The sequence below is a fragment of the Larus michahellis genome, chromosome 11, assembly GCF_964199755.1.
Source record: "Larus michahellis chromosome 11, bLarMic1.1, whole genome shotgun sequence".
Classification (NCBI taxonomy): domain Eukaryota; kingdom Metazoa; phylum Chordata; class Aves; order Charadriiformes; family Laridae; genus Larus; species Larus michahellis.
The window spans coordinates 15569214-15711856 of NC_133906.1; the positions used below are offsets into that span (position 1 = coordinate 15569214).

At 46.6% G+C, this 142643-nt stretch overlaps 2 protein-coding genes and 2 long non-coding RNA genes across 8 annotated transcripts; 3 read left to right on the forward strand and 1 right to left on the reverse strand.

Moving 5' to 3' along the window:
* Positions 1-15510: 15510 nt before the first annotated feature.
* CXCL14 (C-X-C motif chemokine ligand 14) lies at positions 15511-25518 on the reverse strand. Its single transcript, XM_074604124.1, has 4 exons — positions 24971-25518; positions 23984-24089; positions 19219-19329; positions 15511-16680 (listed from the first exon to the last, which is right to left on the reverse strand). Exons 1-4 carry the CDS (start codon positions 25032-25034, stop codon positions 16665-16667), a joined length of 297 nt encoding a protein of 98 aa, XP_074460225.1. The 5' UTR covers positions 25035-25518; the 3' UTR covers positions 15511-16664.
* Positions 24585-90601, forward strand: LOC141749879 (uncharacterized). The gene is made up of 4 exons (XR_012589491.1): positions 24585-25047; positions 59798-60020; positions 84390-84468; positions 85503-90601. It is a non-coding gene; the product is annotated as an uncharacterized LOC141749879 (long non-coding RNA).
* A 2-nt stretch (positions 90602-90603) lies between these two features.
* On the forward strand, positions 90604-94105 carry LOC141749880 (uncharacterized). The gene is made up of 2 exons (XR_012589492.1): positions 90604-92348; positions 93226-94105. It is a non-coding gene; the product is annotated as an uncharacterized LOC141749880 (long non-coding RNA).
* An 18236-nt stretch (positions 94106-112341) lies between these two features.
* Positions 112342-140832, forward strand: SLC25A48 (solute carrier family 25 member 48). 5 transcript variants are annotated; one of them, XR_012589520.1, is made up of 10 exons: positions 112342-113704; positions 115604-115647; positions 119278-119349; positions 119921-120173; positions 122652-122900; positions 124147-124280; positions 127282-127411; positions 138536-138580; positions 138684-138710; positions 139381-139413. XR_012589520.1 is itself a non-coding variant. In XM_074604286.1 (10 exons), the coding sequence occupies exons 1-10, from the start codon at positions 113659-113661 to the stop codon at positions 140620-140622; spliced, it is 1107 nt and encodes a 368-aa protein (XP_074460387.1). In that variant the 5' UTR covers positions 112342-113658; the 3' UTR covers positions 140623-140832. The 5 variants fall into 5 exon arrangements, 4 of the variants coding, with proteins under 4 accessions (XP_074460387.1, XP_074460389.1, XP_074460388.1 ...); XM_074604286.1 differs by lacking the exon at positions 127282-127411 and adding an exon at positions 140515-140832 and having other exon boundaries at positions 139381-139509; XM_074604288.1 differs by lacking the exons at positions 138536-138580; positions 138684-138710; positions 139381-139413 and adding an exon at positions 127997-129885.
* The last annotated feature ends 1811 nt before the right edge of the window (positions 140833-142643 follow it).

Sequence of the window (142643 nt, forward strand, 5' to 3'; positions counted from 1 at the left end):
ACCCATAGGCTGAAATTTGTTTGCATAATCTATTCACTGCGTACTTATGAATAACGAATGCATTCACAGAATCAGAATTGTTTCAGGAAGCCTTCGCAAACAGAAAGAAGTGCTAAATATCTTGGATAATTTATTCCCGATGAATAATTCAACCAGTTCTATCGCAGGCAGTCTACTAATTTTGCAGATAAATTATTCAGCCAACGCAGATAATAGCTCTTACACCTTATGGGCCTGCTCCTATGGCATTCAGCTGCTAAGGTTTCTTGAAGTTTTCTGAGATCGGGAAAGAAAAAAAAATCCCAAAATGAAACAGGACCTTTGATTTCAAGGAACATAGAAGTGTGTTTCCAGCATCTTGCTGATGGCCTTAGTCTGATTTTTAGCCTTTAGTATTAGCTTCTTTGCCTTGATATAAGTTCAGTAAGCTCAGATGGGCTCGTAGATGTTATTAGTTTCATATTTTGAGCTCTAAGGAAATTTGCCGTAAATACCTTTTGCTTTGAGACACCTTACAGCACTTAAAAAAAAAGAGAGAAAAAAGATTCAAATATAATTTTTGGCTATGGAAACTGTAAAAGCACAGTTGGATCTGCCCATCCTTCGCTACGCGGGATGGCAAACTGCTCATCTGAAATCAGAGCAGAATGTTGTGGGCCCATTTCCATGGGGCACGTTTGTCACTTGGTGGACCCGGGACCTCGAGCACGAAGCTCACTCCTCTGTCCTCGTGCTGAGATGTCAGATGTTGGGTGTCGCTCACAGCTGGACTCCAGAAAAAGTAGAAATTAATAAAGGCGGTTGGAGAAAAGGTGCCAGCAGGACTCGCAGCAAAGGCTGTTGGTGCTCGGCACCTCTCTCTAAATGCACTGTTTCCAGTGAGGAAAAAGCTGGTCCATGAGAAGATACCGTTCCCTGGGTAAGTGTTTATTGTAGCTTGTAAAGGTGACTCCACCTTAGAAATCAGCCTCACATGTCAAAAATGACCACAGTTACGATCATTAGAGCAGTGTTATTGTCACTCTTCTCCCCAAGCACAGAAATGAGCAGTTCACAGTAAAACTGCTCCCGCAATTGGAAGATGCCTCAGAGAAGTCAGAGGTACTTCTTTTTTTTTTTTGAGCTTTAAGATTCACAGCAATAACACTCGCCGTACTCTCTGTTTTGTTCCATTAGTACCTAAGGGCTTAAACTAATGTTGGGACAAGTGTTAATGTGTCAACCGGGAAAACACTACTTTTTTTTGCTCCCTCATTGTCTGAAAGCACGGCCAGAGCGAGAAGGCAGAGCTGCCTGCACAAGATGCTTTGAACTGAATTTGGAGAGGGGACGTGGCTTGTGGCAAAGCCATCACCCTGGGAGCAGAAAGCTTGACCCGGTGCCTTGCAGGAGTAACGGGAGGAGCACGAGGGATGCCCACGTCGATGCAGCAGGAATGTTAAAAATAGATAGAAAACCAGAAGATGGCTCGATGGGGCAGCTTGTGTCCCTGTGCTTGTGTGGGCACGGTACAGAGCGTGGTGGCTCCTTCTCCAGCCCTGGGTGGGGACAGAGGCGAGGGCCACAGGGATGGACATACGGTGCCGTGCCCCTGGGACCCATCGCCTGGCCGGGGTCGGCTTACAGCTCCCGTCCCGAGGCTACCGGTGGGTTCAGGGGTTCACGCCTTGGCTGCTGGCTAATGGACAGCCCTGCAAGTCCAATATTTGAAAAGGATCTGAGCCCGCAGGGAGGCAGCGGGAACCCCTTCTTGCGGGGGAAACGCCTGGCGAGCAGCTCAAGGGCTTCACCTAGAGAGGATTTGGCCTCGTCTACCTGCCTGTGGCCAGCGTGGGGCCTCGGCCGTGTGCTGGGGGCAACTGGCGGGAGGGGAGCACAGGGACATCGCAGGGAGGGTCCCCGAGTGCCAGGGGGTTCCTGGCCCTGAGGAGCCGGGTCGGCTCTGAAATCCCCCCTGAGCTCCTGGGAGCTGCGGCCGGGGCTCAACCCCTCCGGAGGCTCTGCAGAAATAGTGGGAATGTTTTATTTTCAGGTTTTAAACGTGTGATGTCACTTTTTCCTTCTTTTTGGAAGCGGGGGTGGGGGGACGGACGGACGAGTAGGTAAACGATTGTTCCCTGCAAGCACAAATGTATTTTGTTTGTTGTAATTAAAATGTTTTAATGAGACAACCATAAAATCAACCATTAATTATTTTTTTTCAAACACTTCTGCTTCCTTTTGAGCTAGGTCTATTTAGAAATAGTTTAGAGAGTAGCCTGCAGTTTTATTCTTTCTTCGGTATTATACACAGGAGTGGAGAAGTCATTTATAAATAATTACACAATGTTTTGGGTCTTTGGGTTTGTATAATATATCAAAGCGATTAGTACACGCATTGTTCCATTGTAAATGGTTTTTTTCCCTTCCTTTCAGTTTCACTTGCCTTGTCTTCTATCTAAACCTTTTTCGTGAAATCCTTTGTCTTCCTCATTCTTTTAGCTTGTTACAGTGCAGGGACATTCTTCTTATTCAAACACTCACAGCATGAGCAAAGAAAGCTACTTCTGTCGCATCTTAAGTTTTACCATAACTTTCTGGCATTTTCTTTTCTTCCAATTTTCCCAGACTACTGATAGGGTAATGAAGAATTATAACATACATCAATTATTGGTGCTCACGGTGTATTATGCTCCTGAATTCAAGGGGAGATAAAGAGAAAAAAAAAAAAAAAGAAAAAAAAGCGCCACTTTCTGTGGTTTTTGAGGCACATGAGAGAGGACTCGGCGCTGATTATTTATAACATCTTTCTGAGCATCAATTATGTTTGACTCCTACAACCACTTCCTTGTCCCACTGGTTTTATGGCCAGAAGGAGTCATTTTTGTGTGTGGTAGCTGCGGCATTTAACTTGTTTCTTTTATGAGGAGCCCAAACAATGCATCTTCAGGCCAAACAATCTATCTCCCCGAATAATAGCCCAAGTGTCAGTCAAGCGCTCGGGGCTGGGAAATATATGATCATGGTAAAGGGCCCCGGGAAGAAAGCCTGGAGATGGAGGGGTTTGCGCGGGGTCCTCGTGCGAGTCCCCGGCACAGCGGTGCCATCTCCCCGTTTGGACACTGGGTGCCCCCAGGGATGGGGCTGGCTGCCTGAGGTTTCAACAACCCTAATCCGAGTTATCCAAGGAAAAGGGCCAAACCCTCCTGGTATGGTCATGCCGCCGGGGTACGCTCCCTGCCCAGCCCTTCCCCAGCCTCCCAGCTACCACATTAACTGGGAAAAATGAGATTAGGATGTCACCTCCGAGAAACGAGCCCTTTTTTTCCCCCCACCTTATTGTGCGAGAGGTTTTTCTTCTCTTCCCTCCCCCCCCCTTCTCCCGCCCACAATTCCCCCTCTTTTGTTGATTCGTATTTTGTTAATTGAAGCTGGAACACTTATCCTAAAAGAAAGGGACAAAATTCATTGACTGCCGTGAGGATAAAATCCCCCCAACAACGTGCAAAGCAGGAAGCTTAACTACACGCTGAGATGCTCAGGTTTTCTTTTATACCTTCCATATAAATAATTCTGCTTAGCAGTGGCTTTTATTTTTATTTTCTTTTAACTGCGATAAAGATAACCTGAAATAATTGAAGCTCTGTAATGTGGGATGAAATTGAGCCTGAGTTTTTTTTTTGGGGGGGGGGCTGTCAGGGTCCCTCCAGATCTGGGGATGGAGTCTTGCAGCCGGGGGAGGATGCTCTGGGACCACCGGCAGCCCCCAGGTCCTCCAACCGGCCCGCCATGGGGGCCCGGGGGATTTGCTGCCATTTGCATAGCAGGTGTTTGGTCCTGGGCCATTCTTCCTTAAGGGAGTTTTAATACGGGATAAATTACCAGGAATTAGGAGGAGGCAGGCGACAAGAAAAGCGCTCGTGGAGTCTTCTCCCATCCGTGGCAGGGAAAAACGGCGAGAATGGCTTAAGAAAAGGAGAAAAACCCAAACGCAGCAGCTCTGGCCCCAGCCTGGAGTGTTTGGGGTGCACAGGGGTTGGAGGGCAGCTCGTACCGACTTCTCCTGAAATTCAGGTTTGAACTCAGGAACGTAGTAATCCCAGAGACAGTAATACGATTACTGGCCTGGGGATCTTTTGAGTCAGTAGGTCTGGTAGGGGAGTTTAAAATGTTAATCCCTGGTATAATCCCTTCCCTGGCATTGTATGTACAAGGGTTGAACCCGCAAGAGAATGGCCTGTTTCCTTCCCCGGGCTTCAGGGCGGGAGGGCAAAGGCTGGGGAATAACCCCCGCACTGATGTGCACGCAGAAACACGCGTGTGGACATGTGTGCACCTGTGTGTGCCCACCTGCTATGTTACATACATGTACCCACAGCCATGAACACGCAGGCCCGTGGACACTCGTTTGTGTGCACACACACGCAATCACACACGTGCACACACGCGTGCACACACGCAGCTCCTGCACGAAGTTTTATTGCTGTCCCAAAGATGGGGAGGGACTTCTTGTAAGGGCATGTAGCGATAGGATGGGGGGTAATGGCTTCAAACTGGAAGAGGGGAGATTTAGATGAGATCTCAGGAAGAAATTGTTTGCTGTGAGGGTGGTGAGCCCCTGGCCCAGGTTGCCCAGAGAAGCTGTGGCTGCCCCATCCCTGGAGGGGTTCAAGGCCAGGTTGGACGGGGCTTGGAGCAACCTGGTGTGGTGGGAGGTGTCCCTGCCCGGGGCACGGGGTGGGACTGGATGATCTTTAAGATCCTTTCCAACCCAAATCATTCTATGATTCTATGACAGCATCCAGAGATTTTTGGCAATACCTGTAGCTGTCATATTTGGGGTCATATACTGGCCTGTTTGTAGTCTTTTTGCAACACCTGGCTCTGGCCGTGGCTCAGGCCACGACAAATTGTTAATAGCAGTGGTGATACCAACTTTCGCGTACGTTTGTGTGGGCGTATGTACATCTGCACACAAAATGGGAGAGGCAAGCTGGGTCACCAGTGTTCCCAGGGGGTCTTGACGAAAATTGCCTGTCACACCTCAGTCACTGCTTTGCCCTGCACATGAGAGTACACATACACAGAAGAAAAATGAGATGCCTCACATGTTTTTAAGCAGAGAGTTGTTTTGAAGTGCATCCACCTGCAGGCTTTTGTTGCAGGTAGGAATGGTTTGCCTGTAATTTTTGTTTTGGCCCCCTGTAAAGGGGCATCGGTGTGAAACCACCCAGATGCTTTTCACATCAAGGGACGCTGGATGTATTATATATAAATGGAGGCCATCTATAGTAAAAGATTATGTCAATGATGAAGAAACTGACATGTCCTCAATTAAAAATAAAAAGGAAAAAAGCACGTGAATCCATCCCAAAAGAGATGTGAGAGCTGGGCAGGGACCTGCTGGCGCTTGTGGAAGCCCCAGCGCCTGGGAAGAGCTGGGCAAGTTGAAAAGGCAAGGAGGGAGCCCCAGCCACTGGCCCCTGCACCCTGACCCCCAGGAGCACCCTTCGGGGAGCAGTTCCCCCTCCCCGGCCATGCGAGGGCCGAGGGTGACACCCCAAGGCACAGCGCTGCAAACTCGGCCCTGCCGAGGGCTCGCGTCTCCCTGGGCTCTGGAAAAACTCCCTCAATGGGGTTTATTCAGCAAAGCAAAACTTGCTCTAGTGACATAAAACCTCTGTGCTTCCCTTTGGGCTTATGCTGTCATTTTATTGCTTTTACTGCATTATTAAAAGGAAATAAATATTTTTTTTAATCATCTCAGTAAAACTGTTATGTGACCTGTAGTAAATTGTAGAGATTTCTGAGTGAGAAAAAACGATGCAAAGAGTTTTTCCTTTTTATTTCCTTTTTATTTTTACCTCCTTTTTATTTTGATTTCCTTTTCTGTTTTCCAGCCGCTGAGGGTTGGTGGTTTGGGGCTGGTTTAGCTGCGGTGGGCGCTGAATTCTGGGGCGCGGGGAGACGGGCAACAGTAAAACTGGGATCCAGGCAGTGTGGAAGGAGGAAAAGATTTAGTTTGGCTTAAACAGAATATGAATTTTAGAAAATGTCAAAATGAAACATCTGGCAGCTGCTGAATTAAGATGCTTCAGTGAAAACACAGTGAGGGATACCCCAAATCTTTTTTAAAGTAACCTTATTTTTTTTTTCCCTGCACCAACTCAGCTTTTTGAAGGATGTCCTACTGTTTTTCAAACAAATTTCACTAAACATGAAAATTTCATGGAATTTCATTCCATGAGGCACCATCCCTGGACGTATTTAAAGGATGGGTAGACATAGTGCTTAGAGATACAGTTTAGTGGTGGTTTTTGTCAGTCAGAGTTGGGTTGATGGTTGGACGAGATGATCTGAAAGGTCTCTTCCAACCCAGGTGATTCTATGATTCTAAATGTGGTTGAAAATAAATGGTAAATAACTTGTAGATCTGCTGTGCTTCCTGGAATTTAAAGGAGTTCTTTGCACTGACATAAGTGGCCGCTGGCTGGCTGTTTGACTGGGCTGCTTTGCAGTTCGTTACCTTGGTGTTATATGTGCAATATATCCTTTAATTTTCCCATTCTTCAGGGACAAAACCACAGGTACGAACATCTTAAATTTTAGCCTGAATCATCCCCCTGTTAGTGTAAGTGGTGACAGCGAAGGTGAGGGACTCAGCCTTGCTCTCCGTCATGCTGACAGCCAAGTATCATCTCTTTCAGCATCTCCTTACCATAATGTCTCCGGATATAAAAAGAAAAATAAAAGCATAGTGTTAAATTACAGGTGTAACAGCCCCTGAAAACTCCCAGGCAGCACATGGGTCCAAAGCACTGGATTTACTGGGACCAGCACCTAACAATACAGCTGAACTGGGCAGAGAGAAGGAAAAATTCTGCAGGAAGCCACTGCAGGTGCTGTGCTTTAGCACCCTTAACTAGTTTTCAAGGTATATATTAGCCCTTGTCATTACTGATCATTTTCCTACTGGGGTAGCTTGAAGTTTTAGATCTGCTAATACGTATTTTTAGCATGGCTTGAAGGCGTAAGATGCAAAATAAATACAAAGTACTAGTTCTAGCAGTCAGGGAATTAGGAAGTGGAGCAGCGTGATTTATGGAAAGTAAATGTTGTCCTAGGTGAGTTTTGGGGGCTGAATGTGCTCCCCCAGTATCCAGCTTCTCTGGAACAAGTCCTTGGCTAATGAGGGGAGACAGGTTTGGCTGATCTGTTTCTGCTGAGACTCTGCTGCAGGGATGCTGCTTTCTTTTCCAATTTAAGCATGTATTAAATTGCAGTAAGTTCTGTGTTCACAGATAAATAGAGAAATAAGGGCAATTGCTGATTATTAAGGGAATGTACTTCTTTTTCAGACTATAGACAATCCCTTGTTTTTAACCCTCTTGGATAAAACCCAAAGTGTTGTTTTTTTCTTTCACCCCAGGTTTAACTCGCTGCAGGTCTCAAGCCTGTTTCCATTTACTCTGGTGGGAATTAGAGATAATTTCGCTGGGGTGGGTGCAGCCACACTTCTCCCAAGCAGTGTCTGCATTAGGCAGCTCTGAGCCTCTTGCCCCACTCTGCAAACAGAGGAGGGATCCGATGGGGCTGCGAAATTGCAGAGAAACATCATTCACGAGACCACTTTTTATTACTTGTCTTGTGGGCCTTATGTATGTACAGATAGCTCCTACCCCAAAGAATGTTTTTTTTCCTTTTCTTTATTCCCCCCCTCCCCCCCAAAAAAAAACAAATAGGGTATGGCTTTGGTTTTTTTATAGTTTTCAGTGGTAGGTGGTATTTATCTTCATTAACCTGTTAATGACCCCAGCCCCACACATCACATGCCAGGTGCTGGGCATTTAGCTCTTAATTTATGAACTCCACCCACAGCCTCGGCCGGAAAAAGAGAAAAACCCCTTTCCTGATTTGTAAGTGATGGAAACAGCCACGAGGTGTCAACCTTTACCAAGCCGCAGCTCGGAGCCAGCTCTGCTCACCCGGCAGCAGCCGCGATGGACATCCCTCCGATGAGGTTCTGCTGGAAAACCCTGCTACCTGCTTCCAGTAAGTGGGGAAAAATCCCCTGAGGCTTTTCAGAATATGGAAAATTGATTGTTTTGCCACTAGTCTTTGCTTTATGGCCATGCTTTATTTCAATTTGATCTCCTTTATTATTTTCCCCAGCAAGCTTTAGCCAAGTTCAATGTTCTTGTCACTGTGTGGAAAAGGGAATGGGGCTTTTTACAAAGAGTATGCTTTCCAAAAAAAGATAAGGTCAAAGGTGGGGGAAGAAAAGGAGTATTATCAGTTCCATGTTATATTTGTGCGTGTATATAATATGTATGTGTATATATGGGAGTAGTGAGTCATTGCAGTGAGTTACTGTGAATCTCAAGATGCCCATCCAGTCCCTGGAGCTGTGCCCCCAGCGCTCCTCTCCTGCGCGTTACAGCATGCTGTAATTACCCTTAAAACAGCAACTGGCATTCAATCAACTATTTGGATTATCATGACACAGACAGCACAGAGCTGAAACTCTAGGAAAACAGGAAGGAGGTTGGTTTTCCCATAGAAAACCACATCTTTCAATTTGTGTTTTAACTCCAGATTTCAGAGCTTGCTGCTTTCCAGCTTCTGTCATCAGCTCTTATGACAAAAGCAATCGAACCCCCAAGGAATGGCCCTTCCTGGGCACACGTGGCCATGCTCATGTGCTGATGTGGGGCCAGTAGGACCAGCGAGGGGGTTGGGGCTGGGACCCTGATGTTCTTGCTCTGTGGTCTAAACCAAGCACCTGTGACCAGAGGAGGTTGCTCTGATCAGTAATGCTGCTGACTTTGTGTTTTCCCTTCTGTGTACTGTGCTGGCTTTGTCCTTCTCCATCCAATCCTTTTTTTTCCTCCTGATCTTATAAGAACAGTTCCCAGGTGATAAACCCAAGAAGTCTTCTTTTTCTCTTAAAGTTATATCTGACACTTTCACAGAATCCCAGAATTGTAGGGGTTGGAAGGGACCTTAAAGGGACCTTTTTCCTTTCTAGACCAGCATTTCCAGGCATCGTTATGCAGCATCTTGCTCTGTACAGTTGAAGAGTTGGGATTTTACCGGCTGGACCACACCAAACCTCCTCTGCGTCCCTACGGGTGCCCCTTTTGGGGATGCAACACATGGTGGTCCTGCTCTCAGCTGAAGGCATGCTGCTCTTATCAAGTGCAATTGCTCTCTGCAAAAAGACCATCCCGAGTGCCTTCAGGTTCACGAGTGGTCCCAAGGATTTCCTGCTCTTTTATCCTGTAGCTTCCCAGAGCCTGGGCTGAGTGTAATGGCTGCTCGTGGGCTGGTGGCATTGCTCAGAGCCAGGTATGATGATTTGATGCTCATCTCTAATGAGGAACTGGATTTCCCTAGCACAACTGCTTTAGCTGTTGCACAAAAATGGAAAGGGAACACCCTGCCAGTCACTTACAGTTTGAATTTGAAAGGTAGCACTTGGCAAACTGGTTTTTGCTGGGGAGGAGTGGCGCTTGACTGGGAATTACTGGTCCAAGGAGGGAGCTGAGGCGCTCTGGGCTGGTTTGTTTTTCCTAATGCATTTGCAGAAGTGATAAGTCTTCTAGACTTAGAGAGGAAGCTGAAGTAAACCCCAAGGAAAAATGTAAATGGTGCAATTATGAAGGTAATAGAAATGGAGAAGTATTTTCATGCAACACAATGGAACGGGCAGTAATGAGGCAAAAATGCTGTGGGATAAGGACAAAAGACATTTCTTCCGGGATTAGAAGTGAGCTCAAAATTGCCAAAGCCTACTGGAAGAAGGGAGAAAAAAAACACAGCCTGTTGTAGCATTTCTTTTCCTTTAATAAGCTTCTTTTTCTGGGAGTCCTGAGTGTTCAGATGTAGCACACTTAGTGCCTAGTAACCCAACAAAGCTTCGATTGGTGGCTCTGCAGAAAGATTTTCTTTTCCTTGCAGGTTTCTAACCATGAAAAGACACAGGGATCAGTTGCTTCAGAATCCTTAATTAAACACAACAAAGAAGGGCAATTAGAGCTGTGTTTTGCTTCTGTCATCCAGCAAAGCTTGCAAACCTCAAAACCCTTTTCTTGCTCCAAGATTTATGATGGGAATAAATCATAATTATTCCTGTAATTATCAGCCTTAAGTGAACACCAGCAGGATTGGTTTGTGTGTGGTTTTTTTTTTTTTCTTGGGGGAGGTTCTGAAACCCATCCAAGAGGAATTCGCTAACCTCTTTTGTTGTGGGGGAAGAAAAACAAAAACACAGGCGTGGTGATTTTCCCAGGCCTTGGCCGCCTGCCTCCCTGTCACTTCATGTCATGTCATTCCTCCCTCCCGGCCCCGTGTGCCCGCCTGCAGCAGAGCAGCTCCTGTTGGGCTGGATGCCCTCCATGTGTGTCGTCAGAGCGGTCGCTGCCCAAAGAGCTGATAATACACACAGGCAAAAGATAAAAGGAAAAAATCTGAGAGGATTTGAGTGCTTCAGAGGTCAGCAGAGGAGCGGAAATACAGCCTGTCACACGGTATTCGGAAAATAAATGCTCGTGCATGTTGCATCTCTACAAAGCATTTCCTCCAGGGATCTTGGCTTCGGTCTGGTGGTTGAATGAGGTTGTGCTCATACCCAGCAAGAGGGAGCAAGTTCTCCTCTTCAGGCATTGAAGGTGATTAGCGTGTACGTGGGTTTTTTCATCGCTGGAAAGTCGGATCGTTGGGTCAGAGGACCTGAACACAACACCTGGAGAACAGCAGCTGCGTGTAGTCCTGCAGGTCCTGGGCTTGCTGGAGGAGGGAGAACTACTGGCCAAGAAAGCCACATGGCTTGGTGTGTTGGGCAGGAACTTCTGATGTTTGTACAGGTTTTGGGCAGGTGATTCAGGAAGGAATCTTCTCAGGGTTGTGCTGCAATGCAGTTTCTCATGCTGGTGTGATGGACATGGCTCCTGTAGACACAGTGGCAGCCAGGTGTCCTCTTTGCCCTTAGCATTCGTGTTCCATGTTAATGCACTAATATGACCACATAAACCTCTGAGCAGGTTTTCCAAATTACAACTGCACTTTCTGTGCTGGGGGTGGGTTTCCCATCCCTGGGTAAGGAAATGCTACAGTTGAAGCTTTTTTTTTTTTTTTTGCAGTGCTGGGGAAGGGCATTCCCAGCAATGAGCAGACTCCAAGCTGATTTGTAACACAGACAGCCAAAGGGCCATAGAGAGGTGTCCTCCGGCTGTCTGAGAAGGTTTTTGATTGCCACTAGATGTCCTTTCAGCTCTGCTTTCCCCACCTCTCCTCCAGAGCAGCCATCTGGGCTGGGATCTGCTGGCAGTGGACCAGGAGCCACTGGACACCGAAATGCTGCGGGGCTGATGAGAACAAGGAGCGGGGCTGGACCCTGGGCTGCTGGGGTCTCCAAAACATCCCTTTGATCTCACACAGCTTTTTCTTGTGTAGTGCTGGCTAATAGAAATGAGGATGCTTTGGAAAGCACCCAAACCCCAGCTTCTGGGTCTGTGCCTGGGTATTTAATACCTCTAGTATGAATCGGGGACTGTTACTGTGTCGCTACCTGGGCAGGGCCACTCATTAGTAGAGGTGATGGCCCAAGAAGGCAAACTTGGGGGTAAAAAAGATGATGACTCTATCTCAGTTTCACGTGAGTTATGATGACCAACTAGTAACCCAATTTGGGGCAGGTTTTTAGCGTTCTCTATGAATTTGCGGAAGCAGTCCGTAGAGATGGAGGGTCAGTCTTTCCAGAGGTATGTGGTGTCAGAGAGCACAGCTAACAGCGTTGTGGGATTTTCCAAGTTGCCCGCAATTAACATTTCTGTAAGGTGTGTATTGGTACCTACAAGCACCAAAAACCACTGTAAGTATCTGGAGCTCTGTGCTTGCAAACGCAGCTGTAGCTGCTGTTCCTCAGGCAATGGCAGGCCCAGTTGCTCTTTGGGGGTGGGTTATGTCAGGTAAAGGAATTATAGGGAATCTGCTTTGGGGTACTTTGCCACATGTTGCCTACAAGGATATCTGGGGGCTCATGGAGTGCAGCCTTTCAAGGCAAACGGAGCACCTTCCAGAAAGCACTTGGCTCTTTGTGGTTTGGGATCAGGGGAAATCAATGAATGACAGACACAGAGGGCTTCTGACAGAGCAAACACAGAGTCAGTGAGAGCTGCAAATGGCCATCCTCAAAAATAACTGTACTTCCATTTGTGACCGTACAACCCCCAACCCATTGAAGGGAACAAACTGAACAAGAAATCCCAGCATGAGTGCTACGCATGGAAGATCTACAGAGTGTCAAAACCGAGAGCTGCCCTGGCATGAAGTCGGCGTGGCCAGGGCTTTTAAGATGGGCTGCTACCTGTTCTGGATCCGAAGCCCAAACTCAGCCAACAGCTGAAAACAGCTTGGCTTTTGCCAAAGGTGCTGAGCCACTTGGAATAAGTGAGGTCTTCAGATGCTGTGGACATCTGGATTTAGACGCCTCATTTTTGGAAGCTGGTTTTAGAGGAAGAAGACTCAAAATGTGACTGGTGTTTCACCTGATGTAATGGGAAGTCTGTTGTGGAGACTGAGAGCTCTGCCTGGGCTTATATAAAGCCTGTTAAGTGATGCCAAGTTGCATGGGAGGCCCTTGCCCTTGGACAGGCGCAGTTCCCTGGCCGTGGATCTCCGCAGGATGGTGAGTCCTGTGGGACGATGCTTTTTATTCACATTTGTTCCCATTCTTGACAAATGTGGGTCCAGGAGGGCTCCAACTCTGATGTTTAATTAGTCGAGAGAGCTGTGTTGCTGTAACACTGCCTTCGACTTCCCGCCTGGGGGTGGCCGGTGCAAGCCCCCAGGCCCCTCTGATGACTTTATCATTGAGCCCCATGTTTGCTCCCACAGCCCTGATGAAACCTCGTTAGTGCAGAGCCAGCTTTCCCATCGCACAGACGTGGTCAGGAGAGGTCCCCATGCGTGTAGCAATCTGGCATGGCCCCGTGCCTTGATTTAGGGAGCCTGGGGGGAGCTGGACCTGCCGAAAGCACCGCGCCGTCTCGCCCAGACCACCGAGCAGCTATCGCTTCTTAATAAACTTCTTGGCCATCGCTGGCCTAGACCGCATATGAACAAGTGAAAGGCAAGTGGTGAAAGGATCTGTATAACGTTACTAATCCCACATAGCACTCTCACTGAAAAGGCAAGGCAGGTCTCCCTGCCATTGTGTCCTGTCACTGCAGCTGCTTGGTTCAGCCTCCTGCTTTTATTAAAACAAAACCTGATTGTGCTGTTTCTGAGTGGGTGCAACCTGTGGATGCCCAAGGGAGGGATGGGGGGCCATGGAGGACTTGTGCCCAGGGCTTGGTGCTCCGTCTCTGTGTGCTCCTGGCTAGGGAGAAGCTTTGCAGGTTGGATGGGGGAAAGCTGTTGCCTGCTGCTTTCCTTGGAGGCTCTGATAAGGGTTTATATCTTTGAGATGTAGCATCGGTGTTTGAGTAAAAGAGCTGTGGCGTCTGCTTGTGCTGCCACTGCTCCCCAGGATGGAGCAGGGTTCTGGCTTCCCCTGCAAATGTTCAAACTTTTAGGAAGGTAAATTGGTAACTGGTGAGCAGCTGGGGCTGGCTGGTGCGTGCTCAGACCGTACTTCAGCAGCTTAATTTTTCAATCTCAAAGCACAAACGTATGGCTTGTATATTAGGGAGGTTGGACTGAATGGTCTCCTGTGGCTTCCCAACCTGCAATCTGCTGGGGAAAACAAAAGCAAACATTAAGGTTGCTGCCAAATCTAGGTGGAGAAGGTACCCCCCCCCCCATATATATATTTATTTATTTAAATGTTTTAGCAAAGATGTTTCAGTCTAAAGGGAAGTGGTGTTTTGTATGTGGCACTTACCTTCTGACACAGAATTTCCCTCTTGCAACTGCAGTATCGGGGATGGCAAGGGATGATCCTCCTGTTTCTGGGAACTTAAACCTGCCTGGAGATGTAGTTTAACAGGCTTGGGAAAACCAGCTCAGAGTCACAGTTCTTACTCTTCGTGGCTTCAGTTATTGTTTCCAAGAGTTGTTTTGTTCAAAGCACAGATTTTGGGTTAAAGGGAACACATGTGCCAAACCAAACAGTTTTTTCATTAGTCTCCCATTCTAGTAAGGTCGGGGGGGGGGGGAGGGGGGGGATGTGTGGAATTACAATTGGTTTCCTCTGTGCCCAGTTTTTGCTGGTGGTTTTGGTTTGGCAGACAAACCCGGAGCTAAGAGTCATTTGCACAGGCTATACACTGCGAGGGGTGAGTCACGGAGTGCTGCGTTTGGGCAACCGGAGCTGTGTACAGCATTCCCAACAGAGCGTTAACCACCACTTGTGCAACCATATCAATGTTCTTCCAGGAAATACATTGCCCAGTAGTCACTAAATAAGCATAAAACTTTTCTTGAAGTCTGTTGGTGTGTTGAAATCAAATGTCTTCCAGGAAAAACTGCAGTTTTTGTTAAGATGTGACTCAAGAAAGGAGAGGGGCAGGTTGGCTAACCCATGGGTCTAGGTTTGCCCGAAGATCGGGTTCAGATGCTCAGCCTGAAGCAGGACCTTGTGGTTGATATCTCCAAAGGTTTAATTTCTTAAATACTCTGGGATCTTATTCAAGCTCCTTCCTAATAGGCGTCTGAAGCTTGTAGCTCCGTCCTTGTGCAGAATAGGAAAATACTTTGAAATCAAATAGCTCTTTCTCCTTCAGCTCTGCCAGGGTATTATCACAGTAAATAAGTATATAGTGTATGTGTGCAAATATGTAATTTTTTCCTTTTTTTCCTGTTTGAACTGGAGGAAACCCTTGAGCTGAGACCAGGCATTGCCTTGATTATATAGTATAAGATCAGTGTTGCAGGAGTCGCAGCCTGGTGTGAGGCTGCCTTTGCACAGCTGGGAGCAGCCAGGAAGGACCATGGTACTGTTTGGAGAACACCAGGAGGTTTTAATGCATTTAAACCCCTGCTGGCTTTACCCTTCCTGTCTCTTGCTGCCCTTTTTCGCCGAGGAGCGGTGTAGGTGCCTTGTTGGGTGCAGAGTCCCTCCTTTTGGGCCAGGGTGAAAACTGCACAGAAAGAGGAGGGGGTAGTAATAAATCTGTAGCTAATCTCAGCTCACAGGTTTCTGTTGCCTGATTTTTCATTGTACAACCTTCCGTAACCTGAGATCTTGTCTTAATCACTGCATTTTACTTGTTTTTATATGGATCTGCAGTGTTTGATTTGCATTTATTTAATGTAATACTAGACTAGTGGCTATAGCTGCATGGCACAGCCCTTCTTTATGTAAAAAGATTCCTCAGTGTTTGGGTAAAGTTCAAATCCTAAAATGAGAAATGGAAGTAAATAGGACTGGAATAATGTTTTCTAATTTCACTGTCATCGAGTTGCCACGTCTCTAAATCAGCTTCTCTGGTTCAGTGCTTTTCCCCAAACCAGTTCGTCCACCAAACAAAGTTATTGGAAGTGGCTGGAGTTCCCTGGTGGCTTAAGGAAATTTAAGAGCAATTGTCAGCTTTTTTAAATATATTTTTTTATTACTTTTTTTTCATTTGTCTTAGAAAGAAATATGAAATCTGCATGCAATCTTCTAAATATTTCAAACATTTAAATAGGATATGATAATTTAGCAGTACGGTACATTATACAGGAAGATAATATAGGGAGACTTCCTATAGTATATTTACAGATGAAAAGGTAGTTTTGTTATTTTAAAAAGAGGAATGCACTGCTTAACATTGAAGTATTACATTCAAAATAATGTAATGAATATGTTGTATTGTGACTAAAACATATATAGGTATTTATATGTTTGCCCTATCATATTTTTCATAAAAAGGTACCTTTTAAAGGCTTTTTTTTGTTGTTGTTGCTACAAATCTAGGAAATCATACACAATAGTCTTGAAGCTTAAAATGACGCAGTACTGAAGCCACAAACTGTCTGTAAGAACTTCAGGTGGAAAAAAAAATTAAACACTTTTAGTAATAAAAATGGCCTAGAAATGCTTTCTAATGCATGAAGGGTTAAATGGGGGATAGGGTAGGCTTCACCTTGCAGCCAGACCTCAAGTCCATTAAAGAAGAGGTACACAGGTGATGTTCATACTCATTTGACGATGAGCCGAGGGACCCCACTTCGGTGGTTACAGCCACCACATTTCAGCGGCATGTTCCCCAGCAAACTCGTCTTTGGTCCCCGCTTTGCCTGACCGTGGCGGAGGCTGCAAACATGACAAACCACCACAGCACCGAAGCTTTCCCACTGCGAAAGGGTGAGGGATGTGGCCATATAACACCTTTACATACATTACTGTTTGTCTAATGAGCTTATAAAGCTCGATTGCAATCATAGTGAAGTATGAATGAATAACAATAAAAAAAAAAAACAAACCACAAACAAACCCAACCTCTTTAAAATGAAAAGTGTGAGTTTTCCCAATCTCAGTACAGAGCAGATGGGTGTGAAATCTGAAGTGCAACAGGTGCTTTTGAAATCTGGAAGCCTTTTGCACGCAGCTATAAAATGTAAAAACTGACCCTTGGTAAAAAGTGCTTTATAATAATATAGAATTTGTGTCTTATGTCTGTGAGAAAGAAATAATCTTCTGCAGAGCCCAGTCCTATGCCAGCCAAGGGAGTCCACCTCATTCCTCATGCTGCCTCCTCTTATTCTTCATAAACCCTAAACAGAAAGAAAGGCAAGGGCAAGGTGTTTAAATGATGAATGAAATAACTCCATTTCAGATAATAAAAAAAAAAAAGACCCAAACACCAAAAAAACCCCCAGAAACCAGATTTTTAGCCTTTAAGTAAATTGGAAAGAAAGTTATTGAATTCATCAGTCACTGGATTGCTCTCCATAAAGCATCTGTGAGAAGGTTTGGACTTTGACATTGCGGCATTTTGCAGGTGTGCAGGGAGTAACACGCTCTGCCACCATTATCAGGATATATGAGATTGAAATCCACATCTGCTAATACACTTTAACTGCTGGAAAATTCCTGTGTTGTATACAACTGTTGAAGTATATCATCAGCTGTATGTAAATAATAAACTCACAATGTCTGTCATGTTTAGAATAATATTAGACTCCATTATTATGTCCTGAGAAGACCACTTGACAGGCTTGGTTGCTGAAAAATCCTAGTTGTGCAGGCATGGGGAAAACTAGGGGCAATGCTGTTTTGGGGGAAGAGATTCATGTTTGTACTGCATTTGACTTTAAATTCCCTGGCTTTTCCTGGGGAGCAGGGCAGGGGGTTTGGTACAGCTGGCACTGAAGGCACTGACAGGCTTGTGTTTTTTCTTTTTTTTTATTTATTATGAGGACTTGGTTTAAATTAGGCTCTTCATGTCTGAAATATTCATTTGACGCTGCTCGGCTGCCCTGCTTGCCAGGTTAGCAGTGTTGGGGACCTGCTGGGTGCCATGCAGGGGTGACGTGCTGCAGCGGGGCAATGCCAGTTCTGGGCAAGGTAAAACACCGAGGGATGTGCTACATCCCTTCTGCATGTCCCAGGCCGGCAGCCAAAGCCATGGGGATGCTGAGCTTGCTGTCCTTCCTCCTCTCCCTGGCGGCAGGGACAGTCTCCCTCCCCTGGCTGGACTATGGGGAAGCCTTGAGCTGACTGTTACTTTGGGCTATGGAGGACTGTAGAATCATAAAGTCATAGAATGATTAGAGTTGGAAGGGACCTTGAAGATCGTCTAGTCCCACCCCCCTGCCCTGGGCAGGGACACCTCCCACCACACCAGGTTGCTCCAAGCCCCGTCCAACCTGGCCTTGAACCCCTCCAGGGATGGGGCAGCCCCAGCTTCTCTGGGCAACCTGGGCCAGGGGCTCACCACCCTCACAGCAAACAATTTCTTCCTGAGATCTCTTATCTAAATCTCCCCTCTTTCAGTTTAAAACCGTTCCCCCTCATCCTGTCGCGTCCCTCCCCAGCTTTCCTGGAGCCCCTTTAGGGACTGGGAGGCTGCTATATTTTCAGTACTGAGAAATCACTTCCATGCCCTGAGCACAGGAGCAGCGCTGCTATCTGCAGGCAGGAGCTGGGCTGCAGCATGTGGCCGCTGGCTCTCGCAGCCTTGCAGGGAGCATCCCTCATCTCGGGCTGCTTGGGAGAATGCTGCATGTTTCCTGAATGCACGAGCCTGGGGCTGAGCATCCTTTGTCACCTTAGTGATGGCTTTATTAAAAAAAAAAAGTATAAAACAGGAGAAGAGGATAAATATGTGATTATGCAGTAGCCAGGGCTTCCCCACATGCTCTGATTGCGGAGCAGCCGCAGGGAGCTGGCAGGGAGTCAGGGGAGCCGGCTGGGGGGCTCAGCACCCACCACCTCTTGCAGTGCCATGGCATTGTCCGTGCCACCAGGCACCATGTGGCTGTGCCAGAGCTTGCTGGTACCCTTGGACCTGCTGAGAGATGGGGCTTGCTTCTCGCTGGCCCCATTTGACCTCAACTTTGGGGAGCAAATTTCCCATCAGTTGAGGAGGATCAGGGTTTGGTGGGCCTGTGCTGCGTGTGGAGGCTATTTCTTGGCCACGGCTGGAGTTGGGCAGCTCCCCTTAATTACAGATAGGGACATCGCCACTGTCAACCATCAGGAATTCATGTTTCTCGCTCTCTCCCTTCTATCTGTGACTGATGGCTTGCAAAGAAAAAAACGTACTCTTTGCAAGGGAGAAGGTGGCAGAGCACCTTGCCCGCAAGTTACTGTTTTTGTGGGAATATCACACTAGTTAAAATTGGCAAAGTTCTGCGTCATCATATACTGATGACTTTGAGGTGCTGTTATTAAAGTGTGTGACAAGGCACTATCTTCCCAGCTCTGCTGACTGCTTTCCTTGTGACTGTGTGGAAGTAATTCAGCTTTTCATCTTGGCTATTTACCCATAGAAGGGAGGTAGGTGAGTGTATGTAAATAACTGAGAACATCAGCTGATGAATAGTTTAACAGAAAATAATTACTATTTATAGTCAGAACAGCCTAATCCTAAAATAGAAGTGAGGACTGCATGCGGCAGGAAAGAAAGAACATCAAGAACATCCATTTATAACTGTAATTTTGGTAACGAAATACATCTGTGCTGGATAGAGAATTTCAGTGTGTGTGTTTTCCTGGGCTTTCTCTGAATGCTGCTGGTTGCCCAATTTGCCACCAAAGTTTTTTTTTTTTTTTTTTCCCCCTCACCCATTCAGTAAGTTTGCACTTACCTGCCTTTCTCTTTCCATACTCGGTACCACTTCAGCAGCCTCACTGTGTTCTGGCGCTTGGGGTTTAAGCAGTGCTGCTGCTCCCCTCTCACCCGCGTCCACAGAGTCACACTGCAAGGCAAGCGAGCATGGGTTACGGGAGTCGAGGGAAATACTGGTCCCCTGCTCCCACTCCAGATAAATGCCAAAATCACGCGGGTGGGCAGTGGAAGGGTTTTCATGCTCTCTGTTTTATGGCAGATATTTGAGTTTATTGTAATATTAGAGCAGATCTTCATCTGCTATCAGTCAGTGCAGCGCAATATTGTCCCCATTATACTAGGTTGGACCATGTGAAGACTTACCCACTGTTTCTAATCAGTGGGTTTGTTCTGCCTGTCTTAGATGCTTTGTTTTGAGCTTAATAGCTGTTTTAATTAGCGTGCATTCAGGCAGCCACAAGGCCTCTGCATGAGGAGATGGTTCCCTTACACTCAACAACGCTGCGCCCAAGAGAAAAGATCAGACCTGTTTCATTGGTTATTTTTTCTCTTTTTTTTTTTTGAAGGCCACAATATTTTAAGTTCTTGCACATGGCCGAGTACCTGTGTGCCCAGCAGAGTAGCTCTGAGCCCCAGCATGCAGTCCTGGGGCTTCAGCCTCCCCTGATCACAGGCTGACCCCTTTCTCCTCGCCAGCAGCAGCGGCTGGGTGTCCCTTTTATTGTCAGGACAAGACATGCTGGGAAGCAAAATGTAGCAAAGATCTTCAAGTCATTTTAGGGTTCATCCTAGAGAGTTTAGCAAAGCCATCGCTGGTTGGTCTGTGACAATTGAGGTGACATGAGAGACCTGGAGCTGCTTCCCAAAAGGATGGCTTTCCAGACAGTCCAAGACTGCTATCACTACTTAAGGCTTAAAATCAAGCAGTTTTTTATCTTATTAATTTTGTGATTTTTTTTTTCTCTTTAAAAAACAAAACCCGACAATTTTTGTTGGAATTATTCATTTTCTGGAAATATCATCCGTAACAGAGAAACACGGTTTTTAGTTTAACTAAAATACCATACCGGAATTACTTAAACACTGCTAGAGATGTGAGTAAAATTATGGCAGAGAACCAGAAATATCTGGGTGTACTAATGGGCTTCTTTAGTGATTTTGTTCAGAAAGGAGCTGTTTATCTTCTAATGCAAGAAAAAGTTCCTTGCAGACTTTCCCAGCTCTCCCGGACGGTGCGGAGGGGACGTGCCTGGCTGGAATTGAAATGCTGTTTGTTGCCTGCATGAGCTCAGCTAAGGGTCTCACCACATTTCCCACTTCGATGTTATAAAAGGAGTTCAAATAGTTCTTTCCATTCAACTAACCTTCTTCTGCTCTCCCCTTCTCTGCTCCACCTCCAACAGGTGTGAGCCAAAGTCACAAAAAGACAAGGTGTCACTTTTGGTTTGCTTGCCGGGAGGATGTGGCCCTTTCCCCAACGTGTGGGAAAGCGGTGGAAGGCCTCCAAGAGCCTCCATGGCTGCAGACATCGGAGAAGGAAGGGTCACTGCTAAAACTTCTGGACTGTCTCTGCTCCAAGGGCATTCTCAGCCAACCCCTCTGGGGATCAGCGTGTATGTGAGAAAGGGAGTTTTCCTACAGCTTTGAATGGGAGTGGAACTAAACCTTCATCAAAGGCACAAGACGTGCAAATGTTAAGGGACTTGAGGTCAGCATGAAGTTTCTCCATCCAGCAGCCACCTTCTTGTCTGTGCTGGCTGATGCCAGACCTTGGCTTGGGTTTCTCTTCTGACAGAATACAGAGGGTATTTCGAGAAAGCGATGGACAAGCTGAATCGCAGGAGGAGAGGAACAGGAGTGCCTCTGAAAAGCAGCAAGCCCTACATTTGCACCAGAAGCAGTGAAGAACAATTCTGGATTTACTAGAGCCTGCAGTCTGAGGAGGAGAAGATGCATAGTTTTCTTTTCAGGTGAACAACTGAGTCTTTTCTCAGGCTGAAATATGTTGCTTTGACTTCATCTGTAGGTTTTCTGCTTTGATGCTGGAGGCTGGACAGCAGAGGAGACGTTCCTAAGCCAGCCCCATCATCCCCTGTGGTTCCTGTACAGTCCCTGGTGCTGTGAGCACAGGGTTGAGTGGTAGCATTTTTGGGCACCCTGAGCTGACCTAGCCCTGCTCTTGGGGATGCTGGTCCAGCAGACGTAAGGTGACGTACCTAAGAAGAGGCATTGCGGGAGCGGATACCCTGAAGTGAGGAGTTCCCTGGGTGGTCTGCAAGAAGAGGCTGAGGGGAATGGAGAAGGAACTGAAGCACCAGAATGTACACCTCCAGTGATATCCCTCCGGTGGGATTTGTGACATGAGCTCACTCCAGTGGTGTGCACCGAGCTGTCTCTTAGCTGCCTAGGGCTTGGTGGCTGGAGCCTTCACCCACAGTATCTGAGGGTCCCTGTGCCAAAATCCTTCCCGGTATGTCTATGCCTCCAGGTCTGCAACGAGCACCCCTGGGTCAGTCTGTGACCCCCAGTGCCTTGTGCCCCTACACATCTCATCTGCATGGATGGTGGGGCTGCACCTCGCCTGCAAACACCCTGTCCTCAGGGCCAAGAGGCTCCTGGTTCATCCCAAGCCGGTGCAGGGACTGCCATCCACCTCAGCGCTCCCTAGAGAAAGGCTCCCAGTGGTGCCTGTTTCCCATCAGCTGCTCTTGCCCCAACACATTCCTCCCTCTTTAGGATGAGGCAATATGTGGAGGGGGGTTGGATCCTTTAGGGAGGAAAAGTTAAACCTCGTGCCTATTTTCTGCTGCTTTTCCTCATTCCCGGTGACAGATACACACACAATTACTGCTAGATGTATTGTGACTCTTGATAGGCTTTGACTAGACCGAGGATCTAGTTTAGCTGTCTCTCAGCCTGTACCACAGCTCTGCTGGGGGGGTTATAGCCAAAGACAAATTCCTTCCTAAACTGCACCCCCATACCTACTACTTCTCTGCCCAACATAATTTGCATCATGTTTCTGCTGTATGAGAGCTTTTGAGGAGGGCAGGAGGGGACCCAGCTTCAACAACTCATTTTAGATGATCACCGTGGCAACAAAAACTCAGTTGCAGGAATTTAGCTCCTCTCTGCCTTGTCCGGAGACTCCTGGATCAACTGGTTCATGGAATATTAATTTCAGTTTGCTTTCGGTGCTGACTTCAGACTGCATTAGGGTGGCTGGAAAGGTGGTGACGGCAGCGGGTTAGCCCTGCCTGCCCTGTGGGTGGGGGCAGCGACGGGATGGCTCTGTCCCCACAGACGCTGCAAAACCAGGGCAACCCTCCAGGCTTGAATAGCATTGCTCGGCATCTGCACAGCTATCCAGCTGGGAAAGCAACCCACTCCTGCACAGCATTCCAGCTTTCCCGGCTTTCTGATTGAAAGCGATATGTTGCATTAATGAGATTTATTTTATACCCCCTGGCCACCATCTGCTTTTGGGCAAATGCCTGGAGTGGGATGCAAAGAGCTAGTGCCCCTCTACACCATCCCTTTGCTGTTGAAAGGTCAAAGCAAACAAAGTAAAGCTGCAAGGAGCTGATTCAGGCAGTGATGCTCTGTGAGCGTGTTTCTGTTCAGGTCGCCATCAGCTGATTTGGGCTTCAAGGAGGTGGGTCTGATGTTCCCTGAGCTAAACATTGCTTGCGGTGATACTGGTGCGAATCTGGAGGATGCCTAAGGAAGCTGGGCTCTCAGCTCCTCCTCCTTATGCTTTCTGCCGAGTCTGGTGAGCCATTTCTGCATGGGCAGGATCAGGCTCCTGTGGTATCTCCTTGTTTGTGCCAGTTGGATGGGCAGGATTTGGCCCCATGAGCGCCAGAGGTGGTACATGGCTCAGCAGGACAGGACTTGGATCTTGCTGCTATAGCACCTTTCTAAGATTAAGCAAATGGTAAACGTTCAGTGAGGGGGCACAGACGCTGGAGTAAGTCAGTCCTTGGCGTTCTGGTGGTGTGGCTGCTCATGGGACCCTTTTCCCCCCTCTGAGGTGGCAGAGGGGCTCGGTGCAGTCTTCTCGGCTGATCTGCCCTTCTGGTCCTTATCCAGCCCCACGTGCTGGTTGGATGCTGCTTTGTTGGGGGAATCTTAAGATTCCAAAACAGGATAGGGAAAAAAAACCCACAAACCACCTTAAAATCTAAAAAAACCAAAAACAACCCTCCTTTTGAGCCAGTCATCAGAGATGTCAAAAATCCCCATACCTGCCTGGGTTTGGTTAGGCACTACATCACTTTGAGATGTCACAGCTTGCGGTGAGACGGGGAGGAAAGCGTTTTCTTACTTGCTGGGTAATCCCATCGAATGCAAGGGGATGGCTCTGGTACAACACAGGCGAAAATCTGACTCTGATTGGGATAATTCTTCCTTGCAGAAACCACCACGGACCAAACTCTGCTCGTGTTCTCACTCTGCACGCCCAGAGTAACTTGAGTAAATAGTTCTGGATTTTTCATCGGGCAGCTTGAAGTAGGATTTGTCCCTATCTTCACTTGAACTAATGATTATCCTTTTATTACCACCTGTTCTGTAAATATTTCTTTGAGCAAAAAGGATTGTGTTGCAAAATGATAGCTGGGTTTTTGGTCAGAATTGCATGTTTGTTGCATCTGATACAGCAAATAAGTATTCCCAGAAACTAGCTTGCTAGGGCATGAGAAAAACAAAGAACAAAGAAGGAACTTGCAGTATAAGGTATAGCTGATAGGGAAACAGAAAGCAATAAATGAAGGAAAACTTACATAATCATCTCTTCCACACAAAACGGGTACCTTGGTTTTATTTCCAGCTTCCGGACGTTAGAGAATCTTATTTTAGGACCTTTTCTTGAACATTTGCACTTTACGCCTACAAGAGAAAGCATTTTCTCATGCGCTTGCAAAGCCTCCTGCATACCAAGCATCCCTTCCCCGCCAGCCTGTGTGCGCACACAAACTTCACTTCGCTCTTTTGAGCCTCAGTCTTTCAAGGCTTTTAATTTTGTAATGCTGCTGAGCTTTAAAAAAAAAAGTAATATTTTCTTTGCTATATCCCAGGAAAAGGTAGTGATGCTCTGGGAAATATGTTTCAGAGCACTATACATGCTCTGAGGCTTAGTAAATATGAGAGCTTTTTAAAGTGCACCTGCTGTGATTTAAATGTAATTGTATTTAACAAAAGGAAATGAAAGAGTCAGAACTTGCTTTAAACTGAGCAAGCGAACGCACATCTCGGCTACTTTCTCATTCACTCACGTCTGTCTTGGACTTTGTAGGACTCTCAGTCATTTCTCCTCACAGGGATGCTGTCGTGCATTCGCAGCCAGACAAAAGCCAAGTGTTTTTTAACCATCACTTTTGCACACAGCAGAAAACGCGCACTGGGTGGGATTCGTGCTACCACATCAAGTCCAGCTCCGCTCTGTTTTCCCTGTGAAAACCACCCTCAGTTTCGAAGGAGATATTTGAGCTATATCCTGAACAACAGCGATCACGGGGTGATCTCCCACGCTGTGAGTCGGGGCTATTTCACTTGCGATGAAGACCCAACTTTGTATTTTACCTCGACTTCCACCCTTAAAAAAACCCTCACAGCTCTGTTACCCACGGATTCAATACATCGCTTTTCCCAACGTGCAGGGGACAGCGAAATCCAATTCGGGGTAACCAAGAGGCAAATTAAAATGACTGGAAAAGCAACCCTCTGGAAAAGAGTTTTACGTGGGAATAAAGCAGAATAAACCAACTTACCTTCTGCGCTGGCTAAGCACATCGCGATGAACAGCAGGAGCAAAGCTGCTGTCAGGAGCTTCATGCTGGGACAGCAGGTACCTAAAGCGATGCTGGGGATTTTAATTTTTTTTTTTTTTTTGCTTCGGCTTCGTTCCCCCCCGGATTTCCCCTGTCCCTAGGGCTGGATGTGGCCGGGGAGAGGACAGAAGAGAGCGGGTTCTGGCGATGCTGCTGCCCTGTCGCTCCTGCCTGCGCTCTGCCTGTTCCTGCCTGCGCTCTGCCGCTTTCCCCCCCTTGTCCTCTTTTAAAACAGCTCCCGCTGCCCTTGCTCCCGGCTCATTAATATGCAGAGCAACTCCACGGCTCCCTCCGCTTCCTCAGCCCCGGCGGGGAAGGGGAGGGGTGGGACACACTCCCCCCGGCACCCCGCAGCACCCCCGGGGGGTTGGGGGGGGACGGACACCCCTCCTCTCCCGCCCCGAGCATCCCGGGGGTGGGAGCGCTGGCGATGGGGCGGCTGCTCCTGTCCCTGCCCAGCTGGGACGTTTCTCACCGGGAGGAGGTTTGCTGGAAAGCCGGGATGTGTGTGCGTGTGTGTGGAATTATGAATGGGGCTGCAAAGTGGAAAAAAACCCCTCGTTTGCAAGTGCTCCACGCTCCGCAGAAATTCCCACGCACCTTGGAATTCGGAGAAGTCTCACCTTCAGAGGGGTGTCACCTATTGACTTTAATATTATTTTCTAGCTTTAACAGGCTTCCAAATCTAAAGGAAAGCTTAGTGAATTAAATGGGGGGAAAAATTATTCCGAAGAGTGGTGTTAGGTGGGTTTAGCATGTGGAATGTTTCAGGAAATAAGATGAATTTCGGGTTGCTTTAACGAACACTCCAGCAATGCTCTGCTCTGTGAGGAACAGGGTAGCAACACGCAGGAACTTCACAGATGTAAATACGTGTTCCCTCTCCCTTGCGGAGTCTGTTTCTGATTTCAGTAACAGCTAAAATAGCATCTTTAAAATCCAGATTACAGATTTTTTGCCTGTGTAAGTGAAATGGGTGAAGAGCAGAGTTGGGTCTCAGATCTCTTTCATAGTAATATATTCAAAACAGACTGCAGATAAATGCCTCTGCTGATCCCTGGTTCATCTCAGCCCCTCTCCCAACATACCGCTGCCCACGCTCCCCGCTCGCACGCCCATCCGCCTGATTAAAAACCGACCGAAACCAGCCATCCTGCCAGTTCAGGCAGCGCTTGGGAAGGACGCTCCACGCACTTCCCAGCTCCGCTTGCATTTTAAGTTTCCCACATGGCTTCGTTCCTGCCGGCTCCTATTGGCAGCGGCCATCCCCACCACGTTCCCGGCTCGGGTGTTGGCAGGCTGTGAGTACAGCCCTACCACACACAGCCTGCACGTTGCGCACAGGCAGCCGCCTTGTTCCTGGCCCTGGGTTTCATGCGAGACGTGCCGACACGCCGGGAACAGCCTGCCTCCGCTGCCGCCGCTGCCCTGCATGGGATGGGGAAGCAAGGGTGGGCGGCACGTTGGGGACAAGGGGGTGGGGGGGAACAGCCAACGTGGCAGGGAGATTCTGGGGTGAAAGCCCCTGTTCCCAGGCAGGTTTGTGCGGCTGCTGTTGGCGCAATGGGGTGGGGGGGGACAGTCCGATAGTTTTTCTTCTGCTTTGGGCATTTGCACTGCATGGTTTTAAAACAGCTCCTGAGGGTCTTGTTTCACTCTGCTGGGGATGGTCTGGGGTGTGTGTTATTAAATGTCAACAGGACCAAACAGAGAGGTTTGTTTCACAGCCTGGTGATAAAAACAAGCACCCGAGGCATGGCAGGTCTCGGTTCAAATCTTTGAAAGAAATTGTCATTATCCAATTCCCTGTACAAGGAAGACAAAACCGCATGAGAGCGGAAAAGGCTTATTTCAGAGTCACTGTTGACTGGGGTGTGGGGATGCTCGCTGGGCACCAGGGACGCTCAGCTTAAACAAACTCATCCACATCCCATCCAGGGCTGTAATCCTGCCCTGCTGCGGCTCAGGGTAATTCCTCCTCGGCAGCCTCTTCTCTTCTATAAGCAGGAACAGTCTCGGGGGAAACTGTGGGAAGGGAAAGCTATTTTCCCTCCCCCTCTGCTAATAAAAATTTGGGTGCAGCCTTAGCTGATGGCAATTTGAACTTCCCCCAAGCCAGGAAACTCACGTACAGGCTGGAGAAAAATTGGAGGCAGTTCTCGAGCTTTCCAAAAGCAAATCTCTTCTTGTGTGACTCTTGCTCATGTTGAAAGAGCCAAGCGTATTAGTTATTAAATAAGCAAAGTGTTGCTTTATTTCCAAGTTAAATGTAGAAATGGATGTATTTGAGGTGTGTGTAAATACGGTAACTGCTCACTTTGCGCCTGAGCAGTTCGATGTCTTTATGCCAAGCGCTGGCTTTGATGGTAATTATTTCTGAGAGCTCAAAGGTGTCTCTTGCCTGGTGTGACAGATTTTGGTGGCCATGTACAGCTGTCTCTGACACCTGCTCTATCTCAAAATGCTGAACACAGAAGAGGAAGAAGCTTTAGCAAAGGATTTGAGGGAAAGGAAACATATATGGAATTTAGCAAGGTCTGGCCCAAAAGAAACCCTGATAATCCAGACGTATTTTCTTTATGCAAACGTATGCCGAGGTGCTCAGCATACGCTGGTGCTTTGTGTGCCTGCTGTATCTCCAGCAGGTCTGCTCAGCTTCAGCAAACGTGTTTCGGCAAGCAGCCGGCGTTTCACGCTGCACAGGGCGAGCGCAGGTCGAAGCATCCATTTCAGCCCTCCACAAAGCCTCCCAATCACATAGTCATTAATCAGGGCTTGGACTCTGCCCCCCCACAAAAGGAGTGTTTCGGCCCGGGCGTAGTCATCAGGGTCTCGCCGTTGTCCTCAGCTCTGCAGATGGGACGTGCCTGAGCCACGCCGTCCCCAGGGGAGCACAGCCATACCTGTGCACATAGCGTATCGCCCGCTCTCTCCGGCTAATTAGAGGGGCATTGTCGCTGGTGAAAGGTCTGTCATTTCATTTCATTAACTATTCTTTTCAGGTCTCTGCCCCAGCATAAGGCTCCCTGGCAAACCAAGGCTTTGCCTCCGAGGGTAAGACCTGGTGGGACCAGCGGTGATTTGCCACCCCCAGGAGGGTGGTTTGTAGCACAGGGCGGGGGGGATGAGCGCTTGTCTCCTCCTAAAATAAGAAAGAAGAGGTTTAGCAATAGGATTACCATTCGAAGCAAAATCTTCATTGGTTTTGGCCACCTGGAAGTAGAAATGTTTCATGCTGAGCACAACATGTAGCTGAGCTGGAGCACGACGTTCGTGCTCTAAAGCATGGAGACAGACACCAGCCACATGCTGCCATCCTGGAGGCCTTTCAAAGCAGGAGCTGGTGGAACAGAGTGTCTCACCCCAAAAATAAATAGTGTTAGCGTGAAAATAGGAGGGCTCTAGATGATCCCTTGGGTCTGCCAAGGCAAGGACATTTGTGTCTTTGTGCTGGAATGAGATTCGGATGGGGTCAGTGCCCTCATGCACAATTGGGTGAGGCTTTTCCTCCTGCTGAGGGTCCCTTAGGTATTTCTCTGCATCCCGGGGACCAAAAGATACACGATTACAATTGTTACCATTATTAGAAATATTTCAGTATTGCTGGTTTTGGTTATGCTGGTTATTTCAAATGCAGGTTTAGCTACGATTACAATTAGCTGTCCTTCAAAATGTCATAGTGTTCCATACAAGGAAGATGAAGATGCCAGTCATCGTGAGAAATCTTTGTAAAACGGCCATGAAACTGAAGCTACTTATTGCTGTTGAGGCAAAGTGATGTGAATGGCTCATCTGAGTTTCATGTATAAGAATATCCTTATCAGCCTGTTGAGGAGAAGATTACACATTTGAAGTGACGTGACATAATCCCTGCATATCGTGTCAGGAGTTTGGGAGAGGAATTAGACTTAAAATGCTCACTGGAAAATTCAGCATTAAGGTGGAGGTGCACAGATGCCACGTGTGTTGTATGTAGCTTTTTTCCTCTGGTTGCCCCACTTCAGGTTTTTATGACTTTTTTAGTGTTGTAACCACATTGTGTCCAGCACCAGATGCCCTGTGTTATATGGGAGAGGTGGTGTGAGCCTCCTGCAGCGCACGGGCCCTCAGCCCTTGCGACAGAGCAAATCTAAAACTCAATCCCAAGCTTGAAGCGAGGGGAGAATTGCCTCAGATTTTGGGAGGGTGTTGCAAGCCTTCTCCCGCCGTGCTGCCCTTAGTCAGTGGAGGATGTGCTACAGGCTGCGGTCAAATCCGCGTTTTCACCTTTAGCTCTAAATGACCTTTTTCTTCCCTCAATAGCCCTGAACAGTAGTTGTGTCATCCTTGCATGTGTTTGTGTATCGTAAGTTGAAAGTCAAAGCTTTGGATTCCGTCTTTGGTCTCTGGAAACATGAAACATATTTCAGGGAAAACAGCTGTGTTCCCTTCTGTGGAGTTTCACAACGGATGAATTCTGCAAAATAAGGCTTGCATTGTTGTTGCAGTCGCTGCTTTCTTTTGATATTTTCTTTTTATTTTTATTTCCATGATGAGATTAAATTCTAGACGCTGCTCCTTCTCTGGGGAATAATTTTAAGGCAGTTCTCTTCATAGACCTAAATTATTCACCAAGAAGGATTTTTTGCTGAGATGAGAATGAATAGGTCGGATCCGGGACTGTTGTCAGGGCTTGGAGCTCTTTGAAGCTCTTCATCATGAATCATTAAAAAGGGCTGCAACAACATGGCAAAACAGAGAACGTGCTTTTTGTGTCGGTGATCTGAGAATCACCTCTAGATATGTACAAAAGGATTAATCCTGCCTGTGGCTTTTTACATTGAGAAAAGAGTAAGTTGTGTTTAATTTCCTACTGACTCATTTCCTTGCGTGCTACAACTTACCATTGGTTTTCACATGCAAGTACATTTTACGCTTTAGACAATTTTTTTAATAGGCATCTAAGCTGAGAATGGTTGTAGGTATTTATTTTGTGCTTAATCATGCAGTGAGTTGGATGGCTTTTTTGTTATTCACCCTGATACTCTCTGTAGTGTAGAGGGAATAATGCGAAGGTAAGAAAAGGCCGTTTGTTTGATCTGACTCAGTCACATTCCTGATAGTGCCGGCTGAAGCCCTGAGAAGTCTCCGTGGCGTTGGGTGGGATGAGAGCTGCTTGGGACAGGGATGGGGACGGCACCAGCACTGTCCTCGTCATTGTGTTCTCCCTTTCCCTTTTGTTTTTTAATCCTTGGTGTTGGACTGAGAGCGCTTGGGCAAGGATGCTGTGTTACCCCCCAGACGTCTACTTAGAGCATTACACTGGCCAAATAACACAAGGGCAACTGGATGGAAAATCTTCCTTATTGCCCCAGAATTGGAAACAAGTTGTGCTGTCCTGATTTGCTCATGACATCTCTTTCTGCGTGTGGGTAGTCTTGGGTAATATGTGGGTGCCAGCTTTTCAGATGAAAGGCTTTTGGGATCGAATAGGGTGTTACTGTAAGTAATAAACTACAGGCAGCCTCTCTCTGCGCTATTAATGCTACTTCTCTGAAAAGAACTGTCTCCGCTGCCAACCCATCCACATTCAAAAGTCCGGGGAATCTGAAAAGCAAACCAAAAGGTGTTTTATATTTGCAAGAGAATAGGACCAAGTGAGATCAGCACGTGGATGCGTTTCTAATCCAGTCCCAGATGAGCTCTTACCGAGATGGAGGGCTATGGCAGCAAGAACCACAAACGCTCAGGCACAAGAAAACCCATTCCTGGCTCTTCTCCTTTTCACGGCTCGGCAGAGCTGGGCATAATTTCAAACCCTTCCAGGGACGACAGGAACATGGTTCAACATCTGCTGTGGGGACTCAGCACATCCACCTTCAGCGTTGGTCCCCTCGGGGTGGGGAGTCCCTTGGGAGAGCTGGCACCCTCGTTGCAATGGTTTCATGGGCCTTTAATTCGAGGAAACTGAGATTGTGGGGGACAGGGCAGTGATGCTTTGAACTGTTTGTGGTGTAAGGGACTGTTTACCGGGAGTTACAGCAGCAAGAATAGCACCCATGTGCCCTGTTGGCACCTGGGACGGGAGGTGCAGTGCCTGATGGCCAACAGCCACTGCAGTGGTGACAGCCCCATGCCAGTGGATGCGGCAGCAGGGACACATTGGCAGCTATCTGGGGTCTTTTGCAAAGCTCTGGATGAGTGGGGCTTTCCTGTTGTCTTTTAGGAGGGCTTTTGCATCAAAAAGATGAAGATTGCAGCAGCAGAGCCATGCAGCGGAGGTCAGGGCCGCCCCACTGCTGTCCTCCCTGCCTGCCCGCAATCCTTTCCTTGCCAGACCCTATCCAGGTGTCCCTCATGCTCTGCACCTCTCTCTGCAGGTTCCCCACCTGCACAAAACCTCTTTGCAAGGCCACGCTGTGCCGTCTCCATGCCAGGAACACCACATGGCCCGGTCCATGACCTGGCTGGTGGCATCCAGGCAGGGAGCTGCCCTGGAGACCCCATAGGGAGGGGATGACTAGGAAGGGGATGACTTCCCTCCTAGGAAGAGGCAATGACTACTGCCATGTGTTTTGTGGTTCTTTCTCTGGTGGCTCCTGGCTTCTTTTTTTGGACTTCTGGCTTCACGTTTCCCAAAAAAACCCCACCCCAAAACTCTGCGGGTGTGTGAATGCAGCACTCAACGGAGGGTCTCCTCGGCAGAGGTTTCTTTATGAGCTTGCTCCGGGGTAACTGTGAGCTATTTACACTTGCCCAGTAACCACAGCAACAAAACTCCTCAGAACTGAGAATTAAAGCCATTAGATAAAAATGCCCATAATTTAGAGCGATTAAGTATGGAGGTAAATCGTCTCATGACATCTCCTGTGATGGCAGGCAGAGGAAGCATGCAGGAGTGCCCGTGGTGCAACCGGAGGTGGGTGCATGCCGGGACCAAGCACCGCGGCAGCACCGTGTCTGGCTTGGGCATGAAGCCACCGCATCTGTAGGTGCCTATAGGGCTCTGCAGGATTTCTCCCACCCCCTTAGTGCTTTCTGTAATGTGCAAAAAGCCCTTGCAAGCTAAATGCTGCAGACAGGATGGGTGCTCCATGTCTCTTCATTTTCTGTTGCGCTGTGTGTTGGTAATGATGGAAATTTTTCATATGCTGATTTTTGTCCCCCCTTGGGTTAGAAAACATATGTAATGTCTTTAAAAATAAATAAAATGAATGACATAACAATGCAGGCTTTAAATATTTGACGGAAGATTAGTAGGCTGCAATAAATCATAAAATGAGGTTTTTCTTCTGAGTAATAAATATGTTAATTATTTTATCTATTCAGATAAAAGCTTAATTACCGTAGCACTTGGGGGGGAGGGGGTGTAGTTGTTATGCCCAGTTTTTCTAAGAAAATCAGTTTGTTCCACGAATAAAGCAATGAGCATTTCTGCAAGTAAACCAAGCGACGTTTGTGCTGGTGCAGCCTGAGCCTGGCTGCAGCAGAGGCTCCTATCCCTGCATCTTCCGTCTTCCCCTTGTCCGGAGGGCTCTGCGACATCCCCCTTCCCAATTTAACTGGGCTCTGCACCTCTCCTGGCAGTGCTATAATCAGTAAGGACTTGGTGGAGGTGCTCATTGCTCTGAGCCCTTCCCAGGCTGGATTTGCCCACTTTTTGCAGGTTTTTCCATCTGGTTACGTGCCCAAGCGTGACTCCTCCATGCCACCCATCATATCTCCTTCATGTGTGGTCTGGGTGGGCTGCAGTAAAGCTGGGCCAAGCACTCCACAGCTCCATTTGCCATCAAATACTTTTAAATTCATCAATCCCTAAAAGCGCGGTGGTTTGGCCAGGATTGCGGATGATCACGGGATGGGGAGGGAAAGAGCAGGTACCACTGTGGAGCATCCCCCTCCTCGCTGCACCTCCACAGCCCCCTCCTGCCTGGCTGGGGCTGAGGGTCCCTGCACCAAGGATACCTAAAGCACAGGAAACTCACGCTGTGCTTTACTGCGCTGCCACATCCCTCGGCAGGTAGATGTGAGCTTTTCGGTTTTTGTTAATAATCCAAAAAATTACACAAGGATGGCACGTTGGAGAACCGATGTGGTGAATAAGCACTGGTTTTTGTTGTTGAAATGAAATGAAAAATCAGCTAGAGAACAAGGCAGGGCTGATAAAATCTATAAATGCCAAATGTGATGGTGTCATGGGGCTGCGCATCAGCAGCAGGACTGGGCCAGGGACTGGCGAACTGGTGGTGCAGCCTCTCTGCTCTCTGCAAGCCGCCTGAGGTGTCTCCCCCAAATTCAGGGCTTCGCCGCTTTCACTCTTGGGGACAAAAATATGTCCGGCTCGTGATTCTTTCCAAAGGCCTTTGGCAGCCTCTCCTGGCAGTTGGCTGTTTCTGAAAAGGCAGGCAGTTGTTGCTAAAGCGATTTGGAAGCAGAAGTGGTGCTCTGGAGCCCTAATGCTGCAGCAGAGGGTTGGTGCCCGAGGTTGTCCCCGTTGGGAATGGGGCTGGCTTTGCACTATCGGCTCACCTTTGAAAGGAGAAGCCGGGAGGCTCATGGGCAGTACCCTTCTGTCCTTCCCTTTGTCCCCTGTGTCAGAGCATCGCTCTGTCCCCAGGAAAATATTGAAGAAACTCAGCAGCCAGCACTTCTTTGGGTACACACTAAGGATTATGCAAGTATCTGTCCCGTTCCTGAGAGCTCCCCACATCGCAGTGGCTTCAAAGAGAAGTTTCGGAGCAGCTGAATTTTATAGAAATGGACATGGGTTTATGGATGCTCCCCGAGATTAGGGCACCTAAGAGTTAATGTGAATTTCAATCAAGAAGACATTAAGAAGGGCAGAGGGAAAACAGATTAGCTGTCCTCTTGCTTTGCTCTATAAGATGAGACAATGAGAGAATGCGATGAGATCAATGGAAAAATAAAAGGAAATGAGAAATCAAAGGAAATGCTGCTTTACAGGTTATTTCATATGGCGAATTGGGAAATTTTTCCCTTCAGGGGATCAAATATTCTCTTATATTTTTAACAGAGCTGGATAACTCATGGCTGCAAAGATGAAACCCGTGATAGAGGCTGATCCCCTGCAGGGATTCAGAAGGAAACGATCCATTTCAGGTACAAGCGGTGGGATGCTGCTGGATGTCCCCTCCCTCGGTGCTCTTCAGAAGCCACGCAGAGATGCGGCATCTGCCAGAGTGTGGCTTCCTGCAGGGCTCAAGGTCCAGGTTATCGGAGCCGTGAGTCCAGGCACATCCTAACAGCTATGTCTGCTGGTCGATGCCAGCGTCTCACAGAGGCCGAGCTGCGCACACTTTCCTTCTCCAGGCCCATTAACAAGGCAGCACTGCAGATGCTCAAAACCAAGATAGAAAAAAGAACTCCATCCTTCCCTTTCAACACTTCTGCAGTGCTTCTGGAGTCACAGTCCTCATGCCTTTAAACAGATCCTTTCTGGGGCTTCAGATTTGCTTGTGGGCATTGGCATTTATGTCCTAACCGACCTGCCCTCAGAGGCAGAAGTACTTTCCATGAGGCCCCATCCCCAGCAGTAGCTCTGCTCTCCGCGTTTCCCTGGAGGCCAGATGTGGTTTTGTTTCTTCTTCCTTTAAAGCAGATCGCTGTGCCCGCTCCACGGCTGCGGGGCATTGCTGTGCTGTGTATGTGTCGTACGCTCCCACGCCTGCTTCTGCAACCACCGAACCTCTGCCCAGCTGGAAATCAACGCGAAAAGTCTTGCGCTGGAGGCTGAAAAAATAATCTCCATGTTCTCAGGGCTGGTTGCCCTGTCCTTTTGGCACTGGTGGTCAGTGGTTGGCAATCAGCTCCCGTGAGCGAAGATTCGGGGTTTTTGCATCCACAAGCTGCTGCCGAAGGCCCCTCCTCTGCGTGTGTGCACAAACAGTCCGGCTTTCCTCCTGCCCTGACGTACAAGCCCCTGGTCTGAAGTCTCAACTGGCAGCGGGCAAGTGCTGCCGGAGGCCGAAATGCATGATTTATCTTTGTGCCGCTGTCATAGTTTCTCCAGACTGAGGTCTCTCTAATTAACTCCTTCACCTTCATAAATTCTTCATTAGGATTTGCATCTCTGGTGCTTTGAACACGTTTGCTAGTGATATCAGCTAGAATTGGCACTGGTTTTCCTTCCAACCCCCTCGGTGGGCTTTTCTTTCCCTCTAGCAATGACTGTGGCCGTGCCGTGCAGCACCTCTTCCCCTTTCCATAGTGAAATTTCCATAGAAATGGCACTTTGGTGAGCCACATTTTAGCAGTAAGAATACCTCTGCTGCAATAACAGGCAGTTAAACCTCCAGAACTGAAACTCCCTGCAAATGCGGAGGACAACAGGAGAAAGCTTTTAAACAGCGTTGCTCTCCGCGTCTGCGAGCGGTGGGTGCCAGCAGAAAGCAGGCCAGCTCCGAACAACCCCCTGCCTTGCCCCACGCTCGGCTTCCAGCCTTTTGAACGTGTTTTGTTCGGATATCTTATGCTCGGGCTATTCCGTTCTCTCTAATTGCATTTAGTGCCTGGCTTGGGACAGGCTGTTGTGCTGCGAATGCAGCTGTGCCCCCGCTCCCTGCGCAGCCCACCCCTTCTCTCCGGAGCTGTCAGGTGGGACCGTTGCCTTGCGGGGTCTGTTTTTGCCAAGGAGACGTTGAAATTAATTGGCCGGTTCTTCAAAGATCTGCAGCGGCTCTTGATGTTCCTCACCGGAGTAGGGCAGCGGAAGAAAGTCGCCTGGGAAACGCTCTCCGGAAGTGAAAATTGAATTCTTTAATGCTCTTGAATAGCAAAATACAGTTTCTAAGTATGAGAAGCAGCCCACACAGCCTTTAGACATGTTTGTACCCAAACAAACCCACATTGTACCCAACGTGCTAATTTCTGTAGCACGTAAATAGTTCCAAATAAACTCTTGGGTAAGGCTGGCTGCAGAAAGAAAAAAATCCAGGATAGGTTTGCCTTTCCCACTATGCCAGCTTAATCTTGCATCTATGGCCGTGCTCATTGGTCAGGAGCGTTGTATCAGCCAAGAACGTAATTACTAATTTGACTCGTATGTGTAAGACAGGGTGGACGTGTTTTTCCTTAAAAAGCTCTTAAAACGGTCCAGTTCAAGCTAAGCAACCGTCCCCCCCTTCCCTTCACCCCCACGATTACATTCAGTGGTATTTCCAGTTACGCTGAGTTTCTCAGAAATTTCTCTTTCAATTCTTCTGTAAACTCTGGACACACCCCGGGCAGCAGACAGCTGAGGATATGGCGCACCAGTGTCGCTTTTAAAGCCTCCTATAATAACTTAATAACTCCTATAATAACTTCCATACACCTCCGGGGCTGCCTCTGTCCACTCAGTATAAATAACATCAGGGATTTCCATTCCAGCCCTTTACCTCTTCCCCGGCCTCGTGTGTCACACGGTTTGGGGTGACACTTGGAGCTGCAGAGATGGGAATCTGGCTGATGAGACCAGACAGGGAAAAAGGTGCTGTAATTGTTTTCTCAATGTCAACAACCATTTGTTTTAAGGTATAATTTGTGCCTCTGTCTGCACAAATCCGTCTGGAGCTAAAGCATGATAAGACAAGTTGATCTTTAACATTCTTTATCTTCTGGTTTGTGCTGCTGGGAGACAATTCCTAGGGCGAGGCGGATGGATTTTGCACGTAGTCTTTCTCTAGAAAATGCAGCAGTGATGCCCACTAGGTCCAAATTTAAAGGATTCAATGGCGGGGGGGGTGGAGAAAGAAGAAACTGGTAGAGATTTACAGTAGCCTTGAGCTTGATGCCCTTTGCTTTGTTTTCTTTAGCCTCCAAGGGAAAAGAGCAAATGTTTTCTGCGGTGCATCTGTGTTTGCTGCTCTACAAACCCGTACAGCGTTTGTAACATTAAAAATGAAAGCAAGCCTGTGAAGAGCTGTAATTCAGACATTTACAGAGAAAAGTTGGAGGGGGAAGAGAAGCAAAACGACAAGCACGGTGCAAATTACAACAGTGCTAATGATTGAGGCGGAAATCGGGTCTGCTTCTGTGGGCGCAGACGGCGGTAGGGAATTCCTACCTCTGCAACGGCCCAGGGAGGCCAGCCCCTGGCTGAAACATGTTTTAATGTATTTATGCTTCAAAAGGGTCCTCCTTTTGAAGGAGGTGCTTTCCAGGCCCAGCTCTGGCTTTGTAGTGTTCTGCTTTTCTGCTCTCGAACACTTTGCTATCCAAAACACAGCACCCAAACTTCCAGCTACACCGGCTTGTGATGGGCATGGAGGTCACTCGCACCGCTCCTTACCAGGACTAAACACAAAGATGCTTTAAAACCAGTTTCTTGTTTAGATATAAATATTCACCTCTCTAATGTCACCATGAGTAGTCCCGCTTGCTGGAAAGCTGGTGGAAGCCAACTAAGCAAAAAAAGTAGCAGCAAAAATAGCAGTTTCCCCTCTCTGATGTCCTTGGTGGAGTTTGCTGGATGTGGGACTGATGGGGTTGACAGCGTATTGCGTATCATTTGGGAATGCCTTGAACTGTATAAACCACATATCAGATCTTCAGGACACGTAAATCAGCGTAACTCCATCAGTTGAAGCTTCGCTGCAGAATGTTCTCGTTCTTTTCAGTGCATAGTTTTAACAAACTCAGTGGCCAAATCTCGTGTCTTTCTCCCTAATTTGTTCAAGATGTGTACTATAAATCATCCCTGTCTTTGAGCCATGGAGGAAAACTAACTTGACAAATCCCTTTCTGTATTCATTTTTGTCAAAACGTTATTTATAACAGTGGGTAGGTTGCTGATAGCTCTGTCTGTTGTTGCCCAGGACCCTGTGGGTTTGATATACGTTTAGTCCAAGTCCATGCAGATGCCTTTCCTCGGCTGTTTGTGTCTCATGTTAAGACTTGTGTCTTAGAGTGAAGAATGCGATTTATTCAAAAACACTTTATAATACAGTAAGACAGATGTCAGCCATGTTAAATACCTCCATAAATTTTGCCTCTCTCAAGCAGATTAAATGTGCAATTATTTGAGGGATAACGAGGGTATCCTGCACCAAGGCAACATTTTAGTAGCCTGATAACGTGACCAGTTTTAGTGATGTCTCTTACAGAAATGAAGTTCTGTGATTGTATTATCTCTCTCTTCTCCCACAACAAGTATTTAAACTTGATAGCTACTTCCAGCTGAGTTTAACAGAGGGCTTCTGTCACACAGACAGTTTCTGATGGGTTGCGGGTGACGGCGCTGGGCACCTGTATCTGGCTGATTTTTTCCGTGGCATGCAGGAGATGGGGAAGGTCTGGAACCACTGTTTAACACCACTGTGCTATCCATATGTGTATTCACTGCAGAGCAGTTTGAAAAGCAGCCTGTGGCCCTGCCTGGAGCCTTCCTCTAGAGAGACGGGGGCTGCAAGGGCTAAAAACACACCTGAGGACTTTTTCTGCATTCATTTACGCTTTCCTCCCCCTGCAGAAACATTTTCTCCATCTCTGCCCGGGGTGGTGTTCACAACACCATCTTTCTTTGCTTGTCTCCACCCTGTCACTGACAGGTTCCCAAAGCTCCTGGGGCTGTTCCCAACCCACACGATGCTCGAAAGACAGGGCTCTCCCCATCTGCAAATTAGCCAGTGCCAATTAACTTCCAAAAATAGGTGGAGAGTTAATGACTTCAAACAAAGATTGTAAGCTTTTTAATATATATATACACACACGTATACATATATATGTAAATTCATTATAATTACTCAGAATTAACATGAACCTTCCTTGTACTAGAGCAAGTAAACATTTGTTTCCCAAGATGTAGACTCACAATACTCTAATATTAAACGTATATATATATGCACATACATATATATATATATATATATATGCAGGTATCACAGCTCCTTTCCAACTCACATGCCCGGGTTTCTTTCCCAGTGGGAAACGAGTTGCATGGGAACAGGGAGGCAAAGGTGACACAGTCCCATCCCAGGGCTAGGAAGTGCTTCTGGATCCAGTACCATGAGCTTGCAGGGACAAAGTCATACCGTGGATTTTTAAGGCTCTGAAATCATTTAAACAGGGTGAAATTTGCATAATCAATGCAATAGCCCCAGTAAACCGTTGGGGTGCAGGAGGTACCCGCACTGTGGGTCTGCCCCCGTGAAACTCCGCGGCTGCAGCTCTCGTTTGCAGGGGACAGGCACCAGCCGAGGGGAAAACCTAAGAGGGGTCAGGGGGGGATACGCTAGTCCTAGGGCCCGGTGGGTGCTGACAGGCATAATTTATCTCTCTCTATTGCAGGTCAAGTGAAACTGGCCCCACGCCTCTATTTTCATGCCTCTAACACAACCTCATCTGGCTTTTGCGTTTTGTCCCACTGCCAAGCGCTGCGTAAGCCACTGCAGTGCCTCGCTGCCATTAATCACCAGAGCCTTTTCCTGGGCTGCCTTGTGCTTTCTTATAGACTATAACCTCCTTATCATTCACACATAATCTTGTTACAGCTTTATACCTACTTGCATGATCCACTTATCAGCCAATAAATCTGAGCAAGCCCAAACAGTGGATAATAACAACGCGAATTTGCTGGTTCCTGGTATTGATTTCCCAGGCACTGTCTTGGGTTGTGTCACTATGGCAGTTTCTAAACAATATATTTTTGCAGCGATGCCTAAAGCAAACACACCTTGCCCCAGTTCTCCTCCCATGAACCTTGTTTATTTTTATTCCCCAGCCATTACTACTTGCTGTTTTCACCTTGAGACATTTCCTGTACAACCACCCGCCTTTCATAAATTCTTCTGTGGGCAATAAAACACTCTGCCCTCTCCCTGAGCCCTGTGGGCACGGGCAAAGTGGTCAGAGCAATCTGAATTCCAGATCCACATTTCTGAGCCTTCCCACTTTCCTTTGCCTTGATATAGTTACGCTGGATTTCCGGCCAAAGGTAGGATTTTAGGAGAAAGTTGAGTTTTATTCTTGCATTAAAGAAAATCCAGATTACGGGGTGCTCTCCATCACCTGGGTCAACATGCTCATGCTGAGGGATCAAAACCCACCCCAAAAAACAATCAAAGCAGGAAACTTCAAGCATGACAGTTTTCTCCGGGTTGCGGGTGAGCTGGGAGCTAAGATTTAAGTGGCAGATGCAGAAGTTCATTGCAGTAGCTTTGAAATATGGACCTATAAATCCCCAATTTTCTACTTGCACAGCCAAGCATGTTCCTGTATATTTATTTTGGTGGATGTTAAGTGGATCAATTTTACTGAGGTTGGCTCGATTTTTTTTTTCCAGTGGAATTTAATTCAACGTAAACCCTACTACTTAGTCTTTTTGTTCATTTCCTCATTTAGACGCTTGTGCAAGGAAAGGTTGGGAGCGATCAGAAAATACTGGAAGCAAAATAAATGTTCTCTAATCTCTCTTCAAGCCCAGACTGAAATGTTATTAGTACTTTTGGGCTTGTCTGGATTAGTTTCTTAAGAAGCTGAAGCTGAACAGATCTATATAGATTATTAATTTAGTAAAACACGACCTCTCCAGGGACTGAGCCAAATGAGTATCACGTTGCTTTTCTTTTCTTCCACGTACATAGAGGTTTCTGGGGTGGATACGGCCCTCCTTTAGCAGGGGATGGTGTGAGCAGGGAGATGTGAGCAGCAGTCGTGTGGGCACCATGCGGCAGCAATGGGCGATGGGTGCCTTCAGGCTCTCCTCCTCCTCCTCACCGTGCTCCTCGCTGCGTATTTGATTTAAGAAATGTGGGCTGGAAGCAGCTCATGCCTTATTGCCTCTTCCACAATGTCAGTTTGAATCGTAGCTTACGGTGATAAATATTATTACCCTTTTCAACCAGAGTAATTCCTTAATTCCTCTGAAATCTGCTGTCTTATACTTTTACCCAGTGAGGGGATGCTGATATGGAAAAAAAAGATGGTTTTTTTGGGTTTTTGTTTGAACAGCACACACAGCCCTGTTCTTCTGAACAGGGGAAAAATCTGTGAGCACATTCAAAGGTTTCATGGTTGGGTTTCTGGGCTTGCGATACCTCAGTCTTCCTAAACCTCCTGGGAGAAGAGAGGGCTGAGCCAGGAGCAGACCAGGAGGGGAGAAGGGGAAGTCATAGAGTCACAGTATCATTATGGTTGGAAGACACCTTTAAGATCATCAAGTCCAACCGTTAACTGATGACTGCCAAGGTACCACTAAACCATGTCCCTAAGCACCATGTCTACAAGTCTTTTAAATACCTCCAGGGTGACTCAACCACTTTCCTGGGCAGCCTATTCCAATGCTTGACAATACTTCCAGTGAAGAAATTTTTCCTAATATCCAGTCTAAACCTCCCCTGGTGCAACTTGAGGCCGTTTCCTCTTGTCTTATCACTTGTTACCTCGGAGAAGAGACGGACCCCCCGCCCCCGGCTACCCCGTCCTTTCAGGGAGCTGTAGAGAGCGAGAAGGTCTCCCCTCGGCCTCCTTTTCTCCAGGCTGAACACCCCCAGCTCCCTCAGCCACTCCTCACAGGACTTGTGCTCCAGACCCCTCACCAGCTCCGTTGCCCTTCTCTGGACCCGCTCCAGCACCTCACTGTCCCTCCTGTAGTGAGGGGCCCAAAATTGAACACAGTATTTGGGGTGTGGCCTCACCAGTGCCAAGTCCTTTATTCCTGTTTCTTGTACTACAAGGAGCACAAAAAGACAAGATTGCTTTAAATGGAAAGACTTGTTTTAACTTTGTACCTGGTGCATAAATGACTGAGAGAAGTTGTGGCCACAAGGGTATAAATGGGTTGGAAATGGAAGCGGGCAGACCTGTGAAGTTGGGGGTTTTTGGCTATCACTAATTTTGGTCCAGATTAATGTTCCAGAAAATGCACAGTGAGTGATGGCTGGATCCTGGGAGACTCTGTTAAGCAGTTTTCTACCTCCTGCTAATCTCCCTTGCCCCGTCAACAGCATCCAGCCTCCCCCATGGGTGTGCTTCTATGCATGGGTGGTGCAAGCCATGGAAAAAAAGCAATCCGAAGGTGCTGGCTTTGGCCATGGAGGCTGAGTTTCCAATGGGACAGACCTGACAAATGCAGTGTGGTGCCTTACTGTACCTTATGCCCAACGAGAGCATAAAAGGATTGATTGCTCAGTGGCGTTACATCCAGCAGTACAGCATTTAGAGCAGTATTTGCTATTTAAACCCCTTCCATGACATGTTGTAGGCTTCACCCATCCCTTGAAGGAGGGCAGAGGAAACAGAGGCCCAGAGAATGCAGGCAACAAGCAACACACCATGATGGCAGTGCTTCCTGCACCTGAGCTATGATTAAATATGAAAAAAAAAGTCCTTAATGTCAAGGAATTTAGAGTTAATAATCAAATATTTAACAAGAAAGGAAGGCATACAACTGAGCGGGTTTGGCTGCTGGAGGAGCTCATAAATAAGAGCGAACTGGCTCGATGGCCTCCCATTCGCTGGAGGAGACAGGCGACCAGCTCCTGCTCTGGCATCCTTGGTAACGCTCCAGCACGGCCACTCGGCTTCCAGCGGAGTAGCTGTGCCAGTGTCACCGGGAGTGCAATCTGGCTCCACGTGTCCTCCGCCGGAGGAAAGCCAGCCTGTGAGACGCGGTGGGTCCTTCCCCCTGCTATCCGAGCGCCGTTGATTGCAGCATCTGGTTGTAAGTGTGAGAGTAATTCCTTGTGGGCTTTAGTATCGGTGGTAGGAAAAGGATTGTATTTTGTGAGGTTTCCATAAGTGACACCTGCATTTCAACAGCTGAAATGCCCCGAGGCTGCTCGCTTCTGGTTACTTGGGGGGCTTTTTTAACCCTTTCCACAAGGATGGCTCCTGTGACCATTGCATGATGGCAACGTTTGGCATTTTGGGCTGGTCTTACGTGGGGATGAGCAAGATCAGGTTGTATTTATGGCCCATTTCCCTCCTTTCCTCACAAATAACTTGTTCAGGATGCATTGGTTTTTGGAGGTGGCTCTCTTTCCCTGTTGCCTGTTGAAGGACTCTGCAGGGATAGCTCAAATGCCACCATGCCCTTGTTGAAAAAGTCTCATCTTAGGTTCCTTACAGAGCCAAAGCTCCCACTGAACAACTATTCAGTATGTATAAATGGGTCAGAATCTCAGGGGTTTAGGTCACTTTGTGGAAAAGAAAACCTGCGCGCATTTAGGGACAAAATATTTTCACAATTGCAGTGAATCTGCCAAAGAAAATACACGTAAGCTATTAGGGAGGAAATCAGAATTAAACTTTGTTGCTGAGATCAGAATAGCAAAGCCTGGAAACGTGAAGCAGTTTGTCTCTTGTACGAGCCATATCCAGAATCAGCAGCAATAAGTCTCAGCTTAAGCAAACAGCAAATTTTTCTCAGCTCTTTTTCTGTTTCCATAGTTTTTGATAGGAAAACGGAGTTTACACATAACCCTGACATTGTTAGTATTCTTCCAGCTGCTTTCTATTTGTGAGAGCATGTGTGTCATATTTATCTTGTATTCTTTACATAACCACAATTTTATTAGTATCTCCTTATAACCTCTCTAAACATAGTACTATTTTGGGAAGATTGTGACAATTTTGCATAAGAAAACATGGAGTGCTATATAAAATGTGAAAGGAAGAGGAGGCACTGATGATAAGTGCCTTCCCTTTAGAGCAGAATGTTTCCAGATAGTTGTCTGAAGGAAAAAGTCCCTTTGCAAAATCAACATTTACAATGTGCAAATTTCAGTGCTGGGAAGTACTTTTAATTTCCTTTTGGAAAAATTAAATTGATTTCCTAGTCTTATCAGACAGGCACTTCTCAATTCTCTTTCTGCGTACTGGCAGAAAACAATGTGAGTAAAGGTCTTCTAAGAGGGCGTGTAAAAAATAGTAAAAAAATCACTCTCAGTGCTCCTAAAATGGAATTGATTTATTATGTATTTTTTGTTCATGTCTTACTTTACATTCCAATGTAGGATGAACATTTTTTAAACATTATACATTTTTGTGGGAAAGGAGTTCCATGTTCTTTTGTCAAAATAAGTAAGTAAAGATGGATACTTCTTTCCTGTTTTTCGTAATGATATTTTTGTACGGTAACAGAGGTGGGCTATGCCACTGTCCATCTAAACATTTAATCACGTGTACAACCTTCAGCATCAGAATGAATTTAAAACTATTGCTGTGCTTAGAGCATCAAAAATGCTTACGTGGCTAATTTTGGCCCCAGCCAAGCGCTTTTCTGGTTCCGACTGAAATGATCAACCTGACGTACGGAAATAACAGTTTGATTTTTGCCTCCCCTTAATATTTCTAGGCACAGTCATGGGGTCATTGATACAATTCATGCAACAGAAAGATTATTGTCCAGTTTGGGACTTTTCAGACTTTTTTTTCGTTTGATTTCCGAACAGGCTTCCAGGAAAACCCATCTACATCGCTGAAGGTATTGCTGTGATTCATGACTCCTTCCTATTTTCCAGTAAAAACAGGCTTAATCCATTTAAGTCCCTTCCAAATTAATTGGCATGTTTAGCAGTTTCCAGCAATAAATATTATTACATCTGTTCCATTGTTTCCTGCTGAAAAGTTGTTTTGATTTTAATTTGTTTCTGACGATTCCCCCCAGCCTCCCGTTTGGGGAACTCGTTCCCTTTTAATTGATTTCGTTTGCCGCCCGGCTCCGCTGCCGGCGTTTCCCCGCGCAGCTGCCTGCACCGCACCCGCCGGCACGGCGGCAAACGCCTCTGCCAAAAAATGCGCCTTGGTGCCATAACGTGATGGGATTTGATGAGTTTCAACAGCCGAGCTGAGGGTCATCATCAAAAAGTGATGCTCTTGGAGCAGAGCAGTCATATCTACATGCGGCAATTTTCTGAACTTCCTTGTATATGGCTCCTTTCACCTTCTCTGCATCCCTAATTGCTGGGCTTGCCATGGGAGCGGACACAGCATGGCCAACATCCGCTATGCTGCTGGTGAAATATTCACCAGTTTTCTTTAAATTAAAGGTATTGCACGGTGTTTTCTGTGTTGAAATACATCACGGATGGAGGTTGTGTGTGCCGTCCCTCGGCTGGTGGCCGCAGGGTTTCTGACGGCATGGAGGCACGCTCATAAATCCAGTAATTGATGGGCACATTTCTAGTGTCGAGGTTCACCACAAATCTCTTCCCAGAGAAAAAACAAATCACTGGTTGGACACGTCAACTTTTCAGGCCCCACGACTGAGGTTTGATTACCTGCAGCCATTCTTGATTTATGTTTTTCTCATTCATAACAACAGAGTGACTTTGCTAGCTTCTCCATCCATATGAAAAGGCTACTGCAAACCTGAGTAACATATTGATTAACTGTTGGTTGTGATTGCTTTTATTTCACTACTTTACTGCCTGGGGCTTCTCTAAACTCAGTTTTGGTGAACTTAGAGCTGGAGTGAAACACATACTTTGCATGGAGGGTTTCTTCTTTACATGTTAACGTTTTAATCATGTTTCCCGTGAACACATACTACCGTGGAGTTTATTTTCATCTCAGGATTTCTTGTGAAATTGTGAATTGCTGAGGACGTGCTAGGGGTGCTGCGGGCTGCGAAGGTCCCCTCTGCTGTGCTGGTGAGGAGCGTGGGGGGTCCAAGGACCAAGCCGGGCAAGCACACGTTCCCTCAACCCCAGAGGAATCGGACCTTTTCCCACCCACCCTGGGCTCCCAGCTTAGCACTGCAGTTCGCTCTGATGATTTATTTTAGGTCAGTTCCTGCTGGTGGTGACAAGTGACTTTGGGTGATCTGTGTGCTTAATATAACAAGCAGAATCACCAGGGAATGTTATTTATCTTGAGTTATAGATGGGTTAGTGACTTCTATGTCTTGCGATGCACAACTGGTATACAGATTTGAGCAAAACCACATACACGTGTATTGTCAGCAATCCATCTCTAAGAATGTGGTCGTATCATCTTTTTCCTTTACAAAACCAGCTGAAACTATTGACATGGCAAAAAAAAAAAAAAAAAGAAAGAAGCATCTATTGAGGTTTTTTACTTTCTTTTGGGATCCTTCAACTAAATTAAAAGCCAGTATATGGGAAGGTGTCATGTGAATTACAGACTCCTACTCACACGGTGACTGTTCAGTCAAAGCAGTCTGGCCCACGTGCTGCCAGGGCTGTGCAGATGTTTTGATTTTCATGCAGAGCTGGGGAACTAAGCAGTAGACAGAACTGGGAGCAAAACACTGTAGGTTTTTTTCTGTAAAAACAGGTTTTCCAATAGGACTAAACACCCTGTAGTCATCTGCTCTGGTGGGCATTCTGCTGACAGCATGCTGGTACCTTCTGCAAACCTAAACTCTGCTGGTGCATGTACACACAGGCAAACCCACCCAAATCAAGCTAATTATTTTTGCATTTTTGGAAGTCATTTTTGATCCCGTGCATCTCCTGCACTGTCCCCGTTGGCTGCTCTTCAGCCTCCTGTAGTCCAGGGTTGAACCTTGGATGCTGTGTTACAGAGGTGCATCGTTAGTCCTTCCCACTGAACATCTGGTCCTGCTTGCTGTTACTCTCCTCCATCCAAATTTTGCAAATGTCCTTAAGTATTTTGGACCGCTTGTCGCTGTTCAGAAGGGACAAGCACCTTGATGAATAACATCAGGTGCAGTGGAGCAGCGGAAATGGCCAGTAGATGAGTTTCAGTGGGGAAGACAGAAGCAATCCGGATGAGAAATTGGAGGGGTGGGATGCCTGCAGATGCGCGCCGGCCCCTGCCGAATAGCCGGGGTAGCCTATTGCCCATGGACGAACCGGGAGAGGTTTCTAGGACAACTGCTGGGCTTTGGGAGCAGGGAAAGAATGGAGCCAAATCTTAAAGTCAGATGAGGAGAAAATGAGTAACATCTGCTGAGACGTGTGAAAGAGCCATTTGTGCTCACTGCAACCCGAAGCGTTCCTCGAGCGGCCACCACAGGCGTGGGCCGGGCTCCCTGTCCCCGCACACATGCTGGCCGGCCGAGGGGGTCGTTAGGGATGATTTATGCGCTCGTTACAGCCACGGCTCCGGACACTGCGCTGTGCTTCACTGGTGCATCCCCCCAGGCCTCGGCACCCACACGGGGACTTCATTTCACCTCTGTGTATGCATAGAGAAAAGCCTCTGTCCTGTCCGGAGGCTGCAGAGAGGTGAGGTCCCGGGGATGCCGCTGTTGTATGTTTATTAGTTGTATTCATGGGTCATAAATAATAGGCTTCTGCCATTATTCCACTCCTGCCATCTGACGCCGTGCGTGCCGTGACACCATGGGTGCACAGAGCTGCATGTCCTCTGCATCTCCCCGGGGCAGCCTCTCCCTGCTGATGCTAAGGGTGAATTTCCCCTTCACTTCGATGGGGCAAATAACTCTCCTGCTTCTCTTGCTGGCCCCTCTGCTATTTTAACGGATCAGCTTTTTGTCTCTAATTAGGCTATTTTCTGCGATGTGGAATGGGGTTGGAAATGTTCGAGTCGGAGGTAGTGAACAGTCCAGAAGGATTGCACCTGGGGTAGCTAATCAGCGGCCGCTTCAGAGAGCTGAAATTAGGAAAGCACACAAAAGAGCGAGCAATTTTGAAAATGAGGATGAGCGGCCCTAAATTTCTAAGAGCAATTATGTTTTCACAGCTGTGCTGGTTGCCCCAAATGCATAGAAATCAAGTCAAAACCAAACTCCTTTAGCTCAAAGAAAATTAACCTTCATATTGAAACTCAATGAGAAGTAAATTTACTTTGCCTTCAAATGAATAATATAGTCTTGAAAAAACGTAGTGGCAAGTTATGTTGTAATTACATTCTTTGAATTAAAGTTTGCTAGTCCAAACAAAATAAATAGAAACGCAGGCAGGGCAATAGATATATTATACTTGGAATAAAATTTGGCCTTGGTATATTGTTTTCATGCTGAAGCCATGCCAAAGTTAATCTACTGTAATTGCGTCTATCGCCAGCTTCTAATATAAATAAAGGAGACAACCCGGGAGCTGTTAATATAAGCCTTTCATTAAAATCTTGTTGCCACCATGGAAGGACTTGGCCAGATCTCATTTCTTGGGGATCAGACCAAGAGTTACTGAATTACTCAATAGCTGTAAATTTGGCTTTGAAGGCAGCCAGCGAACGTTTCCCTGCAGCTCCCACTCTGCCACTGCCAATAAAGATTCCTGGGGAGGAGGAACACGGGAGCAGTTCCCTTTTTATCTGCAATGGGCAATGGGTGCTGATGGGAATCAAGCTGTCTGCGCCAGGGTTTGCTCAGAGGGGTTTACGGGGGACTGGGGGGGCCCCGGGAGGTCATGAGCAGAGGCATGCGGTGGATACAGCTCTTTTGCACCAGGGCTCGGCTTAGGCTGGAAGCTGGGTTTAATTCAAGCTCTTCCTTTGCTCTAACAGCATCCTTTTTGCTCACAGGTACTGAGGATTAGTAGGTATTTCTGATAGAAAAAGCTTTCTACAGAATGGTATAAGGACAGAGAGGGAGCTATTTCTTACAGGGGTGGGATTTAATCCTATGTGTTTAATTTTTAAGCATGCTTTTACGGGACTCGCTTTCTGTCCGCCTCTGCCCTGCCTGCCCCTTGCAGAGGGGCACAGCCCGTGGCTTGCTCCCATCCTGCTCAGCACCCTTGGGTCCCACCATTAGTATCTCTGGGATGCCCTCTGCACCTTTCCTGAAGACAGGCTCTTCTGCTGTCTTTAAGAGGCACCAGATTTTTTTCTCTTTTGCTGTCTTTCTGCGAGTTCCCGCTATCCCTTTCTTTCATCCTGCTTTCTGGATGCTCAAGGGCTTTCTCTGAACAAGGTATTAAATTGCAGTGGGCCAAAAACCACACTGGCCACAGGGTTAGGAAGGATGACTGGTTGGTGATGCTTGTGGGAGTCTTCTGGCTCGAGGGTCTCAAAGAGCTTTTCCACGCCTGACCTTATCCCCTGCCAGGCAGTGTACAGCACTGGTTTGGGGGTCTCCCAAAAAAGACTAGCCTTAATTTCATACAACTGAAAAAGATGCTGGGGAACATGGTGAATGGAGCTCTCTACATGTGTCACTAATGTAATAGAAGTAGAGAAAGAAATAGTTTGACTCACATTCCTAAAGTTATTAAGCAGCAGAAGTGAAAAAAAAATCCTCTCCTACGTTTGATACATTTTTCCCTAAGTGACTATTACTTGTTTCTTTGCATCCAAAATAGGAAATTATCAAGATTATGAAATCCAAAGGAAATAGAGAAAGTGAGTAGGTAGGACAGGGTACTGAGGAGGGGTTAAATCCTTTAGCAAACCTTGTCTTCTTCCATATAATGTGAAATATTCCAGGTTTGATCATCTGCAGCTTATTTTATGTTCTTTACAGTTCATTGTTTGTTCCATTGGAAAAAGGTTTAATTTTTTTAGCCTGTCCCTATGTGAGATCAGATGTTCATCAGTGTTCTCCCCTCTCCTTCCAAGGGCTGAGTTCACTTGGCTGTTTCTTGGGGACAGTATTGAGGGGAAACCCATGCGTTTAACCATTCTGTGGTTATAAATTGAGGGTTAAAAAATATTCCCTTGCCCATTAACTTTGTATGCATTAAAGTCTAACTTCTATATTCAGCTCGTTCTCTAGGGCATTGCCCAGGTCACCCTGGCTGTGACCGTGGGCACATCCCTGTCCCCCAAGGACAGGCTGCCTCACCTCCTTGCTTTAGAATGCACCCATACCGATTGCTTGGAGAAGTAAAGCTGGGATCTGCTAAAGCATCTTGCTGTAGGAAGGATCACAGAAATGAAAAGAAAAATGTTGACGATGAAGGGAAAAATTTCCCATCTGTGGGTTGATGTTTAACCCTCACTCTCCCTAGGTGTCTACTTGGTTGATGGATGGCAAGCTGATTATATCTGCCCCCAAAGTCTCTTGCTCCTTGAGAATCCTGGAAAAACCCCCACACAAATGTAGAAACTTGTCTGTTGTATCAACAGATTGAGAAAAAGGGAGAGAAACCAAAAAAGCACACAGACATCGGTAAGGATTTATGCTCGGGTCTGTGTCTTTGGCGAGGTGCCCATCTCCTGCCGTCCCACTGATTGATCTCCAGCTCCTTTGCAAAGCTGGAATCGGGAGCTGGGTCCTCAGGCACTTTCCTCCTGCCCTGTGACAAAGGAGAGGAAAGCGGGGCTGGCCCCTTTTCCCAAAACACCTTGGGCAAGCCCAGGGGCCCTGGCCTGAGGAGAGCTCACGGCACAAAACAAAGGGAACGGGATCCCGAGGAGCCGTGTTCGCCCCAGCAGTTCGCTCCGGCAGCCAGACCACGCAGTGCACATGGAAAATATGCAAGCTGGGAAGTGTCTGCTGGCTCTGGCTCCCTTTATATTTTGGACCATTCTTTTTGTCCACATTTAATTTAATGCATAAGCATCCCGTGAAAATATCAAAAGGAAGCGGTCCTGCCAATGAAGACCTTTTGGTCTGCTCTGAAGCACTGTGACGTGAATGTAACGTAAACCGAAGGAACGAGGCTGGGTAAAGCTGGAGCTGTGCAGTCACCTTTTGACTTAATATATGTAGAACAGGGAGCCGTCCGTGCATTTACATGGGCACCATTGGGAATGGTCCGTGAGAGCTCCCCTTTGCTGCTGGCAAAGAGGTAAAGTCCTTGAATTCAATTCAGGAGCATGAAACTGAGTGTAACTAAACCCAGGATTTGTCACTTCAAGTACAGATCTTCAGCTAACGAAAGCTGCATATACACTTAAAAATTCCTTAATTTTGAGTACTTTGCTGTGCAGTAAACAAAGATTTTGTGCCTGTTTTCCTATATAAATATTTATAACAAAGTTGGTGGCTACTGGTCGAATGCAAACGTTTGTTGTTCTCAGCATTTTTGGACATAATCTACCAAAGATTTACATGTGTTTTTAATACACAGTAACTTTCTACTGCTGGAAGGCCTTGGATTAAGATCAGCTACGGGATTTGTGTCTAGAAGAGGAGACTTAGAGTTTGATGTGCAGAAGGTTTTATGTGTTTGTTGATCAGAGGCCATTTGATAAAGATGCTTGGAAATGGGCAGGTTGCACACAGGGATGTGACTGTAACACATTCAGATCGACTTGTGGCTGTTCCCTTAGTGGGTCGAAACAGAGATACATATAAGCACACCCAGTTTCCTATAGATTTTGAAAAGATTTGTGCAGAAATGGACTGGGTTTTGTCGCTGTGACCTGGATGACCTGTGAGGACCAAGGGTGTGCAGAGGCCAAAGGAAAGAGTTTAAAGATGTAAAGAACAGTTGCGTGGGCAGGCCTCACCTAAACTAGGACTTGGGCTGGGAGTCAGTTGGTCAAAAAACATCACCCCCCATTTGTCCTTGGTGTTTTAAGCTTGCTTTGTAATGGCGGAACAGAAGCAGACACTTCTGTGTGCAATTTCAGTCGTCTTAAAGTAGATTCCCAGGCAAGAGAGGTAAATGGCAGCCTGGCTCCCATTTATACCTCTCCGGTGGGTGGCCCTGGTGGGTGACCGGTCCCAGGTGTCTGTTGGTGCTGACTGGGGCTGCCGATTTCTTTTGTACGTTTGTAAACCGTGCCGTAAGTAAATACTCCCACCTGTGTCCGTCTCCCAGCGGCTCCTCCTGCCCCGCACGCCACAGCTTCACGCACCAGCATTTTTCCTTTGTACAAACTGAATGACCAGAAGTTATATTTGAAATGAATCAAAGTCAGTAGTAACCAGCAATGTGTGCGGGCAGAGCTACCTGGTAAAATGCTGGACCCCAGATGAGGTGACTTAGAGACTCCCCAGATCATTCCTCTCAAGCCATAAGGAGAAGAAGAAGGGGAGATGCCATCTTCCTTCAGGAATGCGAGCAACCTCTCGCCATAAAACCAATGTGAAATGCAAACAATTATAAATTCACAATCCGTGTTCTGCCAGTAAGCAGAGTTCTCCTGGATTTGCTAGTGAGAAAATTGATGGAATTTATTTTAATCTGAACAAGATTCCCTAAATTCTGGAAACAGGAGAGTGGGCTGTTGCGGACAGGCGGGTAGGGGAGCTCAGAGAGGTGATGGCATGGTGGCATCTCACTGCTTCCCTGGTGATGCTGTGTGGGGACCGTGGTGCGCCAGCCCGAAGCGGCCGGTCCCTGCGCTGCTGCGTGCCGGGGAGGTGATGGAGTGGGACAAGCAGTTTAAGCCAGGCTCGAGCACTGGCAGCAAACATAATGTTCAACTCTTCTTTTTTTTATTATTTTTTTCCCTTTAGTGGGAAAGTTACAGTCTCAGCTTTCTCATAGCATTAACTCTCCCTGGGCATTTCAAGGATGGCACTGTTGGAGAAGTCCTGTTTTAAAACTGTGCGGCCTCACTCGAGTCGTTTGAAGTCCAGGGAGCCTGGCAAAGCTCTCTGGTTCTGTCCTTAGCATCAGACTGCTGAGAAAGACTTGAGAAGGGCAGAAGTCAGCAGCACAATTGGTATTACCATCCAAAAAGAGGGGGAAAAGGGGATATAACTCAGGGCAAAACATGGCCTTGATCTCACTGCTGTCACAGACAAAAAGCCTCGCTGTGTTTAAAGAAAAACAATTCCTCTCTACTGCATTTGTTCCTCCTTCCCCACACCGACACTCAGGACAAGTTGCTTTTTACAGCTGCAGCTTTAGGACACTCAGTAATGCGTGTGATATCCTACTCCTGTGGCACCTCCTTATTCCCCTTTTCAGGCCGTGACAGACGTAATCCTGCCACTAGCAGAATGCAACAGGTAATATATTTTGCCGGGTATAAAAGCAGTCCTTGCAGTTTCCATAACTTGTTTGGGCTTGTTATGATTGTCCACAGCCTCTCCGCTACATTGGCGCAAGCACAAAATACCCATTGCGTTTTAGAAGGAGCCTCCGGAGATGAGAAACGAGCAGTGTGGAGATGAGAATTAATACATCACGTGTGAACTGGCCTTTTTTGCTTTGTTTGTTTTGCTCTCTGTTAATGGACCAAAGAGGTACCCTTGACAACAGATGGAAAATTAGTCCCAGGATCGACCAGGGGCTCTAGTGAAGACCATGGCCCATTGCACAGGAAGGATGCATTCACTATCCAGAGGATCTTACAGTCTAATTTAAGGCAGGAAACAGAAGGAAGGTAGATGAGGAGGAGGAATGGCATGGGGGGGGAGAGATATAGCCTCCAGGAAAGTCATTAAGGAACACATGCCTTCCTTACTTCATGTCTTTTTAAAGTCTATTTTATCTCTCTCTATTGGGCTTTGAACCTTTTGGAGTTTATTTAAGCTATTGCAAACTTGCTGATTTAGGGAGCAAATAAGCCTTTGGGATCAAAGCAGCTGGTATTGTCAGAGGTATTGAGGGTGAAATAACACATTAGCAGAAGGAGAGCCGAGAATAAAAATGGTAAGAAAATCCAACTTGATATTTTGTTCTCTTTTGCTTTTAACCTCCTTCCCAGCTTGATCCTTTTCATTTGAACAGGTATTAATTCTCTTTGTGTGTATCCCAACAGTATAAATATTTAATGGTCCTAGATTACAGAGCTGAAATATGAGATTAGTTCCAACCTTAAAAATTTGTGCAGGATCTCTTCTTCACATTTAGATGACTCCCACATTGCAGGGAGAAATATCTTCCATCTCTGCAGGAGGAGCATCACAAGCTTTATTTTGAGTTCATTTTCTTTTTTTGGTCTTGTTTGAGGGTCAGAAGACACAAACACCTCGCCCACCCCCAGTCTTGCCATTGCTATTTTCCTGTGACATGCTATGACAAACCGAATGATAGCTCCAGGGTACTGGGGGGACTGGGGTGTGCAGGATCATGAGCCTGAACCCTGTTTCCTACCCATAGCAAGCAGGGTATTCGGCTTGGAAAAATCCATGCAAATATGGTAAATATGGGTAAGGTAATATGGCAGGGTCAATGCAAGTATGGCAAAGTTACTTGCACCAGTAACTCTTCCTTCACCAGTAACTCTTTTCCTTTCACTCGTAAATAAGACAAAGGGGGAATACAGAGCAGAGGAACATCGGCCACTGATTTTCAGAGGGCTAATGTGGCAAGTAATGGAGACTGCAGTACTTAGGTCCTCTGAAGGTCAGGCCATGCCTTTACAAGCCTATATACAAATTTAGGTGCCTACTTTCAAGCCCACAAAGCGTAAAAAAGAAAAGAACTTGATGATGATGTAAAATGGCATAACTGTTGGTAAAACCTTGCGAACTGAAGCCAAAGCCAAATGGGATATCAGACGCAGTCCCCCTTTCGGGGACAATGGAGATTTTCCAAGTCAATCAGCAATGCTGCTGGAGACACCACCTCCCAGGTTGAGCTATGGCTCTCCTTCCTTTTGGTAGGATGGATGGATCGAAGGAATAATGGAAACCAGTCAAAATTCAGATACCCAGACGCCCTCGTCCACTGCTCGTGGACAGAACAACACAGCTCAACCACATCTAGCAATAAAAGACCTCCTACTGATGGGAAGTGAACAGCACCTAAAGTGATTAATTAATGACACATATCAAGACATAGAACACAAAAAGCATTACAGACAAAACGCAAAGAGAGAAATGATCTGAAGAAGAGATTTAAAGTTGACTCCTAAGCTTTAACCCGTGGGAACAGCAGGTTTTGCAGGACTTTGGCACCCGTGTAATTAGCTGGTTTTGCTGAGCCCGACAGCTCAGGTGACGTCAGACCCTGCTGGGATCATCAACTTGTCTTTTAAATCCATCTCTGCTCTGGGAACGAGTGCTGCAAATGTCAAAGGAGCTTAAAATATTCATTACCAAAACTCATCATTCCAGCCCCGAAATGTTCACGGTGATTACCTCAGTTGGTTTCAGTAGGGTTTGGAGAGTTGCCAGCCGCATTATGTGATAAGCCACAGCAAGTCAGTATTGACAGAGGAGTCAAAAATAAAAGTGTAAAGGACTGTCCGTTTTCCTCATCCTTCAGCCAAAAGCAAGTTTTCAAAACTTCTGCGCTCTGTTCTAAAATCCTTTTACTCAGGTGACATTTAAAGTCTGGGGCTTACAAGTGTGATTTCACAGGATTAATGTGATGCTACCATTAGCACGTGAATGTGTACGTGACATTCCCGTGCACATATTTGTAGTGAAAATGGGACAGATCCGCAGCTCATGTAAACCTCCGAGTCCCTTTTTATGGCTCTCCTTTGATTTATGCAAGCTGAGATTTTGAGGCAAACTCAGTAGTTTGCTCTTCAGTCCCTTTTTTTAATTAATGATATCAAAGTATGCTCTCTAGAGAGAGTCAGAGTGAAGATACAGCAACTTTTCTGGTTAGATGAAAGATCTAAAACATTGCTGAAAAAATTGTTTCCAGGCATTTCAAACGATAGGGTCTTTTTTCCCATTTTCAACAGTTTCAAAAAGAAAAAAAGAAGTATTTCTTTTCTCTTAAAAACTTAATCTGTTTCTTCTTGAAAATGATGAAACAAAGTACATAGGCAATTTTGGAAATACTTTTAGTTCTTTTTGGAAATATTGCTAAATGAACATGAGTGTATTATTCAAACATATTAATCTATTTTCCAAAAAAAACCTTTTCAGAAGAAAACACTTGCCCGCTGCTAATGAGAAGGTGTTTACTGGCTGTTTCGGATTGCTTTGGTTGTATTCTGTACATGTTTGTTGTTTGGATTTACTCGGTGTTTTAATTAATTCAGCTCACCTGAAATAGGCTTAAATTGCAATTTTCAGCAAATTCATTTTATTGCCTCTCAACAGACTGGGCATTAATTACTTTTGTAATTTAAAAAAAAAAAAAGCATATGGGGAGTAAATACGCCTTCGGCTCTTTTGGATGCTTTAAATTACCCTCTTTTAAGAGGCGCTGGCAGAACTCAGCCCTGTTAGGGACATGATGGAGGTGTCCCCCAGCCCTGGGATGTGGCTGCGCGGGCACCATGCTGCTGCACGGCCCTGTGTCACCCGGGATGCGGCCTCAGCACGTGGGAATTGCAATCGCTATTTAAAAAAAAACCAGGCATTTATGTCACTATTAAGAAATCGTTTGGGGTCAATATAGCCAAGTTCCGCTGGACCGATTTAGCCCCATCAGTGTGTTTGGCAGGTACATATTGGCCTTGGTCTGTAAAGGGAAGCCGGTGATGCACAAGCTTCTCCTCTCTCTTGTCCTGTTAGCAAAACAAACCATTCGAAATCGAGGAGTCATGCCCTAACTGTCATGAGATGGGCTTAATAACTGTGAAAATAAATGGAGAGGGTGGTTGTCTTTTGATTTTGAGCCATCAGGTTAATGAAGTCTAGAGTTCTGCTGTTCAAGTAAAATGGTTTGAGAATGCGGGATCTAATGTAATCTCATTACTCCAGTTTGAGAAATTAAAGACAACTCTGGTTGCAATAGGAGCAAGTTCCAATGAAGCAACGCAGCTTCCTATGAGTAAAGAGCATCCACCAGGACTGCACAAAGTCCTCGTTGCCGGGCTCTTTTCCACCTGGGAGGGAGCTAGGCTAAAGGGGCAAACATGAGAAGCAAACGAATGTCCTCAGTTTCCATTTCTGTAATTTAAGATAAAAACATTAAAGGCACTTGCCATGGCTTTGGTTGCAGCTCAAAACATCACGTCCCCATCTCGGAGCTATCAACAGAGGGGTGATGGACCAAAGGAGAGCTTGAACCTCGTCACTTAGACGCAGCAGCTTTCTAGGCAAATGCACTTTGAGTAGAAATTTGGCTTTTAATCAGTCCCACCCTAAGTGACTCTCCGTCCCGCGAGAGGAAAGGAGCCTGCCCGACTCCTGGGTCCCTCCTGCCCCCAAACACGATCTGGGCTTGAATAGAGAGGCTGTTGGCAATTTTTATTCTGGTCATTTACTCCTTCTTGCAGAGTCCAACTCTGCAGTACAGATGTTAAGGCACAGCTGTTTATCATTTTTTTTTCTGGTCAGTCATGTGAATTGTCCCCTGGTAGGTTGCTTTTTTATTTTTTTTTAAGTCTAACGTCTGCTGGCAAAATCTATGATTTTTCTTTTTTTGTTGTTTTTTAATTCACATAATTAGTCACAGTCCCTGAGAAAAGACATGAAATGCTCCAGCAAAAAGATGTATATGTCAGCTGTGGATTCCTCCCTGTCACCTTCACGGTGAGGAGGCGTCTCAGCAGCTGTGCTAGAAATGTGGGCTTCTTGGCTGTGTGGTCCTGCTGCTGCATCACACATCCCGATTTGGATCTGCATGCTCATTTTTAGCAGAGCATCACTTCAAGTGAAGCCCCCAGCCCAGTCCCTCCCCTCCCGTCATTCCCCTGGGCTCATCCTGGTCCTGCAAAGAGGTGCTGGAGCTCAGCATCCTGTGCTGAAGCCAGCGGGCACCATTGGACCATGCAAGGTGGGAGCAGGAACTTCTCCAGGCATTTGAGACCAATCATCATTTTCCAGCAAATATGTTTTGAGTGCGGTCCTTCCGCTAACGCGTCTCCTCTGACAGCCTGGGCTGCCGGCTCCCCAAAGCCATGGGGAGAACATGGTGCCCTGTAGACAGGAGAAGGGAGCTGTTTTGTGGGTTATGTCCTAAGCCATCTGAAGTGGGGCTACAAGAAAGCTGGAGAGAGACATTTTACAAGGGTGTGTAGTGATAGGATGAGGGGTAATGGCTTCAGACTGGAGGCGGGGAGACTTGGATGAGATCTCAGTATGAAATTTTTCACTGTGAGGGTGGTGAGCCCCTGGCCCAGGTTGCCCAGAGAAGCTGTGGCTGCCCCATCCCTGGAGGGGTTCAAGGCCAGGTTGGACGGGGCTTGGAGCAACCTGGTGTGGTGGGAGGTGTCCCTGCCCAGGGCAGGGGGTTAGAACTGGATGGTCTTTAAGGTCCCTTCCAAATCTAACCATTCTATGATTCTATGATCTTGAGGTCAGGTCACAGAGTAGTTAAGTGCAGGCAGCTTCTTGCCTTCAGGTTTGGGAATAAAACTCGTGCATGCAGGGAATTTGTCTTTCTCCCATAATTTAATTTCAGAAAAACAGATTTACATCAGCTTGACAGAGCAGTAGAGATTTGGCTGCTGGTCTACGTAATATATCTACATAAGATAATATATGTCTGTGTAGGCTGATACAGTTTTAGGTAGCCCTCTGATACCAGTAACCACACCAAAAAAGAGAAAAGTTTTGAAAGCTTTTTTTGTGTGTGTTTCCTCTTCTCTTCCACCCCTAAAGTGAAAACAAGCAGATAAAAATCAGACGTATCAAGTTTGCAAACTCTTCCTGAAGCCAGGAGTGGGGCTGGGCAGCGAAGATTCCAGATCCCAACTCTTCTGTTGGCTTGCGGGGATGCCGGCCATGGGAGCTGCTTTTGTGGCTGTGCAAGGAGTGTCCCATTTCAAAGCAGGGGTGGGAATTTATTCCCAGGAAGTACAAATAAATCTCTCCCTCTGCAGCGTGGCTGCGTGCAAGCGCGGGACGGCTGCAGGAGCAGCCACAGTTCAGTACCGGGGCACGGCGAGGCTTCGCCGGGATGGATGAAAGCAAATTTCTGGATGCTGCTGGGGCATGTGTTCACAATTCCTCCTTTCCTACCGTTTTAACAGGTTCCCATGCGTTTACTCATCCTTTATAGGGTGTTAATCTCCTGTTGCCCGTTTTCCAAGGGTTTGTACCTGCCATCTGTTTGTAAACTGACGCTCTTCAGCAATGATAGCCTTGACCAAAAAAGTGATTTAAAAAGAATTTCTTGATTGAAAAAATATTGCGTCAGGCAGATGATAAACAGGTGGTAACTGGAGGGAAGTCTGGTTTACCAGTAGGAAATAAAATTGTTCCATAAATCCAGTGAAATCCTATTACAATGGTGGGGTTGACCAGGGCATAAAGATAAGGGTAAAGATCCTTGATTTTTCTTTAAATTACAGTTTTGAGTATCTCATAGAATAAATGGGAATGTCCTTTCTGTGCCAGGACACAGGTGAGGATGGGTTTTAGGAGAGTTAATTACTTCATTTCAATGAAAGGAAACAGGAGGTTCTGGCTGTTGTACCAGCTTTCCCATATCTGCATGGGCATCTCTTGGCTGCTTTTGCACCCCGTAGCTCTCAGTTGTGGGGCTGGGGAAAATTTGGGCATCCTTATGGTGCTTAAACACAGTGCTACTGATCCATGTATCAGCATATTCATAGGGGTCAAACCCTTCTGGGGTTGTCCAAGTTGTCCTGCAGCTTATTACTGCCGAGAGCTGCTGTCCCTGCCCACCTTGGCTTGCTTTAACTATGCTGGTTCCCCAGCGAAAGCAGAGCCAGCCCTCTACAGCAGCATGTCTGTGTGTCCTTCCACCCCAGCCACTCGTCCTGGGTGGTGCTCGGCTGCTCTATGTGTCCCCATGGCTACAGCCCAGCCTCTTTGTTCAGCCTTGGGTAATTTTCCACTTTCCAGACCTCCTCCATGCAATAAATTAAGTCAGTCTGGCTTCCCAGCCCAGCCTCTCGCTGGTGTAGGGACTGGTTTAGGGCTCCCCTGCTCCCCAGCTCCAGTGTGGGGGATCGGCATGCCCACACCAAGAACACGTCACATCTCCTAGCTGTTATGCTGAAAACACAGCCAGGAATCATAAGCTGCATGTCATCTCAGTCCAGAAATTGTCACACCAGTTTGTATTTACTTTTTAAGAGAGGAACCTCGGGCATCTCAGATGTGGTACCTCCAAACTGACAATAAATCATAAAGTCATTCTGTTATGTGCAGTGCCGTATATCAAAGAAATTGCTAATAATAACAACAATTCTTTAGCTTTTATTCCTTTGTTTTTTGCTCTGTTTTAGTTCTGATGGCCAGTCTAAAATCTCTGCCTGGATTGCCTACTCCAACCTGGCTGGAAATTTCAGGTGCCGTTGAAACCACCCAGTTGTTTGCCCCAGTGAATACAGGGCATGCTCCTGGGACTACTGCAAAGAGCAAAACAGGGCAACACTGTGGGCACACAGAGGAAGAAAAATCCTGGAAAAAATTATGGCAATGACCAAATCTTCTGGGACCCATTAAAAGGTAATAATTCTAACCAAAGGAAGGGGGATTTTCCCGTTGTGAAATGAAACAAACATTCAGAAATGATTTGTGAGTGTGTGTTTAAATTTAAAATTTTATAAAGTATGTTGTTCAAAGGCTCTTTTCTTCCCGGGGTAGTTTGGTTACAATCTTCTCTTAAGAAAGAAAATCTCTGCAAAGAACACAGCCTCTGAAGCTTGCTTTGCTCAGCCCTCACCGTGCAAATAGCACTACGCCGTGATATTTGGCAGCAGATCTTTCACTCTTTTAATTACTGCTGTGGTCCTGCTAGATGCAGAGCATCTCAGGGCTGAGTTTTGAGTGGTTCTGTGCCAAGTTTGTGCCACGAATAAATCTGGATAGTCGTGGGGCAGGTGAACGGTGAGGGAGATCCCGATGCCCTCCATTGCCCGGTTGGAGGATGCTCAGCACCCTCCTTTCAGACCAGTTTTCCATTGCAAACGATGCCACAGCTCTCCCAGCTTTGTCGTTTTGGGGCTGATTTAAGTCTTCCGAAGGTGCTGTAAGTATCCATGTAAATGCCCAACCTGGACCACGCCAGCAGCAGAGCTGGACACCAGCTCGCCCTGTCCCCTGGGGTGCCGAGGCTGTCGCTGTGCTTTGCTGAGCTTTTTCCCTATCTAAACCGTATCATTGCAAATAAAATGCCCAAGGGCTTTTCATACTAGCCTAAATATAAAAAATTCTGCCACATATTCCTCTTAAGAGGTTGGGTTTCAGACAAAGCTGTCTTTATGGCAGCACTTAGGTTGGATGCCAGTTTTTGAAATTGCCGCAGCATTTTTTGTGCAACTATATTGAAAAAGCTATTGCGGAGCAGTTATTTATGAAAGGCAAGCTAGCGCATAGGCACGGCCTTTTATGTTGCTCACTTCTTGATTAAAAAAGGTACTTTTGTGCATCTTGAAATACTTTCCTGAGTAGAGAGGAACTTACACTGCAACATGTGTGTGTCGTGCTTTGAGGCAGTAAGGCTGCAGGCCATGCAATTAAAAAGAAGGTACCATTTGTTAAAATGTTTGCTTCTGCACAGCACAATGAAGACTCTGTGCTGTTATTAGAGTCACAAAAGTAGCCAGTAATATTATCCTGGCCCCACTCCAAGAATAAAAATCAGCTCAGGTCTGTGTCATTAACTCAATAACTGTGTCATCTGAGTAATTGCTAGGATCTCAGGTTTTTTCCTATTCTGCATGAATTTCTGAGTTTTAATATTCAGGTACATTAGACTGTAATTTCGTATTGATTTTTAAGCAGAGAAGACGTAGAGATGTAATTTTAAGGAACATTATCAGTTATTTGATTAAATTAATTGCCCCCTTTCACGTACAGTAGTCACATAACATCCTTAATTTGACAGTAGCATGAAAATGTTATCTGTATTTTTGAACTGTGGTTGCCTGCATGGCGAGTCCTCACCCTTCCCCTCAGAAAAGTCTGGTTATTGGTTTGTAGGAGATGGTGGAGGTGGGGAGGTCAGCTCTGGTTTAGGCTGTGAAGATTAAACATTTACTCTCCATGGGGGAATTAAGTGGTAAAATGAAAGCCAGACACCAAATCAGCTCTTTTGGAAGGAACAACATCTTTCCATAAAATCATAGAATCATAGAATGGTTCGGGTTAGAAGGGACCTGTAAAGGTCATCTAGTTCAACCCCCTGCCATGACCAGGGACATCTTCAACTAGACCAGGTTGCTCAGAGCCTCATCCAGCCTGACCTTGAATGTTTCCAGGGATGGAGATCTACCACCTACCAAAATCTGTGTAGCCAGTATGGTTCTACCTCCAGTAACACTGGTTTTGCTGGCAGATCGCACTTAACATGGTGCCCAGAGCAAAGTGCTCTCCTGACCTGGGGCCCTTGGGCACATCTACATGGAAAAAAATGGCTAAATTCCTGGTTGGTGGCTCTTGCTTGCAGAGCCATGCCCCTGCCTGTGCAGCTCTTCCTCTTGCTTCTCTCTCCATCCCTCTGCGGAAGATTTCTTAAGGCATTTGTTCATCTCGGGATTACTTTAATGCGCTAAGAAGCCTGATGGAGTAAGACTTGTCCTGTCCCTAATTAGCTCATTTAGAATGAAAAATCGCAGAGCATTTTCTGCCTTCTGCAAATAGATTAAAGAGCTTTTATGCAAAAACAATCACATAAAATGTTTTTTAAAATAGTATCTATTTAAAAACAAGTTACTCTTTGATAAAAGTAATAGAAGCTGCTTTTTACTGGAAACAGCTAGTGCCACATAACATACCTCGAGCATCCTTCATTGGCATATTTCAAAGTACTTTGAAAAAAATGAAAGATAATTATCCCTATTTTATACATTGGGAAAGACCATGAAATGAGTTTTTCAGTTGTTCCCGCGGCACCGAGAGCACAGGGAACAAATCCTAAACACCATGAGGCTTCGTCCAAATTTTTATCAACAGTGTTCCTGTCTGTGGTCCCATTTTATAGTGTACCCATTGGAGGCCTCTTTCTCTGAGCGACACAATATTTTAATCAGTCACGAGCCTTCATCTCTTTATTTAACTCCATTAATAATGCAGTTTCTTTCTTTATTTCCTCCATTGATTCCCTGTGCTGACATGGAAGAGTCTGAGTTACCTTTGCCTATAAACCCCTTCGGCACGTGGGCACCACTGAGTTCCCTCGTGTGAAATCCCCCTGGAAATTCCAGCTGTGGGGGCTGGCAGCGTAACTGCGGTCCCAGCCCTGTGCGAACCACCATCCCGTGTCATCTGAAACGCAACGTAACCTCAGAAATGAACGTTTGGCCCCACTGATCAAGATCCAGATGGATAAATTCAAGCTGGGGGCCCAGTTTTGACCCATGTCTGATTTAAATGCAAAGTATCGTAAATCGTTTAAAGCCATTCCTGCATGTGTTTAAGCTTACCCATGCGAGCAGTCTCATTGAAGTCAATTACGAACAATGGCATTTCTTTCTTCTCTATTCACTGCTGATTTCTGGTACAGGGTGTAAATGACTCTTTTATTGCCTTTGACACCGAAGTCCCTCAGCCAGCCATTAAAGAGGCATCACACTAATTGATAAATGCTGCTTGACTCGGGGGTGGCTTTTAATTTTATAATCCTATTAAAAATGATAGATATGTCAAATATTTGTGCCTACTGGACAGAACATATGATTCTGCTCTAAGGTTTCCAGTTTAATTTTTTTTTTAAAGCAATTGGGCAGAACCACTGATGTAAGACAAACAGATGCTCTTCAGCTGTACTTTTCCATAAATGATTTTGTTCTGGATTTTTTTTTTTTTTTTTGTTCCCCTACCAGGCATATCAAGTTCAAAAGAAAACGCTCCCTCTTACTAATGAGAAGATTAATCGCATTCACATATGCAGCAGACTTTGTCAGTTCTGTTGAAAGTTTGATGACCTTTAAGAGACAAAGTTTTAGTGTGCCCAAAATAAATAATTCATCCTCCACAGATTTGCCCTCTGTATCCATTTGCTTAAATCTGAAGCACGCTGATTAAAGCGGCTGAGTGCAATTATCTTCATACCTCATCGAGACAAAAATCTCTATTTTCCTATGGTACTTCAAAGCAGAATTGCTCTTTTAAAGATATCAACAGTCTGATATACACGGGATCCATTTTTGCTCTGATTTATGTCCAGCTCTCTGTAGCAGTCTCCAAAATCACACAAAAACCTCTGAATTTCTCTTTTCCATACGAGTTCTTTTTCCAGCACTGAAAGCTGAAATGTGTAACTAATCCTCTTGCAAAATCTTTGAAATTGTCACCTTCAAACGCAACTGGAAAATTCATCTCTGTTCTCATGTACAGGGAGAAAAATGTCATCTACGCAAGTGGCAAGATGTGATTTCCTTTGATTACTGCAATTATTGACACTGCCGGGCTCCTTCCATCTACGAAGGCTGCACTTTGCTAATTGCCAAGAAAACTCCTTGCCCCTTTCTCTCCCCCTTGCAATGCCCACTTTGCTGATTTCTCGCCCCACCTGTTGCCCTTTTGGGTCTCAGCCCGGCTTTCGCAAATAATGATGCGTGGAAATAACATCAGCTACGGGCGCAGCCAAAAGGGACCGCTCATGGGATGGAACATGCAGGGGCGGGCGCTGGTCCCCGTCCCAAAGAGCACATAGACATTGCGGGTCCCCTCCGGCCATCGGCTTCAGGGGGCATGTTGGGAACCTCCTGCAGTGACCACATGCAGATAAATAAGCTGATTATAAAATAGCCAAGCAGATGGTCTCTTTTGTTGCTACCTGTGAAAATAAGTACAGTCCTCCTATTTCCCTGGGAGGAAGGAAACAGCTCAGCAGACATCACACCGCTCTTAGTTTATTTAGGACACTCTGAAAGAAAGGCTGAATGAATATTGCAGCCATTTAAATGAATCTTTCCTGGCCCCATGTGAAATTAGACTGAACTGGCACCATGTCACCTTGTTACTAGAGAGAACAAATATTCCCCCTGGCAAAAATCCCACTTCAGGCTTGAAAAAATGTTGGGTTTTTTTCACGCAGAAATTGAAATTGGTCTTAAATGCTCTCTGGATTTAATGTTGCTTGTTATAGATGAAACAATGAAAATGAAAGAGGAAATAATAAGGGATTGCTGGGTTTTTAAAGGTGATTTACAGACAAAAGGAAATCCTAGGGATTAGGAAGTTGTTTAAATACCAGCGACAGTCAAATATGGAAACATTCCAAAATCAGAGATTAGGAAAAAGAAAAAAAAGAAAAACATATGAATTGCAATGAACAAAGCCATGAAGGAAAGGAAGGTATATTCGGAAAGAAAAAAAGTATCCAGGCAAAGAAAAGCAAAAAGCCTCATAAAACCAGAAACAAGACACCTGCTTTTCTGGCAGTTACCAGCAGCAAGGACGACTCCACCTGCCAAACCCAATTTTTAACATCAGTAAATCACCATGCGGGTAAAATAACAGGATGTTGGAAAGGAAACAATTTTCACTAATTAGCGTATCAGATACCGCTCTCATACACTCAGCGCTCGCAGTATTGAGCAAGAGCTCAGAGTTTGCTCCGACTCTTCCGAGTTGTTATGAGGATAACCCCTTTTCCCATCCAAGCGCCTTTGGCAGTTGGTTGCAAGGTGGGGCTGGCTCCCATGGAGAGGGCAGCACCGGTGCTTCCAGGGGAGCGGGATGCAGTTCCCCAGGAACTGTGGTGGCTCTCTGGGACCCTCCACCATGGGTGCCAGCTGAGGAACCGGTGCTGAGCACTGCATCACCGACAGGACAGGGAAAGCTGAATAAGAAAACGGAGAAAGTCCAGAGGAGGGCCACGAAGATGATCATGGGCTGAAGCCCCTCTGCTGTGAGGACAGGCTGAGAGAGCTGGGGGGGTTCAGCCTGGAGAAGAGAAGGCTCTGGGGAGACCTTGGAGCCCCTTCCAGTCCCTAAAGGGGCTCCAGGAAAGCTGGGGAGGGACTCTGGATCAGGGAGGGGAGCCATAGGACGAAGGGTAATGGTTTTAAACTGAAAGAGGGGAGATTTAGATGAGATCTCAGGAAGAAATTCTTTGCTGTGAGGGTGGTGAGCCCCTGGCCCCGGTTGCCCAGAGAAGCTGTGGCTGCCCCATCCCTGGAGGGGTTCAAGGCCAGGTTGGACGGGGCTTGGAGCAACCTGGTGTGGTGGGAGGTGTCCCTGCCCAGGGCAGGGGGTGGTACTGGATGATCTTTAAGGTCCCTTCCAAATCTAACCATTCTATGATTCTATGATCTTGAGGTGATGAAGCCTGTCCCTTCTTGGTGATGGAGGGGAAATTTTAAATATTGGAGAACTAGTAATCAAATCTACTGCAAAAAGGAGGAGCAGCTTGGTTGTACAAAGATCACCCCTATCAGCATGTCATACATGCTCATGCTCCAAAATACTTAACAGCTCAGCCCAGAGTGCATGTGAAAATGAAACCCAACAGCACATTAATGGAGTTATGCGATGGGGGAATATGCCATAAAATAAATCACCTAAACTGAAAGCTGAATTTTGAGCCTCTGGGTCATCTTAATGTCTGTGATGTATGTGGAGAGCCTGTCTCTTGGCTTTTGTTAAATTTAATGGGAGTGTTGTAGCTGAAATCTCTTACATTGCCTTGGAAATGTATCTCACAGCGTCAAGGTTGTTTCATGGAAACTATCAGTGGTCAGTGGTGGGTTTTTTTTAACTTTATAAAAATAGTATCATGAACCCTTTTGGCCTGTGATGTTTGCTTGGCATCATGTGGACTGAACCGTGGGTATATGATATGAAGAAATAACCCAGAGGCTGTGGCAGTCTTAGGACTTCAGAAGGAGGATAGGAGACCACTTATTTGAATATCTGAATTGTTTACCAGCATTGAGTTCAAGTTTAATTGTGAAAAGCAAGAATAGATTAAATAATAACCTAATCGCCGTCATATACTAATGTTATGTGGATGCAAATTTGGTGAAGGTGCCTAGTAAGAATCATAACTGAAAATCTGCGGTTATGATAGCCTTCAAATAAATGCATACAAAATGAGGTAGATTTCAAAGGCATGTGTAAGGGAATGGCTCTCTGAATGATATTTACTGCCCTTCTCTGCCAGCTCATGTCAGGATGAACCAAAAACCAAGCTCTTTTTCTTTTAGTGATAAGTAACGTTAACCTCACAACGTAGTTCCTGCTTCCGTGAACTTGTGGCTTTATGTTTTAATTGACTGGTCAGAAACAAGCTTAGGAAAGGTATCAAGGGTCCTCCGTCTCTCTGGTCAGTGATCAGGATGCCCCCAATGTATCTCATTCCTATATATCATCAAAGTTATGGTAAAGACCATATGAAAACTACAGCCCAGTTAATACATATAAAATGGTGTTTCTTTAATAGATGGGAAACCATAAACAGTTTCCTGAGATACATAAACAAATTGAAGAGAATTTCCAGCTTTGACATCTTAATAGTGTATGATGAATAGTTTGGCGCCATGACAATATCTTTGTCAAGATAGGGAGCTTTGGGATGTAATTGCTCTTTGAAAGAGTTATTTAGTAGCTTTCCTATCACATTATATGGTTTATGGAGGACAGTGGAAGGTCTTGTTAGGGAAGTTTATCTGACTTGGCTCTTGGGGTTTATCCTGTCACCAAGACCATTACCATGATACCTTTCATGTGATTCAGCTCTGTTGCTCTATTTTTCATACAAAACCAATGTCTGACTCATATCCCACAAATAACGTTAGGACAACAAGGGAAGGGCTTAGCGGTGTGTTGGAGGAAAGACCTGTTAGCCTCTTTTATTATGGTTAGGTTGTTTTCTGTAATAGCAATCTAACAAAGTAAAATGTAGCTACCTGGGGGGAAAAAAAAAAGACAGTTGTAATTGACTACTATTCACCAATAATTTATTGAAATCAGTGTCAAGAATAAATCCCTGAAAATGAGGCTTCACATATGGACATGATTACTCTTGTGCCTGTTTGCAGACTGCCACTGAAATAAGCAGTGATTCATTGTGAATGAAGTTTGAATTAATTAGAGAATCCCTGGTCTGCGATGGTCACCCTGTTTTCTTTAGACGTTCGACGGTTTTGGAAAGATGATGGCTATTGGCACGTACAATGGTGCAATAGACCCATAACCAGGTTTTTCCACTTTCTCGAACAACCAACACTGTGTTGCAACACCGCAGAGCGTCGTAATACGGAGAAGCCCCAGGAATGTGTACGGGCTGTTTTTTATAATGCAGTTTCCATCCTGCCATCTTTCAATTATTAATTGCAGTTTTCAGCGTAAACAGAGATATATGTGGACCAAGGCTTGGCAGGGCTTGGCTGCTTGCATCTTGTATCTCTGCAAATTAAAAAAACCCAAGCCCCAGCAAGCTTGATGGGGCCGCAGGCTGCGGCGGGCAGAAGGGATGTTCAGTATCCTTGTAGAGGGACCGTGTATGTGTCTACAGGGATGCTCAGGACTACAGTTAAGCACAGGAAGGTCAGTGGCCTTAATCAAATGTGATCAGAGCCCAGAGCCTGCCCATACTCTGCTCCTCCACGTAACATCGAGCAGATACAGCCCCTTCTGGGAAAGGAAAAGCAGAAAGCAAGCTCGGTCTATAGGTACCGTTCCCCTGTGCACCCGTAATAATCCTTGAAGCTGCTGTCTTGGTAATAATCTAGCAAAGAAAAGAAAATATTGGTATTTAATTATACTTGTCAATCAACCAGAAATGAGTTTTCCTTATCAAGAGGAGCTGGGTTTGATTTTGTCACTTGGAAATGGAGGTTAAAGACTCTTGTAGAGTAAAAGTTTAATTAAGAAAGGAGATTTGGATTAACGTGTGAGGCAGAGAGAGAATGAAAGGTCCTCGAAAATCATCTGAGTATGATTCATAGGAGGAGAGAAACCTAAATATGGGAACAGATTTTTTTTTTTTAAAGAGAAGAAAAGCTATATGGTGCTAAAGCTCATGGGAGAAAAGGCACAGGAGGGATTTTGATGAGGCTAGGATGTCTCTATTCAATCCACTTTCCTGCTCTTGATATTTAGCCATTTCAGATATTCAAAGTCTGGTCAGAAAGTGCAGATGCTGAGGGCCATTAGCAAATCCTAGGGATTTGGATGCTTGACTTTCATAAATTCAGATAGCAGAGGAACAAATTGCTCTTTTGGAAGCTTTGAAAAATCCATTTTTTGTTACTTTCTGGCTGTGCCATTGACATAGAGGATGCTGCCCACCTGCATCTCCTGTCTAAGCCTGCAGAGCCCTTGTCCTGCCCTGGCACATCCATGCCAGGAGCTGCTCCAAGTGTCCAGGACTGTCCCCTGATACATCCCACCGGGCTAAACCCAATGCTCAGCCCTGTAGGCTTTTTTCAGACATGTTCCAAGAGACATTGATTCCTGATCCCTGGGTGGCTTCTTCATCCCAACTCAGGTATGTCTCCAAAGGTTGGTGTCTCAGGAATTCATAGTAAAAACACTTGCATTTTTATTTTCTTTTGGGTACTGGGCAAAAAGCAAGACTATTTCCCTAAAGGTGGCTGCACCAGTTCAGCTGAAACTAAAAAACGCCAGCAAGGCTCATGCACACAGCACAGAAAATGTTCAGCACGAAAATCAAAGTTTGGAAATCATCTAGATAACCAGCAAAAAGCGTGGCCATGCAGGTCAGCCCGTGACAGTTTTCTCCTGACATCTATTGCCTTTGGATCGGGACCTCAGAAAGCAAGTTTGTGGTGAGAGGAATTCCATGATTTCTCCAATAAAGGAGATCCCCAAATATGAAGTCTTTGGTGAGAGCAGCCACTTGGGCAGACTCTGTTTTACAGGCTGCTATCTGCTATCTCAAGCCTAATTTAGGAATTCATCCCAGTCCTGCTCCCCAGTCACTAATTACAATTGCAGATGAGGGACTGGAGACAGGTTTGCTACAGGAATCTGCAGGGAAGAATCAGCTAATTTTAATCCTAAATGAAGTTTGAGAAAGGTTTGGTTTGTGCAGTTATAACTTCTTGGCATGCAAAAAAAAGGCACTGAGGAATTTCCCTTGATAACAGGACAGCTTTTTCTTTTCCTTTGACTAATATGTGTAAGTTACCAAAGCGGAGTTAAATGAAGCCTTGAGTCTACAACCCAAACCCCACCTGTAGCTGCTCGAGTACTTTGGTATTTCATTACCTGTCTGCATAAGTACTGGTGAGCAGACAGAAAAGGAGGATGAAATGATTTTACTAGGATGCTTCACTTGTGACAGCCGTAATCTGCTTTAAACACACACTCAGGTTCATCACTGGCCTCAGCCTTCAAGGAGAAGAGTTTTATTTGGTGAGGGAGGCTGCTGAGCAAATGCCAGGAACGAGGTATGTGGATAAATGACGGACAGCACTTAAAAGTTGTTTTTCTGTGATGGAGTGAAGATAACTGATTTCCCTTTAAGCCACCACAGGAGTGAGTCCAGGCTCTGGGAAATTCGGTGAATTAGGCACCGGTGGTCTAACACTACACAGGGCATGTCGGAGGGGTACGAGATGTGATTCCCACAAGTGCTCGGGTGTATAGAGAAATGGGACCAAATGCTGGACGTCTGGGAATATTCCACCTCTGATGCTGCTCCAGTCAGCAACCTCTTTACAACACCATTTTTTTCAGGGGAAACAGGAAAATGTTGAAAATATACTTAGAGAAATCAAAATTCATGAGACTACGCTCTGCTCCATGCATACTCAGAACAGCAGGAGCTGCCAGTAGGTAAAAGAAAAGAGAAAATAAATCGTATTAGAATAAAGAAAGTACAACCCAGAAATGGGTTGTTTTGGGTTTTTTTTTAATTTGATTCTGCTAAATAACTTCCCGTCCAGTTTAGGATAGTCTGTGTTTGATGTGTTTTTTGTGGCAATTTGAGTTTGGCTCCTGGGCCACCATCTGTCCTGTGTCCCCACGTGCATCTGACCTGATGCACAGAAATAAAGGACAGGTGTAATCCTTCGTCTCCAGCGTTCGATGGTGTGTCAGAAACAAGGCTGAACACAGGGCGATGTTGGCTGTAGGATGGTGATCCAGCTCACTGTGTAGACTGGAAAACAGATCTGCTGTCACTCCAAAATTCTTCCAACTGGAGGATGTTGAAATCTGTGTTGTGAATTCTTGGGTATTTCTACAGCCTGCCCAAAAATATAGTTTTCCATGGAGCAAACTAGCAAATATCACAAGGCAAACCGAAATTTCCCAAGAACTCACTGAATGCCCAATGTCAACGGAAAAGTACTTCACACGTTGCCAGAGATATTTTGAGACAGAAATAAAGAAAAGGAAGAAAAAATCCCAAAGTCCCAACCGAATAATTTCCTCTCCACTTATAGTTCCTTAGTGCTTTCCTCTGAAAAATTACAGGAATCAAAACCAACAGATATAATTAAACCCATGTTCGTGAAATGGGAGAACGCTGCCAGAGCAGGCAGCGGTAGGTGTGCCACCCAGCACACAGAATAGGATGAAGCTGGGATGGAAGGTTTCTGCTAGGTTGAGGACTTGCTTTTAAAATGTATTCTTCCAGTATTCCTGTGCTCAGACATCAGTTTATCCGTTGAGTGAATTGCTAAAAAACCTCATGTTAAGTGTCTCCTTGGACCTGTTTTTGGATATTTTAAACACCTGGAGGTGTTTAAAAAAAGGGTAGATGGGGCACTTAGGGACATGGTTTAGAAGTGGCTTTTGTCAGGGTAGGTTAAAGGTTGGACTCGATGATCTTAAAGGTCCCTTCCAACCTCAGCAATTCTATGATTCCATGATTCTATGATTTGTAATGTATCGCCTGTGATCAGTAAAAAATTTGCCCATCAAAACACTACATGAAATATTCAGCTTTATAGCCAAGAAAAACCTTTGTCATTTGTTATGATCTAACCTGGAAGAAGGAATTTTTCCCTGCAGAAATTGCACTTTAAAGTTTGTCAAAATCTTTTGGTGGTGTTTGTGGAGGCCTTAGCCCAGGGCTGCCTTCAGCACTGACAGCAGGAGAAACAGGCTGCTCCTCAGTTCCCTCCAGACAAGAGAGCTCTGGTTTGAGGAACAGACACGTGACTTTTTTTTCTCATTTTGGCTGTGGTGCTCACAATTCACCTTTCTGTTGTAAGTTTTTGCAATGCACCGAGACAGAGGATGACTCTGGGGTTGGGTGTCCAAAGGCTGAGGCACTCCGCTCCGGTTCACCAGCCAGCGAAGGAGGGATGTGGGAAAGTCTCCCCAGCTGGAGGAGAACAGCAGCTCCTCTCTTTCCTCAGCAGGAGAAACAACACTCAACACTCCCTTTGCGGCCACTCGTCCGTTCAGCCCCTGTTCCTCTTACTAGACGTTGCTTCTTCATATGCGAAGTCTGGAAGTTAATCCCACAGCCTAGACCAACCAGCCATTAGTCTGCAGGCACGTATAGACTTTCCTTCTCGAGCCACATGTTGTTTTTCTTTGATAGTTGTTTCAGATGCATCTGTGTTTGCTTTAGGACCCAGACCAGAGCTACGTACTCTTCAGCAGACACTGGGGCTTATCCTGAGGTCTTCCATGTGTTGTTTTTGTTAGCATCCTGGTTGTATCCTGGAGAAAAAAATATCCAATGTTGGAAATACCATGTGGCCAACATGATCATACATTTGTATTATACAACCCAGCAGCGGGGTTCCCTTTTCTGGGAATTCTTTGCTCTGGAAAAAGTAGCGCCAAGGGAGTGACATTGATTTATGTCACCAGTAGAAACCAAACACTCATCGCAACGTTTCACAAACAGAGAACGGCTCCAAGGGCCTTGGTAAGGAGGTGACTAATGCTGCTGTCCCTGGGCCCCACAGCTCCCTCCCTCTGCGATGGGGAACAAAAGGAACACACTGTGCTGCACTGTATGGGGTTGGGTACCAAGTCGGGCTGGTTGTCCTTTCTGTGAGTCTCCCTCTTGAGCACATCGGTGCATGAAGTGACCCAAGATGTTTTAGGAAGCAGAGGAACACAACAGAGCAACAGAAGTGGAGTTTTTAAATAAAATAATTTAAAAAACCCTGCCTGCAACCTGGGACAGTGAAGCAGGGAGGCATACACTTACCATGTTCCTGCAGTCTGTTGCTGTGGTCCTTAGATGTGCGGTTCTTGGCTACAGCTGACCACAGGCTCCTGGGGTAGTGAAACCTTCAGTCTGGCCCACTGGAGCCTTTCTTACATTTTTACATTAATCCATTTGTCTTCCTGACAGGCTGAGATACATTTTCCCCATCCTGGTTTTCCTCATCCTGGCTGTTCAGCCTTCAGTGTCCTGCTGTTTTTATTCCCCTGTTCGTCCCTATTTTCTTTACCTGTATGATGGGACTGAGGCAGGACTTTCGGTGTTTTCACCTCCTACCACCTATCCCAATCCACATGCCTGGGACAAAAAAGCTTAGCGTGTCCATGTGTCTGGACACGGATTGCAGCAAATGGCTCTGCACCAGAAGAAAGGATCATCTCAAAGTTCACATCCCGGTCCAGGAGGCTCCTTTCCCAACTTGTTGCTTGTGAATTAATGCACCACATATAGACACCGAGCCCTACCTAATTCGATCAAGATGTGGTGTCTGCATCGTGCATCTCTGAGAACACATGTGTTCATTTTATCTGATACAGTCGCATCTTAACTTATAATAGCTGGGATCAAAATAGTCTAGGTGATCACAGAGCAGCAAGATGAAGCTGTTTACTCGCGGGTTTCCGTTCCCTCTGCTGAGCGGCGTCTGTTGTGCGGCCAGGTCTGACATCCGCGCTCCCCAGAGCCTCGGCTCCGCAGATGGAAGGGGCGGGCGGGGCTGGCCGCATCCCGGCATCGCCCACATCAAAGCCCCGCGCGCATCTGCCGGGGCCGGGGATGGGGCTCAGCACAGCCCTCCCTCCACCTCAGCCAAGGTGCGAGCTCCGTCTGCCACCGCGGAAGGCAACCACAAAACCCCGCCACGCATTTCAGGCATCAGGAAGATATTCTTGAGATTAAAAATGTAAGAATTAAGTAACAGGTGTCCACTGGGGAAGTGTTATACAAGCAAAACTTCAGAATGCAAAGAAGCACCTTTCCTCCGTCGGTACTTACGTTTCAAGTTATTTTTTGAGACCTGAAATTCATGGAAAATTTTCTACTTGAAACACAATGGTAAAAGAACAACACCTAAACAATCAATTTTGTTTGCTAACCTTGCGCTGACACAGAGGTCAAGGAAGTGTCACAACGTGACCTAACTTGCTGGATGGCAAGACTTCTGCGACTATAATAAGTATCATATAATGCCAGAAGTGGATGTAAGCTATTAACAATGCCGAGGTAGGAAATCCATGGATCATGAGTGAAGAGACTATTAAACATTTTATTTGAGGTTCAGATGTCACGTGGAAGAACACAGAGCCTTGAAATGAGATCCAGACCATCTGATGACACCAGTTTGCACACTGCTGGTACTACCGCTGGAACCACACTGGTTTGCACCAACGGGGAGCTTGGCACTCACAGATGTGGTTGCAGGAAAGGAAAATAGCTGTTGCAAGAGATTCATATTCAGCATTTTTGGTCAGAACAGTGTGAAAAGAACAGATTTCTTCTCACATGCCAGCCTGAAAAGAACTAAGTGACTTCAAAATGCTCACCATGAAGCCTGCAGAGAGAAATCCAGAGAAAATCGACAGAGGAAAATCATGACCCAGTAAAAGCAAACAGATAGTAAAAGGAAGGTGATCTTGAGCAACATGCACAACTAATGGGAGTGGCGATGTTGCACACTCATGTGCCAGAGGCTTTTCTTCACTTCTGAAGCAGCAAAAGGATAGTTTTGGCGTTCTCTGACGCTAATTGAAAATGCATTACTGGCTGAAAGCAACATTATCTCTCGGTCTTGAGAAATTTCCTCTGCCACAAACATAATTGTAATAAAAACTGAAACACTGAAATAAGTGTTAGAACATTTAAAAATCGTAAAGCCTTCCCTGTTTCCACTTTTCTTCTGTAATAAATTAAAAGCACGACAAATTTCACCCGAAGACACAAACATTAAGAAACCATTTAGCAAATGACTTTTTTCAAGCCTGGCATCTCTAGCCTGGGGAGAGCTTTGGAAGGGTCACGGGAATTTGTCCCATGAACGGCCTCTCTTCAAGCCCAAGGGGGTAAATCTGTGGATCTGGGGCACCATGATGCTGGCCTGAGGAGGACAAGGTGCCAGCTTGTAGGGAACTTGCCTATTCTTTGCCACCTTCTCACCATCATCATGTGCAGAGACGTCTTTGCGCAAGGAGGCACCTGAGCATGTGTTTAAGTCTCATTTCAAAGGAGTGTATGTCCTTTCCTAGAGATGCTTTCCTGAACGGCAGCCAGAAGGGATGACATAAGGCGTTACGCTGACTTGGGTAGAGACGTGAGCACACCATGAGCTCCAGGAAGCCTGACGCTGCCAGCAAGTCTGGACCCTCAGGCTCTTGTGCTTTGAGGATGGACAGACTCTGCCCAGCAGGTCAGAAGGAGGCAGCAGGTTTCACACGCTGCTTTCTCGGCGTACAACCCACGGATCACAGCATCAGCCTTGGCACGGTCCCCTTCAGCAGGAGAAATGGGGATATGCAGAACAGACAAGAACCAAAATGTTCAAACCTCACATTTGGCATGCTACATGCAGGTCATGGAGCTCATCTTTAGGTGACTGAGTTTATAAAAATCCTTTGTCTCTGTGTGTAATTTCTTCTGAGAAGCAGAAGGTCCCTCCTGTTTCCGTCCATATGCTCTATGTCACAGGGGTCTGTGCAGCTCCTGCATCCCTGTGTCTCTACATTGTTTCACAATAAATTAGGGGACGCAGTGATATACACATTTTTACCTTCTTAAGGGTGCCAAGCTGAGGATCCAAGAAGGGCTTGATCATACAAGATGAAGCAGGAAGCCTGTAGCAGTGCAAGAACTCAAATGCCCAGCCCTAAGACATCGCTCTTTGCCCCCTTCTTGTTGCTGGTTCTTTGTTGTTGTTGCCAGATGTTAAAATGCTGCTGTGTTTCTGCCCTATTCAGAATTGGTATTCCTCAGTTAGACCCCTGAAGGCATGTGGAGTTCCCTGTGTTAAGTGAATTTTTTATGGGCAAAGTATTAAGAAAAATTATTATGTGTCCAGCCACCAAATAGAATATTATATGCCCGTAAGGAGAAAGAATGGCCGGTTCAAAGAAACATTTACAAAACTTCGTATCATCCATAAAACCGCACATTCTCCGTGGGATGAGGGTGGAACTATAATCCCTCTGCGAGTGACAAGTGTGGCCTTCCCATGGCATGCAAACCCAGGCCCAAGTTTCCTAAAAGCCATCTGTTTTGCCATTTAGGACTTAATGTGAGCTAGAGAAAATGTTGCAACAAGCTGTTTTCATCCCTGCGGACAGTGCCTTGCCCTACCACATGCTTTGGGAGGGTGCCTTGGGAGGATGAGCCCTGTGAGGCTGAGGCTGGAGCAAGGGGGTGGCACCAGGGCTGCCAGAGGTGGGCACCAAGCAAAGCAGCAAGGTGGAAAACCTTCCCATAACCACCAAGCTTTGGGACTCTTTCTCATTTCCCTCCCAGGCAGGAGCTGTAAGTCTCAGCACGTCACACTGGGTGTAACATACCGAAACCTCCTCCCCAGCAGCCAAAGTGCAGGGTGATCCAGTCCAGTCCACATGTGACATGGGCTTTGTACCCTCATTGCTTAGGAGGACCTCCCTTGTTGCCTAAACAGAAGAACAAAACCAGCAAAACCAGCGAGTTTTCATCTGGGCAGAAAACCTCTGGTCCCCATTGCAGGCAGAAGGGAAGTATTACGGTCCCACGAGACATTGCACAAAACAGGTACTGCCTTTCAGGTCCAAAGATGCCTTTTATTTTCTGGTTGAGCAAGATGGAATCAAGTGTCTGTGCAACCAAAGAGTGAAATGACATTTGAGCAAAAGCTGGTTTTATATCCATTCACACCAAAGAAAGGATATAAGTTCAGCCAAGGTCTTATCCTGGCTCCCTAGCAGCACCGATTTCCACCCAGGGAGAACAAATGCATCTTTGCTCACGTAAGAAGAATCACAGCTCAGGCTTTTCATGAGCGTCTTTGCCGCAAATTAGCCAGAGGGAGAGAGCTAAAGCTTGCAATGGAAATAACTCTCATCAAGAACAAGTGCTCGAGGGGCTTAGAAATGTGATTTTATTAACTTTCTGTCAATGTTCAGTGCAGGATAAATGTCCATTTAAGAGCATTAGCGATGCATTCCCTCAGAAGAGACATTTGCAGGACCTCACCCCTCCCAATCTTCTCACCAGCTGCTCAACTCACTTTGAAAAAGTGAAAGAACGAGCAGTTGGAAGGGCTTTGAAAGGATGCAAGTGGAGGCAACACACACAAAGCCTGTCTAAGGCTGCGTTTCAGCCCCTTTCGCACAGAGTCTGCAGCAGCCGATGCTTGGAGCAGGAAGGGGAACGGCAGTTGGGGGAAGGAGGGATTGTGAAATGTCCCAGCCATGAGCAGGTACTCGGCATTTCAAATTGTTTGTTCTTTAAAGGAAGCTAATGTCTTCCTCGGGCCGTCTGCTCCTGTGACAGCAGCAACCTTGTTTGTACACCAGGGCTGCAGCGTCCCCCGCACGGGAGAGCAGGTTTTGGCACAGCACACACAGAGACAGCTCCCACCCGCAGTAACACGAGCCAGGTGGGATGAAAAAATGGTTTTAACAGATGAAGCTTGACACTGCTTGGTTGGACCATCCGCTGAAGCTCACTGAGAGTCTTTCTGAACACTGGTAGACAGGGAGAGTCTGTTCATTTGTTATGCATTTAGTTGATTCGTTTCCTGGCTGAAGATAAATCAAAATGGGACCTGAACCTTGGGGCTCCTGGGTGCTGTAACTGACCTCAACATTCAGGATTGTCAGCTTGAAGACTGTGACATGAGTCTGTAAAATTTACATTTAATTAATGATTAATGCTCCCCATTCTAGCAAGGCAAGAGGGCATGATGGTGCCTCAGGGGAAAGGGTGAAACGTTGTCTCCTTGCAGCATCTTCTGAAACAAGTTCTGGAAGACAACACTGAAGCACCTGATGGCCTCCCATCCCACCGTCAGTTGTGTCAGGAGAAGGTCTTCTCTTGGCACTGACTCCTTATCCCCATCTCCTCTCAACAGCAGAGGTTTTGTTTTCCTAGATGTCCATCTAGGAAATCCATCTTTGCTAAATTTCCAGAGTGTCCATCAGACAACAAGGAAGATCCCTGGTTCCTAATGCCAGAGCACAGAGGAACATGGAAAAATGCCATGCCAAGCCACGAAACCTTTTAGGATCCCTTCAGAGATTGCAAAAAAGTAGAGCAGGAGCAGCGTCTCTCCCCGAGCCCACCATGATGGGAGCACGGGGCTGAGGGGGGAGGACATGGTCCCATCTGTCCTCGCACAGGGGCCACAGTGCAGAGGGGAGGGAGGGCTGTGACCCCGCAAACTCCCTTCTGCTGTGGTGAAACACCCTGCTTTTGAAATATATTTCTGACATTCACACCCCTTCATCTGTTTATTTTTAACAGCTAACATTTTTTGAACTCAAATGTCATCTCAGCTGTATTCCCAGAGCTTAATTCATTCTGGTCCCGTAACCATTCTTTTATGCTTATAGCATGTATCTTGAATTAGCTAAATTAGATTTTACTCTCTTGTCAGTGACTGTCAGTGATGAGGCTTTTGACTTCCAGTTGCAAAATATATTCAGGTTCGAGAGGCAGCACAGTAAGCCGATGTTTGAAGCATGAATTAGACTTTTAATAGACAAAAAAAGATGCTAGGAAGATGTGACTTAGAAATGACTTTAGACATGCGGCCATAATTATTACATGCATTTGATTTCTATATACATATAGGGGGATTTTTAGGAGGCTGGTTGCTATGGTAACTTCTTTACTGCACGGTCCATATGTTGCTTCTGAAATTCTTTTTCCTGATGGAAAATTACACCCATGGACACGGATGGCATTTGTAAATCTCCCAAAAAAGCAACAATTTTCCTTTTCTTACTAAATGTCATCAGCTCTGCAATGGAAGCCTTTGAAGTTCGGTTCTCCCCCTTGTCAGTTCACCAAGCAAGAGACGTGAACTGCATCCAAACTCTTCTCTGCCTCTAAACCTTTCCCTTGCCTTGCTGAGAGCCTGCCTTACAGTAAATGCCCTGACTTTTTCATGGGATGAGGTCAGAAAAAGTTGTGTTAAAAAATAGCTCTCTCTCCAGGTGACAGCTGAAAGAGTAGGGGAGTTAGCAGGAGAGGAGAGCTTGGGCGCCCATCCCAATGTGAACTCAGTTCTCCGGATGCGAATGCATTTGGATTTTCTGTCCCTAAATCAAGCTAGATGACTAAATGTTTGGGCTTGGGGATTTTTCCCATGAAAAAAAAAAAGTTGCATTTTGCAGGTTGCAAAAGGCCTTTCATGAAAACATGTCAACACTGCAACTGTGGCACTGAAAGGCTATTGGTTTCAATGGTGCTTTCACCAGGAGGTTTCATATCTCTCCTTTGGGATCCTTCTGGGCTGCCCAGTTCAAGAAGAACAGGGAACTGATGGAGAGGGTACAGCAAAGGGCTATGAAGATGATGAGGGGACTGGAACATCCCTCTTATGAAGAAAGGCTGAGGGACTTGGGTCTTTTCAGTCTGGAAAAGAGACGACTGAGGGGGGATCTTACCAACGTTTATAAATACTGAAAGGGGGGGTGTCAGGAGGATGGGACCAGGTTCTTTCCAGTGGTGGCCAGTGACGGGACAAGACGTAACGGGCACAAACTTGAGCATAGGAAGTTCCACCTAAACACGAGGAGGAACTTCTTTCCTTTGAGGGTGGCAGAGCCCTGGCACAGGCTGCCCAGAGAGGTGGGGGAGTCTCCATCTCTGAAGACATTCCAAACCCACCTGGACGCGTTCCTGTGCCACCTGCTCTGGGTGACCCTGCTCTGGCAGGGGGTTGGACTGGATGATCTCCAGAGGTCCCTGCCAACCCCTGCCAGTCTGTGATTCTGTGATCAGGGCTTGCAAAGCTCTGCTCCATCCCACAGCAGGGAGGAGGAGCTATGGTGAGGTCCTGACTGTGAACCATTCCTGGACCATCTCCGTCCTCTGGTTTGGAAAAGCAAGTGACGGGCATTGCTGGCCTGGCCGTGTATACGCTGTGATGCACGGCTCCTTGGAGCAGGCAGAGTGGCTGCAGCTCTCCAGCTACATCACTGCTATTGATTGAGGAGGCCCAATTTTCCCACATTCTGCCTGAATAAGGGTGAAAGGAAAGCAGTATTTCTGAATGCAGAAAGAAAACTGGTTCTAAAAATGGCCGTGGAGTGGAATTATTGTCTTCCATGTAGCTCAATATGTCACTGTTGTACAAAAATGAATGAAAAGCTGGAAAGTAGAATAAGCTCAGCTCCAGGTGCGTGAACAGCTGGGAGCACAGTGTGCTTTCAGCTGCTGCACCATGCTCTCGGGGTGGACAGGGCAGCAAATTAGAGCCATCCATAGGCATGCTGCTACTTTTTGATGTGTTTTGTTGGTTTTGAATCTTTAAAGTGTTCTTTTAAAGTAGTGGAATTTCTCTATTCGTCTACTGGGGTTAGGGAAAAAAAAACCAAGAACCTCAACTACCTGCACTGTTGCAATCAATTGTGTTGCCTGGTCTGTTTTTGAAGTTTAAATCAAGGGATTAGAAATCCACAATGGAAAACTCCAGCACTGGGGCTGATGGAGCAACTCCCTGAGCTGAGAGCCAGGCCGGACTGTTCGGAATCTCCCTGCTCATACTGCGCTTCAGCATTTCAGTGCTGCCGTCAGCCATGAACATGTGCACATCTGTAAAATATGGATTTCGGTGAGGCTGGATTAGGCAGGGATTTAACTCTGTGTATCTGAAGTTTACCAAAAACCCATAGCCATTTAAATGTATTTTTAACCTTATTTTTCCCAGCAATTCTTATTAACGTCTGGGGCTTGGAAGCAACCGCCTTCATATTTATATACCTAAAGAGTGTGTGAATGTTGGCTTCTCAGAAACCTTTCTCGGTGCCTTACACAGCTGCACTTCTGTTTTACATTGGAAAGGTTTGGCACCTTAGCAGTATAAAGTTATAGGTTTTATCCCTAAAACTTCCCAAAAGCAGTTTCCATTATTAACACAATTGTGACAGCGATACTTTGTTTATATTGCTTCACCTGGGGCACATAAACTTAAAGGACTGAAAATACCTCCATGCAATAAAAGAATTTTATATAATTGCTACCTCTTGCTGTAAGGGACAGCTGGCCTTTGAAAGTTGGGAACTCATTTACGTCATTGAAGTAAAATGTAAGCCTGGGGGTTAAATGACTGTAATTTATGTTTCTGAAGCTCAAAACACAAATATGGCTGTCCAAAGGGCAAATACCGTTCCAAACAAGCTAATACTCATAATTCAACTTGGAGAGTATGTACGTCTACGGTCCCCTGATAGCAGGCTATCGATGGCTGTCCAGCACTGCTCTTTTCTTTTGATATTTATTCTCTTGTTATCTCTGGTTTGTTATCCCCAGTCTTAAAATTTCTACAGACGGCTTCCTAGTTCAGCTGCTTTAAATGTTTCCAAGGCTGGGCCCCATCCTGGGGACGTGTCCTGATGCTGCCACCCGTTGTCACCGGGGGCTCCGTCAGTCCAGCCCACCAGGTAGATGTGGCAGTGGCTGTGTCACCGAAGCGTCTCTCATCGCTGAGAATGGCTAATTTCTTGTGGCTGGACAAAACCCAGCTTCCTGTGAGCAGAATAGCTAGAAATCACCCTGCATTTCTTGTGCTAGAGCATTTTTTTGTCACTGTCTCTAAGCATTTGTGTGAACACCATTTATATACTTTGGGTTTAGGGCCCGGTTCCAAACAGCTGTTGCTTGTTTAGCTTTTTCTAATTTTTTTTTTTTTTTTTTTTTTTATTTATAACACTGAAAATCTCTCTGGAATGGGCTGACACCAAAAATGTTTGTTCTAGCCCTTGGATGAAAGCACCCACCCATGGTCCATGCTTTTATGATTTGCAAATTCACCAACACTTATTATGGCATTGCAAAACAACGGTGACAAAAAGAAATTCAACCACAGCTCCCTCGGAGCAAATTCCAGGCTCAGAGCTCTGCTGCAAGCTCGCAAGCCCATCATCACCGGGGAGCCTGCGTCGATTTAGAAGGTATATTTCCAAATCTCATTTCTGGTGTGATCATGCTCTGCCTTGGCTCCCTCCAACAGTTGTCATTTGCTTTTAATACCTATTCAGATGTATCTGTGACTTGAAAATAATGAATGTCATTTTCATAATTGTCAAGAGTTCGGTTGTGCTGCCCAGTATAGCTCAGTGGAGAAGAGCAAATGGCAGATGTTCTTAGTCTTGGATTGTTTAAGTGTGAACGCTGAAATCAGGTTTCTAGTGCAAGGAGACCATGGAAGGTGAATTCAAATTTCCCCTGAGCGTTGTGTGAGTGAACTCAATTCCTTCCCGTAAAGCACCTCTTCGGGCAAAAGTGGGCACGACTTTGGACAGAGCATATCCAGCTGAAACATGGCTGGATATCCAGGTCCTGCTGTACTTGCCCTCCTTGCAATAGTGACCATGAACCTGCCGAGAAGGTGAGGACACAGCCCAGCATGTGTCCGGCTGATCCACATCGTCTCCTTTCCATCTCCCATGGGCTGGGACCGTGGCAAGGCTGCAGCTGGGCACGTCCTCCTTAGTTACTGGAGTGTTAGTCTGGTGTCCGGGAACACCGTGGCTCACTGGGGACCCCATGTTAGCTGCTGTGGGACAAAACGTCCCTTCTCCATAGAAGTTTTCCCCCGGCACGGGGAGGTGTGGGCACACACACACAGAAGGAGTGAGGTGGGGGAGGTCCTGGCCGTGCCACGAGCTCCCAGCAGTTTGCAGGCTAACCCTTGCTTACCGATTATTTTTCCTTCAGAATCATAGTGGAAGTATTGAGGAGGGAATTTGGGAAAAACACAGAAGTGGCTTTAGAAAATGTGTTCGGAGTTCTGCTCCCGAGTGAGAAGGGGAGCCTGAAAGCAAGCCCAGTCCTTCCTTCCCAGCACAAGTGCAGCCCCCGGGCCCCCGGGATGTGCCGTCATGTTCCGGGAATGTGCTTCCTGGAGGCGCTGCATCCACCTCCCTCCGCTTGCCCGTCCTGCCGGGACCAGCCTCCCTCGCTCCTCTGGCCAAGCCTGTGCTGCGGGGAGGCACAGCCTGGCGTCGGGCTCCGGGGCACTCACAGAAGGACCAGCACCAAAGGGCAAAGACCTTCTTTCCACCCGTTTTTTGGAGGAGCACAGCTGCCTCCAGCTGCTGCCGCAGTAAGGAGTGATTATGGACCAGACATCCGTGGTAAAAACCCACAGCGTGAAACTATCTCAGACTGCACCAAGGGCAGTTGTGGACCTGTTTTCCAGCTGCACCATCGAAAGTTTGCCAGAGGCAACTGAGCTGAAGCTTGAGCGAATGCAAAGCTGGAGAGCTCCTGCACCCATGAATCATTCCCTGGTAGGAAACAGTCACAGATGCCAAATGCAGATTATATTCCCTAAAATAAATTGAATGGTTATCTGGACCATCAAGTATGAACCACCAGCCACTGCGATACGTGCATGGAGGTGGCGGTGGGGCTGGCAACCCAAAGAGCATTTTCCTTTCTTCCTCACCTTTCAGGGCTGCATGTCACAGGATACAAGGGAAATTTAATGTGTTTCTAAGAGGACACTACAACGAGGAGGTTTGCTGCCAAGCAGGGGCTCGTCCCTTCCTGGGGTCTAACTGATGGAGGTGACTGGGTGGGGCTTCAAGACCAGGTTGGACGGGTCTTTGAGCAACCTGGTCTAGTGGGAGATGTCCCTGCCCAGGGCAGGGGGTTGGAACTGGGTGATCTTTAAGGTCCCTTCCAACACGAACCATTCTATGATTCTGTGACTGCTGTGCCCAAGGACTGCTCTCAAGGTCCAGGCAATTCTTTCCAGTCTTACCCCTGTGTCACCGGTACCTTTTCTTCTCTACCTGCTCAGAAACGGCTGCAGATGCTGAGAATTTAAAGCCTAGTCCTTAAGATCTATTGTGGCTGAAATGTCTATAAACACCTTGAGTCTCTTCAGAGACCACTGTGCTTGCCAAACTCCGCAGTTTACTAGTATGTCTCATTATATGTGGTGCTTTCCCCCCTTCTGCAGCCCATGATTATGTGAGAACTGCAGGAAAAGTAAGTTTAAAGACTTCAGTACATCCTCAATGCCTAAACTGAAAAAGTACATGAAGAAACTCTAATTTCATTAAAAAGTTGAAATAGTATTTAAGATGACCTCAAGACTTGAAGCCTGTCTGCAGCTTTTTCCGGCATTGGCAGTTATCAATATTGAAATATTATAAGAAAAGTTTTTTTCCTTTTTTTTTTTTTTATATTAGTAACCCAAGACCACATATTGCTCAGCTGAAATCTGCTGAACATTAATCACCAGATTCTGTGTTTTATGGCTGAAATAAATCTGATTAGAAAGCAGCAAAAAAGTCAGTAAACTAGTGTCATGACTCGCCATACCCTGGCTGACTGTAACAGGTTGCTTATAGGAGTCAAATTTTGTTTTCAAGTAGAAATATATATTGCACAGCTGACTGGGGTGTGTCCGTCCACTAAATTGAATCCAGGCTAAATTAATCAGCAGGTATCTGCTCCGTGCGTGTGTTTTAAGAGGATGACAAGGTCCTTGATCTAGAAGAGCTCCAAGGACGTACAAGGGGAAATATTTTCTTGGATTTTGACTGTAACAGAAACTGCATTTTCTCTTCCTTTTTCAGGGCTGGATCTCATACAGTATGTGGTGGTTGCAGAGCTGCATGGCTTCGTCCATCACATGAATGTTCTCCTAACCAACAGGTACTGTATCCATGTATTTTCACAGAAGGGTTGTCATCAGGATCAGAAGTTTTGAAGCAAATACCTCAATCATCTCCACTTACAGCAATTCGGTTTGCACTGTGGAGTGGTGCTGCAGCACACGAACTGGGTGGCTTTTGGAGGACGTGAGACTAGATGATGTGTTCCAGCTCACCTAAACGCACGGGCCGCTAATGATGACGCAGTATCAGGACCAATCCCCCCTGAAAACTTCCAGTACGGACACCCGCTTTTCAGATCTGTTTGCTAAAGCTAATGCAGATGTAGCCACTAACCGCGCTCTGCCCACAGATATGCTCACGCAGCAATAACCAGACCCCAGCTCATGGTGATCCAGTTCATCTTTCTAAAGCAAGGTTATTCCTGTCAATACCAAACAAGAAGAGACACTTATCATTTTAGGGACTTTACACCATTTATCTTGCCATCCCCTCTCTCCTCCCCACAGGTGTACACTTGATACAGTCGCTTTTCTCCAGGGAAAGCACCCGATTTCGTGGTGGACAGGAATGCTGACCCACTTGCCTTCTGCTGCAAGCATCCATCAAACCCAGCCTCTCTGTCCCCTGGAGTCTTAATTTTCCTCTTGACAGCAAAGACAAATGACTCCCCCAGGGCTGTTTGCTCATGTCTACTCAAGGTTTACGTGATGTTTCTTGAAGATGACCTGGTTTTTTAACACAAAATGAGTTTTCTTTCCACTGCCACCTACCAGCGTGCAGGCAGAGATAGATTTGTTTTAAGAAAACCTCATGGTGCCAATTCCCAACACATCCTCCCTCTCTTCTCTCTGCTTTGGGCTTCTTCTGGTTCTTAGATGTTTCTAGCTGTAATGCTTTCCCCCCATTTGGGCTTGCCCTGCACAGATACGGTGATATTTTACTTGAGGTGGAACAACCAAAAGAAAGGAAATTTCCCAGTATTTTTCCAATCCAGCACGAGTTTTTTTTTCCAATTCACTGTGAAATCTGGCTTATTTTTTCCCATCCTGTTCTTTTCTCTTTCCTCTGCAGGGCTTCCCCAACACCACGCCACCAACTCCCAAATGGTGGGAATATTCCCCATAAGAAAATTCCTGTGTCTCTAGGATTATTCCCACTCTCTGTCCACCACTGATACTCCAGGAGTCCACAACTCGACAGGCTGGGAGCTGCTCTTTGAATCTTCAAACCGAAGGAAAGACTAAGTTTGTGTGTTGTTTAGGACAATGGTTTTACTGGGTTTTTGAGGTGGTGTGAGCAAATGTATTACACTGGGAACATCTGCTGTGAAGACAGCACACCGTAATCTCCAACTTCGCCAACAGTTGGACAGTTAATCTCCCTCACATTAATTGCTTCCAGGTTTCTAATAGATTTTAAGATTTTTTTTGTTGTTGTTGTTTCCTTATTTATAAGATATTGCTGGAAACAACAACCACATTTGTAAGTATCTGTCTCAAAACCAATTTATTTCCCAGTAATGTCACCTGGGAGCAGAGTAAAGCAACGGCCACCCGCTTACCAGGCCCTCACCTGCTCACAGGTAGTTTATCCTCTGCAAAACAGTGCCTTGAAAACAGTTCTTCTCTCCAGGCACATGGAATGAACCTGAATTCTGCGTGCCGCGGCTCGCTGCAGACCTGGGAAGGCAGGCAGACAACGCAAGGAAACAGGAGCTGGTTTTGTTATTGAAATCTGCACGATGAGGCAGGCAGAGAAATAGGGACAAAGCAGCTTCAGTTCCCCAGGTTTCTAACTTTGGAGAGCTCGTCTTTGCAATATAGCTTTTTAATGTCATCCTTGGCAAAAATGTCCTTCCTTTTATTTCCCTCCTCCCAGAAAGCACAAACCCGCCCTGCAGCACCATACGCAGGGCCGCCCGGTCTTGCACTGGGAAATACCAAACCCCTTATTTGTAAGGAACGCTGCCAGCCCTGGCTACGGTTAAACCCCCATAAAACTGAAGGAACTCTCTCGCCAGATTCATCCGGGTGTTGAAAGAGAGAAGCCTGTGGTTGCCACTTCCCAGTTTCCCTTGGCACAAGGATTTTCCAATCAGCCAGGACATCCCAAAGACGAGAAACGGTGCCGGACCACCTGCGTGCTGGCTGCGCTCGGCAGCCGGCCAGTCCCTCCAAGCATTTCCAAACTCAGCAGAGCAGCCCCGAGGTTACACAAAGTCTTTTTGCTCCCACCTCAGTGACCTCAGGGCTACAAATGCTGCCGTGGGACCTTCTTCTGCACTGGAATGAGCTCCTTGTTCACAGGAAAACCGCGCTCCAACACAGCCCCTCCTCAGCTATCGAACGCAACAATCACCTACTGACCAGCTATGAGTTACCCTGCGAGGGGAAAAGGCCTCCCTTAAACCCACTGCTTTGTCCTTTTACCACTTGTGTATGCAACTGCTTAATACATAGTGAATAATTTAAACAATCCACATGCCATAACATGCCCCCAAATGTTTAGCTGAGTGTCCCCAAATTTGTTTTGCGTGTTTATCCTTCCATTCGTTAGGAACGTAAATGTTCTTTGACTTTGCCCTGTGCCTTTCAGCATTATTTTATGGAAATTCCAATTTCCTGCCCTGAAAGAAACCCTGATGATAATGAGAGGCTTGAAGCTTTTCAAACCAAAAAAAAAGCAGTTCGAGTCAATTCTGCATTTTGTTCTTAATCAAAACTAGTTGTGTGCATTTGCATCAACAGTGAGCTCAGCACACAATGCTCCATATGGGCTTGGCTGCCGGCATTCACCGAATGGCAGGAGCCACTGAAAAAGCTCCCTGGTTTTCAAAGGTTTAGGGATGACCTTGCAAAAGTGTCATTTGTCACTGCCTTGTCCAGAAGCACTAGAAAAATCCCTGGAAACGTGCTATGGAATCACAGAGCCCAACTCTTGCATTGCCAAAGAAGCGCAGCAGCACTTGCCTACAGAGAGACAATGGGAAATAAGAAACTGGAAGCTTTTAATGGAGCCCCAGAAGATTTTTTTCTTGATGTTTTATCTGGATATTGGTCTTCCACTTCAGACGTTACTCGTTTTTCAGGCACACTATTTCAACTCGCTTTATACCGAGTCTACCATAAATATGAATGCAAACAAGCTACGGTCCATTAATCTGGACACCTATTTGCAATTCTAAAGTGTCTGAAACACTTGGAAACAGCCTACAAACTTTTACTGTTCCCCTGTTCGGACCTGATCTTGCAGAACCCCCTTCACGCTAATTCCAGTCAAGTTACACCCAGGAGGGGGTATCCCTGTACGTGCAGTTTTAGGAGCAGGTCCCCATTTTTGAGCACATTAATAGCACCCAGAAGGGCCGCGGCACACAGACTTCGCAGGTCTGTTCTGCAGAGCATGAACAATTAGGAGAAATAGGGACGACGAGTCTCACAGGCATCCCTGGACGCGCTGTCGTGAGTGGCTGGACAAGTTGTGCTCAGAAAGGATTTATTTCCACTCATTTTGGTCTTGTGGCTGTGAGAGGCTTGCAAAACCTTTCACCTTCTTTCCCTGGAGTCATATATATTTTATGAGAAATTTAAGAATTACCTCTTATTAAAATGGGGATAGTGTAATTACCAATAAAAAGCAGATGTTATGGCATGACTAATGCTTGAAAACGTGTATGTAGCAAGCACAACATACCAGCACATCCAGGCTTTTCAGTAGGATAATAAAAGTTGTCTTTGTTGAAACTAACTGGCCAAGTCGCAGGGTTCTGAAGTCACAGGGAAATCCTTACGGAAAACGCTGAAAAGCTCCGCAAAAGGGCAGCTTTGCTCCCACCGTAACTCCAGAAGGTTGAAATGAAAAAACCCACATCCCTGTCCACCTTGTCCAGGTCAGGAGGTGTCTGAGAAGGTGTCCTGCTACAGCACCCGGACTCGCTGCGCTGAGAGCATCCTTCCTCTACAAGCCGTAATGAGCCATAATTAGTGAACTCCCTGACACCTCCGGCACCTCTCGGGGGTTCCATAACCCACCTGCAACAGTCAAGATCATTCCCTTGGATCAGTCCCAAGTATTTTGGCAAGGCATATGTGGAGCACTCCGCGTAGGCTGACTTTTGAAACAGGAATGCGCAAACATCATGTAAATGGAGTTGTTCGGCAAATCTGCTCAAGTCAGTCCCGGGGTTCACAAGCTTCATCTGCGCTCGCAAATTCCTCTCCCTTCCTTCCTGGCAAATTGCATTTATTGCTTTTCCCCACAAAAGCATCTTTAAAGCAACACTGGGCTTGCAAAAGAGCATTCGCAGCTTGGAAAGAGGGTCTGGTCTCCTGGGTGTGGGTCTGAATTTGGGGGCATAAGGAGAATCCGCACCTCGGCCAGGGAAGGCTGTGGGGGCAGCAGGAGCTGGAGGTGGGGGCTCAGGACCCAGGGGTGCAGGGAGGGCTGGGACACCTCAGCATCCATGGGCTCCTGCTCACCTCTGCCTTCTCCTGTCTTCAGATCCCAGGTCTTTGACTCCTTCTCCGGTCCAAATCTCATGCCTTGCCCAAAGCCCGGTGATTCGGGGTGCGCTGGAGGCTGTGGAGACCTCCCCGTCTTTTCCTTAAGACCCACCCACACTCAATCATTATTTCCTGCACATAAAAAAAATCATTATTTCTTTGCACATAAAGATGAGGGGTAATGGCTTCAAACTGGAAGAGGGGAGATTTAGATGAGATCTCAGGAAGAATTCTTTGCTGTGAGGGTGGTGAGCCCCTGGCCCAGGTTGCCCAGAGAAGCTGGGGCTGCCCCATCCCTGGAGGGGTTCAAGGCCAGGTTGGACGGGGCTTGGAGCAACCTGGTGTGGTGGGAGGTGTCCCTGCCCAGGGCAGGGGGTGGCACTGGATGGCCTTTAAGGTCCCTTCCAACTCTAACCATTCTGTGATTCTATATTTCAATTAAATTTAAAAAAAAAAGCATCCAAATTCTCAGACTCTTCTTGGCCCTGCAGGAGTGTCAGTTCACTGGAGAAACCTCCTGCATTGTGCCTGTTGCAGAGTGGAAGGGGGTTTTTTTCAGGTTGGTTTGTACCAGCATTAGCTCTGTCATTTTGTGAAATGAAACTAAGACATATGCATAAGCAGCCTTGACAGCAATTAGTTCTGGCAGAATCTTCGTGGTAATGAATTTCAATGAAGCTGGGGTTTTGGGTGCCTGAACACTTCATTAGCTGCCGGTATATCATACTGATGCAGTTGAGAAATCACATTATAATAAACCACTTTTTACTGCAGGCAGCAACCCGGATAATAAAGGGGATGAATAATAATAATATAGTCCATTCAAAACCATTCCTGTGCTTTAGAGCTCTGGAATGTCAGTAAATACATCAAATAGTATGCGGGAATGAATCTTATTCTGAATTTCTCTGTTACCCGGGTACTTATGAGCATTTTTAATATATTGTCAGAGGAGCTGCTCCACTCTATTACACTTGCCAGTTAAACACTGAAATACATACGTGTTGATGCAGTAATAAGAAAAACCATCTGTCATTTAGTAAAAAATATTTTAAACATGAATGGAGGAAAATAGATGGTAACTATTTCGATGTGAAATATCAGGAAGTCCTTGTCTGATTCTATATGTTTACAGGATATTTTCGTTTTTAAAGTATGGAAATACATGGCTTTGAAAATGCCTTAAAAGGCACAACTGAGGCATTCCTGTGCTTTCTTCTATGTTTGTAAATCAGAGAGAGATGCATTATTCTGTCACGGTAAAATGAAATTTATACTTATCACTGGCTTTGCAGCGATTAGTATGAAAATGAAAAACTGCATTTATTTGATGCTATTTCTGTTGAAATTTATCCTTTTGAATGTGTCACTTGGGCTGCTGGTTGTTTGGTTGGGCATCCAACAAACAAGCTCTCCTGCACCAGTGAAGAACAAGGTGGAGGGGCCCGGCCCCTCCGGGCTTTGCTGAAACACCCCAACCAGGACCAACCCCCCAGCTGGGACCAGTTGGTTTGTTAGGGCTTATCTCAGTAGTTCATTGTCCCACTGACAGGGATAAAAGCAACTGATGCTTCTTTAGGAGGAAGCCAGGCCACCTGTGAGCATCCCAGTAAAACCAGGCTGTCCAACAAGATGGTACTGGGAAAGAGGAAGGGGAAAGCTCAGGGGGAAGGGGGAGTGGGATGGGATATCCCCCCCATTTGTGATGCTGCCTTGGAACCCTGTCACCAAGGCAGCCAGGCAGACGTGGGATGATGCTCTCCCCACTGGGTTTCCCTGTTTGGAGGCTTCCTGAGTCCGTGGTAACTATAAAAATACCGTTTCTCTCACCCCTGTGAACACATAGCTTGCAGTTATGTTACCCAAGTGTATAGATGTGGGCCCATTTGAATGCGATATTTGTAAGATATCCTTAAAATGCAAAAAGCCTTAGAGACAGATCTCTTGATAAGAAAGAAGCAGAAGAAAGTAAATGTGGATGGGGAATTAACAGCACCAGAGCAGCAAACAGCTAAGGGTAGACAATTTTTCTAGTAGCAAACTATTTCTGTGTGTTTATCTATAACAGTAAGATGACCTCTTACCTCTTTTTTTTTTTTTTTTTTACAATTAAATAGTGTCTCACAATAGTGGTTTAAATAGGCTTCTCAAACAAAGAAAGATAAAACTGGAGTTGAATTGTAACATCAAATCCAAGGTCTTTCAAAGCCTTGAATTGCATATGCCAGTTTTGGTTGCATCGAAAATTCAAAAGGAAATATCTGGAGAAGAGGGTTGTACAGGGTTTGGGTTTTTTTTTTTTTCAGGCTCCACCCAAATTTTAATGTTCTTTCATTTCCAGAATGCTCACAAGCACTGCTGATCTACCGAGATTTTTCAGGAGACCATAAATCATCCTAAATAGCCCAAGCCTGTGGGAGTCCCATTTTGTTGGCTCGGACTCTGCCAAGGCAGCTCATGAAATCAGATGTAAATTTAACCTCAAACCAGGTACAAACACTGTCTCTGTGGGCCATGGTTTTGTACAGTGCCAAACAGTAGTCTGTAAAAAATCAGGTAGCAGGGGATGGAGACTGGGGTTTTATTTCTGAAGCCTGGTTGTTGCTGCTCTTCATCAAGATAGGGAAAACAGGAAATTTCATATTTTTCCTGTGTGAACTACTAAAGGCTGCTTGAGAGTATAGGAGCTAAGATGGTATTTAAATTTAATTGAAAACCCTATATGAGAAACCATTTCAAGACTCAAAAACAAAGACATGAAAGATAAATCAGCCAAACCCTTACAATCCTCAGTCTTCCGGTTGACCTCATTATCTCTTTGTAGCGGCCGATGTGGCATGCCCTGGGTTGACAGCAGAACTGATTAACATTGGTGATTGGTTTTGCTAATGACTCTTGCCCATTGATAGCATAATATTGTTGTATTTGATCAAATACAAATTTATTTCAGGAGCTTCCAGGAGATCTGGAGACAAGGGATGAAACCACTCCCCCACCATCCAGGCCAGGAGTCTTGGAGCACGTCCCGCTGACCAGGGACAGTTCTGAAGACTTGAATACAAAAATATCGCATTGCAATGACCATTCAGTCCGAGAACACCTGGCGTTTACTCTTGAGTACCTGCCCTACTATAGAACCTCTTACATCTTTATCAGCCCATCTTCCCTTGCCGCATCGCACATCAGCACAGAAACGGCAGAAAGCTTCAATGATGGCGAGGTTAACACTAAGCATGATGAGAAAGTGAGTTATTCAGCTGCTTCCACAGGATATTTTCCATGTTACAGAACATCTGAAGAGCTTCTTGGCCAGCCACTCGCATATGGATTAAATACAGAGGAAAAAAACCCTGATAACGATGGGAAAGATGAGAGCGAAGGCGGATGTGCAGAGGATGTTGGAGATGCTGAGAAAGTAAGCTGCAAGGGTAATTGCTAAATTGCTCCCTGAGATTGTCCAGAACCAGGGAATGCTCCGTCCTCCACGAGTGGGAGCACTGACCCCACCAGCCCCAGGGCCACACTGGCCTTACCAACGGCCCCAGTGTTGTAGCTGCATCAGACGTGGAGACGTGCTTTGCTTGAGTATTGCTACTGCACTTCCCTTTAGTCGAGGTCATGCACAAAGAAATGCAGAATTTGTGCAGGCAGGGTCTTTGCGTGAACACATACTTTCAGGGCAGGAAGAGACATAACTGGGAAAAAAACCCAAACAAAATCAGCCAAAGGCGAGAGTGGGAGCCCCTGCGGCTGGTTGAGGTGTGTGCGGCGGGGACATGTCCCTGCACCCTGGGTCTGAGCGAGGCACCTCAGCTCCCTCTATCACACAAACAGCCTCTTAGGAATTCTTGTCACCCTGCCCAGACTGTTTCAAAGTCTACGTGCTTAAATGGGGTTCACTTAGGTGAGGTGAAACTCACCTTTAATGTTTCTGAAAGCGGTAGGAAGGGAGGAAGAGAGGTGGGCACATCTCACACTGTTCTGTTCCCCAAAATTAGACCCTTAACACAATAATGGATTGTGCTCTGAAAACACAATGCAGGGGTAGAGCTATCTGCAAGGAGGAGATACCTGAGACAGCCAGCAAAGTCCCTGTCCCTTGAAACAACCCCAGAGACCCCCACTCCTGCTATGTGGGGACACTTGGCTCTGGATGAGACTTGTCCCATTGCTGCAGGGGACTGCTGCAGGGGACTGCTGCGTCCCCAAAGGCAGCACAGTTTCCAATGTGTCATCCCTGCTTTTAAATCATTTGAGACCTTAGTTTTTGGTCTTGTACGTGTTTCTTTCAGACCATCCCACCAAGTTTGGAGTTGGACAAGAGGGCACTTTCCTCTATGGCTGATGAAGAGCCACCAGCCCACCAACTCCTAGGAGACAGCACCTCTGAACGCTGCCCATCAACCATCCCCTTCCCCAGCGGGCTGCCAGGTCTGAATCAGACCTTTCCCTCCAGCAGGTACTTTCCTTACTACAGGACAGAGGGAGAGCTCTGTCCTGACCCAGCTCTGGGTGACGGGTTCCTCACAGGGACAGGAGGTTTGGAGAACAAAGAGGGACGACAAGGGGGAGAAATGGGTATTTGGAATCTTTGTGCCAGCTGCGTGGTGTGCTGAGAACAAAGCCGGAGGGGTTGTCTTCGTCAGCAAAAGATTGAGTCAACACAGGCAAGAATGAGAAGCTCTTGAAACCTACAACAATGTGAAAATCCGCATGAATATGGAGTAGAAATACTCCTGCCCTCAAACAAAACAAGTGATAACCTGGCCCGTGTAATGACAGCAGAAAGCAGCAGCGAGGGAAATGACTGATTTGGGGGATCCAGATAAACTTGCCCTAGAAAATATCCCGAAGGAAGAGGGCGAGGAAGAGAACTGTGTTTTTCTGTGGCTAATCCCAAAGGCTAGATGGTCACTTGAGGGATGTGCAGCTATAGGAAATGGCCAACGGGAAAAAAAAATAAGAATTATTTAAATCTAAGCTGCTTGGAGGAATTAAGCAGAGACCTAATTTCCAGTAGGGATTGGGAAATACATTTCCTCTCTCCTCCACTACAATTCTTCCATTGTATTAATGGCATGTGTTAGACCTGGTTACTGTGCACAAGTCATACACAGGAGAAAAAAAAGCATTTTTATTTGAATTCTTTGTCAATATAATTTTTTGAACACATTTCCATTATGTCTGTCTTCATTTCACTTGCACAGTCAGTAATGAAAATATTCCTGATGACTTTAATATGTGCAACTATGAGCTGCTATAAAACATCAGTTTTGACTCTGGGAAACCGGGCAACAGCATCCAGGAACAACTTGGCTTTGGTGAATCTTGACCGATTTACACCAGATGAGGATCTGACCAAAAAAAGGTCAGGGCGGTGTTTCCTTTGCAATTGTGAAATCTTGCAACACACTCTCCTTACTGCCAACTATGTCACCTCTTTGAGACGCCACACAAGTTGATGAAGCTCTTTTCCGACCCTGCTATGTGCGTAGACACTTGCTGCTCAAAATAGAGGTGTTTACTCCAACCATTTGGTCAGTCTTTGACTGCTTCTGTAATGATGACACATTGGTATTGACAACCTGCAGCTGAACGTACCAGTGTTACCTAGTTTCTCTAAGCGATTGAAGATGCAAAATGCATCATATTTAGCTACATCTCCATAGTTAGACAAGTTTTCCTTGTGGATGACACTAAGGCCAGGAAGGCGACAGCCTTGTGAGGTACGTGAGGATTTGGATAATAACTTCTACCCACGCTGCACTTAAGTGTTTTTGACAGGCAGGGAAGGGTTTTTGGCTGGATGCTGGGACCCAGCAGAGGACAGGAGCTTCAACCCTGGTCTTTCTGGACTGCTCAGGATGAGGTGATGCACCACCCTGAAGCCTGTGTCCCCCTGCGGGTGAGAGCTTGGTACTGTTCCAGGGAACCTGGGCTTGGTCAAACTGCTGAAATTTCATCCCGATATCCATGCACAGCTGTCCTGGCTGGAAACATGAAGGCAACCAGAGCAGCTGGCGTTGCCTTCCCTGCCCCACATCCCTGCACCCCCGTGGGCACCTCAGTATCATTCTGACACCTCCTCCCTGAAAAATAAGATGAATCAGATTCCGGTTGAACCGAGCCAGGCTGTATGAAATAGTTTCTGGTTTTAAGTGTGAAGAAGGCCTATGCCTTGGGTATGTTGAAAGCAAGCCATGGAAAATATAGCGGGATTATCTAAACTCAAGAGATGGGGCAGAGGAGGGAGGGAAATCTGTCTGAAAATTGGGTGTGATTTATTCTGAGAATATTAAATTCAGCATTTCCACAAAATTGGCATATTAAAATAGTTTAAACTATGTAATATCAAGTCTACAAATCTGCCTGACTTCCACTAGATAGAAATTAGCTGCTTTCTATTGGCTGTACTTGATAATTTATGGGAACAATGAACATCAGAAATCAAGGATTTGGGAGATGAGAATATTACAAGCTTTACCCTTCTGGATCAGAAAAGCCTAATTTTAATCAAAAGCCAGCAAATATCATATGTTGCCATCTGGAAACTGGAGCTGAACAAATCTCTGGATTTTAATATATTTTCCATACAGTCTCGCTTAGAGGTAGAAAGGAAAGGATGGAGGGCAGAGTTGGAAGCTTCTGTGTTTCTCTCAAAGGCTTATGCTGCTTTATTACTTTTCCACATAGTTAACATCCTGTACACAGAGAGCAAATGATTTTCCTCAAACTGCCCCATGGATCAGATTGCTACCTCAGAGAGGACATCGTGTACCTTTGCCCCAAGAGAGGTCCTAGTCAGCTGGAAATAACAAACAGTTCAGTTCAGCCTCGTGTACTGATAACATATTTCCTTTCATCTCTCTATTTGAAAAATTCATAACTATTGCTCTAAACCCTCAGTACTTCAATATTAGTGGTTCTCTGGAGTTGGAAAAACAATCCGCAATTACTTTGATGCATGCTGTGTAGTCTTCATTGATCCCATTTAAGCTTTTAATCTCATGAATTCACAAACTTAATTCATAAACCAAACCAAACAAACTGTGGCAAAGTATGCCCTTTAATAACAAAAGTGGTCATGACCATCACTGTCTTTGGGGATTTCTTATAACGCGGGTTCTTCTTTCTCAAGAGCTGATGTTAGATTTCATTTGGAAAGGGGGATAAAGACTTAGTCACAATATTTGTTAATCTGCGTACCCCTAGGGAAAAAACCTCTTTCAGAGTCGATAAAAAGGTTCACACAGACTTTGCAGGGCATGGAATTTGTCTCTGAAATTAGGTACGAGAGGCTTTCTTTAGTAAAGTACTCCAGGCCTTAAGACCTAGACCCAAAGCATCCTAAAATCAGTAAGAAACCTCCCTCAGCCTCAGCGAGGTGGGACTTGGGCCTCCAGTCTCCCCCTGTGGCGTAGAGCAGCAAGCCGAAATGGTCCCTTTGTAAACCCACCAAACGCTGCTTTAGGGAGAAAATTAGCTCGGCAACGCTCAACTGTATCCGTGTGCAGCCTGCTGCAGGGACCGTGATTAGCTAAGCTCTCCTTCCTCTCCCAAATCCTGATTACGTCGACGTATGTGACTTAATAACTTTACTTTGAACTCTGTTAGAAACGAAGCTTTTGGCAAGTAGCACTTATCATAGAGGAGCAGAACCCGGCATTAAACAAAGAAGCTTAAATAGGTCCCTTCCCCGCAACGTGATCGGGAGGAATGGAAGCAATTCATTAATACGAAACAACCTGGCTTCCATTCAGAACCATATTTGCGGTGAGCGATGAGAGAATACCTTGAATGCAGACCTCCCGTGCCAAAAGCAGCACACGCACATCGGTGGGGGAACCACACAGCCCTCCTGCTGATGCACCAACCCAGGCTTCTTTGTTTTGCCAATGCAATTTAGGAACCACATCAGACATTGGGAACTGTGTTTTGCTGAACAGGAATAGGTTGGCGGTCGTGCCTGAGGGCACTAATCATCAGCAGGAATAAATGGAAACACAAAGGAATGAAGAAGCGAGGGATGCAAGCTCCAGTGGTCCACATGGAAGCTGGGGCATCAGGAGGGGAAGCAGCTGCGCTCCCCGTCACACCTGGACCCTCAAATAGATTTGATTAGTCTATCATAGAATGTGTTGGGTTGGAAGGGACCTCTAAAGGCCATCTAGTCCAACCCCCCTGCAGTGAGCAGGGACATCTTCAACTAGATCAGGTTGCTCAGAGCCTCATCAAGCCTGGCCTGGAATGTCTCCAGGGATGGAGCCTCCACCACCTCTCTGGGCAACCTGGGCCAGTGTCTCACCACCCTCATTGTAAAGAACTTCTTCCTAATGTCTAATCTAAACCTACCCCGCTCTAGTTTAAAACCACTGCCCCTTGTCCTAGTGCTGTGTGCCCTTGCAAACAGCCCCTCCCTAGCTTTCTTCTAGGCCCCCTTCAGGTACTGGAAGGACATCTATTCTGACATCTATATCCATACCATACAGCAAACAGTCCACTGACCTACCTAATCCCCCATAAATCTATCCATCCCTGCCCCACCACTACCAGTTCTCATTAACCCCCTCCAGGCTCCCAGGCTGCTGGGGGCACTTTCACCTTTCCCAGGAACACAAGCTGATGGGATTTGCAGGTGCGGGTAAGGCAGAAATGCCAGCACCTGATCCAAGTTATGCAGTCTTTATTTTGACTTCTGCAGCAATCATTAGTCTCACATGTGGAAAAAACTCATGTGCTGTGTATTTTAGTTAGCGGTCTTTTATCGAAGCTGGTGTCCTTGGGCTAGTTTCTGCTACTGGTAAATGTAAATGGAGAAATGAATTCCCCAGGACAGCCTTACGGCAGGATCACCTGGGCTGTGGGGCTCCTCCAAGCAAATGAATGAAGCGTATACATTGTGTAGGGGAACGAATGACTGTCCTTCTGCTTTCCTGAGCCCTCCTGTGCATGGGGTTGTCACGCCTCAGTTATTGCATGGGGCACAGCAACCTGCACGGCGATCGCCTGCGGGCCGGGGTGAAACTGGGGCACCTTCCCCTGTTATTAGCTGAGGAAAAAAAAATCATGCCAAAGACTAGAGGTGGCACAAAACTCTGCAATTGCTTCTGTTGCAATTGCGCCAAGGAGCAAGCACGCTCCGTGATGGCTAGTACGGAACAAAATTATCAGAATGCTAAAAAGGAGACTCTTGCTGAAGCAAGATTTGAAGGCGACTGGCAATATGTGCAATGCAAAGGGATTGTGGCGGGGAGCGAGGAGTTAAGCTCGCCTGGCTGGATGGAGGGCTGTGAAAATAGACACCAACCTGGCAGGGAAGGGAGGATCAGCCCGGAGGATGCAACCTCTCATTCCCACTCTTCCATGGCTGAGACATCAAAAACCCCAACACAATATAAAGCCGAACAATAGGGGTCTGACAGCTGCAGAGTGTTTGAACAACACGTCAGATGGGAAAGTTTGTGAAATCTTCTCTATCCCGCCAGAGCAGGGGAGCTGCGGCTTTTCCTGGTTTCTCTGACTGTCTTTTCCCTGGACAGTGGAGTCGCCGTCAGCGCGTGGGGTGAGCAGAGGGAATCACCCCGGCAATGCGGGGACAGCAGCTGAAGTGACACTTGCTTAGACCAGAGGTTGCGCCCCAGGTCCTCCCCTGTCCCACCACATCCTCCCAGGGACCTGGCGCCCACCCGCACCCACTGAGCCTTGTATTTGCTCCCGAAATAGGTCTCATCTTGCAGCAATGTGCTTATTGCTCCCTTTGAAGACCTTGTTTTCTTACGGCATCCTCACGAATACGTGGGCTAGGTCAAGGTGATGGCGTCTCCCTCCAAGCAGCTGCCCCGTTAGCACCTGATGCTGGATAATAACAATGATTAATGAATCTTAATCTTCCTGTCACAATTCCCTTTCATTAATATTTATATCTGGCAGATGTACCCCCAAGGGGGAACTTGAATTGCTAAGTATTAGTCTGCAATGTACAGCTGGTATTTTCTGCAGCAACTTCGAGGACATTCTTCTAAACAGCACATTATGTGCAATTTTATTTTCAACTCATTGTTAATGCTGTCATGTGTCAGCCTAGAGAATAATGTTTATTTTAGGCCCCCTCATCTGATGAAGTAAAAAAACCCCTTAAATACCAACGTTTTGAGGAAAAAGGATCTGATCTAAAGGAATGATTATGCGCTTAAACAACTGGCATTATCATAGAGGTCAAGCCCGGCTATGGATACACCACTGAGCCTCCTAATTACAACAGGGTGTAATTTAAGGCATCTTTAGCAGCCAGTGATTTTAAAAGTGTGCCATTTTCCAGTTAGATGTATGTGTTCAGCTGCTAAAAAAAAAAGTCTGGTGCAGCACTTTTAGAAGAATAAACATTCAATTAAATGATCTAGTTGAGTCCTTATAATTGGGCTGAAGTCTGTTTATAACTAATTCATAATGCAGCATCATTAGCCAAATGATTAATTGGTAATTACTCTATGAAAACAAATTAATCACTGTGCTTCCCAAACTACGATCCTCTCACTACACACTGTAGTGAACCATTTGGCTCTGGTCTATGCTTGTCTTGATTTATTTCTAGTTATCCATCTAAGTCCTAGCTATTAAGTTTGCAGGAATCTCCTCCCGGCTCTCAGCAACGCACTGTCAGCTGCAGCAATAGGCAGCACGAAAAACATTTTGCATTTTTTGTAAAATATTTTATTACCCTCCCCAGACATGCCTGAACGATGGATGGATGGATATGATTTCTTTGATCGAGCTCTCACTTGAAAATAGGAACATGAATCTTGCGATCACGTTCATGTATAGACTAAGGAAATCAGCAGATGAGGATGGAAAATATGGTCAGCCTTTGTGCCTGAAGCATTCCTCAGCCTGCAAAGACTTCAACCTTAGAGTCAGACTTTCCAAAATAAGTTGTTAAACCATGTGGGCACAGAGAAAGCACGAATGTGTTGTATGTAAAAAAAAAATAATAATTAAAATAGCTGTGTGCACAGTTGGTGAGTTTTCTTCAGGAATTGATGGAAATGTCCCAGCATCTGGGAAAACATGGAAAACCATGTCCAGCCAGGGGAACGGTGAGGACACTTGAGTCCATCCACCAGCAGGGTCTGCAGCAGCCAGCAACAAGTCTGCTGCAGACAGCAATGGGCATGGAAGGAGCTTCACAGTCAAAACAGCCTCGAAAGAGAACACCACACATGGAAAAATAATTCTTCAAATGGCCATTAAACCCTTTTATCTCTGCTTGTTCCTAGAGAGATAAGGGAAACCAGAAACATTTTAAGAGAAAACAGAATGGCAGAAAGGAGAGGTGAGCTCTCAGGGAGCGTGCTGGTCATCTGGAGAAGAACAGGGCCATGAAGCATCTGCAGATAACACAAGAAAACTTGAAGCCCACCAAAATTGCAGGGTGCACTGAATTTCCTGAGGAAAGATTGCAAACAACGCGCTTAAATGACCAGAGCAGGCAGATGGGATGTAAAGTCACCCACGGGAGGTGGCTGGCTCAGGGGGAACTCAGGACCCAAGCCCAGGGGAGACATATCCTGCCAGTCCCACACTGAGCTCATGGTCCCTGAAAAGCACCGTGCTGGCTTCAGATATACAACTGAGATTAACCACAAAGCACAGCTGGCAAATCACTGCTGTGTGATGGGTAATTTGCCAAATAGCCCCCAATTTACCAAAATCAGATCTACCTGAAGCCCCTTGACAGCGAGTCAGATTTCCAGCATGTCCTTGTTCCAGCTTTTGAGAAAAAAATCAAGTGAAGCCAAAGGCTGTAAACAGCCAGAAAGTGGAGTACCAAGCCCTTCTCTCTGGGTGGTGACACTATGATAGCACTACATCTGGTAATTTTTACTAAAAAGGAAGCTGACGCTGCAAGGTGACACAGAAGATGTCAGCTTCTCCATGCTCTAGGTATGATTCATAGCAGCTTTAGTATTTTAACAGAGTGAGTGGCTTCAGTGATGTGCTAGAAATAAGGGTCGAGCCTGTTTCTCAGCTCGGACACCCCAGGGACTCTGTGCCGATTGCCAGATTGCTTCCTGGATGAGAGTGTGACTCGGCCATCAAACATTTTTTTACCCTTTGTATTCAGCTTTATGTACCCAAAGCTGCTCCTGATGGGGTGCAGATGTTTCTCAGACTGAGTTATCACAGCAAACGGACAGGAGAAGGAACTACTGAAAACTCCGGAGGAGCTGAAGGGAAATCACGGCACTCTTGAATCACCGGTAAGGAAATAGTTGGGTAGAAAAACAGAAATGGCTTTTTTGTTGTTTTTTTTTTTCTTTTTTTTTCAGCAATCATTGCTGCTGTCTCGTGGGAGGATGAAGGGACAGAAACTTAGATGATGCTTCTTAGGGACCATCAAAGAACTCTAAAATTTAATAAAACATAAAAACGCATACAAGGAAAAGGAAAGGAGACAACACAGGCGGGGAGCCTGGCCACAGGCCCCCACTGGAGATGAGCTGGTGGGGAGCAGCAGCAGCTCGGGGGGCTCAATCTAGGCCTCAGCATGTGTATGTGCTAATGATACTAACGCTGCTAATTGCACTAATTGCATTAATTCTGGGGCTTGCAGCAAAGCAGCCACAGCACTACCTGCTGCAGCTATTTCCCTCCAGGTTCCCTGGGACCTTGGCTGCTGGAGCAGCTCTGCTGATGGAGCTGGGACGCCCATGGAGTGGTGGGGATGAGGTCAAAGCACATCCAGACATGGTGCCTGCAGGTGCAGCTTGGAGGTTTGTGTCACCTCCACTGAAGAAACCGCCATACAGCAGCAAACAGCTATGAGGTAATAAAACAAGCTGAAAGTTTCAGTTTGCCTTCATGTATGGCAGTTCTGGACTAGTTTTTATATGATTTTTCACTGTTTTTCCATTGAGCAGCAACAGTGGATGGAGTGGGATGATCATGGCATAATTTAGGAACTAGTCTTCTGATGTTTCCTGTAAGCACCTCCCTGGGAGCATTTTTTTCCCTCTTGTCTGTCTTCTCTTCCTTTTTATAATCAAAATGCCTGTGGTTTGAGAGGCAAGGCTGAGGGGGCTGGGTACCACCTGCCCCGTCTGAGGGATGCTGAGGCTGGAAATGGCACAGCCCCAGCCTGCCCTTGGCAGTATCCTCGCTCTCCAGTGGCTGTTCCTACCCCCATCCTCACGCAGCAGCAGGAACAAAAATTCAATTAGCTTTGGACCGACTTCTCTAGCATTACTCTTCCTTACGGAGATAGGCAGAAAGCCAGAAAAATGATACTGAAACTGTTTTGTTTTGTTTTTTAAAACCCAACCAAATAAAACAGAAAACCTGAGAAAGTAACAATATTCCGTATGTAAAAATGTCACAGTCCCAACTCGAAAAGGCGCTCGCCACCCTTGGCCCGTTCAGACCAGTCTGTCGGATGCATCTGCTCTCTGGCACCTGCGTGTACTCGCTGAATGGAAAATAATCGCATATGTGGCAAGCCAAATGCTGAAAATCATGGTCCTCAAGGTGGTCCGCATCAGAGCGGAGGGTAGGAGAGCTAAAGCCGCCTTTGCTAGAGTGGCGGGATTAGAGGAAACCAAAGAGCAACCAGGAGCAAAACCGTGGCAGGATTTTTAAGGGAAGAAAACAGCTTTTTAAACCATTGCGTAGTTGATGATGAGGAAGGCATATGCATTTAATGCTGAAATGAAATGGATTTAAAAGCCATCATGAAAAAATGATCTCAGCTGCCGAGTCCTCTGAAAGCTCCTCCAGGATGTTCGGTAGCAGGAGAGGGCTCATGGCCCCCACCATCACCTGCCACCCTCACCCGTGTCTCCCCCGTGTCCCCCATCCTGGTGCCCACCCTGCAATCACTGCAGTGAAACCTGCTGCATGCTCTCAGCCCGACGGCCGTCTCCTCCGAATTAGTGAATATCAAAGGAAAGGGCAGCGTTTGGTAGTGGGAGCACAGCCTGGTTTTATCATTAGTTAGGGCAAGAAGCTGCCTTTGAAAACAGAAAATGAAAGCTCAAATCATACCAAAGGAGTGAAATAATTTTTACTGTCTCCTGAGACGTGATGCTGCAGGAAAACTCCATCTCCCAGCCCCGAGGACGGGACTGACGCAGCCCGACTGTGCCCAGCCCATTCGCCACGAACAAACGGGGCATTTCCAGATTGGTAAAATAGGTAACAACTGTGTTGTCATTAGTAATGAAATTCAAATATTAGGAAGGGACAAGGATCCTTCGGATGGTGATAAAGGACTATTTTTATACTTCAGCAGTGCAGGGAGGCCAAGCCGTGGTTTCCTCATCATCAAGTTAAAAAGAAATGGGGATACACATCCTCCCCCACCAGCAAAGAGAACACAACCTGCGTGAAGCTCGTGGTTCCTTTCTGCTCGGCTCCAAGCAATTAGCCTGGACTCACCGACCCCCCTTTGCCGGCTTTGTCCCCCTCAAATGCACCGCTGCTCGCTCCAGGGACACCCAGGGTGTGCCGAGACCCCGCAGGGAGCTGCCAGACCCTGCTGTGCTCATTTTGTCAAAGCAGAGGACAATGTTTTTTTCCAAGATACAAACTCAAGGCAGCTGGGTGGGACGTGCCAACAGGACCCAGCCTTTCTCTGTCATCTTCAATTAAAGTCTTCGGGTGGGGTTGTAGCAGACAGGTCTGTGCAGAGCCCAAATTTTCCTCCTAACAGTAAAATTCTTTACTATCCCCCCTGAACGCAGAGAGCGCCCGCAGGGTCTGTCCCGCTCGGTGCTGGTGTACGCAGGTTAACAGCACCCTCTGCAGCCACCCCGGAAGCGAAAGCTAGGAGAATCCAGCCTGGGAGAAGCATTTTAATCCATCTTCCCGCATAAATGGAGACTGTTATTTCAGCTTCTCTTTAATTTAGGAGAAACGTGCAGTTGGGATATCAGCTTGATGTAAAGCACATCAGATGGGGAGTTCCTCATCCCTGTCCGGCAGATCCAGGCTGGGTTTCATCCGCAATGAGACTGGGATGCTCCAGCGGCTGTGGCCGGAGTCAGGCCATGGACCGGGACCTGGCTCAGCTGCATCCCGGAGCGAAGTCAGCTACAGCAATGGGTACTTTAAAGGTCCAGGCAAACTCTAATATGTTTAATCTTTTATTGGTAGTGCCTGCTTAGGAAAAAAAAAAAAGATAAAAGTATTCCAGTTAATCAGGAGGAAATGAAACATTGTTTTGCAGGATATATAGCAGAATATGTTGTCTAAAAACTATCAATAAGTTTCCTCCATGTGTTGCAATTTAGTATTCCAGGAATTTTATAAGATTGTGCCATATAGGGCTGGAAAAATAGCTATTTAGCTGCTAGGCTGACAAGAGACTCTCCCTTGGCTGAAGGACTAAAATCATTAATTTCTCAAGCGCGGAGCCTTAGGAGGGCTGTGTGTGTGATGGATGCACCAAAGCACCGTCTGAGGAGCTTTGGGGCAACAAAGGAGGGGTCTGGGGAGGGAGGGCAGTCATAGCAACTGCTCAAAAAGCACCGGCAAAAGGCATTTTTTTTGCCTGGGTAATTTATCACGTTTCCTTTTGGTGGCACTGTCTGCCCAAGTATTATGAAATCATCAGCTGCTGTTTGGGGTGGAAACCCCTCCTTTGGGTCTGGCTCCCGCCAGGTGCAAACCCACAGCTTTTGCTGCTGGGGGAAATATATTGCGGCAGGTTTTGCAGGAAAGGTGTCAATCCACACAATTAGGTAATTAGTCAGCATTGCAACAGCGATAAATATCCGCTGGGCAAACCAGAGAGCAGCTCCTAATGCTGGTCCAGGCTGGACCTGAAGTTTTTGTGCATAACTTTTGGTAGTGGTCACACAAATAGGGACTCTGGAGTGACAGCAAGGATGCACAGTAATGAGCCATTTGCCAAAATAACACATTTTGAAGAATAAGCATTTCTTTGAGCTTTGGATAGGTGCCGCAAAGGCACCACTTGGACCGCATCTGGGCTCTGAACCATGCATTGCTAGAGGGAAAAGCATCCACACAAAGACCTAGCCCCTGCTGTAAGGCCCATCAGCCTTACATATGTGGAGCCCAGCGTGGGGACACGAGTGCTGAGGTGGCCCCGTGTCCCATGGCAGCACCAAAAACCAGCACGAGAAGCCATCATGCAGGGAGGTGACCCTTCATGGTCCCCAGGTGGCTGAGACCAAACTGCCTGGATGCCAACGTGACCACATGCAATGAGCGATTGGATTTGCCAGCATTACCTTGACTTTGTTTTTTTTTTTTTTCTTTGAAATTCTTGTTGTAGCTTTGCTTTGTTAAAAGCTCAGCAGAAGGCCTGGCTCTTTGCTCCAGCGTATTTGCTTTCCCTGTTTCTACAGGTGGCCAGTGTTGGGCAGCTCTTGCTTAGCCCCACAGTCTCTCCCTGAGCACTGGGGCAGGTCCCACAAGAGGCCATGGGGAAGGGGTCACCTGCAGGTGTTAGTGGTTGAGGTGTTTCTCATCTTCAATAGCTCATGGAGCCAAAATGCACAAGGATCCGTCCAGCCCCAGCTGGAGGTGCAGCATTCTTCCCTGCCTTACGGCCTTTGGCCAGCCTCCAGAGGGACCTTCTAGGAGCCCTGACTTACGAGGTCAGATCATTGTCATGAAGAGGTTCACAAAGGGTGAGTTCGTGACACAGGCACAACCACCAGGATTTCTTCAGCAGACCAGAGGCTCTACTCCTCATTTTCCAGTTTTCACTCTGCTGATTTTTTCATATCCAAGCCCTTCTCAGCTGCTGTCTTGATTTCTCTTTTCACTAGCAGTGATGCTGTGAGTCCTTCCAGCGAGGATGAACGCAAATTCTTCCTATAGACTCCACAGTGAATTAATGGAGCTTAAATAGGACATTGTGAGCTGGGAATCAGTGGGACTGAACACGAACAAAGGATGCTTCTCCATTAACACAAATGAGAAACTGTCTCACTGCGCTTGTTTAATCAAATCGGTGCCCACAAAGAAGTGGTGTTTGCTTCTCTCACGTAAATTTTCCTGCAGCTTTCAAGCACTCTGATTAGTATATGCAACTTTGAAGATCTCAATTGAATTGTCTTGTTTGTCATTCTTCGTCCTGGTATTATTGATCACAGAGATGTTTCCATTCGAATAGGAGTGTTCACCTTGAAAAATTAGCCTGCTCCTCGTTCCCTCATGATGAGCTTCTACCCCAGCCCAGCTGGACCTGGCAGCCTCACAAAATCTCTTTCCTACAAGAGAATAAGAGGAAAAAAAGGGTTGAAAGATGTTTGAAGGGGTAAACACGGAGAAAACTGGCTGAAGACAATCATACATGCACACATAAAAACCCATTTAAACTAAATTTTAGAACTAAATACTTTAATTACTCCCAGTTACTGAGATTTTTCAAGGCAATTTGCAAAAGCCAAGCTCCGAATTGCCATTTAGGTTTCTGGAGAGTTAGATATCCACCTTCCACAAGCTGAAAAGAATGGCTTTTTCAAATTTTCGATTGCCAGTGGGGTTTGTGTGAGGAACCGTGCATTCACATGCTGCTATTGCAGACGTGGTATTTAGCACGGGCATATAAGCAGGAGGGGTTTGATCGCATGAAGCTGGAGCTCAAAGGGAGCTCATCTCACCCGGGGAGTCTTTGGTGTCTAACTTAACAAAAGACCTGAAAGCCAAGAGTGGGAAATTATTTTACCTAAACATGGATTTCTGTAGTGGAAATGTGTACGTCTGAGCTTAGGTTCCCGCTGGACCACAAGCCACGGCTCCTCTTAGATGCCTAAAGGCTGCTGAGATGCCCAGCTCAGGCAGACAAGTGCAGAAGGGAAATGTAAAGTTCAAAGGGACAAATCCTGTCCCAAATGTTGAGAAGATTCCTCTCCACTACCATCCTTTTCTCCAGGACCTTCTCATGTCTCAGCCCTGTGCCTGCCGCCTCCTCCTCCTTTTCTGTTCTCCTTTTGCTTCTGCTCCTGCTTTGGCTCCAGTCCTCTCAGCTCCCCTCCACCCTCAGAGAGGGCAGGACAACCCATCTCAGCTGACAACCACCTGTTAGGTCTAGATGCTTTTTTCAAAGCTTTCTTTCCATGTTTCTGCTGTTGTTTTCCAATGAAAACTGGCTGAGGCTCAGGTATTCTCATTCATGTGTTTAAGCAAAATGACTGGGTTTTCTACTTGAAACATTAACCATTGTCCAAGAAATGAAAACATAGAGAGCCTGGTGAACTTCCAAGGGCATTTTACAAGGACTTTTGTCTGTCAGGACGTCACTGTTGGGGGGATAACATGTGATGGTCATATTTGAAGTATTCTGGGGTTTCAAAAGAGAGTTTGAACAGGACTTTGGCTCTCGGCAGGTTGCAGGGCAGCAAATGCACGATCTCTCCTGCAGCTACTTGCCGTGTCAGTGCTTTGGGGTGGCTGTTGCAGATTCTTGTCTGATGAACCATGAAGTTCCCTGAGCTTGCAACTTGTTTGTAACCTCCAGAGACATTCCTGTCTCTAACCTTGGAGAAAGGCTTCTCCCTGCTCAACCCCTCCTTCTACAGGCTCCAGTTCCCTCTGAGAGTGCGGAGGGCCTGACGTGTAGGAGGGCAGGTCACGGGAGTCAACATTTCCAAGAGGGATCTGGGAAAGTATTTTTTCCATGACTGCCTGTCGTGGATGGAAATATTTGACACTGTTATGATTTAGCAGCGATTCAAAATTTATTAATGATTTGATCTTAATCATTAACCACTTAATCTTTAACCAATTTAAAGGTTTACAAAGTGATTTAACCAAAATTGAACAGTGACTTAACTACAGATTCGAAGATGGCAAGATTTGCACTGACTTACTATGAGGTATTCCAAATCAACACATACACATACAAGCTAAAGCACAGATCTCAAACTAACGCATATCCATATAAGCAAAGCATATAAGCACACACACACACTGCGGTCTGTAACTGCTGAGACCAAAGAGCCCTTAGTATCGCACGACTCTAACGAGTTGGGGGATACCCCTTTTAGCTCCTACGCGTGCATGGACAAATGGAAGAACATCCACATCCGTAAAGCTCACGTATATATCATAAATATACAAGTGGAGAGGTGGATGAAAGAGAGGTATAGTTAAAAATTTCTCTTTTCCCGAGTTTAGAGAGGATATTCACAATACGTGAGTATTCCTCAATGGGCGATAATTGAGACTCAAGGTGGGTTGGCTCGCCCTTGTCTTCTAATTCTCCAGATGTCAGCCCGAGCGGCGTCCCAGCTCAGGGGACATACTGGCCACAGCCTGCTGAGATCCAGAAGAGCTCAAAGGGTCTTTACTAGAATTGTTACTTATAGGATCTGAGATAATTGACTTTTGTCAGGTACTTTTCCACACTGGCCCAGCATGGACAATGGAATATTCCGGTACTTTCCACCAGCTACACAAGCCCAGAACTTGCTAGATCTTGGGGTCCTGATATCCCCCCCACTGTGGCCACGATCCATATGTTGTCAGGAGTGATTATTTTCAAATGGTAGGAGCCATGGGGACCAGGTCTATTAAGGGGTTGCTGTAGTGTTTTAGTCTATTGCTCTCCACCTTTCTTTCTTTCATGGTAGTCCATTATGTATCGTTTTGGTCCATTGTATTATTACATTTCCTCGCCCAGGTGGGGAGGAAATCACGCCAGGTATTGAGAGACCTAAAGGGCAGAGTGGGGGTTGCACCACCACACCATCACGTTGCTATTGCAGGCAGCATGACCCGTGCTGTTGAATTTTGCTCTGGTTGAACATCAACCCGTCCCTTGATCTCCTCTCTGGCAGCTCCCTCTCTTCTCTGCCTATAATAAAACCAATATAATGGGGTGCTGGTAAAAATGTCCCTTTGACCATGAAGTGTGGTGGGGCTGGGTTGAGCACCGCGAGCAGGCGACTGTTGATGATACAGTCAAAGCTTGGGAACTTGTTCATGCCTTTGAGCAAAGTGCTCCACTTAGGCTCATTAGCAGTATAACCACACGTTGCCTGTCCAGCCACCTCTGCCAGGGAAACTTCCTGCTCTTTCAAGGTCTTATCAATAGCTGCTGTGTCGAAAATGAACCTGGGGGATGGGAGCAGGGAGCGTGAGTCACAGCTGGCTGTCTCCTCCCGACAGGACAGAGAAAAATCCCTTTTCTTCCATACTGTAGCTGCCTGTTGCAGCATTGCTCTGCTCTCAGCTTCAAGCGTGTCCTTACTGTGAGATGCCTCATCTCAGCCAAAACCTCCTCGGTGTGTGGGAGGGTCAGCCTTGCCTGGGTGGGAGCGTGGCTCCAGCTCGCCAGGCTCCAGGTGCTGCTGCTTCTCTTGCTCTCCAGAAATTGTGGCAGAGGGAGACCTCGGTACGCTGGAGAAGGCTGTCTGTGGCCCTCAAGTGAAGATGTTGGGTGGTGCCAGGGGGCTGCTTGTGGGACACTTGCTCTGACTGCTAGCTGGTGCTCAGCCAGGCAGTGATCTGGAAGGATATGTTGGATGTAACTGGGAAATCTCCTGGTCCCTCTAGGCTGAGGGCAGCCTGTCCCAGGAGATCTGCTCCAGCATTATGCAATTTCATCAGCTGAGTCTTGCCTGTAGGTTTGGAGACATATTTTCTCATGGGATGTCAGCTACTTCAGGCATTTGTCAGAGGTGTTCCCTATATAATAGCATAAACAAATGGCTGATGAAAAGAGCAGAGGATTTCCCTCACTGCCTAATACTTCCTGGGACACTGTTTCTCCAGTAAAACCTCCCTAGGTCCCAGGCAAGGAAGGGCAGAGGAGAGTTTTGCAGCCATTGATAGTGGGGCCCTCCATGCCTGTTTCTGGTGTCTTCATAGTCCCTAATCCATCTTCCACGCACATTTCTGCAGAGAAATCACTCCTGTTTCGCTGCCCACAGAACTGAGCTTGTTCGGCAGCTCCTGGAGGGTACAACTATTTCTGCTATGTGGCCCCTGACATGTCTTCCTGCTGCCTGGATCCGTCTGATTGCTGCAGACCATGAAGTTCTCTTCTTATCACTGCCCACACATTGCTTCAGGGTGTTTCTGTACATTGCTTTGTAATTTACTGGCCTCCGCTCATGGGACTCGGCCTCTCAAAGAGGCACCAAGCATTGGACACTGATGACCAGCGACTCTGGACGCAGCGGTGAGGTTTAATGTTGTTTTACTTGTATCTTGCCCAGCAGTTTAAGCCATTATATGTTACTAAGAGGTTAATATTTAAAGGGGATTTATCCCTGGGTCAGCTGTATTTCCAGTGAAATGCATCACAGCCTAGAAATCTTTTACAGTTGGACAAGAAATGTATAATCCCCTTTCATCTCCGACATACTCTGTCCCTGCTGAGTCGGTTCTTTAATTCCCAGAGCGGTTAAGTGTGAATCTACCACGAGTTACCGAGTCTGCCCCAGTCCCTGCACTGCGGTGCTCGCACAGAGAAAATATACGGCCCCTGGTAAGATGATGGGAAACTTCTTCTCTTCTACCAGTAGTGTTAAAACCTGCTGTGGAAAGAAGGTAAGCTGGTGAAGAGAGTGTGGTACAGCGAAAAATAATGGGTTTGTGATTGAGGAGGAGTTAGAATCAGCTGTGCTGAGAATGACACAATCTCCCCATTGCGCCTCTTGGCAGGAGGAAGAGGATTCCTCATCCCTAATGGAAACCACGCTCCTCTCCCTCTGACCGGTGCTTGTTGTCAGTGGCTACAAGCCCAGGGTGGGATTCAGAGCAGCAGAAAGGATGGATCCCTTCCCGGTTCTCCATGCAGCACTGCTGCCTGTTATCAGCAAAAGGAGATCCTCCACCAGCTGGGAGACGGAGGTGTTTGTGCAGGTCTCACCAAGCAGTAGTGTATCTCACACTGTCGGCTGAAGTCCTGTCCATTGGCAGGACTTGGCAGCATGCTGGAAAGCCTGTTTGAGTGCAAAGATGCCCTGGCTAGTGCCACTGTCCAGAGCAAGGGAGGTCTGCTATGCTTTAATGGGTCCCAGTTCACTCCAGTATAACAGCAAAACGCCTGCAGACGGACCGGCAGCGGCACAGGATTATTTGTGCATAACCGCTGAGAGGTGCCGCAGTCTGCATGGGAACGGCTCGTCTGCTCGCAATCCGCAGCTGACAGTCACAATAAACTCTCTGAGTTGCAGCCACTTCTCCTTAGGGGCAAACGCACCCTCACAAACCAGAGAGGAGCAGGGCACCGAGGGGCCAAATGAATATTAACCACTGTGAGCTTGTGCACTGGTCTCTGCCCACTATGGGGCTGATTTCTGGGGTTTTGGGTATTGCTGACAGCAGCTGAGGGCAAGAACCGTAAGCGTCCTGCACCCCTGCATGCTGCTGGGTGAGTATGTCCACGGGTACCGCTGCAAGAGCATCCCAGTTCACCTTCTGCATCCCTCCCAGCTTCTCCACCCTCCTCTTCCAGGCTGGGAGTTGTTTACAATAAAGTCTCTGTAATACTTGGTTTCAACTCTTGGTTCAACATTGCACAAAGACCATTTCCAGTATTCCTGGAAATACCGGAGACTATTGGAAGTGGTCTTTGTGCAATCAGTAGATGTTCTGACTTTGGCGTGGAAATGTGTTGCTCACAGTTAAAGAGAATTCATATGATTAATGATTAATGCTGCTATCTGAATAATTACCTCATTCAGCCAGCTTTTCTCCTGACTTTGCAAGAAAATATGTGTGAAAAATGAGGATGATATCCTCTTTCTGCATTACTGTTTATATGGAATCGCATTTCTTCTAAAAAGACAAGAACAGATTTATTTGAGAAGACAAATAGCCGTCAGGTTTCCACGGTGCTTGTGCACACACGTTGTCTCCAACATTCATCGGGGACCACAGACTCCTGGAACCTGCTGTGCACCATTTGGGACCTGGTGCTTGAGGAAAACCCTCCTCATGCAGAACATGCATTGTTACATACATTGAAAAATCTAAAATTTCAGGTGTAGATTATCTGAGCTGATAACTATGCACCTAATATCGAATTTCTATCAGCAATTTCTAGACAAAAGCTCCCTTCAGTCAACTTGGTGATAAGGTTTCTTCTCTATATGTGCACCCACATAAGGGGACATTGTTTTAAGGTCTGCTTGAATAATTATGTCTCTCTTTGTAGAAAATGTTTATTTATCAATAGAAATTAAAATACTAATTATTTCAGAAAAAAATATTATATTTTCAGCCAGTATTTTGGTGTTCAGGATTTCTTGTTTATAAACTCTCAACATTTTTCGTAGTTACCAGAATGTGTAGACAAAATACATTTCAACAAACCCCAATCTGGTACTCCAGGAGGGCAGTGCAGCAAACCTGATGCCAGTCTTTTCAGAAAGCCTCCAAAACTGATCCAAGGAACTGCTGCCTGCAGAAATCTGACCTCTGTGGAACAAAATTCTCTTTGGGCTGTAGTAAACCACAGCCAGATGGGACAGACGTACGTGCTCGGTGTCGAAGGGCCAACGCATCTTTTGCGGAGCAAAGTCGTGCCCCTGGAGTCCAAGAGGAGCTTTGTGGTGGAGTCGGTGAGCACAGGGATATCAGTGAGCTGGTTAAGGACCAGAAGGATGTCCTGCTATTGAGTAGCTTCATGCTATTCAGGTGTAAGACGTTAGATTTTACTAATTGAAGGTGCCACACAGGCCAGGCTGGGCTCAAAATCAGGTATTTACTCTTCAGGAAAGAGAGCCCGGCTTTCAGTCTCAATCAGAAAGGCATGTTAGGAATTACCAGAGAAGGGTTTGAGGTCAAAACAGAAAATACGTTTACGCTGCTGAATGCCTGGTTTGTTCCTATTACTTGTGGTTCTGTTTGCCCAGTTCAAAGACTTTAAAAAAAAAAAAAATGAGAGAGGAGGGTGAAAAGGAGTATCTTGCGTGAAAGGGGAACTAAACAGAGCTGGGCTCTTGACTCTGGGAAAGCCAGGAGGGAGAAGCAGGTAAGAGTGGTACAAGAAAATGGTGAATGCTATGGAGAGGGAAGGGGGTAGGGAGCGATTGTTCATTGCTTGCCAAAATAGAGAAAACTGGGATACGTCCTGAAAAGATAACACAGAAACTGGGGGTATCTCCTGAAAAGATGGGGCGGTGTGATTTCAGTGAAGCAAACGGAGATGTTTTTCAGTTGAGTAAGGCCGTGTGAGTTATGCTTTTTATCTCTGGACTTACACCTCTAATTTAAGTATTTATAGCATACTTCCCCAGTAATCCCTGGTTTTTCCCCCTTCATACGGAAACCCCCGGTGCTGCTTTTCCACCTCCTCGCTGCCACCAGCCCCAGGGTGAAGAGGAGCCTGGTCCGACCCCGGTCACCGGAGAGGCGGGGGGACACCCGCGCTGCCCGCCCGTCCCCCCAGCCCATCCCGCCCCGGTGTCTCCCCGCCGCCGGACCCGCTGCGGCGCCTTTAAGGCCCGGTGCGTGATGTCACCGCGGCTGGGAGACACTCCGCGGCGCGCGCCGGGCTGCCGGGGGCACCGCGCACCGGAGGGGACCCCGCGCGGGGGGGACCCCTGTCCGGAGTGTCTCCCTACCCGGCGGGACCCCTCCCCAGCGGGCACCCCCTGCCCACGGCGGGGAACCCCTTGTCCGGAGTGACCCCCTGCCCGGCGGGAGCCCCCTTACCCGGCGGGGACCCTTGACCGCAGCCCCCCGCCCCAGGCCACTGGGGACCCCCTGCCCCGCCGGCGGGAGGGGTTCGGCGGCGCGGCATGGGCAGCCTCCAGCTGCAGGACTTCGCGGCGGGCTGGGTGGGCGGTAAGTGGTGCGGTGGGCTAGGGGGGGGATGGCGGCGGGGCGGGGGTGGAGGGAGAGGGGACGGGGACAGGAGCCTGAGCGGGGATAAAATCCTCCGTGTCACCTACGCTCTGTGCCTCCCACCGGCGTGCTCGTACCGGTGGATGCGCGGGTTGCTTTGCTTTGGCTCAGAAGTGCAGTTTAATCCCATTTCCGCGGGCGGGATACTTAAGATTGAAGGGTGGGTACGGGTGATGCTGCTGCGGTGGTGGGGGCCGGCTGCCGGAGCCACTCCGCACGCCCCCGGCTCTCCCTCCCTTGCTCTCCCGGCTGGAAGCACCCCCGGGCTCGGAGGCGAACAGCCCGGGGCTCGCAGCAGCCAACCCGGGGTCGCCCAGCCGCACACACCCCCGGGGGGAGGCTTTGACTCCGGTACGGTAAACAGGGCGGCGATGCCGGCAGAGGTGCGGTATCGATCCCGCACGCTGAAAATGCTGATTGCAAACACCGGGAAAACAGATAGCAGAAAGAAAAGGGAAACGCGAATGTTCCCCCTGGGTTTAACAGCTGATAAGGGGCACGGCTGGGCTGCCCCGCTCCCGGGAGCGGCTGCAGGAGCGGCCGGGCAAAGGGGCAATCACAGCACTGGCCACTGCAGACCAGGGCTCTGCCCTGGCTACCAGGTTCGGGGTACGGATGTGAGATGGCTCACGGATCCTGACCGGCCAGCTCAGGTTAATAGGTTAGCTGACTCTAAAAAAACCAAAAAAACAACAAAAAAAACCCAAAAAACCCCCACCCCAGAACCTCTGCCAAAAGGATACATGAGATTTTGGGATGTTTGCAGCCTGCGGAGGCTGCAGCACACAGCCTGCCCCGCTGAACTGCGCTGTTGCCGAACACCCCCGGGAGCGGGACAGGATGCCCAGGGGGTGAACAGCCACCGGTGTGGGTGGCAGCGGCCAGTTTTCATGCATAGCACTAGACCACAGGTGGCCTCAGGTTAAGGTCCAGGAGGAGCGGGGAGATTTTATAACACATTTTTGAGTAAAGTCGTAACGTGTTGACCAAGGACATGATGCTCTTTTCAGTCCTAATCCACTATAGGTGGGAAATTTAATGTAGTCTCCAAAGCACTTGGGGACACTGGTTTGCACGGAGACTTGCAGATGTGGAAGCAGCACAAACTGTCCACCATCTCCACAAACACCCTGAAAACTGCAGGTGGTGTTTGCTATAAGCACACAAAACCATATCCTGGCCACAGCACATGGGTTGCTCCGTCTTCCCGGAGAAGAGGAAAACCAAACCGTGCTCTGGCCTGCCACGGGGGCTCCTGGCAGTGAGTGGCCTGGGGAGGACAGTGTTGGGGAATGGGCCAGTTTCTCCTGGAGAACCATGGGGAATGAAGCTGGATGGAACTATCGAGATCAATATGGAGCAGGATCCTCTTTATCTGAATCATCCCTGACGGGTAGCTCTATACACTGCTCTTAAAACAGCGAAGGATGGTGGTTCACAGTCCTCATCAGCAGTTGGCTCTAGTGCATCGCTATCCGAGCCAGGGGAAAGCATTTCCTCCTGTCTAACCTGAATCTCACCTTTTTGAGGCTAAATATTTGCATGAGCTTACAAGAGTGTGAGGGGGTTTGTTCATGGACAGAACATACAAATCCACCACCTCCTCTTCTCGATTGGATGCCTTTGAGATGTTGATGGAGTCCAGGAGAGTATCTGGGGGGGGCGTGGGGAGAAGAGGTACAAGTGTTTCTGCCCACCTTTTGCCTGTTGTTAGAGACTGCACTGGCCCAGTATGGCTGTTCCCGTGGAAATTTCCTCCTCCCCTATAAACCCATCGCTTCCTGTCCCATCACAAAACCTTCTTCAATGGTTTGTGTAATACTTTGCTTCCATCCCCAGGAGCCGCCAGCGTGGTTGTGGGCCACCCCCTGGACACCATCAAGGTAAAGACTTTGAACTGTGATCTCATGTCACCACCCAAAACCCCACCGACGGGGAGGTGGCTTCTCTCGAGATGATGCTTCAAAAGACCTTCACTTCCCCTGCCAGCCCAAGGGGGAATTTAGCCTGGGTAGAAAGGTTTTCATAGACTTTAGCCTTTGTTCCTCTCCTATGCTCATTTCAAATGAGAAACTAAAGGAACTGGCTGATACGTGCGATTTCCTCCGGTGAGGATTAATGCTGAAAATTAAACCTGGCCTTACTTAATGTGTGGTTTACCAAACTGTTCTGCCAATGTTTGATTGAACTTTGCCACAGACAAGTATTCAAAGGGCAACGGGGGAATTATATTTGTTTTGCCGCAGGCACATTTTTATGTGTTTTCCTAGTGTTGGCAACGCTGGAAGGGCAGAGTGCTGAAACTGTTATCCCAGGGCAATGAGATGCAATTATTCCTGCCAGACAATTATTCCGCAGAGGGAAGGAATTAGAGATGTAAGAAGGTATTTGCTAGCACGATGCAGACAAGCCCATGCGGACACCAATACAGCCTGACCCAAGCGAGTTGACCATCCCTAGTGATGCAGAGATGTAGAGGAAGATCCTGTTCTTTTTCCTTTCTCCTTTTGTACAGCGTGATAGGCATCTCTGCCCAGCTTCCATTGCTGCTCTGCCCATGTGCTCTCATCTGGTTCAAGCCTCATGGCTGGCACCCGGTGGGGCCGTCAGATGAGACAAACCCAAGAGCCAGTGGTCCTGGTTGCGCCTTAGAGACCCTCAGAGGGTGATGGGGAGGAGGCAGGGTCCAGCGCGGCCCCCCCCATGTCCCTTCTCCAGCCATCACAGCCACCCCCTTGCAGGCAGCCGGCTCTCCTGGGATCAGGAGATGGCCTGTCAGGGCACAGGCAGCGCAGGCAGGCTCTGCCCAGGGTTGCCAAGGCAATCCCCATCTCGGGCTAGCCATCAGGGCGTCACTGCCAGGTTTGGGGGAGTTTGGCAACAAGTGAGAGAGGATCCTGCTGGGAAGCATTGAGTTTCTGGCTGCCAAGAAAGAGCGAGCCCATCCTTCAGTGCTTATAAAGACAACTGTCAGGCTGACCCCTCTGCTGCCCTCGGCTTTGGGCATGGCCTGGGAATACCAAGTAGGCAGAATTGTTATCTTTCCAAATTTAGCGGAAGGGGAGTGGAAAGGAGGGTTTTTACACGGCGCTAAGATAGGGAGTGTAAAGATAGGACACGGGGTAACGGCTTCAAACTGAAAGAGGGGAGATTTAGATTGGATATCAGGAAGAAATTCTTTACTGTGAGGGTGGTGAGGCGCTGGAACAGGTTGCCCAGGGAAGTTGTTGATGCCCCATCCCTGGAGGGGTTCAAGGCCAGGTTGGACGGGGCTTGGAGCAACCTGGACTGGTGGGAGGTGTCCCTGCCCAGGGCAGGGGGTGGCACTGGATGATCTTTAAGGTCCCTTCCAACCCAAACCATTCTGTGATTCTGTGAAAGGGGCAGCTCAGCAGCACTCGCAGCCTCCAAGGCATGGGGGGTCCTTCCCCACCTGGAGGAGAGGTCAAGACTGGAAGACAGGTTGGATGGGGTCTGTGGTATCTGCACCATGGTTCCCATCCAGCAGGCCTCCTCCTCCAGCTGGCCCCTTCCCAGCGTCGTAGCTTCCATCAAACCCAAGCAGCTGTTTTTCCCCTGTAAATAGTTTTACATTTTCTCACGTTTTATCCTCCACATTGCATTCGTTTCCCCAGGACTTTCTTCAGTTGCTGGGTGTCACCCAAGGGCCCTGTCTAATTAAAACGTAACAGAAAGGAAAAGTTTCCTGAGGAATATCCAGCTGCCATCAGCTGACTTTCACAGAGAAGCCAGCGGGGATTTCAGGGCTGGGTGTTAACAGCTTCGTTAAGGGGCATATGTGTGAGAAGCAGCTTGTGAGGACACTCAGTTAGTCAAAAAATGTATTAACTTGAACCTCTAAATACCTGGTTACTGTGTAAAAGGAAAAAAAAACAAGCCCACGGAGGCAAAACAGAAATGTCTGGCTAAGTGTGCAAATGAAGCCAGGAGGGAATGCAGGGCTGTGCACCACGGTCGCCCTGTGCCGAGCTGCGCCAGGGTGCCCCCCTCATCCCTGCTCCCCCCGGCGGGAGTCACGGCACGCACAGGTCTGCACCCACCGCCTCTGCGTTGCACAACGTGCCCCGCGTGAGCCGCAGCTGGCATCTGCCTGTACCAGCTTGTTTGTAAGGGCTCGGTAAATATTCTACTTTCGCTGCCGCCTTCCCCGTGGCCTCTGGCCAGGTGCGGAGCAGTGCTCGGGGCTCGGTGCGGGCAGATGGATGGATGGATGGATGCAGCATCCCTGGGGTGAAGGGTGAGCCCGAGCTTCTGTCCTTTTCTCTTCCCCACCTCCGGGTCCCCCTGCGGCACGCCGCCGGCGAGGCTCTTGCAGGGCTCTGGGCCAAGCCGTTGTGTAATTCAACCTGCTCTTTGCTGTCCAAAAGCTCTCCCCAGGCATGAACTCTGGAGGACACTCACTCCTTTGGGCTTTAAATTCCCAAATAACATTTCTGCTTCACCCCCAGTGTAAGTTGGGGCTGAGCCGCCAGAGGGGACTGTGTCCAGCACAGGTCGGCATTGTCCCTCTGGGCTTCATTGTGTCATTCCTGCTAGCAGCAATGCTGACGGATGTGACCAGAAATGGTGTCCCCATTCCCTATAAACGTCCCCAAGAGAGCACATGTGAGTGTCCTCCGATAAAAATATGAGCTCCGGCCTCATCCGAGATTAATTGCTGCAGCCCCAGCTCCTCTGACCCAAACAGGGTTTCCACTTCCTCACACACCTCTAAGCCCCCAAAATGCATCACTTGTTAGGATATTTTTATTGCAAACTTTTCAGCAGCTTGAATGAAAGATGGTGTAAATATGTGTGCGCATGTGTGTATATATATGTGTGTGTGTGAGAGCAGGGAAAGCATGTTGAATCATACAGGCTTTGTCGTGATTTACACGCCATTTCTCACAGCTGTTGTAGGCATTTTTTGGAAGGCATATGACCATTGCTTTCCAGAAACAAAATGTCTTTGTTGGACATGATGTAAAAAATGTATTTTTGAGTCAAGCATGGAGAATTTCCAAACTATTTTGGCTCCGTTTAGTATTTCTACGTCTTAAAATCCACCTAGGATGGGAAGGGCCCTGGAAGCCTCCCAAGGGAACTCTCCTCTCCATCCTTCAGCAACACATCCCAACCTCCCCCGAGAGTCCCCGGATGGAGGAGACCACATCACTCTCCGATTTCCACATAAATCCGGACCTTGCCAATGACAGCTCTGCACACCAGCGCTCTGATGGGCCAGAGTAGCTGGTCTGGACTCCAGAGCAATTTGACAGTCATCGATTCCAGATGTTGCAGAAAGTTTCAGACCTCTCAGATCCCCTTTAGCCCCGCTTCTGGCAAAGTTCAAAGGGGGTGGATGCACGTATATCTTATTTTATTGCTCTGTTTTCTTTACAACTAAGGAAGGCTTAATTCTCAAAGCAAAGTGCACATTGTTTATGTAGCGTGAGCTTTCCCTGGGCTGGAAGCATCAGATTTTAATTGCATTTTATGAATGTCTTTTGCAGACTCGTTTGCAAGCTGGACAAGGGTATGGCAATACACTCAGCTGTGTTCTCACTGTGTACAGAAATGAGTCTGTAAGTACTTTATCTTACTTAAAATGCACTGGTAGAAAATGCAAATAGATAAATACATGAAGCAATTACACAAAGTCACTGTTGACACCAGCAGTTATATGAAGATCAATAAAGCTGGTGCAACTGAGCCTGCAAATCCCTATAGCCGCCTCTTGCTTAACTCAAAGGTAACTCTCTTGGTTATTCCTATAGGGAAAAGGCAGATCCCTGGCAGGGAGTGATAAATGACACTGCCCATGTTCCCGCATGGGTCAGGGTGTTACCTCCACAGGGGATGGTTTGCCCGTACCTGCTGGCAAAGCTCAACCGCAGGTATTTTGCTGACTTTGGTGATGCCAGCACAGAAGCTGGCCAGAAGAGGGACTTTTACGTGGGTTCTTGTGCTTTCAGCATATCCCGTATTCTGCACAATCTTTACAAGTCTCTAGTATGAATTAATTAGCATGTACAAACAGCCGTTTCCAGGAGACACCTGCTACTTGGATTTACATTTCTGGCCCAACAGACAAGTTGGTTTTTACACTGCTCAGCCCTGTTCGCTCTCTTAACTCCTGCTCCCTTCCCTGGGTAGGTGGCCGGCTTCTTCAAAGGCATGTCCTTCCCACTGGCCAGCATCGCCGTCTACAGCTCCGTGGTCTTTGGCGTCTTCAGCAACACGCAGCGGCTCCTCAGCCATTTCCGCCACGGAGACCCGGCCCGGGCGCCAGTGCTTGCCGATGTGGCTCTGGCCAGCATCGTGGCAGGGTTCATCTCTGTGGGCATCGGCACTCCTGTGGACCTGGTAAAGATAAGGCTGCAGATGCAAACGCAGCCGTACATCGAAGGTAAGAAGCAAGAGTTTCTTTTTCCTTTCTCTGCCAGTCCTCGGTGTTTACTGAGAGCTTTATGACAATTTTGCTTCCAGGCCCAGCTCTCTGCTGCCTTGTGCCACCACCTTGAGCTGAAGGTGCTTCCTCCAGCCTCAGGATGGACCCCATCCTGCGCAGCTCGAGGGGAGGGTTTTTACCAATGACATTGATCGGATCTCCGCTGGCATTTCCTGCTGATTGGCATCTATAATGAACACATGGGCAGGTCTGCTCAGGACCAGGAGCCGCAGGAGCTGCCTTCCCCACAAGCCATGGGGCAGGAACAGCAAGTCCCCGGGCTGTCAGGTCCCCTGGAGATCCCATCAGCAGCATCACAGCTGCCAGTGGTAATGCCAGCTCCCCATCTACTGCTGCACATTCTCAATCCCACATACATTTGCCCATAAACCTCCAAAATTTCACATGTATATTGGAAAACTGCTGGCTTATTGGGACAGGGTTCCAGGTACCCAGGCACAGGCAAGATGGGTCAGAAGGGGACACCGGCAGGATTGCAGTGGGCAGCTGTAACCTCTCCAGAAGCTGCAGGTAGAAGGATTTGCTTCTGCTCGAGTGGAACAGGTTGCCCAGAGAAGCTGCGGATGTCCCATCCCTGGAGGTGTTCAAGGCCAGGTTGGACGGGGCTTGAAGCAACCTGTTCTGGTGGGAGGTGTCCCTGCCCAGGGCAGGGGGTGGCACTGGATGAGCTTTAAGGTCCCTTCCAACCCAAACCATTCTATGATTCTATGAAACCCCACCGACCCCATGCACAGCCAAAGGAAGAGACGGCACAGCTTCAGAGCTTGACAGATTGTATTTCAGCAGTTTCACAAACACCTTTCTCACGATTACAGTTGTGGTGTTTAACTGTGGAATATTGACATTTTTGTATTGCTTTGATAAAATACTATTATGTCCATTTTGAAAAGCCTCCATGCAGCTCAGCAACCTAATGCCCTTTCCAAAAGCATCTCAGTCCCCTGTATCAGAAGGGCCAGACTCTGAAGATGTCAAGGCTTTCAAAGATGCAGCTTGGCACCAGATGTGGTTAAAATCCATGAAATTTGTGTGCATGGCCTTAAATTCATTTGGAAATCTCACTCGACACATACTGGGAGGCATGCAAAGTATCTAAGAAAAATCTGTCCTGAAGCATAGAATCATAGAATCATAGAATCATAGAATCACAGGGTTGGAAGGGACCTCTGGAGATCATCTAGTCCAACCCCCCTGCCAGAGCAGGGTCACCTAGAGCAGGTTACACAGGAACATGTCCAGGCGGGTTTTGAATGTCTCCAGAGTTGGAGACTCCACCACCTCTCTGGGCAGCCTGTTCCAGTGCTCTGTCACCCTCAGGGTAAAGAAGTTCCTCCTCATGTTTAGGTGGAACTTCCTATGTTCAAGTTTGTGCCCATTGCCTCTTGTCCTGTCCCCGGGCACCACTGAAAAGAGCCTGGCCCCATCCTCCTGACACCCACCCTTTAAGTATTTATAAGCGTTGATAAGGTCACCCCTCAGCCGTCTTTTTTCCAGACTGAAGAGACCCAAATCCCTCAGCCTTTCCTCATAAGAGAGGTGTTCCAGTCCCCCAATCATCTTTGTAGCCCTCTGCTGGACCCTTTCCAGCAGTTCCCTGTCCCTCTTGAACCGGGGAGCCCAGAACTGGACACAGTACTCCAGGTGCGGCCTCACCAAGGCAGAGTAGAGGGGGAGGATGACCTCCCTCGACCTGCTGGCCACACTCTTCTTGATGCATCCCAGGATGCCATTGGCCTTCTTGGCCACAAGGGCACATTGCTGACTCATGGTCATCCTGTTGTCCACCAGGACTCCCAGGTCTCTTTCAGCTGAGCTGCTCTCCAGCAGGTCTGCCCCCAACCTGTACTGGTGCATGGGGTTGTTCCTTCCCAGGTGCAGCACCCTACACTTGCCCTTGTTGAACTTCATAAGGTTCCTCTCTGCCCAACTCTCCAACCTGTCCAGGTCTCTCTGTATGGTGGCACAGCCTTCCGGTGTGTCAGCCACCCCACCCAGCTTGGTGTCATCAGCAAACTTGCTGAGGGCGCACTCTATCCCCTCATCCAGGTCATTGATGAATATGTTGAAGAGGACTGGACCCAGTACTGACCCCTGGGGAACACCACTCGTCACTGACCTCCAACTAGACTCTGTGCCCCTAATCACAACCCTCTGAGCTCTATCTTTCAACCAGTTTTCTATCCACCCCACTGTCCATTCATCTAACCCACACTTCCTAAGCTTCCCTATGATAAGCATCTAAATGTCTTTTTAAAATGGACCTAAGTGTTCTTTCCAAAAGCCTTCTTTCCCCACTGTACATCTTCATTCCAGCAAAAGAAAATGGATAGCAGCAATTTCTGTTGGATGGCAGTGGGCTTTTGAGAGGAGTTTTGTAGCAATAGAGCTATTATAACAGTTATATTTTTTTTGCAGCAAACATTAAACCGAAGCCCACAGTTCCTGGATTTCCTGCGTACCGAGGCCCAATTCACTGCTTTAGGACAGTCCTACAGAAAGAGGGGATAGCAGGAATATACCGAGGCATGGGAGCAATGCTTCTGAGGGATGTTCCTGGGTACTGCCTCTATTTCATCCCTTACACATTTTTCTGTAGCTGGATTAACCCTGACGGATGCATTTCCCCTAGTCCCTCCTCCATCTGGCTGGCGGGGGGTGTAGCAGGTAAGCACCTTTTTTCCCACAACACTGGGCAAAACAAGGACAGGAAGGTTCCCTGGGGGGGTGGCTCAGGGGCCACCACATCCTTCCGATCACCAGGAGAAGACAGGGGGCTAAATGACCTTCCTCCCCTGGGGCCAGGTCCCCTGGCACCACAGCTGCGCTTTATGACTTGACAAACTTTATGGAAGTCATGTTATCAGATCTTCATCAGGCTCAATGTCAGTGACAAGGAAAAGAGCCGGCACCTTCACCTCCCTGGATGTCTCACGGCAGCCTGAGTATCACATTGCCAGTGATACACAGCAGCCAAGATGCCTCCAGAAGAGGACTTCAACCTGTTGGCTGCCCACCAGGAGGGCGTGCACCCTACCCGCGCGCAGCAGAGTTGACTCTTACTGATCTTCTCTTTCTTTTTTTTCCTGTGTACACCTGCCCGCAAGACCAGCATGCTCATTCCCCACCATGCTTACATCTGTGAGGTCACCCCTACACCCACTCCCCGTTTCTTGGCCATTTCTCAATTGCAGACCCCTAAATGCAGATCAATCCTTAGCTCAGGTAATGATTACAAAATGCCCTCTCTGTTTCTTCTGCAAATAAACAAGAGCCCTGGCCCATCTGAACAGCTTCTCTAGTATGCCCCCACACTCACGTAGCTCTTGTCTGTCCAACTGGGCCATGTATTCGGGTCATACATTGACCTTTCCAGAGAGGCAAAACATCCCACTCAGCTGCAGGCTAATCAATGTAAATAGAGGATTTCTTTATAGGAGTGACGATGTGTCTCAGCTGTGTGGAGCTTAATCCTGGTTGCATGAGATGGACCAGCCTCTTATTTGCATTCTCAGCTCAAACTTTGCTTTTCAGCAGTATTATCTGAGGACTCCGGGTGTTTGGTTTTTTTTAAATTGCCCTAAGCAGCAGCTCCCTGCAGCTCAGGCTCTTCCCGCGGCATCTCCATGCTCCACCAGAAGCACGGCAGAAGATGTATTTGCACCTGGGGGAGCACCTCCTGGGCTCTCTGCATTTGATTACCAGCGTATCCCCCAAAATCTCACCACTTCCTCCGGAAACAGGGAACTTTGCTCCCAGAAATACCGTTCCTGTGCCTGAGCAGGGTGAATGCACTGAAACAAAAATCCCATGAATATGACGTGGTAGACAAGAGGTGAATTTCTGACTTCACTGAGCTGCGGCCGTGGAAATAGGGAGAAGAAATTGTTCAAATACTTCTGCGTTTTTCTAGGAGCCATTTCCTGGGTGACTGCTACGCCAATGGACGTTGTGAAAAGTCGACTTCAGGCAGATGGAGTTCATTTAAACAAGTACAAAGGGACCCTTGACTGTATCTTGCAGAGCTACCGGAACGAGGGCCTAAAAGTAAGTGATATTTCAAGTAAAATCTGGACATTAGGCATTTAATTTTCACTTGGGAAATGCAATGGCTGTTACGAACCTACCTGCAGGGTTGAGAGACAGCTAAAGCCAGTTAGTTACTGCTAAATTATAATAATGACAGTCGGTAATTATAGTGCAGATTCTTTCTAAATCATAATAGTGAGAGTAATAATGCACCTTACAGCAATGAAAAAATGAACGACTGGGGGTCACGGTCTGCTGGTGTAATTAACTTAAAATAACACTTCATGTGAGTGCATTTAATTGTGGATGTGATTTATCATAAATTAGAGGTAGAAATCCTTGCCTCCGTGATTGTTTTGACAAAATGCAGAGGTTAAATGGTTCCCACTGACACCGAAGTCAATGGGAATTGATTCCAGCAGGACCGTGCTGGCACCCAAGGTGCGTTGGGTCGCCTTGGGCAATGCTTTGGTGGAACTGATGCCGCATTTACCCTCATTTTCCACCAAGATAGAGCGGATTGAAAATGCTCTTAAATCAGAATTGCTTTGGCTTCAAACCTGAAGAAGGGCTGTGTGCCAAAAAATACTTATCTCTTTTTCTGACTTTGTCTATCAGTGTAATAAAAGTTGTTTGTTCTACCTGCAAACTTTGCCTCTGCTGAATGTGAATGGCAGAGAACCAGGGTTTGCAGCTTTATTGCGCTGCCAATGCACGGTTATGAGAAGCGACGTCTCCTGATATTGATATAAATCTGTATTTAAGTTGTCACCAAAACATGATGTGGGCTTTTAGCTCCAAAGGGTTGATTTTCACACTCTGTGGGGAAAGTAACAAGTTACAAAGAGAAAAAATAACCTGCAAAATCACAAGTTGGTGTGATTTAAATATTTGCCAACCTATTGCCACTATATTACGGCAGCTGTCACAGCAGCCTGGTTTGTTTTTTGCCGTTGAGCGAAGAAAGTCACATTCCTATGACGCACAGGCACCGGGAGAGACGCTAGAGACCCTGCTGGGATGGTCGGAGGAGGCTCAGGGTGCCCCAGGCTCTACGCAGAGTACCTGCCCTGCACGGGCAGTCTGGCACACAGTAAAACACAGGATGGGTGAAAAGGGAATTTCTATGTGTTTTCCTTTCTCTCTCCATCCTCATCCTCAGTCCAGGCACTTAAATTTTTTTGTTTGAGGTCTGCGCTGCCTGCAGTTTTTCTGCTCTCGTGCCTGGCACCCAGACCGAAGCCGGCAATAGGGTCGATGATAAGAGTGATAGATCCTTCTCTTATAAGCAAAAATCTCTTTAGATGTTAGGAAACACAAAGATGATAAATGGCAAACCCAGCTCTGGATGTTTTCATTCTGGGACAAAGGAACGGCATTCACAGTGCTGAAAACAATTGCCCGGCACACAAAAAAATGTAAATATAGCCCTCTTCTTTCTCCGTAGTCAGGTGTGTTCATTCTGATGAGAAAAGTTTATGGCTTTTCTTCATATGTCTTCATTATTATTTAATTTGTCTCTCTTGTGTTCCTTTATAGCTACTGCAAAAATATAAATTTCCTCCCAGAAAATTCTGTCTTTCCTAACAAAATAAGAGCCCAATAAATCAAGTAATACCCTAAATATCCCAATATTGCAATTTCACATTGCAAACTCTATCCTAAACAATGGGAAGATGTTTTGATTCTGCCTGGTACAAGTCGGCACCATTCACTGGATTTATTGGATACAAAACGTGGCTGTGTTTAGCAGAGCTCAGTATTTCAGGGGAAATACTGATTAGATACTTAAATCTATGGGCTTCTGGTCTTAGAGCCGAGATCTTCCGTGCTTTCTTACAGCAGGCGTGGGAGTTTTGCCTTTGTAGCGCGTGGAAGGGCTTGCTTTGCTGACGTTACTTTTCACGTCTATTCTGAACTTCTGGTGCTTAGAGTAGTGACCACAGTGATTAGCCTGGGTCGTTAATGGGGTGAGTTTGTGAGAAATAGGCCAGCAGAGATACTCCCTGCAATCACCAGGCAACAATGTTTGTAAAGAGGAGGTTTTTCGAAGGGAGACAAGCCAATGCCAGGAGCAAGAAGCAACAAGGGCACCTTCTCTGCTTTCCAGAAAGCACTTTACTGTTCAAGGACTTAAAAAACGCAGGGTCTTGTAAATGCCAGCATCTTTCCAAAAAATACATATTCAGCAGAAGGGGAAGTCATATTTATTATATATATTCATCTTTATTATTATATATTATATATATTCATATTTATTATCTTGATGAAAGAAAACACTGGTATATGTATGAGCACCAAACCTTGACCTTAGGAACCCACAGGTGAAAAAATAAGCTTCTATCAAGTATTTTTTTCCCAAAGTTGGTGGCAAGAGCTGGCTCTCAGCAAGGTACGGAGCAAGTCTAGTTTTCTGCTGATTGAGAAATTGTTTCTATGCTCAAAGGTGAAAGCTGCAAAATAGTCCGCGTGGCACAGCGCCCGCATTGGCCGGGCTGGCTCACAGCCACACCGCTCCTCCCTCTCTGATTCTCAAACGTCTTCTGCACCCATAGACCCAACCCCGGGAGTCTGAGCATTTGCTGCATGAAAGCAACAGCTTTCTTGTACCCTGGGGTGTGCATGACCCCCTCATGCTTATCTTATGTATGCACAGGGAAGGAGGGGCTGTAGCTGGATAGGACAACACTGGAAGATGTTCTAGATTTCTTGCTTTCTGCTCTACAGCAGTGGCATGAGGCCATTTTTTACCCTCTACCTCTCGTAGCTCTTGCTGGTAGATGCGGAGGGGAGGTCCATAGGGAGACTGGAGCCCAGTGATACCAAACCAGTGACCTTTGCCATTGCGTTTCCGTTCTCCAGCGCAGACTTTAGCAAAGACCGGCAGTGAGAATCTATCTCCTGAGTAAACCAATATTTGGTTCTTCAGAAGCCCACCATGACTTCGTTCAATGTTTTCTTCTTCTTCTTAAAATAGCCGGTATATTCCTATGCTCTAACCTTTCTCCATCCCCAACAGGTCTTTTTTAGGGGCGTCACGGTCAATGCAGTGCGAGGATTCCCAACGAGTTCAGCCATGTTTCTTGGCTATGAACTTTCCCTCAAAGCAATGAAAAGAGACCAAAATGAGAGCAATCCTTAACTTCCAGGTCAGCGCATGAAGACCCTCTAGCTTTATTAAAATTAGAGAATTAATCTTTGAAACAAATGGAGTTGCAATTGTATAGATCCTCTGAAAGTCAGATACCTTACATATGTACCTACATCTGAATAGTCAAACACTTTTCAAATTTGGGTCTGTGGGATTCGGAGCAGACAACAGATGTGCCGATGGATTTTGGTTTCATTCCAGATCTCCTGGAGTTTCATTACAATCCATTCTGATTGTTGTGATTGTTTTGATGAGTGTGAATCAGAAAAGAAAACCTGAAAGGAGAATATTCTCTAGAATTCTATGAGTTTTGAAATCTCATTCTCACTGAAGTCCCTGCACAATATCCTTTCCTCCTTTGATCCATCCACGCAGACCTGAAATTAAGCCCTTTCAAAGTGTCTTGACTACCAACTCACAGTTTTACTCTTTCCCTCATAAACCTAGGGTTGCATTAAGGAGCAGCATCAAAAATACCCGATTACAGAAATTTTTTTAGCACTTAAATACTCAAGATTATTCTTCGCAGTCTTTGCTGTTTTCTGCAGTACGTTATAAACCTCCTTCTTTCTTATTTCAAAAGTGTTGCCAAGAAGACCTGAAAGTCTCCTACTTCCCTGAGCCAAATCAGCAGTGTGGTGGTGGTGAGGGCTCAGCTGCTCTGACTGAAGACTCCTGTTCCTGCACCTATGGCATCTCCATTTTCTTCTGCCATGGACTTAGTCCCTGGAGGACTCCAAAAACTGCACCAGCTCAATCAAATCCAAAGACTGCTTTTTTTATCAAATCTTTCACTCTGTTGTCTAAGAGCACGTTAATAATTCCCATTTTGGTGTTGGGCTTTTTCACCGATGACATTTTTCCCATTGAGCCAAGAGAACAACTTACTTCCCTTACCCACACCAGTGAGATATACCCCAAAACCAGCCCAACCGACACCGGATGAGAGAGCGTCTTTTGTACAACACTGCGTTAATACTCATCTTTTATGTGAACAAGGAAAGGGGGAGCTGTGATGGGTGTGCAGGTGCTTTTCATGTTGGAAGGTCTGGATTCCCACCAAATCCTAGCTTGCTTTCAGGATCAAAGAAACGGATGACTCCACCCGTATGAACGGATACTCATATTTTACATCACAGAACTCTCCAGTTTGCCACAATTTAACACGTTATTATGAAAATATGTGAAGGGCTTCAACAGCTTCAGTTATCCAAGGCATAAATTAAATTGGGAAGAAGAAGGACGTTAAATTCAGAGACTAAGCTGCTATTTTTCTTCAGAAAACAATAGAACAAGTCCGCATTTCATATGGATAGGTGCCTACTGATTTACCGAACTCGCCTTGTGTAGCCCTCCAGGGACCTGCTAGAGGTATCTCGTCAGACCTTCTGATTTCCCTGATGTGACAGTCCAACTTGCCAACTCCCAAACCCTGCAGACATCACTTTGCAGCCTTCAGAGACCACCACCAAAGGAAGTCTCTTCAAGGGATGCAGGGTTTATCCCAAACTATTGTCTAAAATACATGGGCCAACTTCAGACTTCCAGCTCTTTGCTGCAATTCCACTGAGATGACTGGGGCAGACCCAGGTCTCTCTGTGGTCTACCTCAGCCTTTCAGTTATTCCAAGATCTTTTACATCATGATTACTGCTGTTAAATATCTTCATGCTTTATTTTCTAAGCATGGAGCTTCTGATGCCAAAAACCAAGAAGAACCAGCTCTGCTGGGACAAGAAGACTCCAGTGGCAGTGGCAGGAGAGGCTGAGGGGTAACAGCCTCGCATGAAGAGGGACATGGGGGAACAGCGTGGGACAACACTGTCCTCTGAGAAATGTACAGTTCCCTGCATCTTCCTCTGGAGAAGAAGAGCTCTGGGGAAAAAGCCCAGCAATGGCAGTTTTAGCAGATGCCCTCAATAAAGGTTTCTGAAGACAACCTGGAGCAGCTGTCCAGCTTTCCTCCATAAAGGGAGAAGAAGGAAAGAGAAACTCCTAAGTTCTCTTCCCCGGATTAATGGAGGAATTGGTGGCAAGACTTGAAGACCTCTGCAGAAAGTGCCTAAAACCTCGGGTCTGGAGCCAGACTCAGAAACGGGGTCCCCAACATTGGTCTCCTCTTCGCTCTGGCCCAAATGAAAACCAGAAGCGTGGCTTCCTCCAAAACCAGCCTTAAAGTTGGAGAAACAGCTGGTGTTGCTTCATCTCAGGACTTGCACGCAAGGAGGTTCACAGTGCCTTTGAGCTTGGCGAGAGCACAGGGATCTGTTTTTGATAAACAATATGTATAAAACTGATGAGCCTTCACACAAGTATTTGTTGCTGGCTGCATTTAAGGATTCATCCTTTCCATGTTACCTGTTTTAATGCATATATGTAAAACGTTCTCCAGATGCGTAACATCTTATGTCTCCAGGGATAATTCTCGGGGAGACCATTTGTTTAGTGCAAATAAATGGTGATACTTATCTGATTGCCTTATGTAAAATGGACCATGAATTAATTAAACTGCTGAGGTTTGCAATGAGCTGCGTATCTGGATCACCCTCACAGTGCGCAGGTTTGGTGTGTTCAGTGCCCTTCTGGGCTTAAGGCCCCAAGACCCATGTTGGAGTCACCTGGTGATTCTTCCTGGCATTCTTCATCCAATTAAACCAATTTTGAGATGGATGCTCAGGATTTACTTGGACAAAACTCTTGTGAAATGCACACCCACCAGAAGGAGCTGTCGGGGAGAGCTGTGGATTTCCAGGCGTTGAAAGGGAGCAGAGGGCAGAAAGTTTTTAGTACAAAAAATATGCAAAGCAAATGAGGAGCGAATAAAAGGCTTTGGCCACATGATGGCACCCTCGTCCGTGGCAGGGCATGCCCCTGTGCTCCTCACCGCCCCACTTACTCCAGCTGCCAGGAAACCTCTTTCTGCCTTGCCCCATTCAACCCCGAGCCCACGTTTGCTGCCAGACCAGCACATGGTCCCATCCCAACAGCGCAGCCCCTCGCTCGGCAGCAGATTTTGGGGTGCCCCTGCCCTCCCAATGGCTCACCCGGCCCGGCAGGAGGGAGTCAAGCCCTGGATGCACTGGTTAATAGGTGTATCACCCCATTGGCATCCATAGACAAACCATGAGTGAGGCAAAGCAATGCCAGGCTGGTGCATGAGGGTTTAGAGGGTGTCAGCAGCCCCAGCCACTGCGCAGGAGATGGGGCTGATGCTGGGTCAGGCACAGCAGGGTTGGGACAAGCAGCGGTTGAGGCACAGCACTAGGTGGCACAGTTGTACCCATCGCCGTGACGGTACGTGATTGGTACGATTGGCTGTGAGCCCAATAAATAATCCAGTCTTGCTTTTGACATAATGAGTGCTTGACTGTGTCACTAAGGAAAGAGGTCTGGTGGTGGGGTCGAGTGCTGCCACAGTGGGGGTCAGGCCCGTGTCTCAAAGATGAGGGATGGCAATTACAATTTACGCACGCTGAGACTTGACAGGTCTGTGTCTTGTGAATGATTTTCCTTATGATATATCAAATGCAGTAGTTTTTAGAGATAATATCAATGTCGCTATCCACTGATAGAAACTAGGATCTCTAAGGAATCCTCTTCGGGGACCTGCTGATGGGATTTTAAAACAGTGCCAACAGTTTGCCATAGAAACAGCTGAGTCAAATCCCTTGTATGGGACACTGATTGCATATGTTGGTGGTTTTGTCCCTGAATTACACAAAAGAAAAATTCCCTGCGTCAACGGAATTCAGGATACAGACCTGCCCCTCTGCCAGTGCTGTAGCCACAGTGACCTGCCGTCGGCGGCACGTTCCCCACACACACTGGAGTGGGAGACACCATCCGCTTGACAGCTTGTTCACAGATGCTCACAGAGCCCCACATTTGTAAGATAAATGCAGCAAATCCTGAAATTGGTAAAAAATGAGACGGGAGACCAGAAGGACCAGGGAAACCTACTTCTATGTTTTTCTTGCCTGGAATATGAAAGCATATTTAGACTCGTCATGCCCCAAATGAGTCTGTAATTGCCCAACTTTCATGTCGCTGGTGGTGTTCCAGCTCTTACAACACCTTATATTACTTAATGAGACCATGTAGCTGTTTTTCCCAGTTTATACACTGTGTAGTGCTATGGAAGGAAAAAAAAGGTAACAGCAGGTTATTTCCCCAGTTAAAAAAATGGGAACCAATTTCCCAGTGAAAAGCAATTTTTCTGGACAATAGCCCTGACCTGGAGGACGGTCTTTGGTTGCTGGGACAAGCTTCGTGACATCCATAGAGGGGGGGGACGGTGAGGAGGGAGCAGGCTGGGGCTGCTCTCTGGCCAGGGGGCAAGGAGGGGGCCACCTCACCTCCCTGTTTCTGCCTCCCCGCTGCTGCTGGGCACCTATAATGCCCTTGAGTCCTTCTCCCAGGCAGGGTGCAGGTGACATCGCGTGCAGGCGCTTGCCCCCAGGGGTTTTAGTGCCTGCTGAAGCCCTGCCTCTGATCGCTCTGGGCCAGGCTGAGATTTTCTCATGCCTCGGGAGTCACTGCCTGGTGTGTCCACACTCAGGGGAGGGCGAGAACACCGTCTCCATCTCCGTTTCTCTTTTTCTGTTGCGCTCTGAGACAGAGCAGTAGGTGACGTCTTTGCAGACATTAAGATATAATATATCTCCTCGGTTTATCTGAAGTTCCTTGTTCTGTCGTAGAGATTGATATAGTGGAGATTTCTCTCCCAGACATTGCATTCATGTGAGCCAAGAAGGCCAACGCCTGGCTTGTATCCGTGAAGAAAAAGGTGAAGTGCAGAGTCAGAAGAAATGGAGCGATCCAAGGAGAGAAGTGGGAAGAAGTTCAAGTTGCTAAATTGAATACAAACTGCACATGAACGGCTTCCTTTCTCTACAGCCACCTTCTGCCTATATATGCTCCTATGGTGATGCAAAGACTGATCATTGCCAACTTAGATAAGCAGTATGTAAAGTCTCCTTCCAGAGATAGGCTCCAAAGGGAATTGAGCCATGCACTGAGGGGAAATTTAAGTAGTTACACTGATTTTCAAAGTAGTTTTCCTGAACTGTAGATCCTGCGACAGCTCCAGTCAGATATTACTGGAATCACCAACCTGCTGAGAGCCAGACATGCAGCAGAAGAATATATTTTTAAGGGGGTCTCAGAGGTCCCGTATGAGGTCTCACTGTAAGATATAAAATGCTGAAAACATCAAGAAATCCTTTCTTAGTCTAGGTGAAATACCAAAGCTGCTGGGTTGTAGATCACGAAACCTCTGCAAAGAAAAGAAGGTCCTCTTAAGTGATGGAGAAAGCAACAGGGAACCTTGGGTCACCGGGAGAAGGAGTTGGAGAAACAAGAAACTTGCAAGAGGGGAAGCATAGGCTGAGATTGCCCTGCTGCCAACACTCGCTGCTTCACGACTGGCACCTCCATGGCCTCGTCTGCTGTAAGAGCATCAGGACTTACATAGCTTATCTGCATGGACTGGACCGGCTCATGGTCTATTCCCCCACGTTTCAAAACACTTTAGCGCTAACATAGCCTACTTTACATATACTATGGAAAGAACTGCCAAGACTTGTGGAAGAGGGCCAGGCTGCTCTTACTCATGCAACTAGGTGTGAACCAATATCCGTGCTTATTTTGTTATTAAGTTGTGATTGCTGTGTTTCCATCAAGCAATCTGCAGGTGCTTTGTCAATGCTTCCAGCATGGGAAGCGAGCTACAGTACGGGTATGGTAGGTGGAGGGCTCTAACGCAGCCACGGGGTGAATGCGTTGTGCTGTCTCTCCATCCTACGTGTCCAACCTTCCTCCGTGTGCTGTGCTGAGAAGGACATCCTGCACCCAGGGGCACCTCGCAGTGGGACAAGCCAGGAAGGGTGAGTGGACTTAAGACCTGAGAGCTCTGCAATGTTTTTCTTTCCTAGTGCGAAAGTGGTCAGGACCACAAAAGGAGATGCTGAAGTGAGAACAACGGCATCAGGAAAATCTTAAAATACAAGAGATCTGGCAACCTCTGTGGGCGATTCCTGTTTTCCTCTGCTTACTTACAGAGGCTGTCGGTTGTGAGATGCACTTGCAATAAGTGCAATGCCCAGCATGGCTGCCACGTTGCTGCCAGGGCTTTTCGCTTTTAGATGCCTCAGCTCTTGCTAAATATCATTGCAGCACGGAAAGCTTGGCTCCCCTGCTAGAAAACCCAGGAAAGCTCTGGTGACTGTATTATTGCATGAAACAAGGATGACTCGCAGCTCTGAAGGTTCTCCTCAGCTGTGCTCCCCCATCTCACAGCTCTTGCGCACAACCAGTTTTGATTAGCTAGCTTGATTGATTTCCAATTAATTTAAACTCTTCTGAAAGTAATGGGGGCTCCATTATCTACAGAAGCTAACCTGAGTCTGGGGATATCCCATGGTCCATCTGCAAGGACAGAGCAGAACTTGCAGCTCTCAGGAGATGTCACTGCCCTCTTCAAGCTGGCACGTGAAATGTTCCCTGAGTTCATCTGGATTTTACACCTTTCTGTCATAGACAATCTTGCTATTACTATGCAATGGTTTAGCCTTTTGTGGAGGAATTAGAATGACCCTGTTTTCCTGTATTTCTACACTGGCATATGTCATCTTTATCTAAGAGAAAGGAAAAAAAAACCGAAAACCTCCAAACCACCTTATGTCTGGAAAATGAAACTATCAATAGCATCTTTTCATTTGTGGTCTTTGCAAGCTCTTACATCTTGATCAGTGTACACAGCAAATGTAAAACAAGCTGGTATGTTATCTTGGTGTTTTTCTTCTACAGGGAATCTTTTTTCTACATTAAAAAAAGCCCAAACCATACAGAGTTTCTTGGAAACACAACAGTGGGACGCAAATTCTTTCATGAGAACTCAGATCTGGAGGTTCACGCTGACCAGGCTAAAATAGTTATCTGGAAATTGGGCATTTGTGTCGCATTTTCGGTCAATCAACCTCTCATCAAAATAGGTGCATGAAAAGAGAATATATCCCAAATGTACAGGATGTGAGATGAGGATTCCCAAAGGAGCCAGAGGGAACTGCCTGTAAGGCAGCACAGAAATATATTGGGAGAGTTTTTTGTGTTCACCTTTTCCAAATACCTGTTCTGGCCTGAAACCTTACAATCCTGTTACTTGAAAGTTTTGACCTTGACCCCGGCACACCCAGCTGATGTGCTCCCCTGGTGCTGGCAGTGCCCTCTGCCCCCTTCCTCGCTCTGCTGATCCACTGCATCCTTTAGGATGTAGGGAAGCGATAAGAAGGATGGAGATATACCATCTCCTCATGCATGGTCCTGCCCCAGGCTGAGAACCGCAACTTTCCCCGCTCAGGTTTCCCAATGGCAACATAGGGGATGTTTCTACATTGTGGGCTTTGAGCTTGGTCACCTTTCCTAAAAATCCTGGGTTTCAGTCCTTTGTTTCTGTTTTTTTTCCAGCTAGAAAGCCTAAAAGGGAGGAAAAAAGCTTCAGAAAGACCAGACTTAGCACTGATGGCTCCCCACTTTGACAACCGGCCTTTTGAGGCTTGTGGGTTTGCAACCTTGGAGGGAAGCAGACTCACACTGTCACCTTCCAACCTGCTCCAATATATTATGAATTTGTTTCAGCTTTTTTGCACGATGGTCGAAAAACCTCTGTTTCCTCTCTACATTTTGGCCTGTGTTGTTTAGAGAGAGATTAAGGGAGCAGAACAGCGGCAGATCAGATATCTAGACACGAGGACAAAAAATAAAATGCTGATTGTATTTAACACACAAATGACAACATATTTGTGAAAATACGTTGCTGCAGCTGTTAATCAAAATGAAGACTTCTAAAATATCAAAACTAAGTGTTTAAAGATCATATTAAAAACCTGGTCTTTTTGCTGGGATGGCAGAAAATATTAATTTCCATGGTCTTTGAATCAGCCTCTACATTCCAGAATAGAGCCTAAACTCTCCAAAGAGAAGCCGTAACTTGTGCCACTCACTTCTGTGCACAATCCACTACTCCTCTAACCGATACATGGAAAGTTCTTTCTCTGCCAGTTTGACTTCTGGTGATTTCTGATTCACTGTAGATTGAATACAGCTTTTCTGGTGACCCATCTACCCTGGAGCAACAACAGCATGAGACGGATCTCACTGAGCAATCGAATGGAAATGAAAAGATGTAGAGATAGCGCTGGCACCACTGGCAGCCAGAGACTGTGAGGAGGAACCGCAGGAGCAGGGAGCCGCCCAGGAGCAGCTCTGGAAGCTCTGCCACTCTGATTTCCAACCTGTGACAAAAATACAGATCTTATCTTTTTGGGTGGTAGGCCTGGGAAGCAATTATCTGGTCTGCTCACTGTCCAGCGAGCATAATTACATCTCATTAATGGAAAGGTCCTAATTGTGTGTCTTGCATCCAATTTATGCCATCAATCGCTTTTAGTTACAGAGCATGGCAGCTGCATTGAGACACTATTCCTTAGGTGAAGAGGCCTCAGAGACCCTGCTAAGTATATCAGATTTTGTAAAATCCTTGCAAAGATGGAGCGCGGCAGCTGCTGGGCAAAATGGGATTTCTAATGAACATATTTTCCTTAAAAACAAGAAGCGGTAGAAACCCCTGGCTGTCACAAAGAGCCCCTTGTCCCTCTGCCCCCATGGCTTGTTACCGTATTCCTTGCACAACCTTGGCTAAATCAAAGATGCTTGTGAATTCCTTCCTGTAAAACCATGTAAAATTCTTTTCTCAACCATGTGAGAAACCGAGTGTTCCACAACCGTTGCACATCATTTATTTCCTTCAGGGATTTACGCTTTGAACTAATTGTTCTCGCTCTTGCTGTGGGGCTTTACTGGCTGAAGAAACAGAGCGTAGCACACCCATGGCTCCGCTTGAGCAAAAGGCTGTTTCCTCAAGGGACACCTACCCATCCCAGCAGTCTCTTTACTGCCTTTCAGGGAATCACAGGCTCTTGATCACAAATCAATGATTTAGGCCTTCTCAAACAGCCCAGTAGAATCATAGAATCATAGAATTGTTGAGGTTGGAAGGGACCTTTAAGATCATCGAGTCCAACCTTTAGCCTACCCTGACAAGAGCCACTTCTAAACCATGTCCCTCAGTGCCCCATCTACTCTTTTTTTAAACACCTCCAGAGATGGTGAATCCACCACCTCCCTGGGCAACCTATTCCAATGTTTAATAACCCTTTCAGTGAAAAAATGTCTCCTAATATCTAATCTAAACCTCCCCTGACGTAACTTGAACCCGTTTCCCCTCGTCCTATCACTTGTCACCAGGGAGAAGAGGTCAGCCCCCATCTCTCTACAACCTCCTTTCAGGTAGTTGTAGAGGGTGATAAGGTCTCCCCTCAGCCTCCTCTTCTCCAGGCTAAACAACCCCAGCTCCCTCAGTCGTTCCTCATAAGGTTTGTCCTCCAGGCCCCTCACCAGCTTTGTAGCCCTTCTCTGGACACGCTCCAACACCTCAATGTCCCTCTTGTAGTGCCTTGAAATACGCCACTGCCCGGCTCATGAACACCATCCCTCCCTGTGATACGCTTTTGTGCCTCTGTGCATCCTAACGTAGCCTGCTGCCAGCTTTAGCTTGCCAAGGGAGGGCTCCTGGCTTCTTCTAGGTATTCCCCGGGGCTTGTGTGAAAGCTGTAGCTGAGTGATGGGATGGTACACTTCCCACACTAAATCATCTAAGGACAAACTTCAAAGAAAAGGCAGGGAGCATCTGCCCCAGCCTGGAGCCGGCGCTGGGTGCGCAGGCAGGCACACGGGGGCAGGAGAAGCAGGCAGAGCCTCCTGCGCTCCCCCGGGCAGGCAGCAGAGCCCCGCTTGGCCAGATGAATCCCTTGCCCATAGGCAAATGCCAGAGAAAAAAACCCGGCAAATTGCAACCCGATGTTTTCTCTTTCCAGGACAGTTTCCAGTGAGATCGCACTCACCCTTCAGCCAGACTGACCAGCAGAAAGCTCAACCTTTTGGAGAAGAACTTTGAGGCATAACAGGCTTTAAGGCATAACAGGAGGGAAGCTTAAAAGTCAACACTGGGGATATTAAAAACACCTGAAGGGCTACCACTTGCTCTGCCAAGGTGTGCAACTTGAAAAAAGGAAGCCTCTGTGGCCACAGAAAGCTCTAGCAGACATTCAACCTGATTTGGAGACTCCATCTGGGAGAATTTCCAAGTTAATACCATTTTGGTCACCTAGGAATGGTTTTGCATCCACTCCTTTCTGCTTCAAAGGGACCAGGTGGGATGTGACATCTGAGGGCCCGATCCTTATCTGCACACTGGTGCACTTGCACTCGGCAGAGGTGGGATCGAGGACTATGGGATCACTCTCCGGCAGCTGTAATTCGGCCTGACAACCTCCCCAGGCACTGTTCCACAACTCCGTCCATTCATCTGCTCAACAGAGCCCTGCAGCGTTGGCAACTCTCTCTGAGAAAGGTCCTGCTTTGAATCCAGGGGGAAGCCAGCTCGCAGCCTGGCAGTGTGTTTTCTCAGGAACTTGGGCAATGCTGAACATTATTGTCTCTTCGCTTTCATGGAACTGTAATTTACATAAGCATAGGAGACAAAACCCACATCTGAAAAAAAACATGCTTTCGTAGATTTTTAACCATTGTTTCCTGTTGGGGTGTGATATCATAATGTTCAAATTAATCACTTCTGAGGAGCACTTGTGAATTTCCGCAGTACTAAAGAAAAGTCACTGCAGAAGGTGACTCAATTCCACGTTTGATTTCTCTAAAACGCTGTCCAAGCTAGTGGGAAAAAATAGTGGGCACCTGGTATCAGTTTTATAATTGGGTTTTTCCATATTAGAATGGGAATTTTGTGAAGACTCAATTAAAAGGAGTGTCCTCCTATTCTTCTGTCACCCATCAGGCTGAGTTGCACATGAATGCCAGCATGCTGTCATACATACTCTTCTCTTGTTTGCTGCTCTCTGTGCACGCACAGAATTGCAGCGTCCGTGAAATTATCCGGTATACAAATCGTCTACTTGTAAGTGGCTGTTTAGCACCGTAATTCTGTAAGAATGCATGCTTGTAAAGTAGATGATAATAAATAACTGATTTCTCTCTTGTTATTCTTGCAGGAGGAAAGGTCTCTAGGTTGCCCATGTAGGGAGACAGCTGGCAGTGTGAGTACATCGCTTTGAGACTCTCGTGAAACTAAACAAAAATGTACTTGTGTGTTGAATGCTAGCAATGCTGGATTTTAATGCTCACTCTTTTCACTTTCAGTCATGTTCATGTCTTCCCATTGCTGAGGTAAGTCTGGTTTTTTTAAGCTACTGTAGTTGTTCAAGAATTTCAGTATTAACTGAGTTTAAGTTTGTTCACTTTGCTCCTTATACAACTTTTGCTTTCGGTTATGAGGAAGATTTTAATACACCAGTAGCAGCAAAACTGAGCGTGATGAATAGTGGTGGAGAGGGAAGCAGAAGTCCTCCCATTACCAGTGCAACCAGAACCAAGCCCAGAGTCAGGCAAAAGTCTTCTGTGGGCTTGACTTACAAATCAAGAGATACATGTTCTTGCTTTGAAAATCTCCGCAAGACCTTGTTTTATGGTTAGGTGCCCAGTGAACCTGGGCCAGAGATGTCCGGCCTCAGATGCTCAGCTCTAGGTGTAGCCATTTTTGTAAGCCTCCTCAGATATGGTGAAACCCCGCATTTGCTGAAACTATACTTCAAAGAGGTTACTTTTACGGTTCAAGGTTTTCTGAGAGATGTGACAGGTGTTATTATACATGATATACAGGCACACATGATAATTCGGTGTTTTACAACCCCCCAAAGTTCTTGTATCAGTTTTCAATAGAACACAAAATATATTACATTTAACTGTGACTTGCTGCCGTGTTTAGGACTACATATTCTTGCTGTAGATAAACACAAAATGTATTCTATTTTTTTCTAATGCCTTCTTCATTTAACAGCCTGGCCATGAATTGGCATGCTTTGTGGAAGGAACCGAACACATGCGGCAAAACAACTTATCTTCAAACACAATAATTGAGTGGCTTAATCGAATCTTTCAGGCTCAACGGGACAGAAACCTCTGTGAAGTAAGACTTTTCTTACTCTTCCATAGCTCTTGGTCTATCTTCTACAAGAGAGAGGGTTTCTGATAATTTAAATATTTGTAGCTAAGTGTTGGATTAATTTCAAATTTGTTTTAAATCCTCCTTTTATGCAGGAGCCAGATATGATAGCTGCAACACGTGTGAGGCAATGGAAAGCTATTAAAATTGGCAGAGGAAGCAGGGAGATGGGTTCTGCCCTGCTGCGCTCTTGCCCGTCTCCAAACCCCTTTAGCATGAGGACCTGTCACTACAGATCTCTGGGAGAGGAGCTTTATTTAAATCACTTTTCTATTTTCCTTTCTCAAACTGTGTTCTTAGGCTAAATAGTAATGATATAAGACCAGAGAGATGAGCAGAAGCAGCGTGGCTGGGGACAGGCAGGCAGAGCCACCTCCTCTTCTGGAGCATTAACTCTACCTAAGCTGCAGTTTCTTCAAGGATACTTGGGCATGAAATACTGCTGTGAACTGCAGCATCTTCAAACTTGTGATGATGCTCCAGAAGACTCCTGGATCCCCAGATGAGTTTTCTGAGGCAGTGAAACATCCTTTATTTACACACTGAGCAAAACTGTTGTGTAACTCAGTGAGCCGGGGAAGAGGCTGGTGGTGCAGTGTCTCGAGCTCCTTTAAGCTGGTTTCAAACTTGCAAGGGGGAATATTGTTAGAGTGACACTGCAACACCGAGCAGGGCCACTGCCCTCGTCTTACCCAGCTTCTTAAACTGCTCTACCTGCCCTGTTTCCCGTGTTGAAAGAGCCTACTTCGAATGACTTCATTTATAACTATATGACAGTCCAGCCTCCACCTTCTTAGTCACCACGAAAAGCCGTTCTTACAGTCACTGCTCTAGGAACAGTTCTTAAGGAATTGTTTTTGAAATCCTTGCTTAGCTCCAAAGAATGTGTATTTTAACTGTTTCATCTAAGCCCTTTATTTTTTTATAAAATCTTTGGTAACTCAATCTTTGTTCTTTCTTCCATCACAGAGCCTGGCACGTGGGAAGCAATGCCAGTACAAGACCAAGGGAAATGTGAAGGAATTTTTGAAAAAAATCCTGCAAACGTATCAAGCAATCAATAAACGCAGAGCTTAAAAAAAAAAAATTAAAAATGATTTAAAAAACCAAACCTCTTCAATAAGAAGAGGGAACAGAAATGTTATTTATTGTATTTATTGTCCACCTGAAATATAAAAGGTGGAAATAACAACTGCTAAACCAATAAAACTATAATTTACATAAGCATCAAAAGGATTCGAGAATCTTCATTTTATAGGTTTTATATTTGCTGAAACCTGTGTTTGTACCAGTGAGTGTTAAGATGTTTCTGCAGAGCTCTGGTCCAACAGTTTCCCTCACGTGAGATGCCACAGCAAAATGCCCATGGGCTCGGGAACTTGAGTTTGCGCCAGTTCCCCTTCCTGTCCCCAGGACAGAAGTATTTGTGGACTTCAGATTCAAACAGAAATTCTAGGTTTCTTTCTGCCTCAGTTTTATTTTTTGATAACATCTACACACCATTCACTTTGCTTCTTTCTTGCAAGGTTGCAGATTTTCCTGCTCATAGCCGCTATTATTTTTTTTTCTTCTAAATATTCAGCAGTAGAGAATTCATGAACATCTTAATATACAAAAGCAAGACCATACCCAGGGTTAATTATAAGTTCTTAATGGGCTTGTGTATTTGCAACGTGTGAACAAGTTTCTTTCTCAGGATGTATTTAACACTGGCTTCAAAGAAGAGCTTTCTGTAGTGCCATGAGCTCAGATATGCTTCTCTATCACCTCTCCACTCAGCTCAGCAGAAACAAAAGAGGCAAAAAGGGAGCTTTGCTGGAAAAAACCCAAACATAAAGGGAGACGCTTATCTCAGCAACCTATTCCAGCCTTTCGAGTAGTTTCTTAGATCTCTTCACACAAGGGAAAATCCCAACCAGGTGAGAGACGGTCAGATTTCAGCTCCTTTGTGCCTCAGAGAGGAATAAAAGAGATGAGGCATCGTAACAGGGCTGCCTTTGGATGGAGGATCTTAAAAGAACTCAGACATCATTTCTTCACCACCTCCACTGTAATATGGTGGATTTTTCAGACTTCAAGGAACGTACAATAAGGTATATAATTTCCTTTCTTTTTTCAACATTAAGTGTGATATTGATGGGATGAACGTGTTTCTAGGATCAAAAGCAGGACGGAAACACTCATCAACTATATCAATATTCTTAAGGTTTCCATTAATATGGGCTTGGGGGAAAAGAGAGAACTAGATTATAGAAAATGCATCTGAAAGAACTGGATAAAAGGAGTTAAACTTATGTAATATATATCAGATCAAATGCATTTCTTGATGTGCTCCTCCCACTTCGTTCAAATACAGTAAGAAGATAATAAATATTAAAATACAAAAGACTATTTTCTGTGGTAACGCCTATGCAGATGAAACCAAGAAATTTCATCTTTCTCACATTTTCATATCTTCCTACTTCTTCTACTCCAAATTAAGCTCAGACAGCTTTCTACTAAATAACTGTTTTTTTGGATTCTAATGCAAAGAAAAATCACCCACATTTCTGAGAAGTCAGCAAAATGTTTACACATGCCTTAAACAGAAGAAAAAAGCTCATTAACCTCCATAGATCTCAGTGAATCTATGACGTCAGGTCTCAAATTTCCAAATATTGCCTCACGGAATACTGATACTCAGTCTTGTTAATATTTTCCAAGTGCAAGTGCAAGCTACTTCAGTGTTTCCACAATGCTTTGATTCTCATATCTTTGTGTGTGCAGCTCACCCGCATTGTGTCTCGTCATAATCTGTAGCAAGCGTAAAATCTGAAAGACATTGATTCATTTTTATAGATGCGCAAAAAACTTCCCGGGTTAGAATTGCAGACAGCTGATCTCAACTGTGTGTTTAAAGCAACTGCAAGGAAAAAGAAGATTCTTGGTCGAATACTTTTACTCCCCAAATGACTTAATTAGATTTACGAAATAAATACAGTAATTGTGAAATCGTAGCACAAGAAAAAGACACATCATAATTCAGTTCTACCCAACATAAGCTGGCAAGAGTCAAATGTACTCAGTCGGCTTCCAGTCAAATCTCTTCTGCAAGGCAG

What these genes read in the sequence shown, in the direction of transcription:
- SLC25A48 (XM_074604286.1), top strand. Translation starts at nt 113,659, where the DNA reads ATGGGCAGCCTCCAGCTGCAGGACTTCGCGGCGGGCTGGGTGGGCG. An exon ending in ACCGGAACGAGGGCCTAAAA is followed by an intron (nt 124,281 to 138,535) that starts GTAAGTGATATT and finishes TTATTCTTGCAG; the next exon opens with GAGGAAAGGTCTCTAGGTTG. An exon ending in CATGTCTTCCCATTGCTGAG is followed by an intron (nt 138,711 to 139,380) that starts GTAAGTCTGGTT and finishes TTCATTTAACAG; the next exon opens with CCTGGCCATGAATTGGCATG.
- CXCL14 (XM_074604124.1), bottom strand. Translation starts at nt 25,034, where the DNA reads ATGAAGCTCCTGACAGCAGCTTTGCTCCTGCTGTTCATCGCGATGTGC. An exon ending in GTGCTTAGCCAGCGCAGAAG is followed by an intron (nt 24,090 to 24,970) that starts GTAAGTTGGTTT and finishes TTTCTCTTGTAG; the next exon opens with GCGTAAAGTGCAAATGTTCA. An exon ending in TGTGTGGAAGAGATGATTAT is followed by an intron (nt 19,330 to 23,983) that starts GTAAGTTTTCCT and finishes CTTGCCTTGCAG; the next exon opens with TGTGACTCTGTGGACGCGGG.